The 144,179-nt window shown below is 40.4% G+C and overlaps 4 protein-coding genes across 4 annotated transcripts; 2 read left to right on the top strand and 2 right to left on the bottom strand.

Annotated features, from left to right (window-relative positions):
* The first annotated feature begins 47,901 nt into the window (after nt 1-47,901).
* On the top strand, nt 47,902-49,292 carry LOC137265059 (uncharacterized). Its single transcript, XM_067800379.1, has 3 exons — nt 47,902-48,269; nt 48,538-48,646; nt 49,008-49,292. The coding sequence occupies exons 1-3, from the start codon at nt 47,902-47,904 to the stop codon at nt 49,290-49,292; spliced, it is 762 nt and encodes a 253-aa protein (XP_067656480.1).
* A 4,350-nt stretch (nt 49,293-53,642) lies between these two features.
* On the top strand, nt 53,643-84,078 carry LOC137265384 (sodium-coupled monocarboxylate transporter 1-like). Its single transcript, XM_067800779.1, has 15 exons — nt 53,643-53,969; nt 56,590-56,658; nt 57,200-57,251; nt 58,181-58,248; nt 73,458-73,538; nt 73,689-73,762; nt 74,265-74,402; nt 75,308-75,443; nt 76,167-76,255; nt 77,698-77,810; nt 78,745-78,815; nt 80,028-80,114; nt 80,528-80,745; nt 81,082-81,188; nt 82,923-84,078. The coding sequence occupies exons 1-15, from the start codon at nt 53,643-53,645 to the stop codon at nt 83,132-83,134; spliced, it is 1,842 nt and encodes a 613-aa protein (XP_067656880.1). The 3' UTR covers nt 83,135-84,078.
* LOC137266146 (uncharacterized) lies at nt 63,746-65,164 on the bottom strand. Its single transcript, XM_067801634.1, has one exon. The coding sequence runs from the start codon at nt 65,159-65,161 to the stop codon at nt 63,851-63,853; it is 1,311 nt and encodes a 436-aa protein (XP_067657735.1). The 5' UTR covers nt 65,162-65,164; the 3' UTR covers nt 63,746-63,850.
* Nucleotides 84,079-84,806: 728 nt separating the features above from the next.
* LOC137265833 (glycerol-3-phosphate acyltransferase 1, mitochondrial-like) lies at nt 84,807-125,575 on the bottom strand. The gene is made up of 23 exons (XM_067801297.1): nt 125,128-125,575; nt 122,750-122,862; nt 117,808-117,921; nt 116,424-116,494; nt 115,084-115,191; nt 105,202-105,254; nt 104,381-104,489; nt 103,848-103,944; nt 102,991-103,127; nt 101,394-101,487; nt 100,395-100,524; nt 99,980-100,062; nt 99,407-99,520; nt 97,244-97,442; nt 96,697-96,767; nt 96,112-96,260; nt 95,074-95,189; nt 94,216-94,361; nt 93,997-94,080; nt 93,119-93,241; nt 92,425-92,551; nt 91,647-91,715; nt 84,807-90,983 (listed from the first exon to the last, which is right to left on the bottom strand). The coding sequence occupies exons 1-23, from the start codon at nt 125,135-125,137 to the stop codon at nt 90,784-90,786; spliced, it is 2,517 nt and encodes an 838-aa protein (XP_067657398.1). The 5' UTR covers nt 125,138-125,575; the 3' UTR covers nt 84,807-90,783.
* Nucleotides 125,576-144,179: the final 18,604 nt, after the last annotated feature.

Here is a 144,179-nt window from a genome sequence, read left to right as displayed (position 1 = left end):
TGAGTTGGTACAGCAGAGGAAGACATGTGTACACACCACATATGTAGGAAAGTACGATACCGACATAGACGTAACCGTACATTCTTCCATATGTGTAAACTCTGACAGGCACACCAAGCAGGGTTATAGCCGACTGCAGAGTCACAAACATGGAAATCGCCATAGAAAATATCCCCATATGTCGATTTCCAAGCAAATACCCATCTTTAGTATTGTTGCAACGGATTGATCCCCAAAGATAGGGATAGCATGGTGACTAGAACAGCATAGTCAGAGGCAGCTAGAGCTTGGAGGATCGCCATTTGGACATATACCTCCGTGGGCTGAGACCATAAACATTGAAAGTGAAGAGATTTACTGCTCCCCCCCCTCTCTCTCTCTCTCTCTCTCTCTCCCTCCCTTTCCTCTCCCTTCTCTCCTCTCTCTTTCTCTCCCTCTCCCCTCTCTCTCTGTAGATATCGCTACGGAATATGCACAGCTGTTTATGCGCATAAGTGAATACTTGACATGTGCATCTGGATATTAATTGCATGCAAATTGCATGTTATTTGATTCTCTTGCGTGCAACAAGGCTTGAGATGTGTTTGGATATGATCTGTCGAGGACGACACTTGTACATTTATGGAAATGTTCTAACTGTTACTCTGGCTGAATGACACAAGCCACCCACATTGTATCACTTACTGCAGCACGGCTCCCTTGGAAGCTGCATTCGCCGCCTTACACGCGATGCTGCACGTCGTTGGATAGCGGGACCCTGGCGCCTCACGGATAATTTTGCCGTTTGGTTTTTTTTGGCAAATTTATAGCCGAGCAGTTAATTCTCTGATTTTAGGCTTTCTGATTTTCTTCCACAGAGGTTTCGGTGGAAGACTTTTCTTCCACCCAGCCTCCGGTGGTAGTCGTTTGCTCCATTGTATTTTGGAAGCCTTTTACTTTGTCATATCTATGCATGTTATGCATGGTTGGAAACCCGAGGAAACGCCCTCTCCAAAAATGCAAACGTGAATCTATTGCTGATTGAATCTCCGACATGATGGTTTGTGTAATTTTATTGAACTTGAATTCTTCTGCATCACAGCAATCATCATGCCACCATCATCCGGTCATGATGTAATGGCAACCACTCTTCTGAGTCACCTCAGACAATGCATTTCTATACTACGTTTGGAAGTCATTTAAAGCGTGTGTCAGACAATGTATAAAACGCACATGTTGCGCATTTAGTGGTGGAGCTATATAGGTATTAATGTGCGAACTGAAACAAATACCGGAGGTGATATTGATTGGTGGAATTTAGATGAATCTGTACACCGGCTATACCGGCGTCGTTACTATTTACAACTATAAAGCATTTGCAAGATCATTCATGTGGGATTCTGGAAATATGCAACAGGCTGGTGTGCAACATTAGACATTCGAGCTACACACGAATCAATATACTTGACAAAGCTAAAGCCATAAAAGCAATACCTGTAGTCTTAATACATAAACTTTTACTGTGGTGGAAAGCCCTTGAAAGTGCGGTTCTGCCAAGGTGTAATGTGAATTCGCGTCATTATGTAGCAATTCTTATTTTAAAATATTTGATACAAAAATCAAGCCGATTTTATTGTATGGAGTCGAAATATGGGGTTTGAATTATTACAATGACATAGAAAGAGTCCAATTGAAAACATTCTTGGTGTTAAGTCCAATAAAATGAATACAGTGGTGTATGGAGAATGTGGTAGTGAGTGAGTGAGTTAATATTTAACGTCACATCGGCAATATGGCAGCCAGATCGTGACGAGAACAGACGTGACATAAAAAGGAAATATATGTGCATATTATGAAGAACCTGTCGACGAAGGACAGTAAAACCTCTAGAATATCACAGTTAGTATTAAAACTCGCGTAGAAACTTATAAAAATATAATAGTGTCACTATTTGGACAGCACAATATAAAACCAGACCATAGATCGCCAACAACAGAGGGTAGATCACCATACTAGGGGCCATGGGGACTTACAGTACCTTAGCTACCTGCATGGGCCCTAGCTGGATTTACACCATCCACTCAGCTGCTGGCGACTGTATGCAAGATTAGCCGCAAATTAAAATGACACGTATTCTACGGGTAGAAAAAGAGGAAGCTTAAATCTGACTTCAACAGTTTCGGGACTTACGTACCTTCTCAGGAGGACAATAATTTTACGGTACTTCAAGCCCCTTCGAGGATACAGCCACTAACAATCTTAGTTCCTAATTCAACTTCCTATCATAAAATATTTATCTATTTATAAGTCGCAATGATTAAATGATAACTAACATTACTAAAAAGATCCTTCATAGTTCGTGATTTAAAATAGTTGTCCCTTGTGATGGAATATTCAACACAGTCAAGCAAAATATGCTTGACTGTGATCCTTTCATCACAAGGGATACAAAAGGGAGGATCTTCGCCTTTTAATAAATATTCGTGAGTATACCTCGTATGGCCAATGCGACATCGTCGCATAATGACCTCCTCAAATCTGGACTGACAACCCAAGTAAGTATAACCGATGTAGGGTTTTATTTCATGAAATTTGTTGTGACCTATTTGAGGGCCTTTAGCAGCAAGGTCACCCAGTGTGTTCCCAGAAATCCCAACGTGACTGGGTAGCCAACAAAAGACGATGTCGCACTGGCCAGTAGCAAGATCACTATACAATTCAATAATGTTTATTAAAAGTGGATGTTTACAAGAAATATTTTTAATTGCTTGAAGGCAAGACAGAGAGTCGGAATAGATTACATGTTGTTTTTTGTTTAGGGTGTCCTTTAATATATTTAAGAACAGTTAATATGGCGTTAGCTTCTGCAGTAAAAATAGAGCTGTTATCTGGTAATCTAGATGATATTGTTCTGGATCCAGTGGCAGTGGCACAAGCAACTGCGCCACCGTCCTTGGACACATCTGTAAACAAGGATTGGTAATTGCTATATTTATTTCGTAACTGATTATATTCTTGTTTATATTGTAGTTCATTTGTTTCTGGTTTCTTAAAGGTAGTTAAAGCTAAATCGACTTGTGGCCTAACCAGTTGCCAAGGGGGAGAAGAAAGAAGACGGGAAGGAGATACAGATTCCAGATCAATGTCGGCAGCAATAATAAATGGCTTAATCCTGAGTCCAAGAGGAGGAACAAGAGAAGATTTCTTATTCTACAAATTCTCATAGAGAGGATTGAAGACATAGTCATATGCAGGGTTTGACACATTGGAACATAGTTTTGTGATATACTGTAAAGATAATTTTATACGGCGTTGGTCAAGAGATGGCTCATCAGCCGTGCACAGAATCTAAACGTTTTAGGTTGCTCTTAGACGATGGAACTATAATCAAGTTTAGACCGTACCAATGGTCTGTATACGTGAAGGAGGGTAGTCTGATCCCCTCCCTACTTTGATTTTGAAACAACCTTTAACAAATCCAGTGCTTTCAGGCATTTATTTTTAAGAGATTTAATATGCGGCAAGAAGGTTAAGTGAAAATCAAATATTAGACCCATGAATTTTGCCTCCTTTATGACTTTGATAGGAGTGCCATTTAAATATTTGTTCAGGGTCATTAGCGGTTTATATTTCCTACGAAAGTGTATACAATTAGTTTTTGACTTTGAGAATTTGAAACCATTCTCAAGACACCGTTTATTTATTTTATTTAAACACAGCTGCAGTTGTCGTTCAAAAGTATTCATATTTTTACCACGACAGGAAATATTAAAATCATCCACACAAAGTGATCCATCAATGGAATCATATAAAACCTTGGATAAACTGTTGATTTTAATTCTAAATAAAGTGACGGACAAAATACTGCCTTGAGGGACACCCTGATCCTGATTGTAATGATCAGACAGGGTTGAACCCACTCGGACTTGAAACTGTCTTTCTTTCAATGAGAGAAAAGAAAGGCAAACGGCCTGTCAGACCAAACTCATGTAAATCATGTATTGGAACTACAATGGCATTATGCCATGAAGGAGGAAATTCTCCAGACGTCCATATTTGATCAAATATATCTAAAAGTGTCAATAGACATGGTTCAGGTAAGTGTTTCAGTAGCTGGTAATGTATATTATCATCGCCAGCTGTAGTGTCATGAGCTTGCTCAAGAGCTGTATGTAGCTCATGTAAGGAAAACACTTCATTGTAATCTTCACCATTATTTGATTTGAAATTAAGGTTTTTCTTTTCCTGTAACTTCTGGTACTCTGAAATTCAGGAACATAATTTTCCGATGAGGAATTTTTGGCAAGCGTTTCGCCAAGTTTATTGACAATTTTAGATGTGTCAGTAATTAAACTGTCACCATTTTTAAGATGGTGAACAGCAGATTTCGGACCTTTGCCTTTATTCTCTGAACCATGTTCCATACCTTGGACACTGGTGTGCGTGAATTAATCCTGGAGACATAGTTCCTCCAAGACTGCCGTTTGCTTTGTTTGAATGTACGACGTGCCTTCGCATTAAGTAGTTTAAACTTATTCAAGTTATGGACAGTTGGGTGATGTCGAAAATAATTCTCTGCTCTTTTCCTCGCTTTTCTAGCCTGTTTACAATCTGTATTAAACCACGGCTTCCGTACATGTGGATTTGTAGAGGATTGTGGTATACACTCTGCAGCTATCTCATTTAAAATGTCAGATAACGCTGAATTTTATCACGTATTTGACTGAAACATGTAGGTTGGAGTTTAGATGAGCACCATGTTTTAAATAAGGACCAGTCTGCCTTAGAAAAAATCCATCTTGTATACGATAGAGCATCAGATGGGGAAATTTGTGATAAAATATTTGGACAGTGGTCACTTCCACAAAGGTCACTGTGGACTGACCAGTCAAACTCATTAAGTAGATTAGAGTCTGCAAGAGACAAATCCAGAGAAGAGTAGGTGCCAGTTGCAGGATGCAGATATGTACTTGAGCCATCATCGTTTATACACAGTTCATGATTGGATATAAAGTCTTCCAGTATTTTACCTTTACTGTTAGTATTTGTACCACCCCAGAGTAGGTTGTGGCCATGCAAATCCCCCATTATAAAGCACGGTTTCGGAAGTTGATCATAGAGAGATTGTAGATCAGATAGTTGGAGTGCTGAAGAAGGCGGAATATACAGAGAGCATAATGTAATGGCAACGTGAAGAGTAAGTCTCACTGCAACGGCTTGGAGATTAGTTTGTAAGGGTTACAGGGCTATGAATAACGTCTTGTTTAACAAGGATTGAAGATCCCCCAGTGACATTGTCACCCGGAGGTGAAAAAGAATGATATGCATCTGTCTGTTTCAAATGCGTTTCCTGCAGACAGATTGCTCGTGGCGCAAAATCTTGGACCAGTAGCTGCAATTAATTAAAATTAGTCCTCACCCTTCTACAATTCCACTGTACTATATTTTGTGAATGATTCATTACTTTGGTGCATTTATTGGTGATCTACCACGCCTTGATCTAGAAGGCGATAAACTCCCTGTCCGGTGATGGATAAGTTCAGATGTGTCCATATCTTCGAGGCATCCAAACTTGTTAAAAAGCTGAATCTCATCTTTTGAACCCTTAGCGACTCTATCGCTTTGGTTGATTCTAGTTTTTGGTTTCCTTTCACAGTTTGTGCAACTTGTGTTCCAGGTACAGTTTTTGACTGACGCGAATCTGATTTGGATTTGGAATGAACATATAGACCAGAGGACTTTCTATTATCTAGTTGAGTCTTTGGACGTGTGACAAAGGCATAGGCTGAGATGGTATCATTGCTGCAATCCGTGTAGCAGAATCCTCTCGTGGTAATAATTCTTGATTTGGGATGGGTTCAGGCGAAGTAGCTTTTTATCCATGTCAGCTCTGTCTGACATTCAACTTAGAGTGTTGTCGTGAGTGATCTGTTACTGACAGATGCATGAGTCATTTGGATAATCAGAGGGAACAAGCTTCTTAGCTTCAGCATAGCTGATATTTTGAGAATGTTTTATTTTATTGACTTCCATCTCCCTCTTCTATATCGGGCAAGCTTTTGATGATGAGGAATGCTTTCCTGAACAGTTGACACATTTTTTAAACTTTTATGTTGTTTGTACAGTCTTTTATCACATGAGATTGCTCCCCACAATGAGCACAAGTAACAGAGTTGGAGCAAGAATTTATCCCATGACCAAATTTCTGGCATTTAAAGCACCTCAGATCATCTGGAATATACACTTCAGCTGGAAGATTGCAATACCCGGCTTTGATTGACTTTGGTGCCGTTGGACAGACAAACGAATGTTTACAAATACATATGTGTTTGTTCGAACTACTGAACTTTCGAACTTCGAATTCTGACGCCTCGTAAAACGTTTAACGTGCGTGACACGGTGATGGATAAGTTCAACCATGATGTCAAGCTCCGTCATGTCCTCTAAAAGATTATCTCGATCCCTGACAATGCCTTTACTTGAATTCAGTGTACGATGGGTTGACACTAAAACGGGGCATCCGGCCAACGCATCAATTGACAGCAGATTAGTTGCTTGTTGACGTTTACTACATTCTACGAGTAACGACCCAGATCTCAGTCTCCTGATATTTTTCACGTCTCCTGCAATACCATATACTGCTTTGGAAACAGCAAACGGATTGAGTTTAATTGGGTTTTTTATCCACAGATTCTATCACTAGAAATCTCGGCCAGTAGTCTACCTGTTTCAATGATCGATAATTGTCATTTGTGCTTTGGTCATTATCAAGTTGATGTTCTTTTTCTCAGGAGGGTCTCAGGTTCCATGTTAATGTATATAAGATTCGTCTCCCCACCCTCCCCACCCACCACCGAGTATCATATAGACAATGCTATCTACAAGTGGATCTTCGACTTAAGGAAAAGATCGTCACTGCAAAACAGCGTCATAGGTCATGCCCACGGAGGCTTCCTAATTTCAGACGTAAACAAAATCCGGGGGCGTGACTTTTGACGCTGTTTTGCAGTGACGATTTTTTCCTGAAAAATATTCTATAGCTCAGACAACAGCTCACACCTAAACTCATTCAACACGGGTGGTCAAAGATGGATAATTATGAAAATGAAAACAGTAGAAACTAAAAACAAAACTCACCGACCGGTGCCCCTTCGAGTGACGCCATGTTTTGATGTGTGAGTTTCAGGACGTGACCGACAACTCACGGAACTGAGCCGAGAAATTTCCGAAGATTGTCGAGCTTGTTTCAAGTATTACCGACATTGTTTCCGATAGGGGCGTTGTGTTTCTGTTATTACCGCTAAACTACCGATATCGCTGCAATTGTTTCGCGAGTGTGCTGGGTTTGTTTACATTTGAGATGCAGTTCCTTCAAATTTGCCGTAATTCTTTCCATTACTTAGGGGGGCCTGATGGCAAATTTTATCAAATTTGAAAATTCATATATCATACAATATATACACAAAACAATTATGTCAATATTGTGCCCGGTAAAACCAAGCCCAATAGTTACTGAGCAATGAAATTTAGTGCTCAGGGTTCGGCATGACCAGCCGATTGGTTGAACCGTGCCCATTCCACCACTCGTGTAGGTGAAGTAAGGGTCGAAGTGGTGTGTTGAGCAAAGGAAACGCGGTTACAGGCTCCCAATGCCCTCAACCCCTAGACTCCCGTCCTCCACCGACACAGGGCCGCAACCCACAGCAAACAGGTTGGTAAACCAAATATGCCCCCAGATCCATGCGGGGGTGTTGGCGAGCTCTTAGCGTTACCCAGCATCCACTACGAGGAGGTAGCTCGCCACGGGTGCCTGAGAATGTGGTAAATACCCGATGTACTTGTATTCGAATATAAGAGTTATAAAATACTGGTTAAAACTACTGAAGATGCCTTCTCATAGGTTACCAAAGAAATGTTACAATATGGTCATACTATTCGATAAAAATGGACATACAAATTGGGTTTCTTCTGTTAGACATTTTCTGTTCTCGAAAGGGTTTGGGTGCGTATAGAACAATCAGTATGTTGATTCTGAGGGTAAGTTTATTTTAGAACAAATACAAAGATTAAAAGATATATATTTGCAAGAAAGGTTTGCAAAAATATTACTTTCCGGTAAATGTTTGAATTATAAGATGTTGAAATGTACTTTTGATACCTTTCATGTCTCAATAAAAAAAATATAGGATAGTGTTGAGATGTTCGTCACATGATTTATTTATCGAAAGTGGAACATTTAAAAATGTCAAAAGAGAAAACAGAACTTGCAAACTATGTGATCTTAAGCAAATAAAAGATGACTATCATTTCCTTTTAATTTTTCCTGCTTATAATTCCATTAGGAAGTTGTTTATTAAGAAATATTATTCTGTCCATCCAAACCTTGATAAATTCGCCTTTTTCAATTTTTGTTAAATCACACAAATTGTACTGTGCTTCAAATCTTGTCCATGTTTGCTTACTATGCCATGTTGTTTAGAACAGAATATATTTTAGAACACAATGCAACCTACAGCTGATTACTGTCTCTTTTTCAAGTATATTTTGTGCGTGTAAATATCGATGTAATAACGCTTTTGTACTACGGATCTGTGGCTTTTCAGTACCGGAAATAAATAATTATAATGACCAGTAAATAATCATTCTGACGCGCATGAAATAGACAAGCTGGCGCCATGCTCTGACGACTGGAACTTATCACAAAGGCCGCCTCTGTCTGGCCACTTAATTACTCTGTTGCGTTCGCAACTCCATATCATCATTATTTTCATAACTTCTTTCAGATCTGTTGATTTCAGACTGATTGCATATACATGTACTTCTCTAGCTTCCTGTAAACTTAATTATTACCTGATTAGCTGTATATCACTGTGTTCACATCTCCGTACCTTGGACGGTTCATGCACTCGAAGCAGACCTTCTGGGATAGTGTAGTGAAAAAAGGTCTGCTTCATGTGAATTTCACCAGAAGTGTTAAGCCAATTTTAATCCGGATAATCTGGATTATGCACAATGGTGATCAGCTCATTAAGCCTTAGGTCTGCCTCAATATAAGGAATTCAGATTTGATAAATGTGTTTATTTACATTAAATGTTATTACATTTGCATTAATTCATAATCTAAATTGACTTTATGAAGGTGATTGCCTCAAAGATGTTGGGATGGGCTTTCTTCACAATCTTGTTAAGACGACTATGTTAGCCTTCAAGATGATTGTTGGTTCGTGGTGTCGTGGAAAATATAATAAAATAAGTCAGATTATGGGCCTTTACTTTCTATATTTACCTTTACCTTTATCTCAGGCGAATGGTTGTGGTTATTGCTAACCGTTGTCACAATGTCATTTGATGTAGAAGCTGATGATCCACAGTTCTTGTTAAGGCAGCGCCAGGAAATTCAATCTCGTTTTCTTTTCTTCAGCCTGTACATTAATCCTCCTACACACAGGCAAACCGGTTCGAGAGGAGAGGTATTGCCAGAAAGCCCATTTAATGGCGGAGGTAGATGCAAAATTTCTTTGCTCTATATTTTCAAATAAAGTGTTTGTAAACTTTTTAAAATGTGTACTACCGTCAGGTGAATGTTTACCTATCCAACGTATCAATTGGCGCAGTTTTCAATATAAGGGGAACCCGAGCCAGCTTGGCCACTGCTCGGAAAATGCCTACGTTCCACGGGCACGACGATGAGACGGGCACGGCAATGCGGACATTGCGACGCTGCCCTCTACATCTGCCCACTGACGTTGGAAAGATGGAAGGCCCAAGGTTGTGCATAGGGGGATAATTCCGACCTCCACCATGATCAAGCACTTGGTTGACGTGGCAGTTAGAGTGGGTAACGGCGCGCGACGTTCCTCATACTATTCATCATTCGTTCTACCAAAGACGCTCGATCCACAAGCGGCCATGGTGTAGCAAAACTGAAACATATCAGGGGGCTCAATGGCGAGTTTGCTGGAAGCTGAACGAAACGTTGGTGTGGCATAGCAGGCGAGGGGACGATCATGAGAGGAGAGGCGTTGCTGGCGCAGGAAAACCGGTTCGAGTCTTGATTCGCAGTGACAAGTGCATACGCCGGTGATTTTGCCTAGTAGCAGGTGATGACACAGACACGAAGCAGGCCAAGGCACTGGTGTTGCACAGAGGATGAGGGGACGATCCCGAGAGGAGAGGTATTGATGGTAAAACGGTAGCTGGCGCAGACAAACCGGTTCGAGTCTTGATTTTCCCGTGAGCAAGTGCAGAATGGTGATCTTTGCCTACCGGTTGGTGATTGTGCCGGAAGCAGAACGAAGGGTTGGTGTTGCATGGGAGGCGAGGGGACGATCCCGAGAGGAGAGGCATTGATGGTAAAACGGTAGCTGACGCAGGCAAACGCGTTCGAGTCCTGACAGGAGGCTCAAAGGCGATTTGGTGGCATGATTTACCGTGTCAGATCTTTGCAATTCCCTAAGGTGTGGCATAAGGGAAATGAGCGGTGTATTGCTGTAGTGTCTACAGCTATTTACGTGAGGCAGCTACTTGATGGGTAGATGCGACGGCATGACTTGCCAGGCGGACATTGACGTTTTCTGACCTATTGTTATGCATGTTGATGTTAAGTGTAGTATGTGTTGTTCATCACGTGTAGCAGCTCAACTGCCAACAACCTGAAGAACCACGTGCGCCTTCACAGAAATCAGACTTTCATTATAGTTATATGCTTCCAGCTTTCATGATTTGTATTATATATTTGTGTTAACATATTTGAGTTATCTGTCCATTATGCACGGCAATTGTATGGGTATTGAATTTGTGAGTTAACATGGTGCGTGCAAAATTAAAAGAACATGCTCACACCGTTTCTCTCTAAACATCTAATCTAAAACAGTAACCTCAAATCAAAATAACATAAAATTAAAACCTGAAGTCCACGTCCTTCTCTCTACATTAAATCACTGACCCAAAACGAAATAACCTAAATGACATAACCTTAAAGTTAAAAGCATCAATACCGACAATGTTGACGAACTAAACCGCTAACCTAAAGCTAAACGACATAAATTTACAGCTTAAAACCATGAATACCGAGGTGCTTAAAACACCAAATGATAACCAAAAAAAGCTAACTATATTAATAAAAATAAAAAACCAAGAAAACAAAGCAGAAAAAATAGGTGAAATTGAGTAGGTGATGTATCCCTTGACACAATTGAAATGCTATACTTGCATCAAGGTCTACAAAGTCAATCGGTCGGCAGGGGGCATTGAAAGTATGTGTCCAGATGAAGGTGACATATTTTCAATGCCTACAAACTGGACCGGAAAAAATGTCGTTAATTCCACCTGGTGTGATGCGTACTCCGTGTTTCCATGTCTGCCGATTGATTGGTGGGGACGGGAAGGATGAAATAAAACGTTTATATTGCTGCGTTTAGTCTTGTTATGGTCTTTATTTCCATGTGGAGAGAAAGCGAAGATCCCAAACCATTAACCCTCCACCGGCCGGACTTGATGAACACAGTTATGCGCCAAACATTCACCAACTCTTCGGTAAACAAGCTGCCGTCCATCGTTTCTGAAGATCTCATACCATTAAAGTCCATATATTTTACGTTTAAATGTAGCCAACCTGAGTCTAACAGATTTGATATCAAGATATATCGGACAGTGATCACTGCAAATAGGGTTGAACACTCCCCGACCCTGCACATTTTGGGGCTATGAATCTGAGATCAGTTAAAGTACTGAATTGCGAAGTGACTGTAGTCGTAATAATTTTGGTTAGTCGGTGTAATGATTGCAAAAATTCTATGTCAAAATTTTACGCTTTCTTTCATTTAGATTATCTCCATCAAAGTCGCTAGTAACAACGGTAAATATGTTAACATTGACAGCGTTCCCATCTGACTGATCAGCACCAGTGAGCTCTGTGTGGTAGGCACATGTGATCTAATAAACACTTTCTACACATCAATGTCTTATGCCCAGTACACAAGTAACTAACAAAATGTACTAAACAAGTATATTTAAATAGCTACATCACTTAATCACATCACTGTTTGAACTGACAACAACATGGGTGGATATGCAATATAAATACACAACGTCCCTATTGAACAGCTTCCACTTCAAACATTATGTACCGACTGCACATAGAGCAGTTTACATTTAATTTAGTATTATAAAGGCTCTTCAGCCAAGACAATATATATTATCGAATGACTGCACATTACAGCAGTTTACATTAGTACTATAAAGGCTCTTCAGCCCAGACAATGTACATTATTGAATGACTGCACATACTGCAGTTTACATTAGTCTTATAACGGCTCTTCAGCCCAAAGCAAGATATATGTATGTCTGCAAATACTGCAGCTTACATTACAATCTCACTGACTCTGTAACCTAGCGACAGCAACACGCCAGTGAATACAACAGCTCTTAGTCCCACTCTCACGATCTGAAACATACAAAACAATGTACATAGTTTACATAAGAATATGACGTGTTGGCCGTGCTTGCACGAGAGCGAGAATGAACAATTCAAATTTTAAAATACCCCTTTAAATACCCCTGTCTAGCGCCACCTACTGGACTACTCTAGTAGTGAGACTACTCTACTTACAAAGCTCCACACCACTAGGAGAAATACATTTTCTTCTTATTCATCCTTCAAACGAAAGAAATTACACATGTGAGCATACACATACTATAGTTTTTAACAACAATAGACAGGCACAGATTCAACAATGGACAGATAGAGAAACAATAACACTTCCTTCTACAATAAAGGCCATAAATGTCATATACAGTAATTAATGGAAGTGACAAAGACGAACAAGGTAGCTGACAAAACAATGTACTCTGCGGTAGTGATAAAGATCAAGATGGTAGATTGAATAATAATAACTAAATATCATATAGCCTGGCTACATAGTTTTTGGTCTGTAGAAATATTTGGACATGTCTGTCCTGAAGTATACACTATAACAGTACAAACACATATCAATGACCCAGGCTATATATACTCAGCAATCAGAAACTAGCATCACGGCACTTGTGCTGATATTATTTGACACAACTCATTGTCAGAAATCGTTCTTGAAGACTCACTTCATTCAAGCCATGGCCTGCGCACTTTTTCAAGTTCTTGTTTCAAAGACAGTCCACTTTGCCATCCTGGGGTATAGCTTCCTGCGGCGAAACATATTCAAGTCTGCCCCCCTCCACATGGCATCCTCACTACCGTGCGTGGGACTGGAGGGGCGACCGTCGCTCGGGTGAAAGCAGAGGTGGATGCCCTTGATGCATTGTTTTCTTTCAAGGGAGAGATAACGACGTGTCGACCTCAGCTGATCCTCGGGACCTGGTCGAGGACTTGCTGGATCTTCTGGACTACCTTCGATGGAAACGGCCAGGCTCCAGGGCAGTGATAGGGGAGTCTGTTTCCTAGGGTAAAACCAAGGAACATGACGGTCTCTGCCTACAAGCGGAAGATGCAGGAGGCGAACCGGTGCTTGAAGAAGGCGTTGCGAAGCCGTCTGGATGCCACCCTATGGGACCTACACTGCTAGCGAAGGATGGTGTCCACTTGACATCAAAAGCTAATGGGCAGTTCTGGCTCACTTACTCACTTACTCACTTACTCACTCACTCACTCGGGTGCTTCATGCACGTGGCCACATTTTCATGTATGATATGCGTGCAGTATGTCTCTTTCTCCCAGGTGGAGACAATTACTGAACGCAGGATGCATAGATCAAACCCTTGTGATATCAAATCTGAGCTGTTTTGGCTCCCGTCACACGCACGAGGCTTAGCTTTGGGTGGCTTTAAGGGTGGGAAAACATGACGGCAGCCACACGTGTCGCTCACCACGTGAAAGCAAAGACACAGGGCTTTTGATCCAGAGTAAAATCAAAACCCTGAGGTCGATGCATGAAACAGGACAAGAACCCGCAGCGTGAAGAGCTGCCGTAAATCGAGTTACATCGGGCTTAAAAGCGTCTCGACGTCGATCCTGTTGACGACAGGTCATTTCTGATGACACCAACAGATATCCCTGGAACCCAGCTTTACGTCGATGTGCAACATGTGAATGGGCCGTGCATGGTCAGCGCCCATGCGGCCATTAAGTAACGGCACCCAACGTGTCTTGTCCCCTGATATAGGCTCCAACATTATTGTGTAACAGTTTCTGTTGTAGCAATCGCGGTGATCTGTTTTGATGTCATTTATTGAGTAGAGTGAGTGAGTGAGTTTTATTTGCGAACTTAGGGCACTTTATCATTACAACAGTTACGAATAGTTATGAATAACCACTACATTATAAGTTGTTCACTGGTCACGAGGGGGCCATGGGCTCATGTACCCTCGAGGTATGTTTATGTTCCTAGAGCCATTTTGCAGACGACACAAGGTAAACACATTTAGAGTTATCTCCCTTCCATCGATTTTCAATCGCAAAACATCGGTAATTTCCGTGCTTCATGCGTGATTCAATGCTATTCGAGACAAAGAAGTACTACCATGAAGCACCAGAAGAGTTCGGAATTCCCAGCGGTGTACATTGAAAATAATATATCGCCTGTAAGCGGGGTACATTGGAAATAATAGAATAGCGCTTAGCCAATCAGAAAGCGACATTCATGGGCGAGGTAAGATAAATATCTATGGGACATGCAAAACATGCTATTTGTTGTTTACCTTGACATTTTCGTGCTTTTCTTCTGCAAGATACTATTTGTTCAAGTAAACATGCTCTACAACCTACACAGTCTGAACATGATCTGTTTTGCTTAAATATATAGAAGATGAATGTTGCAATGCCTACTGTCTCCTGTTATATATTGCTTGTACTGTATCTTAGCAGTATAACAGGGATTGATATATGCCAGTATTGAATGGCATATGGGCGGTTTGCATTATTCTCTGTTAAAAATAGACGCATTTTATATACGTTCTTGTGCGTTTGTATAGTTTTATACTTATGTCTAGAGGTTCGCAACTTCTAAACAGTGTTCATCATCCTGCTATGCTTGTGGAATGTGACCCAAACCCGGGGTCTGTGTTTACTGTCGTATATTCGGATATGAGGGGTTTAAAGGATAAGGGTAATCTGTAAGCAACTGTTACAGAATACGGTATGATCTGCCTTTGCGCAACTTACATCCACTCCTAGAGAAATCAGGTAATATGATACACCCAGCCTTATCACCCATACTGCATTTGACCATTTTGAACACCAGAGCTTGTCACCGTCCATTAGCCCATGTGGTTAATAGTCATGCAGTTGGTCTATGAACATGTGGACACCCTTCATCAGTTGACTGAACACAGTTCGTTTTAGTATCCTGATACATCCTCTTGCTATTGTTCCATATCAACAAGAATGTTTGGAGGGTGGGAGGTGTCATACTAATCACTGTATAACAGTTTTACTACTGTTGAGACAGCCTAATAAATATGGACTTTTCTAGCATTTGGTCTAGGACTACCAACTGACATTTCAAACGACGATGATCCCAGGTTTCTATTCACCGTAAAGACAGACCTAAGTGAGTGACTTAATATTTAACGTCACATCGGCAATATTTCAGCCATACCGTGACGGGAACATAACACTGAAGTGGAATATATGTGTATTATAAAAACCCGCCGACAAAGGACAGTAAAACAACTCGAATATCACATAAAAGAATGCAAAACTAGTAATTATACCTAAAACAGTTTATCTATAGAGGACAATACAATATAAAAATGGGATATAGCTTGCCAACAACTAAAGGTAGATCTCCATACTAGGGATCATGGGGACTTACAGTACTTTTGTTACCTGTGTGGACCCTAGCTTGATTTACATCATCCCTTCAGCCGTCAGCAATTTGGGAAATCTAGCCTTACAGTAAAATGACACTTATTCTACGATTACAAACGGAAAGTTTGAATTTACTTTGAATGTTTGTGGACTTACGTACCCTCTCAGGTGGCCAATAGTTTTACAGTAAGACAGGCCAACAAGGGGTGGAGGTGAAGCAGTACATGCTAAAGACAGTCTGTAGTTTGTCTATGCTGTCGATCGTGATCTACCAAACTTACCAGCTGTATTGATAGAGGTTATTGTTATTAATAATATATTGCTGATTGGTACATTCTATAGAGCGCATCTCAGAAACTATTATTGGGACTTAGTTGATGATTATTTGAGAAAGCCGCTGATAAAAGCACTGGAATGACCATTGTAGTAAGTGCCTTTAATGCTGATAGACTTCACTGAAGCAACGATAAAATTGAATATTTGCAGTTCTGTTATAACTTAATGCAACTTGCTGTTGAATCAACACGCGTAACAGATACAGTGATCATTGTCCAGTATTTGTCTCCCACAGATTTGGAAAAACCCTAGTCTTATCAGCGAAGTATATACAATTATATCTATGCAGATTATGATGGCTTAGATGATTTCGTTGTTGCTACTGATAGGGGAATATTACTTCCCACACTGATACTGACATGTCTATTTCACAGTTTACTTCAAAATTAGCACCTTTTGTAGATCAGTACATACCCCATAATGAGGTTGTCATTACACCAGAGTACTGTGCTAGTGTGAGCTGATGAGGGAAAGAAGAAAAGTTTACAGGTAGACTGGGTGTGCTTCAGAAAAGCATGAAACAAGCATGAACTCTGAAGTTAGGAAAGCTAAACGAAAGTTGAAACTAGTCCCACATCATAGTGGTGCATAGTGAAATGTAAAGCTGCTCTCATTTTACTATATGGTGCTAAAATGTGGGGTGCTATATTGTCGCCGACAGCCTTCTCTTTCCCGAAGGCCGCTTCTCTATTGTTTACATGTAGAGAGTGGTACGCCCCACCCGTATCTGGCTACCCGACCATGCCGGACGTGTAACATGTTGTGATCGTTTTTCACGGGTAATAAACTAGTTACAATGTACATCTTAAGCGACGTTACCCTCTCATTATTTATTGTCCTTTGGGCATCTCAAGACCTGAACCCCGTGACAAAATATTACAATGTTATTGACACACTATCACACGTACTGGATTGAAATAAGACGGGTATTATAAATAAGGTTCGACAAGTTGGCCTCTAAGGCTTATTTTTTTTTAAATGAACCTGATGTTTCGTCTTAGTTGCTTTTGACCCCCTCCCCACCTCCAACCCCAAATTGTTTGTTTTGCTGGATTGGGTTTTTGGTCGTATGGTATTGTCATTCCACGTTTCAGCCCCAGTACAGATGTGTTTGTCTACACTACTCGTATTGTCCAGGATGGTGGGGCCCTCGAAGTCCATGGCGCTTACAAGATCTCTTTGGTTTCGAAAGTCAGGGCTGTTTTGGAGGTATTCCACGAGACTCTTTCTGTCTAGGGTGCTGGAGAAATCCCTCGTATAGTCGGTGGAATACAGTCCATTGCCATCTGGCAAAGGAATGGTTCGAATTTGGAAATACTGGCTTGTATGTGCTCCATAGGTATTTCTGAGACATCCACTTTGGCTATGAATATTCCGAATATCGGGTCATCTACATGTAGAATTTCCCATTGCACGAAGCTCTCCTTTTGCTCGAAAGATTTGCCTACTGCAATCGCTATGATGGAAACGACACCTTGCAGCAAATTGGTATAAGCCTCGACGCAAATTGTGATACAAACGTTACTTATAATAAAAATTGAAGTAAATTGTATTTCGCAAATTGTAATACAAATTGACGTAAATTGTAATAATGTTAGTTGCAGTAAAATGTAATAAATATTTTCGTAAACTGTAATAACAGTTTTAATCATGCGTAAATACGTGCATGTGGTTCTTCGTTTTTTGTTGCATTTCATATAAGCCTGTTCGGGCGATAACTTGAACAAAGAAATGATGGCTTTTGTTCAAAATTGTTGTCGTGCCGAGATTCACCAACACCGGTTGAATTTAGTGACATTCAGATAATTTGTAAGGTCACAGTAAAAATCACAGGGTTTTGCCAATATGAATATGCTATTGGTTTCTATACTTTCACTTTAATTATACCCGCTGTGAGGTCATTGTGACTCGTCTTAGACCTTCCAGAGATTATTTGCGTTTGTTTTGACTACAAAACTTAATTGTTTTTCATTATAGACGACTGTTGACGAAAGGAAATATTTTACGAGCAATAACTTTCAATATTTTAATGTTAATTCATGGTATATCCAAACGTAACAGGATATTGTTTGTTTACGCTTTGAAAAGTACGTTTATTCTTCTTCATTTGAAATTAGTTTCAAGTCGACGCAAGGACATATTTGAAGTTAATTTGATGTTTTGATCATATGTGATTTTGTTATGATTTATATTTCAATCATACTCTCAAATATTGCGTTGTCACTCTTTAATTTAATCTGTTTCATATTATTTTCACATTACTGCATTTTTATGAGAGATCTCATGAATCGCTGGCGCCTGGCTATTCCTTGCCACATAACAGTCAATCTTTCTACTAGTTTGATGAACTTAAAATAACATGTAGAACATGAAGAAATGCTGTTCGACCACATGCTCATTACCACGTAATGGATCAATATCAATATCAATATCAATATCAATATCAATATCAATATCAAACGTTCTGTAAAGTATACAATGTTTGTTGACCCTTAATTGTTATGGGTATGCTAACGAAAACATAAGTTTAATAGCCCCTAATACAATAAATAATAAACGGGTGACATCAACCTCAAAGAATGATAATAACAATGCTTATACACTCCCAGTGGATATTTGTTTTCATACAACATGCACAAGGTATAACAGGTAAAATATCACTTTGCCACGGTGAAATGACATCATGAGGAATGTTATGGCACGCTTTTTAAATACAATAATTGTGGAGAACCTCCCTTTGTTGGAAAGTAGATTATCGCTTAATTTCCTCAATTAAAGATTTAATAAATAGAAAATCATCTTAACGACCAAATGTCGGCATATCCTTTGCTCTCTTTCAGAAAGTACCAAGGTATAGGCGGTTGTGTCCTAAACATAGTAAGACATGGGCATTCATATCTATCTTCTGTAAAGTTGGATATATTCCGGCCATAGGAAATGTCGCCAAATAGTGTCTTAATAAAAGGTGCCAACGTCCTAACAGTGTCCAACAGATTTTACAGTCTATGATAAAAATGCACAACCTCACTATTTGTTTGACAGATGAGAAAGGTTCATTCAACCAGAGAAAGGTTCATTCAAGTTTTTCAAGACTTGAGGTACGAAGCTCAATTTTTTAAATCCATCGCCAGCGTTTATTGAGGCTGATAAAAGGTACGAAACTGGGGGCCATAAATACATGATAAGTGTTAATTGCTGTTTGTTAGATATACACGTTAGACCTAGTCCCTCTACAAGTACTTGAGATGTACCCGCTAGAACCACCACCACCACCACGACCACGCCCTCTGTTTTTTACGTTAAAAATTTTGTTAACAATTTTGTTAACAATTTTGTAACAGTATAAAAGTTTCTTATGTGTGTAACCTATAAAGGTCACCAACTAGTTGTACTGTATTTGAAGTTTATCACCAATGTCTGCGGGACAATAATTTACTAGTTTTGTCTCAGACGTCAGAGACATATTCTAAGGTAGGTCTAGCGAACATTTCATACATACATACATACATACATACATACATACATACATACATACATACATACATACATACATACATACATACATACATACATACATACACACACACACACACAGAATGTTTCTTGCTAGGATGCCATTTTGTATTGTCTGATAGGATAACACCAAGATGTATTATGTTGATGTTCTCACTCCCAATGTTCATTATTGAACACCAAGTGAAAGACGGGGGATTACATCTTTTCCGGACACCGTTTCATGAGTCATAGGCAAACATTCTTGCGATATTTTACAAATTTCCAATTCAATCACTGATAAATACAAGGGTTACAAGTGGACCAGGGATATGACCTTGAAGAATACCCGCAGTACCATAAATTTTAATTTTCTAATTTGTGCAAGAAACCTTTATGCCAAACCCTGTCAATAGCTTTTGAAATATTACAATATGCCATACAGCAAAGGTGGCTATTATCTAGAACTGGCCATATATTATGACAAATTTCTATTTAGTAAACTAGCTGTAAAACCTGATTGAAATTTACTTAAAATGCTCGTAGAAATGGTTGTACACATGTATCTCCTCCTTTCCTAACATGATTAACATTACACGTTTTCAACTTTGTAGTCCCACAGTGATATATTATGCAACTAAGAGGTTCAGCTATAGATATACATATTCGTTTTAACACTCTAATGTTAATGCTATCAGGTCCATAAGATTTGTTTGCTGGTAAGGTCTTTATCATATCTGATTCCTCCTTTTCGGTTACAGTGACATTTGTTACTCTGTCAACACATCGGTGGCTAACAGGTGGCAAAGTCTTGCTGCCATCATTAGCATTTGAAGCAGACACAGAATATTTATTTAATGTTTGGACCTTGTCCAAATCTGTAAAAGCTGTAGGTATCCCAGAATCATCAGTTACAAGAGGAGGAAAGGGTCCCGATGAAGTAGTACCCTTCAACCAAAAAATAGAGATCATCCAATAACCACCTGATTCAGTAGCCTGAGGTGATAAATAGTTATTAAAATTGGAATAAAACTTTCTTGGCTATTGTTTCATGTTATTTACTTTATTCCTTTGCTTTTTGTGTCTAAATAGGTCAGAAGAATTCAGCGATCGAAATGCCTTCTTCCTTAGGCGTTCTCTGAGTATGTTACGAGGGGCGTTAAAATAGCCAGCCTAATTCTCGATTTTCAGTGTTTGAAAAGCTCCCATACATTATTTAAAAATTTGTTGTCATGGAAGACAACTGCAGCTTTGTTTAATAAAGATTAATAAATGCTGTTTGGAAAATGTATTTAAGTTTCCAAGGACAAAAACAAATTGTATCCATTTTTGTCGCCAATACAAAAATTAACCCAATTAACCGGTGTTAACCGTAAGCTTAACTTCTATGTAGATAACACACTTATTAAATTAGTAAAAGGAGCGACATTATTAGGTTCAATGCCTGGTGAGCACTTGGACTTGCGACTTCATATTAAATATCGAAGAAGTAATTGCCCTTGATCTGCTGAATCGTATCTCTAATACAAATGGTGAGGTGATGAGAAAGTCCTCTTCAAACTCTACCGAGCACTTATACGCTCGAAAGTAGATTATGGCGTCCCTATCTATGGTCGAGCCTGCAGAAGGGGCCTTAAAGTTTTAGATTCTATCCACCATCAACCTCTGAGACTTTGTCTTGGATCTTTTCAAACTTCTCCAGCCGACAGTCTATGTGTCAAGACTGATGAGCCTTAAAGCATTGCTGTTTCAAATTATCTGTGCAGTGTGTCAAACTTTTTATCCCGAATAAGTCCAACCCTGCTTATACCTGCGTATGTAACGTCTACCTATATAATACACCTCCTTCCCACCTGTTTTGTTCTCCTCCTTGGTAACTGGTGAGACCACAATTAGACTTTACACTGACCACATTAAAGGAATCTGAAACACATGACTTTCAATGAAAACAAGAATACAATCAGTTAAAAATAAATATAAAACTTACAAATCCTCATTTAAATATGTACAGATGGATCCAAGGATGGTGGCGCGGCTACTTGTGCCACTGTCATGGGATGCAGGACAATATCTTCTCGATTACCCGGTAACAGCTCTATCTTTGCAGCTGAAGCAAATGCCGTATTTACATCCGTAAAATATATTAACAAACACCGTGAACATAAACAATACACAATCTTCCCAACTCTCTTTCGTGCCTTTAGGCTGTTTAAATGTTTCTCCTCAACATCCGCTTTTATTGAATAATAGTATGATCTTGCTACTGGCTAATACGACGTCGTCTTTGCTTATTTACCCAGTCATGCTGGAACTTCTGTGACACCACTTCTAATTCCATACTCTGAGTGTAAAGCTATCATCAAAGCTCCATGATCTGAGGCAGAAGTGGAACGCCCAAGTAACTATCAATAAATTACATCAACTAAAACCTATCGGTTCAACCTACTTGGGTTGTCAGTCAAGGGTCCATGCAGGAAGCAAATGTACTGTAAGTCCCCATGGTCCCCAACACGGTGATCTACCTTCAGTTGTTGGCAATCTGCAGCCTGTTTAAAACAGCGTTGTCAGTTATAGCTGAAATACTTTAGATTTGATTACTAGTTTTAAATTTGTATCGGAGATAATCTAGGTGCTTTACACCCCTTTATAGACAGGCAAATATATATTTTCATTCATTTATATATGTACAACTATCTTAGTCACGATGTGACATTAAATGTTAACTCACTCCTACTTAATCACCGACGTGAACAGAAACGAACACTTCCTTTAAACATTTTTCTAGCTTCTCAAAGTGTATGCACGTTTATGTAATCATAAACATCAGACATTAGATACAAAAAAATGGGGTACTTTTTGTGTTGCTTTTCTTTTGGCTCCTGAGGCTTAACCACAATGAATCGCCACAATAGTTCCGGTTTGAAATGGAGTCTACTAGGTTTGGATAACATGACGCGTATCGTAAACATAGCTACACAATCCCGTAGAGGGTAATGTCCGAGTAACTCTCCATTCCTTAAACATACTGAGCCGAGGGACCGAGACACGTTGTTTTAAGGAAGGGAGATATTGCTCTACTTTAAATACATTCTAAGTACTGGGGATATTTCTGTTATCAAAAGTAATGGTCAAAATGACAAAATGACAAAATCTTAATTATTTAACTTTACATCAGACGGCATGGCCTATTTTTCAACATTTTGTTATTTATCATGTGAGCCTGCTTATGCAACTCGAAAACATCAGACATACAATTTGTGTAAATGTTTTTGTCGTTTTACTTCTTGTTCATGAGGCTGAACCGTAATGGATAGGTTACCATGACACGCATCGTAAACATACCTACACAATCCTTATCTTGTTTTAAACGGCCTTGGCCTACTTCTCAACGTTTTATTATTTATCATGTGAGTCTGGTTATGTACCTCGAAAACATCAGGCATACATTTTGTGTCGCTTCATCCGTAACGGTTCTCTACAATAGTTCTCCTCAGAAATGCAGCCTTTTTACCTCTGCGATTATTTCTGCAGTTCAGCAATTAGTCCCTGACAGGCATTATCGCGCAAGCATTATCTCAGCAGCTGTAAAAGTGTCAGCTACAAAACGATTATGACACCTTCCATCCTCCAGAAAATCTTGTTGTCTTGGGACACTGAATGTCCAGAATACGGACAACAAACAAGGTAAGGGTGTAGGTGACAAGAATGCAGTTTGTAAATTAACACTCCTCAAACAAAGGAACGGAGTTCAAAGCACAAGCTTGAATATGAATCTTGGAAAGTTATAAACTTTTGATATACGTAGTGTAACTGGAAATATATTACTATATTACGGTCAAAGAGAGTGAGTGAGTGAGTGAGTTAATATTTAACGTCACATCGGCAATATCTCAGCCATATCGTGACGAGAACGTTAAATACTGAAATGAAATATATGGATGCTATAAAAACCTGTCAACGAGGGACAGTAAAACAAGTAGAATATCACAATTGGGATTAAAACTAGTGTGGAAAGTTAAAACTAATATCACTATTCGGACAATACAACATAAAATCAGGCTATAGATTACCAACAACTGAAGGTAGATCACCGTACTAGGGGCCATGGGGACTTACAGTACTTTTGCTACCTGCATGGACCCTAGTTGGATTTACATCAACCCCTCAGCTGTTAGCAATTTAGTCACATCTAGCCAAAAATTAAAAATACACATATACTACGATTAAAAACAGTGGAAGCCAAAGCGTACATGAAATGTTTTGGGACTTGCGTACCCTCTCAGGAGGACAATAATTTTATGGTACTTCAACCCCCTTTGAGGGTACAGCCACTAACTTTTCAAGTTACTAATGTAAACTACCATGAATTAAAATGCAGCTATCTACAGAATATAATAATCAAAATTCAATGATGAAATCAATTTCTTTTAAAAATCCAAGAATTAAATGAGAACTTAAAGTGTTAAAAAGGTCCTTAATTGTTTTGACATTGAAATATTTATCCCTTGTGATGGAGAATTCAACACAGTCAAGCAGGATATGCCTGACCGTGGTTCTCTCATCACAAGGGATGCAAAACGGAGGATCCTCACCTTTCAAACGGTATGCATGAGTATATCTAGTATGGCCAATACGACATCGCCGTAGTATGAGCTCTCCAAATCTGGACTGAAAACCCAATTAGGAATAACCAATATAAGGTTTTATTGCATGTAATTTATTGATGCCTACCTGGGTGTCCCACTTCTTCTGCATCAGATCACGGATATAAGATCTAATGTTAGCTTTATAATCAGAGTATGGGATAAGAAGTGTGTCACGGATTCCTTGAGTGCTGCCTTGGCAGCAAGATCGGCCATTTTGTTACCTGAAATGCCTACATGGCTGAGTACCCAACAGAAGACGATGTCGTATTGGCCAGTTGCAAGATCATTATACAATTCAATAATTTCAGTTAAAAGTGGATGTTTGCCAGAAATATTTTTAATAGCCTGAAGGCAAGAAAGAGAATCGGAATAGATTATATATTGTTTACGTTTAGGGTGTCTTTGAATATATTTGAGAGCTGTTAATATAGCGTTAGCTCTGCTGTAAAAATAGAACTATTATCTGGTAATCTAGACGATATTGTTCTGGATCCAATGATCTTGGCACAAGATACTGCGCCACCATCCTTGGATCCGTCTGTGAATAAGGATTTGTAATCGTTATATTTGTTTATTTTAATTGATGATATTCTTGTTTATACTTTAACATTAGTTTCTTACTTTTTAAATAAAGTTAATGCTAGGTCGACTTGTGGCCTAACCAACTGCCAAGGAGGAGAAGAAAGAAGACGGGAAGGAGCTATGATTTCCAGCTCAATACCGGCAGAAGAAATAAATGGTTTAATTCTGTGCCCAAGAGGCGGAACAAGAGAACACTTTTTGTTATAGAAATCCTCACAAAGCGGATTGAACACACAGTTATAGGCAGGGTTAGATTCATTAGAATATAATTTAGTTATGTATTGTAAAGACAATTTTATACGACGTTGAGTAAGAGATGGTTCATCGGCCTCAACGTAGAGACTATCAATAGGTGAAGTTCTGAAAGACCCAAGACAAAGTCTTAAGCCTTGATGGTGGACAGAATCAAGAAGTTTAAGGTTGCTTTTGCGCCCTCCACCATATACAATTGAGCCATAATCAAGTTTAGAACGTACGAGTGATCGATATAGATGGAGAAGGGTAGTTTGATCCCCTCCCCATTTAGAATTTGACACCACTTTCAATAAGTCAAGTGCCTTCAGGCATTTAGTTTTAAGTGACTTAATATGCGGTAAAAACGTTAAGTGTGAGTCAAAGATTAGACCCAAGAACTTGGCTTCCTTCACAACTTTAATTAGCGTGCCATCTAGAGACAGTTCAGGGTCTTTATGTGGTTTATATTTACGAGAAAAATGTATGCAGTTTTCAAGACACCATTTATTTATCTTGTTTAAACACAACTGCAATTGCCGTTCAATGGTGCGCATATTTTTACCACGACAAGAAATATTAAAATCATCCACAAATAGCGATCCATCAATTGAATCGTTTAAAACTTGTTATAAACTGTTGATCTTGATGCTAAAAAGAGTGACAGACAAAATATTGCCTTGTGGAACACCCTGATCCTGATTGTAATGATCAGACAGGGTAGAACCCACACGGACCTGGAATTGTCTGTTATTTAAAAACTTGGCAATAAATTCAGGCAAACGACCTCTTAAAAGTCTCTTAAAATGCCATATTTCCAGGTAGTGTGATATGCCTTCTCAAGATAAAAAAAGATAGACACAACATGTTGTTTATTAATCAGCGCGTTTTTCACAAATGATTCTAAACGCACTAAGTGATCGACATTACTTCTGTTTTCACTGAAACCACATTGTATATCTGTGATAAGGTTATTGGTTTCCAAGTACCAAACTAGTCGATTATTTATCATGCGTTCCATGGTCTTGCAAACACAGCTAGTTAATGAAATCGGACGATAATTGGATGGATCCGTGTGATCACGTCCAGGTTTAGGTATTGGTACTACTATAGCATCTTTAGAAATTTCCCGGAAGTCCAAATATCATCAAAAATTGATAAGAGCGTCTGTAAACAGGAATCTGGTAAGTGCTTCAGGAGTTGATAATGTATGTTATCAGCTCCTGTAGCAGTGTCATGAGCTTGATCAAGAGCAGTATGGAGTTCATGAATAGAAAAAGGTTCATTATAATATTCTCCATTATCAGAATTGAAATTAATAGTTTTCTTTTCTTGTTGTTTTTGATATTGCTGAAATTTAGGTACATAATTAGAAGAGGAAGAATGTTAAGGGAGAGCTTCGCCCAGTTTATTAGCAATATCTGATTTATCAGTAAGTAATTGATCTCCATGTTTAAGATGATGGACATTAGATTTCGTACCTTTACCTTTAATTTTCTGGACCATGCTCCATACCGTGGACATGGGTGTCGGAGAATTTATTTTGGATACATAATTTTGCAAAGATTGGCGTTTATTTTGTTTAAATGTACGCCGTGCGTTAGTATTTAAAATTTTAAATTTATTTAAATTATGCACCATGAGATGGCAACGGAAATAATGTTCTGCTTTTTTCTTTGCCTTCCTAGCTTGTTTGCATTCATCGCTGAACCATGGTTTTCGAATATGTGGAACTGCAGAGGAATTTGGTATACACTTATGAGCTATGGAATTCAGTTCTTCAGAAAAACATTTAATAGCATCAGGAACGTCAATAAAACGTTCGGGTTTAAGTTTGTCAGCACACACTGTTTCATATAAAGCCCAGTTAGCCTTTTTAAAATTCCGCCTTGATGATGGAGGAACATCAGATGGAGTTACAGATTTTAATACAGTAGGAAAATGATCACTTCCACAGAGGTCATCGTGGACTGATCATTCAAATTCATTTAGTAGTTCTGAATTTGTGAGTGACAAGTCGAGAGCAGAATAGGTCCCTGTACCAGGATGTAAATATGTGTTGGAACCATCATTATAAATACATAAATCATTGTCAGAACAAAAGTCCTCCAACAATTTACCTTTAGTGTTTGTATTTACACTACCCCAGAGTGGGTTGTGCCCATTTAAATCTCCCATTATAATACAGGGCTTCGGGAGGTGGTCATGTAGAGCTTGAAGATCAGTTTTGGCAAACGTTGAAGACGGCGAAATATAAAGAAAGCATTGTGTAAACGCTACATGTAAAGTAATTCTTACTGCAACAGCTTGCATATTAGTATTAAATGAAACGGGGCTTTGAAAAACGTTTTGTTTGACTAGAATGGATGATCCTCCAGTGGCCCTATCGCCCGGAGGTGAAAAACAATGATATGCCTTACATTGACGAAGGTCAAATGTATTTGTATGTTTTAAATATGTCTCTTGGAGACATATTGCTGAAGGTGTAAAATCTTGGACTAATAGCTGTAATTCATGTAAATTAGTCCTCAATCCTCTGCAGTTCCACTGTACAATATTATTGGAATAAACTGTCTTTTGGGGGGATTTATTGGGGATCTACCCCGCACTCTTTTGGAGGGCGACAAGCTGTGTGCCCTAGAATGGACGTTTTCAGAAACGTCCATGTCTTCAAGAGACCCGAATTTTGTTCTGTGACCCTTTAGGAGCTCTGCCACTTTGTTGTTTTGAAGCATCAGGCTTTGGCTTCGGTTTACTTTTCACCGTTTGTTGACTATCAGCTGTAGATTGAGACTTTGAGTGTGACTGAGATGCTGATTTGTGATCAGAAGAAGACTTTGAGGTTTTAGGAAGTGATTCCTTAGTCTGTGATGATTTAGCAGTGCACAAATGCTGTGGAGAGTCGCAATTTACCCAAGTCAAGGTAGTTTGGCAGCCTGTGGTTGATGTTGTTTTAGAACTAGACCCCGATGATATTTTTGCTACTGTAGCATAACTGTCTGAAAGTTCATATCTCTTTACCAGTTTTTTGGCCTCAGAAAAGGAGATATTTTGTGTAAATTTTATTTTAATGATCTCCATTTGCTTTTTCCAAATAGGACACTGTTTAGAAAATGAAGAATGGTCGCCTGAGCAATTGGTGCATTTTTTATAATCACTGTCACAATTTTCTGTTTTGTGTGTCTTCTCACCACAGTGAGCAACCACAACAGACAGTGTGCAAGTATTTACACCGTGTCCATATTTCTGACATTTAAAACACCTCAGCGAGTTGGGGATGTAGGTATCAACTGGAATGTTACAGTAGCTTGCCTTCACTGATTTGGGAGCATTAGGACATGAAAAGGTAAACAGATACGTGTTCGTTTTGATGGTTTCATTGTTTCTCCGAGTTGAAAAGCGCTAGACGTAGAGTACACCTTGATCCTTCATTTCAGATCCTATATCAAGTTCCGACATATCAAACAATCGGTCTCGATCTCTAACGATACCTTTGCTTGATGGGGATGTAGGTATCAACTGGAATGTTACAGTAGCTTGCCTTCACTGATTTGGGAGCATTAGGACATGAAAAGGTAAACAGATACGTGTTCGTTTTGATGGTTTCATTGTTTCTCCGAGTTGAAAAGCGCTAGACGTAGAGTACACCTTGATCCTTCATTTCAGATCCAATATCAAGTTCCGACATATCAAACAATCGGTCTCGATCTCTAACGATACCTTTGCTTGAGTTCAAAGTTTTTTGTGCAGCGACTGTGACCAGAATGCCCACGAAAGATTTGATGTTCAGCAAATTAGTTGCTTGTTGCTTTTTTCCACACTCTACTAGCAGGGCACCTGAACGTAAGCGTCTTATGTTCTTGACATCCCCTGCAATACCTTCAGTACCCTTGGATACAGTAAGGGGTTCAACTTCAAGGGTGTCTTGTCAGGAGTCTCAATTAAAATGAAACGTGACCAATACTCAATCGATGCAGACGGTCTATGGTCAGTATCAACAGGGTCAGTATCAAGTGGACGTTTTGGGTTTTTTTTGTTGGGTTTTCATAGGCCATGGTTAGTTTAATTTGGTTCATCATCCGAGCTCCCCACCCACCACAGAGTATCACAAGGACAATGCTAAAGTAAGCGGGCCTCCAGCTTACAGCACCAAGGATACCCGGATGACATACTCCAGCAGAAGAATTAAAACATTAATAATTCTACCAGACTGGCCCATGAGCCACCGCCTTCTGGGCATACGACTCTAGGCAAAAACATGAATTAGTAAAATTTGAAATTCACAGAAGATCCAAAAATCGGCCAAGACCTAATAATATACATACTACGATTCTCAAAATTTTGTGCAACATTTACTTACAGTAATGCTCAAGGTTTGGCGTGACCAGCCGATTGGTTGAACCGGGCCCATTCAACCTCCCGTCTATGTGAAGTCAGGGCCGAAGTGGTGTGTTGAGCAATAGGAACACTGGCCCTGCTCCCATTGCCCTCAACCACCAGGATCCCCTCCTCCACCGACACAGGGCCGCAACCAGCGGCAAACGGGTTGGTGGACCAAACATCCCCCCTGGTCCACTACGGGGGTGTCGGCGAGCTCTTAGCATTACCCAGCTCCCACCACGAGGAGGTGGCTCGGTCAAAGAGAACAGAAATATATTTCGTTTAGATAAACCTTTTTTTAAAGGTCACATGCCACATTCATGTTATACTAGACATCCAATAATGTTACCCCTATAGGTTCAGCCATTTGGTACATAATCCCACACACTAGTTCAACCACTTGGTATATAATTCGTCGGCTATATCTAAGAATGTTGGTTCGCGTCGTTTCAAAAAGGGAGAGGCCCCATATTGATTTCACTGATGGGACATGCGTGGTTTTGCATTAGTGAGTCGTTACTGGCTTTGGAAATTCACTCAACCGTGAAGAGGTTAAACAGCCCGTGCAGGGTAAGAACTATACACAATGTCTATGGACATTTATGGATCCGCGAAGTGAATAAAAGCAGGTTCGAGTGTGAGTGTGCTTATTAAAGGTCATATGCAACGTAAAACACAACAGATTCTGATACCTTTCGCTATTCACATACCGAAACTAATCATTCAAAATGCCAATTCAACCTATAAAAATAAAATAAATCGGATGAAAAAATCGGAGTTCAAGCAATTCACTAATTTCCCCCCAAGCGTCTTGTGAATCAAACAATAATCATCTGCTAACATCACTGTCATCAACATTTTGTTAATCTGAATAAGTCTCAAGGTCAGAATGAACAGTCTGTTTGAAATCTTCAATCAAAACTAACTGTCTCAAACCATCAAAATGATAAATGATACCATTTATGATTTGTCACGTACATTCATGGATCAGGTAGAGACAGATGACTTATCTTCAAAGTGGAGTAACTCCTCAGGACTTCTTGATAAGTCAGATAGGTGGTGATCACATTCTTTCCAGAGAGCAGCTTCTTAGTGCACAGGGTGAGGATGTTGAAGTGCAGAAGTTGGCTAGTAAGGCTGTTTCTTTTGAGGAGGTTAGCAAGGTTCCAGTTTGTTATTACTACTGGTAAACACATATAAGATCATCCACGACCTGACAAATGACCCCAATTTGTATACTTGGGAACGCCCCACAGAACGATCCACTTGAAACAAGAGGGAGACAGGTTGTCTGATAAATATCGAGAAGTTCATTTTCCCCGTGCGTTTCATGCATGAATTGTTATAGCACACTCGATTTGGGAACAGGTACAATCCCAACGAATTGAATCAACACAATATACTGAGCCAATATGTTTAGGACCATCGATCCATTTCACGAAGCAAATGACATTTTCCTGGGTTTTTTTAACAAAATTGTTGAATATCTAAAATGCTTGTCAACGCCCCAATCATCTATTTGTCTTCGTCTTAACTAAAGGTTAGCTTGGAATATCAGTATCATGCCTGAAATTGCAGTCTTATCATTCAAAGGAATATACGGTGTTGATTTCATGTCACTGTTAGCATCTATTGCACGTGCATAATCGTCAAGCTACCTGTAGCAGCCAAGTGTACTCGCCCAATTCGTTGTACCGCCTCTCTTGTCACCACCTCTCATGTCACAAATGCGTTTAGTGCGCAGGATCATTTAATATGTGTCTAGCAGTACAAGGATGGTGTTCTGATGAGGAAATATAGGTCATTGGATGTTCCTGCGGAGGATGAATGGAAATTGTACCATCAAATTGTGGTACCGAAATTATTTTGAAAACATGGACTCATTGGCACATGAAAGTCCCATGGCAGGTCATTTGGGTGTAAACAAAACTTGTGAAAAAATTTGGGCACATTTCTTTCGGCAGAGTTTGAGTGAGTGAGTGAGTGAGTGAGTTAAAATTTACCGTCACATCGGCAGTATTTCAGCCATATCGTGACGAGGACGATTTATTATAAAAATACATAATAATTAATGGCACACATTTAAAACTGTCACCGAAGGACAGTAAAACTAACTAGGATATCACAGAGAGGTATTTAAAACTAGTAAGTAGAACTAAAACGGTATAACTATTTTTGGGGGGACAATACAATATAAAAATGGGCTATAGATTGCCAACAGCTGAAGGTAGATCACCACACTGGGGACCATGGGGACTTACAGTAGGCAGAGTTTGAGACAAGATGTGGCTGAATTTTTAAAGACCTGTCATGCATGCCAAATTGTTGGAAAACCAAATCAGAAAAGTCCTTCCACTCCCTTGAAACCTATACCGGCTTTTTAGGAACCTTTCAGTAGAGTTATTATTGATTGTGTTGGTCCACTACCTAAGACTAAGTCTGATAATCAGTATTTACTCACAATAATGTGTGCTTCTAGCAGATTTCCTGAAGCAATTCCGCTTCGTAGGATTGTTGCTCCTGTGATTGTGAAGGCTTTGATCAAGTTTTTCTCATTAGTTGGTTTGCTAGTTGTTGTTCAGTCTAATCAGGGCTCACATTTTATGTCTAAGGTATTTCAACAAGCTATATACCAGTTAGGTATTAAGCAAGTTAAGCCTAGTGCTTATCATCCAGAGTCACAGGGTTCATCAAACTTTGAAGAATATTTTGAAGACTTATTGTTCTGAGATAGGGAAAGATTGGAATGAGGGTGTACATTTGTTGTTATTTGCTGTCAGAGAGCCAGTTCAGGAAAGTTTAAGGTTTAGCCCCTTTGAACTTGTATTTGGTCACAGTGTGCGTGGGCCACTAAAACACTTAAAAGAACAATGGCTCAATGACAGATGTGAGATCAAATTCTTAAACTATGTGTCTACATTTAGGGACAGACTATCAAAAGCAAGTGAGTTGCCCAGGAAAAACTTGAAAGTTTCACAAGAAAAAATGAAGCTAAACTATGACAAAAAGTCAAAAAGAGAGAAATTTTACTTGTGGTGAGAAAGTTGTTAGTTTTGCTTCCCATTCCTGATCAGCCACTGAGAGCAAGATATCAAGGTCCATATGTTGTTGACAAAAAGGTTAGTGACACAGACTATGTCGTCCTGACGCCTGGTCGTCTTAAACAAAAGAGATTGTGCCATGTCAACATGATTAAGAAATATCATGACAGGTTAGAAACCAAACATGTCAATTGTATTGCCACACTCACCTCAGTTACTGATTGTTCTAAAGACAATTGTGAAAATGTTGACAACATTGATGATTGTGTTAGCAATGTGAAATTTGATGATCTTAGTGATAATGTTTTACCAAAGTTGAGAAATTCTTATCTGTTAGCTCACCTTGATGAGAAACTGCCAAATTTAACCCCTGAGCAGAAAATTCAGATGTCAGGTTTGATGTGAAGTTCTCTCACTTATTTCCTGATGTGCCTGGTCAAACTGATGTTTCACGAACTGTGAAACAACACCGATATCGGATGAATCTAGTGAAGCGTGAAATGCTGCGGAAAGAGGTTAAGTACATGCTGGACAATGACATTATTCAACCCAGTGACAGTCCGTGGAGTTCACCATGTGTTCTTGTGCCAAAAAGTGGAGGGGGTTGGCACTGCTGTGCTGACATGAAAGCTGTCAATGCTCTCTCACGAACTCGTGTCCTATTCCGAGAGTGGACGATTGCAGTGGTCAAGCTAAGTATATAAGTAAGTTTGACTTACTGAAGGGCTTCTGGCAGATTCCACTAACAGACCGTGCAAAGAAAATATCAGCATTCGCTACGCCAGATGGACTGTATCAATACAATGTGATGCCGTTTGGTCTGAAGAACGTGCCAGTGATGTTCCAGAGACTCGTCAACAATGTCACCTCAGGCCTTGACCGTGTCGAGGCTTACATGGATGATGTCATCGATTACGACATGGAATGGGATGACCCTCTGAAAAGGACTCGTGTTTTTTTTCGAAAGACTGTCTGAGGAAAAGTTAACTTTGAATCTCACCAATTTGAATTCGGGAAGGCACAAGTTGAATTTTTAGGGCATATTGTAGGGCACGACCAGGTACAACCAGTACATTTTCCAGTACCTCAATCTAAGAGAGAACTCATGAGATTCTTGAGTATGGCTGGCTATTACAGAAAGTTTTGACAAAACTTCTCAGATGTTGTATCTCCACTTACCAGCCTTTTGGGAAAAAGGGTAAAATTTCGGTGGGATAGCAGTTGTCAGACTGCATTTGAAAAAGTCAAAGCCATACTCATGAATTCTCCAGTATTGCAGGCACCAAATTTTGACAAAGCATTTAAGTTGCAAACTGATGTTAGTGATGTTGGTGCAGGTGCTGTCCTTGTACAAGAGCATGGATCAGCAATTGCACATCCAGTTTGTTATTTTTCAAAGACATTTCAAAGCACCAAAGAAATTATTCTACCATTGAGAAAGAGACATTAGGTCTTTTTTTAGCTGTTAGAATTTGGAAGTGTACCTTGGTACCACCGCTTTGCCAACTGAAGTTTTTACTGATCATAATCCTTTGACTTTCCTTCATAAAATGAAGAACAAGAACCAGAACCTTAAAGCCATGTTTGGAAATTCAGAGTTATCTTTCCTTGATAATGGTACCAGACTGTTTTCAAGAACTGATACGAAATGTGACCATAAAAACTATCACTCAAAACACTAAACGTTGTGACCCAAAAATACTTAATCAAAAATAGAATTTACAAAAACTGCACCCTCCTAACAATATGAAGATGTACTTATCTTATAATATCCATAGGAATGTCCCATGAATCAGCACAGAAAAACACATACAATAGGAAAGTACCAATCCAGGGTATTCATGGTATTTTACTGTGTGCAAAACCCATTCATGTGAAAAATACATGTTAGATATCAGTGTGCTCCTCAATAAAAAAGACATTTGCCCACCTATGGCTCTTTTAATAATAGAACAAGCATTGTTTCACATGATGAAACGTAATGACAGTGAATTAAGGAAGTTTGTTTGATCTGTGATGAACCACAAATCTTCATTTACTGGTGTAAACTTCATGTGCTGTATTGTTTGTCATCATCGCATTGAGAATATGTATTCTGTGGATTCAGTGAAATAGGGTTGAAACTAGTATTATAAAACTAAGAATTGTACAGCTGTCTAATGTCAATCCCCCAATACATTAAAAGGGTGAGCTTAGTTTTACATCGCACTGAGCAATATCTCAGCTATAGGGCAAAGGTCTGTAAATAATTGAGTCTGAACCAGACAATCCAATGGTCAATAGTACTGCGCATCAACCCGCATAGGAATCGATGACGTGTCAACAAAGCCAGCAAGCTTGACCACCCAATCCTGTTATTCACCTCTTACAACAAGCATGGGTTACTGAAGGTTCACTCTAACCCACACCTCCACGGGTACAATACATTAAGAAACAAGAGAGATATAACAGTTTCACTGTTTATTAGCTCCGTTTCAAATAAGCAGACATTAGGATGTCTACCTTACATCTGTTGTCTCACTGGCTCTCATCCTTTTGTCCTTCGGCCTTTGTATAAGACAGGGTGTCTTGATAGTCATCTTCAGTTATGCCTTCCACAAGATTTATATTTATACAATTTTGAAAACACTTCATGATACAGATTATTGGTGTCTTGTATTTGCGACACTATTCCTTGTGTCTTTGGACACCACTAAATATGATACAGATAAGTAATAATTCGTGCATACATCACTTTAAATGTGCTCCAGATTAATGGCTTCAGTTTTGCATCATCATCATAATCCACTTCAGGACATTATTTATTGTGTACATGTCTTTGTAAGTTGTGTTTATTTCACAATCTGACTGAGGACGTGGTCTCCTCACAACAGAAAAGCTGTTTTCCTCCCACTTCCTCTTAAGTCCCACTTGGGGGGTTCCAAGAGGACCCACTGAAGACTTTTCGGGACACACGTTTCTTCTTTATTTTTGCAAATCCTGCATGTCTTGAAACACGAGTCCACAGTCATCAGAAGATGTCAATGTTCGGAGGTTGTCTTCACACGTCTGCTCACGCTGAAAGTCTAACTTGGACTGAAGATTGTCCTAGCTTGGAGGTCTCCTTTAAAACTTAATGCACTGGGACAAAATCGAAAATGTGGAGGTGTTTGGGGTTTAGATGAACCAACAAGTAGCCATAAGGCTTATGGGAAGCCCTTTGAAATGGCTGCATGAAATGGTCTGTGTTACCTGGATATGTTTGCGTCGCCAAAGTCATGATAGGTTCTCTATCGATGGGGTTTTTCAACAGATGCTGGTGATGGCAGTTTCTTGTGGTGGCCACACCTGACAAAACCATCCTTAAGGCAAACAGTAGGAAACACACTCCAAAAATATCAGCCTAAACATATGGTCTACAACATCAGTACCAAGTGTGGCAGCAACTACATTTGTGAAACATCCAGACCACTCAACATATGCATCAAAGACAAGATGCAAGAACACAAGGCCAAAACTCGCACAAGTTGTTACGAGGGTGTGTTCTTTCTAATTTGTATAATCATTGATTAAGTGATAGTTACATTTTGCATCATATACTATATGTTAAGTGGCAACAGTATTTTGTGGCAAGTCATTTTAGATACGGCTTCAGCGTTGCCTTCCTTCAGGCAATTTTGTGTGTAAGTATCTGTTGTGACTGGTGGTAAACAGGAGGCCAATCGAGAAGATTCTGAGAGAATACTAATACAGCCACGCATTGCTTGAATGTTCAAGAATCAGTGCCAGTATATATAAAGCTGGTTGTTGTGTTGACAGGCACACACTGGACACATCTGTGTGCCTAGTCCTCTGTCAACATCATCTGACTTGCATTCAAGGCTGACACTTTCTGTCCCTGACCGATTTCATTTTAAAGAAGTACCATTTAGTATTTCAGCTCTTACTGTGAATGTCAAGAATCTGTTGAGTTAATATTTGCTATTTGTGACCGATTACCTTAGATGTGTGACTCAGCTGCATTGTACTAGAAATCTGTTGTGATTCAATATCACTTCCTCATTGTTTGCTCAATATAGTATTGAATTTTGTTGACTGGTATATGTTAGATTTTTGCTGGTTCAAAGGGGACTCATACCTTTTATCACGGCAAAAATTATACGGAGGTGGAGACCACTTTTCATGTTCAACCAAGGGATCATCACCTACTTCCCAGTTCTTGAGAAAGACACCATTTTGAAATCACTTGCAAGCATCCCCTTTGACTAAGTGCAAAAATCCTGCTTTGGCCATTTGACTAGGACCCTGTCTCATCTGCACTGACCAAGACTGAAAGGAATTCAACCATTCTTGGAACCTTTTTTGAGGAGGGCATTGTTCATACACAGGTCTTCGTGTCTGCATTCATGAGCTCCCAAGTCCAAATGACAATGAGGATACTCTGTCTTGTCTGTTTTGAAGGTGAATGAAAAAAGATGGACAAAGGTACTCTGACACGGTCAAAGGAGGATCATGAAGATGTGAAGGACTCCCAACTGTACCAGCTTGTCAACAACATCGTCTACGCGTTGTTAGCTTTCACTAGTCAGGAGTGATTCTTCCTAATGATATCATGATGAACTGTTTCCATTTTGAGGTAAACAGCCAACAGAACCAGTTGAGTCAATATGATATGAACCATATGTTCTCTCTTGCGATTTGAGATGAGAATGACATGGGACTGTTTATTGGGCCTTATATTGCCTACCTGCTAAATGACGTCATACCTTCCAGAACTTTCTACGTCAATGTGTTGAGGTGGACTAAATCTCTGTAACACTTTGAAATCCAGAAATAGACCATCTGCATAGCAATTATCCGTTCGGTGGTCACCCAGGTGCCTCATTAAGAAACAAAACACAATTGTAGCACATTGATGACAGTTATGAGGTTGGGTGCTCTACCGCTGTGTTGGACTGAGATGTGATTTACATCCCTTTGTGTCACTCTCACAAAGTAAGGCAATAAAAGGTTCGGGACATGTGTTAGCAGACGGCATTTTGTTCCGTAGTTTCTGTTCCGCCAAGCTTAAGAACACAACCAAAAATGGCCGTCTTTTTCGGCCTATTTACTTCTGTGTACAACAACTGTTTCTGTTAGACTGAGCACCTTGTTGATGAGCATCGGCAGTGTCATGGATATGAAACCGTGTATCACTTGTGACAAGGCAAGTATAAATATCGCAAACAATATCAACAGTCAAGATTACCTTCATCTGGCAATTCACTCACCCCATGAAAGAGAACATTGTTTTCCTGCTGAACTGTTCCATCCTTTCCAGGCTCTCCGTGTCCTCTCTGAGTTTATCAGCCCGTTCCGTACTAGACAATCTTTCAGAGACCACGTCCAAATCTAAACGCAGAATATGTTGCTGAGATTTTAAGTCTTCAATGTCCAGTCATGTTAAGGTTCCTCGTATCGGCCTTTACATCTCTTGTGTCGCGGGACAGGTCACTTTTCAGCAAGCGAAGCTCACCTAGAATATCATCTTTAAGGTTCTCTAGTTCGCTACTGTCACTATGTTTGAGAGAGGGTCGGGGTTGGTTTCAATGTCTCCGGACTGAATAAGAGAGTTAATGATATCACGTGTTAACACTGATATACTGCCTAGTACCAACAATGTTGCCATGAGCCGACAGCCTACATCCACATCATGAGATCATTTCAAGAATGGGGTTTATGGCGCAACATGACCGACTTGTGGCTGACGAAAACGTACAATTCTCATCCCCCATTGTCCTACAGACACCCCCACGACGCTCAAAACGTCTGCGTTCCGACTTAGCTACCTTTATGTTCGACTGGTATAATTGTCGCCTTTAGGTGTTAGGCAGAAATGTCTATTTATGTGCTTTCAGTCGGGAGCTCCAGCACACACGTGTTGCCTACCGCAAGGACGGTAACTCCAAATGTTAAAAATTTTGATGCAATGAGAAATGTTGCCATCTGCTTGAAATGCCTGATCTGAAATGCCTCAATTATAAAAGTCATACTTTCGTGTGACCTGTTAAAAAATGTTAATTACAGTTCTACCTTAGACCACATGATCAAAATAATGTATAAAGTCTGTTGTGTTCTGTTTGGAAATATTGCCAGTGCAACGGTCGGTATTAAGTCCGTCTGTCCGGCTCAGATCATGGAAGTTAAAAGTAAATATATGCTTTCTCCTGGTGCAATCATAATTTACCTTAGCCAGATATCCTATGAATATGAAAAGGCTTTTGTCACATGTAATTACTGGTTGTGTGTAAAGAAGCCAAACAGATTATTTACAGTCACTTTCAATGCTAGTTAAATGTCCATATGTGTGATAGTATAGTGTTTTTGCTGTCCTTCGATGATAGGTTCTTACGTTTTCAATTTATTGATCTTAATATTCATATAAATTGAATTGTTCTCGTCAAGATATGGCTGCAATATTGCCGATGTGACGACAGATTCTAACTCATTCACTCATTTTTACGTCAATGATTTTCATATTTTCATAGTTACAATACTCCAGGTCGTATTTGAGCTGCAGCACGTGACCATCACTATAAGGCGGTGAATCACCAACACATGATAAAATCGAATTCGTTCAAAATACAAAGTATTTTTTTATGTTTCTTTTTCATTTTTTAAATTGTTATTGTTGTTTACAGATTATAATTTAAAAGACACGTGTGGGGAATATTTTCAGACTTTGAAATATGGAATGTTGGCTATTAAAAAGTTTTGTTATAGCAACAAAGAAACAAGGTGTTTGAGACCATCTGTTCACCAAAAGGCTATCCTGGACCACTGTTGGCACCCGAAATCAGTAATACATGGTCAAGTATTCCACATCTTCCTATGTACTCTCTGTTCTAATACGACCCTTTCATGGTGCGAGTATTCAACACTCGTGATTGGAGGCAATTAGATTTAGTAGTGCAATCAGCGGCCTTCTTTCAGAAGTGATCGTTCGAAAGATCTCGGTAATTTCCGGACTCATCGTGAAAACTTAGAACCTCTTCCCGAGCGCGATACTCAAATGTTTCTTCTAGACAGAACTCAGTCATGTCACTTTTGTTTCTCCACATTGTTTGCATTTGTCAAGTTGAATCTACGTCGATGTAACACGTATTCTGATTGGACAGAAGAAAGGGAGATAAATATGCTGCCATTTTGTGCCGCTAGGGGATTTTATGAGAACCTCGAAATATGGCCGTATTAGAACAGAGGTTGGTAGGGAAGATATGACAAGTACCCTCTGTGGGAAGAGAATAGGTCAAGTCAAATTCAGAACCAAATTCACAACTCAGTAGCGGTATGCTTGTAAATAAGATTTGACATTTAGTGGAAAGAAAAGTGGGTACACATTCGTTTTGCGATTCATATCTATGTTACCCCAGTATTCATACTGTGTATTGTCAACAAGTTTAATTCATGTTACGAGAATGTATTTTCTGTAAATTGTATTATTAATTAAGCAATAATTATTACTGGGTCACAACGTTCAGTGTTTTAAGTGATAATTAATATTTGGTCACAACGTTTAGTGTTTTGAACATAATTATTATGAGTCACATTTCGAATCATAGAAGTTCAATACTTTTTGTATTTTGGGAGCAGGTCTCTAAGGAAGTGCTTTAGAGTTACTTCCCCCTGACTTTGAGTTTTGAATTTGAATAACTTTTGAATAACGGGATGCTGGCCGAGAAGATTCTACGTTGATGGCGATAGTCGTATGTGTTCGAACTTTCAGGAAATGTTGACGGTATATATCAATGCTAGTTGCCGTGTTGACGACACGGATACACACAGATTAACTGGAGTGCATATCTGCCAATCTCAGTCAACGCTTGACCTACATAACCGCTGCCTGACCACTCGCCGTGTTACATCCTGCATAACTGTTTCACATCACTCTCACATCAAGATTTCGGTGACTTGACACTAACGCCTGAGAATTTCTAGGACTACAGTCCTGCCCCACAACGAAGCACATGACGCATGTGGTCTCACCTTAGGCAAGTGAGTTTATTCAAAATTGCTTCTGTTCACCCGCCAGAAAATGGGTACCTGGTGGAATAAGTCATGTGACTATAACCTTCTAGCGCCTAACAGGTTTGGGTTATGGGTAATAATATGCCTGCTTTGACTGTTTGCTATGAGCATTCACCTCGTGAGTGGAGTTTGGCGCAATATAAATGCACATGTTACAAAATAATTTGTGACCCATTAATTTAGATTTGGCTGTATTTGTTGTATTGTACATGAAACATCTCTTGTGAATCTGTATATTTTTGCCTTTGTATGCTCAATATAAAGTATCATTGAAAATATCAAACTTGTCAGTGTTGTATTTTGCTGGTTCTGAGGGGATTTCTAACGCCTTTTGCCACGGTAAACGTTTAACCGTAACATTCTTCAAAATGTTGGATTTTTTTTCATTCTTTATTGTGTAAATTGTCTTCGTCACAATATGGCTGAGATATTGCCGATGCGATGTGAAATATTATCTCATTCACTCACTCGTAAACACACCCCCAAGGAAAACGTTGCTATTGCTCAACAATGTCACGCTGAAGGGATCTAGCATGACGTATATCTGCCATTTAGCTATTCCAGTGCTTGCTATGCTGGGATCCTCAGATTTCCCTGAAGTCGGACCATATCGAAAACATGATATGCTATCACCCTGAGAGGGTACTTAAGTCCCAAAACTTCAATTTAGCCCTGCACACATTTCTAATCATAGAATATTTGTTGTTTTATTCAGGCAAAATATCAGTACATTAAATTCGCCAACGGCTAAATGGTGGTACGAAACCATCTAGACCCGTGCAGGTAGGATTTGCATAAAATGTGCATAACATCCTTATTATTGTAAAGTTCCAGTATGTGTTTCTCAGGTTGGTATATGATTGCTCAAAGTCTTTAAGAAAGGTGATGATATTATCCATATGCAACCTTATGCTACCTCATGAAGCAACGTGTGGAGAAAAAACAAATGTGAATTTATAAACGTCTCATTGTCTTCTGATTGACCCAGCAGTGGACCATCCTGAGTTATTGACTGTATATAATAATCATAGATAGATAGATAGATAGATAGATAGATAGATAGATAGATAGATAGATAGATAGATAGATAGATAGATAGATAGATAGATAGATAGATAGATAGATAGATAGATTTTAATCAAGTCTTTTTATATGTCATGTTATGTTTTGTTCAAACATGCTTGTACTGGTGATGGTGTAAGACTATGTTCTTGTAAAGAAAAAGCTGTCACTTTAGTTCTTCTCCCTTTTGTTATAAGATGGACATTGTAGCTTAGGGAAGCATTACCATACCTTTTAATTTTTAATTTCTTCTTCCTCTCTATTCCAAATTTCCTTCACTTTCTTTTTTCTGTCTCTATCCTAACCATTCTCCGCTACATCTCTCTTTGTCAAATACTGGTGTTGGTCACACATGTAGATATAATTTTACCGCATCATTATGTAAATCGAAGTATATAAACAGTGAATAATTTGAAACTTATCTACGAATGACAGGGGCATAAAAACGGATTCAGCCAAAGGCAGATATATATTAAACTTTGTCCGTAGTAAAAGAAGCGTCAGTTATATTTCTTCAAAAATCTCTCAGCACAGTAGAAGATGAACTCACGTGGGCGGCTGAATAGGGTTATAGATGTAATTCACACGGTACAAGTAAACGTTCTGGAGTTCTAATAAGTAACAACTTCAAATGTCATGCATGACATAATTGTAGATGAAAGTGGCCGTTTCATAATTCTTGACATTACTGTAGACGACATTCATTTTTTCACTTGCAGGTATCTATGAACCAAATATGTATTCCCCAGATTTTTTAAGGATCGTGGTAATGAATTGGGTATACTTTTAGGATCAACATGCAGTTTAGGGTGGAGACTGGTACGCAAGATGTTACAGTGACAGTTATAATTATAAACACAAATATAACCAAAAAGGCACCTGACAAAATTCTTGGTATAAAAGATCAATTAGAACTGGTCGATCCTTGGAGAATACTTAATCCTGACTCCAGGCAGTACACGTGGCATCAACTCACTCCTTTTAACAGAACAGACTTGACTACTTCTTTATATCTGAGGATTGGCGTCCCCGTGCTTTAACTGTGATCGTTCAGGTCGAAAGTGTGCTTTATTACACTATACATGATGGTAGAGCGAACTGTATTCTGAAATCAAATTATGATAGCCTTTCACATGATGCATGAAATTAATTGGATACAAAAAGCCAAACACTGGAAACTGTTCGAACAGAAAAAATAAAAGGAAATATATTTAGAAATATGGCTAAATGGTATGAACATCTGTGCGTGTCCTATTACAATAACTGTATGTGCTTCAGTTTTAAACTCTATGAAAAATCGAAAGAGTCCAGGATCCGACGGTTTTACAGCATAATTCTATACGTTCTCCTGGAAAGATATCACACCTGTTCTCCTTAGACCTATCACACATGCTTTGGAACTTTGTCAAATTTCCAAAACCAGGGTATACTAACCTGCATTTCTAAAGAAAACAGAGATAAGCGTCTCTTTAAATACTGGCACCCAGTAACCTTATTAAATGTAGACTATAAAATAGCTTCTGGAGTCATAGCAAATAGAATTAATACCCAATATCATTAGCGAAACGGGCTTCCTTAATGACAGATTCATTAGGGAATATACAAGAATTCTATATGATATTGTAACAAAACTTCAAGTCTGACCTTGGCTTCAAGTACCGAAATAATCAATTTCTCAGCCATCACAGTGATTCCAGCCAAGATACCAGCCTTATGCTGCATTTAATTAAGATGACCTACCTTTTGTGCAGTCAGCTTCCAAGCTACAGTACCAGGTATAACAGTAAACTACGGCACAGGTAACGTCAGTCATGTTTACAGTCGCCATCTTGAATTTCCTGACGTCACGTTTGCGTGTCATGTGACCTTATGTCACCTATAAATAGAGCTGTCAAGGTTAAAGTCGGGGCGGCATTCCCACATGCTATGTTGACCTTATCAAGTTATATTCTCTGCTAATGGTTTCTTACACATGGGGAATTATTGGAATCATGGAAGTCTCAACATACGTTTTTCAGTGCACGTTTTAATTGGGATTTAGCACCATTCTTACTTGTATCACATTTTGACAGCTGTCGGAGGTGTGGCCTTCTTGTCATTCATTCCGGATCACGTGACTTCCGGAATACGTTGTTTACATTATCTGGATCCAGTTCCGGTTGCTGCAAGTTCATACACTTTCCAGTTTCAAAGTTGTACAGTTCAAATCATTTCACAACCAGGAGTCTCAATCAAGACTGCCATACAGCATTAATTTTCAAGACAGCCACGAAGACACGGTTTCACAAGCAAGATATCCAGTCCTGATGACAGTCCAGGTGACAGTTTCGAGATCGTGTATTTTCAGTTTAGTACTCATTTAATAAAATCGTTATTTGAACTTTATCTTCTTGTTTTGTGATCCTTCTGCATATCGCTAGTTTCTTCATTCTTTGTCTGTTGGGGGCGGTGGGGTAGCCTAGTGGTTAAAGCGTTCGCTCGTCACGCCGAAGACCCGGGTTCGATTCCCTACATGGGTACAATGTGTGAAGCCCATTTTCTGGTGTCCCCCGCCGTGATATTGCTGGAATATTGCTAAAAGCGGCGTAAAACTAAACTCACTCACTCTTTGTCTGTTAGGTCCTTGTGATATATTTTCACTGAACTTCGTCTCCGAACTCTGGTATTTATTTTGTCACATTTTGTGACTGGTGGCAGCATCCATTATATTTGTATAGTTTGTCCACTAGTATTTTGACTAGTCCTTGGCTGTTCCGTTACATTTTGTGGCAGCGGTGGGATTATTTGGATGTTTGGATGTTTTGTGTGTTTGAGACTGGCTATTATTATTGGTAGGAAGGTGCATTTGTAAATTTTATAGAAATATTTAAGGTAGCAATGTCAATTTTCAGTTTGCTGTGACAGTGCCTTGGAGCCCTAGCCTTCGTCAGTTCTTCCAAATTCCGAATCCTGAAGAACGACCGTTGCAGCTCAGGATTCATTACCTTCACAGATACTTGTGGTGACGACCCAAGGATCTATAATAAAAGCCCTTGATTTTATCTGCACAGGTCAAGAGTAGCTGATCTCATTAACTGCAAGCCGTCTTGACAGAACTCTTTGATGAGGACCTAGGAGAAGTCTTAGAGTTGTATTCCAGAGACAAAGATTATTCAAGCATAAAAGATCCAGAAAACAGGCGAGCTGGTGATGTTTACATTTTGGGATCATTTTTTACACAGAAAATAGTGGGATGATTACCTTTCACTCAAGACACAGTTCCCCCCACAGTCAACAAGAATTGGTACCTCCAGAATACAATTCTGCCTTGTCTACTTCTCACCGGGATCAACAAGGTGTTCATAGTATGGAATCTCCTTTTCCACATGTAAGGAATTCTCTTGAAGTGAGGCCACCTAACATGGTTGCAGACAAGATCACTTCAGATGATGAGCAGGAACAGCACAGACCTTCCAGCAAAGAAAACACAGAAAAGGCAGGTGGGGAATTCCCCAATGTCACTAGAGTCCAAGTGCCTATTATTCGCTACAATGATATGCCGACAGTTGAGCCAAGAACTCAAGATTATGCCACACATGAGAGACAACCTAGGATTCCAGTATGGAGTAATGCTTCTATGCAGGATTGCATTGTCGACTCACCGAGATGTAGATTTCCCGCTGAGGTTCAACAACACTCACTTATTGGACCGCAGCACCCCCTTTCCTCTGAACAAGGTTATCCATACAGAAGAGCAATTTTGCTGACACCGGAGACTTTTGATGGGAGCATGCCTTGGCAGAATCATTTGGCTCATTTTGGATCATGTGCCATTGTGAATGGTTGGAATGAGGGTCAAAAGGCAAACTATCTTGCAGCTAGTTTACGGGGAAGAGCTCTTCAGATTTATGGAGAACAGCATGGCCCCATACAGTCGAGCTCTACATGATTGAAATTCGGAACCGACAACAGAAAGAAGGCGAGTCGACACAGGATCTTGGGCAAGACATACAACGTCTAACTAACCTTGCATATCCTGACGCAACCCAGGATGGTAAAGATCGGTTGGCACGCAGTCATTTCAGTGAGGCAATTCGTGATTAAGCGTTGTCCAGTCTCCATCCCGTACCTTGGAAGAGGCCATTCAAGCAGCGTTTGAAATGGAGACTTACCTGGAATGCGCAACTCCTTATTTTAGCAGCGAAACCAGAACGACAAAATGATCAAGGTGAACAATTGTCAAGGCTCATGGAGACAATACAAGAGCAGTGTCAGAGGACAGAGTTGCACAGTCAGGATCAAGGAAGGTATGCTACAATTGTGGTGATCCATCACATTGTTACAGAGATTGTCGGTATCCACCCAAATATCCTCAACCCCATCCGAACAAGCGAAATCACCAGGAAAACTAGATTTTGTCTGTTCAAAGGGTCGTGAGCAGACATCTTATAAACAAAAGACCCACACAGAGAGAAGAGATCAAGGGACCTGCCGCCATCCCTTGAATCAACACTCAAATCCAGCCAGTTCCCTTGACCAAGGGGAGGTAATTCCTCTCAAGAAGTCAGTAAATGGTTTCTATATAGCTGTTAAAATTGAAGGGAAACCTGTCGAACTGTTGTTGGATACTGGTTCTACAGAGAATATGATGTCTCATGAACAGTATCTTGCACTTACAGAGAGTCAAAGGTGTCCCAAGTTATTGTCAGTGAAACAGGCAAATGGAAGTAGTCTCAAGTTGTATGGCAGTGACGATTCAGGTCAAGACTGTCAGAAAACAAGTTAATTTCCTAGTAGCAGACATCAGAGGGTCAGCTATATTGGGACTAGACTTCCTTGGACGTTGCCAAGCAAAGCTAGACTTGGGAACGTCAAGAACTACGTCTGCGGATGGAGAGGGGCCCCTCTTCCAAGAGTAGTGAGAAGTTGTGTTGAAGACTATCAACACAACAAGAGGTTACTATTCCCAGTTGCGGAGAAGCGTTCATACCGTGTGCAGTGAAACCACGGGCTGGACGCACAACTGCAGGAGAAGGGTTAATTAAACCTGACTTGCAGTTAGAATTACTGAACAAAGGGGTAATGATCGCAAGGGCGATTGTTGACATAAAGAAACAGTTTGTACCAATCAGAGTTTTCAATCATCATCCGGGTCCTGTTTTACAACAGGCATAATTAGGATTTTAGATAACTCACAAGCACAGACACTCAATTCTGAGCACAGTTTGGGGAGTGATCCAAGGGTTCCTGAATCTTTGAGAGACTTATGGAGGAGAAGTTGTACTGAACTGACAGAATCACAGAGCAAGGATGTGGCAGTTCTTCTCAAGCAGTACAGAGATGTGTTTGCAACTGACTCCCAGGAACTTGGAAAGACAAATATAGTAAGACACAGTACCAACACAGGGGATGCCTCACCAGTAAGACAGCATTATCGCCGCTTGCCAATAGTACAGCAAGAAGCTGCAGATTCTATGATTCAAGACATGCTGGAGCGACAAGTTATCGAGCCATCATCTAGTCCCTGGGCTCCACCAGTTGTTTCGGCAAGGAAGGTCTCAGACGATTGGAGGTTCTGCTGTGATTATCGCTGTTTGAATGATCGGACCATTATAGACGCCCGTCCGATTCCGAGAATAGATGATACACTGGATGCGCTGCATGGTTCTCAGTTTTATGCAACTGTGGACATTGCTAGCGGATTTTGGCAAGTAGAACTAGACGAGGCGGCGATGCAAAAATCTGCATTTTCTACGAGGAGTAGTCTGTTTCAGTGGTGGGTAATGCCATGTGGACTTTGCAACGCCCCATCTACCTTCTCCCGCTTAATGGAACAAGATTTGCACTGGGAGATTTTGTTGGTATATTTGGATGATGTTATTGTTTTTGGCAAGGACTTCGAACAGGTGCTGTCAAAACTAAGAACAGTGTTTGACAGATTTCAAGAAGCCGGCCTGAAGTTGAAACCCTCCAAGTGTCATTTCTTTAAGAGACAAGTGTCTTATCTTGGGCACACTGTGTCAGTAGAAGGAGTGAGTACAGATCCTCAAAAGGTAGAGAGTGTGAGAGATTGGCCCATACCCAAGAATGTGAGTGACGTTCGAAGCTTTTTGGGACTTGCGTCATACTACAGACGCTTCATTAAAGATTTTGCCAATATTGCCAGACCCCTCCATAGCCTGACAGAGAAGAATTCTAACTTCATGTGCAGTACAGAGAGTGATGAGGCTTTCAGCCTGCTGAAGGAAGAATTTCAGCCGCTATTCTTGCCTATCCAAGTCACACAGAGCTGTTTATTTTAGACACAGATGCAAGCAACTTTGCCATGGGTGCAGTATTATCACCGGTCCAAGATGGCAGTGAAAAAGTTAAGGCATACGCTAGCAAGACCCTTTCTAAACAAGAAAGAAACCACTGCGTCACAAGACGAGAGTTACTTGCTGTTGTCACTTTCATCAAGTATTTTCGCCATTATTTCTATGTGCGGGAATTTTTGATCCGCACAGATCATGTCTCCTTACGCTGGCTCCTAAATTTCAAGGATCCAGAAGGACAGTTGCCAAGATGGCTGAAAGTTTTGTGTGAGTATGATTTTAAGATTGAGCATCGACCTGGCAAGAAGCATGGCAATGCTGACGGTATGTCAAGGAAGCCCTGCAAACAGTGTGGAATGGAAGACACAGCAACAGGAATGTTAGCACAACTCTTTATAGAGGCACAGTGGTCTTTATCTGAAATCCGTACAGAACAGATGTCTGACCCAGATTTGAAGCCCATTTTCATCCTCGTAGAGTCCCATGTCCCAAACCTAAACTAAGTGGGAAGATTTGTCCAGTGAGTCAGCTACAACCAAAGTCTACTGGGGTTTATGGGATTCTTTGGAGGTTGTTGAAGGGGTACTTTGTCGCAAGTGGGCAGATTCGTTTGGTCCCTATTGACAGTAGTTCCACGCTCCTTACAGAAACAGATCTTATATGAGGCTCATTCGGGAAAAGCCAGGTGGACACTTTGCCTATATGAAAACTCTGTCCAAGGTTAGAGATTTTTACTGGCATGGCATGTCTGATCAGGTAAGGTCTCCTTGCTCTACCTGTAAGACTTGCGCTGCTCGACGCAAGCCTACTAGAAAATCTAAAGCCCCTTTACAGCAGTACAGTGTCGGAGCACCCGTGGAGTGATTGGATATAGACATCTTAGGACCATTTCCTGTAACGGAAAGTGGAAACAGAGTCATATGTGTGGTTGGTGACTACTACACAAAATGGGTGGAAGCTTATGCACTTCCTAACCAAGAGGCAAAGACAGTTGCTTGTGCGTTAGTTGAACAGTTTATTGCAGATTTGGAGCACCACAGTAAATCCATATAGATCAAGGGCGAAATTTTGAATCAGAGCTCTTTTCTGAGATTTGCCGGATGTTGACATCCACAAGACAAGAACCACCCCATTCAACCCTGATGGCAAGTCTGATGGCATGCTCGAAAGATTTAACAAGACAGTGGTGGATATCTTAGCCAAGTATCTGGATCCCCTATGTCAACAGAGGGACTGGGACCAGAAACTACCATTTGCACTAATGGCTTACCGCAGCGCCACCCAGGAATCTACAGAACAGACCCCAAACAAGATGATCTTCGGGAGAGAGTTGTCTATGCCTGTTGATGTGATGATACAGAATCCGTCTGGGGACAAATTCAAGTTGAAGACTATCCCATGAGGGTGAAAGAATACCTTTAAGACGTATGGGATCAGGCTAGGATCAACTTGAAACATGCTGGTCACAGACAAACGAAGAATTATGAAATGTACACAACAAATCCTTCACAGTTGGTCACAAAGTGTAGTGCCTCTGTAACAGACGCTCCAAAGGACTTTCTCCCAAGTTACAGATGAAGTGGTCAGGGCCATTTTCCATTGTTGGAAAAATCTCTGATGTTATTTACAGAACACAGTTAGGGTCCAGGGGCAAACCTCGCGTTGTCCATTTTGACTTGCTCAAACCATATCTTGACTCTGCAGAGTAGTTACTGTAGGGATGACCACCATTTCCACACCTGAAAGTATAAAGATATACGAGAGCAGACCAAGAATGTCCAAAGCTTAACAGAGTATACAGTGTTTGGTATAATTAGCTAGGGGTAGTTATGTCATTATTATACTTGCAGATGTTATACTTGCATTATTATACTCCCTATACGTGTCACCAGTGTCGACAGACTTTCAGCTCTTCCAGCAACCTGTCTAGACAAGCTAGATAGAAGCACAGGAAGAGAAAGCGCTACAGTTGCCCGGACTGTAACAGGGATTACAGTAGAAAGGAAGACATGTTGAATCATCAAAGGCTGTCATCGTCACAAGTCGAGTTCCCCAGTAAAGGCTCCTATGGTTGTACCGCCAGGGTACGTGCACCAGCTGGTACCCACCAGTCAGGCCCAAGCTCCAGCCGAGACGCAAGCACATGTTCCAGCCAAGTACCAACCCAAGTTCCAGTCGCTGTACATACTGCTATACAATCTCCATCTTTAGCTCCTTCCCCAGACACAGCAGTCGGAGCGACAGCCTTGCCAGAGCCACAGCATGACAGTGACTGGGAAGATGTAGAAGACATCCTCCGAGAAGGAATAGCGGATGCTGAGAAGATGGAGAAGGGGACATACATAGGGAGAGGGCAGTGTAACAAAACTTCAAGTCTGATCTTGGCTTCAAGTACCGAGATAATCAATTTCTCAGCCATCACAGTGATTCCAGCCAAGATACCAGCCTTATGCTGCATTTAATTAAGATGACCTACCTTTTGTGCAGTCATCTTCCAAGCTACAGTACCAGGTATAACAGTAAACTACGGCACAGGTAACGTCAGTCATGTTTACAGTCGCCATCTTGAATTTCCTGACGTCACGTTTGCGTGTCATGTGACCTTATGTCACCTATAAATAGAGCTGTCAAGGTTAAAGTCGGGGCGGCAAATTTGACTTCTCAAGCAAGGTAGGGTTCCAGGGTTACGTTACAGCTTAATTCTCATTTTCGCATTATGGGATACCTTTATTGTATAAATTTTAATTAACTAGGATATTGTTAACACTTGGTCTGCTCTCTAAGGATCTAGCTGTAGTTACGTGATTATTATGGTTGTATTTTCAACCTTGTTGAGGTCCGGATTCATTCCGGCAGATTCATTCCGACGGATTATCCTTGGCTTATGTGAATCAAGTGTACAGATTACAGATACAGATACACTCACAGTCACAGCTGTTCATCGCAAGTCAAGTATACACTTTCCAGTTTCAAAGTTTATTGTACAGTTCAATTCATTTAACAACCAGGAGTCTCAATCAAGACTGCCATACAGCATCTACAACCACGAAGACACGGTTTCACAAGCAAGATATCCAGTCCTGATGACAGTCCAGGTGACAGTTTCGAGATCGTGTATTTTCAGTTTAGTGCTCATTATATAGAATCGTTATTTGAACTTTATCTTCTTGTTTTGTGATCCTTCTGCATGTCGCTAGTTTCTTCATTCTTTGTCTGTTAGGTCCTTGTGATATATTTTCACTGAACTTCGTCTCCGAACTCTGGTATTTATTTTGTCACATTTTGTGACTGGTGGCAGCAAACATTATATTTGTATAGTTTGTCCACTAGTATTTTGACTAGTCCTTGGCCGTTCCGTTACAATATCATGAATTACTGCCAAATACACAAAAGGCAGGACTTCTTATAACGGTAGATTTTGCAGTCAACAGTAAACTTTGTCTCAATACTCAGCTTGGTCTCTAGGTGGGGAGTGGGGAATTGCCCCCACCCCCTCTGTAGAGCGAAATGTCAATCATCATGAACGAGAATCTGTACTAGAACCCTTACTGGTTATCTGTGACAGTTTATGGTTATGTTGAATGCGGAAATGTTATATCACCAGACTGTTTTCTCTGCAAATTTCCTCGACCATTCTCCCGGGGGCTGAATGTAGATTGGATTCTCACGGTTTCCATTATTCCATTCTTGGTAGTGTTTCCCTGAACCAGCCGTTTGCCGCGCTTGGCCTTATGCCGTGACCCATGATTGCACATAACAGATGGGAATTTGTGGTGAGCACAGTGTCTGGTGTATACCAATTATTGGCTGTCTGTCACACTGAATCCTTAGAAGCTGGTCCATTTCAGTGCTTATCAGCGGACAACAATGGGCCGGTAACCTGGGGAGAGCAGTGAGTTGCAACTCCAAATCCCCTTAACTGTCCACAAAGTCAGCTTTATACAAATTGATAGCGTGTCCAGTTTTACATGGTCCAAAACATAAATGTTCTAGATATTCACGTACTAATTTTTGTGAATGAAACTGGTCTACCAGCCGTTCAAAACAGGATGTTAAACTCAGACAGCCCATGAATTGCCCTGCTGCCTGTATGGCGCTGACATACATACAGTATATCTACCCACACACTCCTTCTCTACCCACACTTTCCCTTTGCACTCACTCCCTCTCTCTCTACCCACACACTCCCTTTGCACCCGCATTCTCTACCCACACGATCTCTTTCCACCCACATTCTCCCTCTCTACCCACACTCTCCCTCGCTGCCCACACGTTCCCTTTGCACCCACACGCTCCTCTCTGCCCACACACTCCCTGTCTGCCCACACATTGCCTTTGCACCCATACACTCCTTCTCTACACACACACTCCCTTTGCACCCACAAACTCACTCTCTAACCTCGCGGTCCCTTTGCACCTACATGTTCTACCCACACGCTCCCTTTGCACCCACATGCTCTACCCACACGCTCTCTTTGCACCCACATGCTCCCTCTCTATCCACACGCTCCCTTTGCACCCACACATTCCCTCTCTACCCACGCGCTCCATCGCTACCCATACTCTCCCTTTGCAATCACACCCTCCCTCTTCACCCACACGCTCCATCGCTGCCCACACGGTCCCTCTTTACCCACATGCTCCCTCTTTACCCACATGCTCCCTCTTTACCCACACGCTCCCTCTTTACCCACACACTCACTCAGTGCCCACACCCTCCCTTTTTACTCACGCTCTTCATTTGCACCCCTACAATCTCTGTCTGAACTTCAGCTTATGCGCTTCCTTCGCACCCACAAGCACTGTTTGCACCCACTCGTCCCACGCTTCCTCTGTACTTAGACACACTTTTTGCACCCACATGCTTCTTCTATAGACCCACACGCTCCCTCCGCACCCACCCGCGCTCTCTGTATCCACACTGTAGCCACATGCTCCGTCCGCACCCACATGCTCTTTCTGTACCATCATAATCCCTCTGTACCCACATGCTCCGTCCGCACCCACATGCTCTTTCTGTACCAACATGCTCTTTCTGTACCAACATAATCCGTCTGTACCCATATGTACCCTCCGCAGAAACACGCTATCGCTGTACCCAAATACTACCTTTGTACCCACATACTACCTCTGTACCCACATGTTCCCTCCGCACCTACTGCGTCCATGCACAACCGAGGCACACACTTCCCACCCCACCCCCCACTCCACCCTCGGCATTCACACACTCTCTGCACCCCATGCATTCATATGCAACCTGTGCAAGCACATTCAGTTATAAATGTGATGTTGTAACAGTTTCCTGTACGAAGACTGACTTACCTTTAATTCACGTCATGAATATTCAGTTTTGCATGTATTTATACCTATCCGGCTGTCAAAGTCTCGGGCTGTGCCTACAGTTAAATCAGCAGCCTGGTCACGGGCACATTATACCGGGCCAAACAGCTGACGTCAGGTCTTCAGGTACAGACTTTAGTTCCACATCCATACACACGCCAGCAGATGCTACCATGCTGCAGTGCTTTCTGTTCCAATGAGAGAGATCCAAAGAAGTACATAATACATGTACCCAACTTTATGTGTATATTCTTTATTCATCGGTCATATACCTAGGATGCACCAGCGGCACGATGGACGACTTAAAATATTCTATTTACTATTCATTAATAATTTGAATCTGTTGTTGTTGTTGTTGTTGTTGTTGTTGTTGTTGTTGTTGTTGTTGTTGTTGTTGTTGTTGTAGGTGGAAATGCAGACTCTAAACACTCCCGATTACATTGTCATGGGTGTGATGCTGGCCTTATCATTCGGCATCGGGGTGTTCTTCGCTGTAAGGAGCAAGAACACAAGAGAAAACTACCTTCTGGGGAACCGACAAATGGGAGTGGTCTCCGTGGCTGTATCCATGTTTGTAACGTTGCAGTCGGCAGTATCCTTGATGGGCTACCCGGCGGAGATATACACATATGGAACAATGATCATCTACCTGTTTATCAGCCGTAGTTTTACCTACGTGGCCGGAGTCTATACCTGTCTACCACTTCTGTACCCTTTACGTATTGTCAGTATATATGAGGTAGGTACGTCGCTAGCTTTCCGTGTGTGTCCTCAGAATACGTGTTGGGTTTCGGGGCGGTGGGGTGGCATAGTGGCGAAAGCATTCGCTGGTCACGCCCAAGACCTGGTTTCGATTCCCCACATGGGTACAATATGAGAATCCCATTTCTGGTGTCTTCCGATATTTATGTTGCTTGAATATTGTTAAAGCGGCGTAAAACCATACTCACACACACGCACACAAGTTGGGTTTCGCTATGTAACTAGCGTCTAGTTATGCAGAAGCATAAATAACCCAAATACCAAGCCCCACAGTTTGTGTCGTGCACAGTGCGAGTCGGGTTAACATATTAACATGAAATGATGACTTGTACATTCAGTTATGATGAATGTTGATACAGTATAATGACAGATGTCTTCGATATCAACTTAGTTGGAACTTCTAAACAAATGCGAGAAATCCCTTCATAAGGAATTTCTGCCGAAAGTAGAGTCGACTGTACAAGCTTGACTGTATCATGCCCGTATAGTGTATCATGCCCAGATAGTGTATCGTGCCCGGATAGTGTATCATGCCCGGATAGTGTATCATGCCCGGATAGTGTATCATGCCCAGATAGTGCATCATGCCCAGATAGTGCATCATGCCCAGATAGTGCATCATGCCCAGATAGTGTATCATGCCCGGATAGTGTATCATGCCCGGATAGTGTATCATGCCCAGATAGTGTATCATGCCACATAGTGCATCATGCCCGGATAGTGTATCATGCCAGGATAGTGTATCATGCCCAGATAGTGTATCATGCCCGGATAGTGTATCATGCCACATAGTGCATCATGCCCGGATAGTGCATCATGCCCGGATAGTGCATCATGTCCGGATAGTGTATCATGCCCGGATAGTGTATCATGCCTGGATAGTGTATCATGCCTAGATACTTGTGTCAACACTATTACAGCTGCTATATGTTTTTTTGTAAGCACCTCGAGTACGACGACAGGGGGTGCATAGAGATGACACCGGGTGTTCGTAAAAAAGTGAGCGTATCCTGCCCAACCGGTGACACCCGTCATGAACATATGCTAAGTGTAGTCAGTTGTTCAGCTGAAATAATTCGGGGACGTATGGTGTAAATTTATTAGGGAATTGTATCGGACACATTTTTGTCAGATTTTGATATTTCCTCCACACGTCTACGATAAATCTTCTTGAAAGCTTCACTGAAGCCTCGAATGTTGTAACATTGATCGGGCGGTGGGGTAGCCTAGTGGTTAAAGCGTTAGCTCGTCACGCCGAAGACCCGCGTTCGATTCCCCACATGGGTACAATGTGTGAAGCCCATTTTCTGGTGTCCCCCGCCGTGATATTGCTGGAATATTGCCAAAAGCGGCGTAAAACTTAACTCACTCACTGTAACATTGATCAAACTTCTGAGCAAGAGCTGTATAGTGCTCTTTGAAATCCTGATGAAGGGACCATGCTCGGTTGTACCTCGTCGTTTCTGAAATGACTTCACCAAAGTCTGAAGCAGTTGGAATACTGCTCAACATGAAAGGGAAGTTGACTATTGGAAGTCATCCCTTTTGTCGTTCATCTTTGTGGGGGTTTTGTCACTTTGAATCTTCATGCATAGATTTAAAAAGGAAACAGCTCAGGTGGCCCAGCTTGTCTATTTTATTTCAAGTTCAGGGCGTGGATTTTCGAAGTTCTCTTAGCCCTAATATAGTTGTAGGTTAATGTTAATGTATGGCACTTACGACTATCTTAACGCTAAGAGAGTTTCGAAAATCTAGGCTCTAGTGGATAGGGCAGTTAGCTGTTTGATGGTTATTGAACGATATTAAATCATCGATGTACCGGAGGTTTACGTCAAACGGCTTGGTCAAATTACCTTTTCCAACCCAAGCAAACATTTTGTCCCCAATTTTCACAAAGATGCTGTACATGAGACAGTCTCGTACTGGTTTCTCGGTGAACTCTAACTGACGCTTGCTCTCACTTTTAGCACATTGTCCTGAAGATAGATATAAAGGTATATCTTTGTTCACCACATTTCTTTACAAAACCCCACGAATCAAGGAATACAGTTATCCTAGGTTTTGTCATTTGGGATAGTTGTATACAATTTTGATATATGAAATGTTTTGATAGAACAGAACCCGGTCTGTTCCTGGTATGTAAGCAGATCCCTTGAGGTTTTTAAAAGACTGCACGTGCTATTAATTCCGCTTGTCTCAAGCCATTTTTGTGGATATCAGGAAAGTCCTACCTTGACAGTATTTAGGATTATTGTTTACCTCTGGGACAGATTTGGTGGTGCATGTTATCAGTATTACATTTACATATGTTATCTCTATTGCACCGTCCCACTATCTCATGTAAGTTGACTGGAATAGTAACCTTCTGAAGCCGTGCCGCTTACTCATATTCGAAACAATCACTGTGTTCCCTGTACTTCTGTTAAGGACCAGTGACTTTACTTTTTGTTAGTCAGAAGATGTTTTATGATTTGAGAGAACAAACACCCTTTGATAAATACCAAAGCTGTTACGAATCGTCTTGATCATTGACGTTTCATATTTTTGCAAAAGATCATTATATATATTCTCATAAGTACATGTTCTCTTTTAACAAGTATCTTGGAAGAAGATTCGATTCAACTGCAGTGCGTATGATGGGAACGTCATTTGGAATGTTACAAACGGTAAGGCAGCTGTCATATTTGATGTGGACTTCTCCACGTGGAAACTGTACAAGTGGACACTAGTTTCAGCACGAACTGGGGAGGTGGGGTAGCCTAGTGGTTAAAGCGTTCGCTCGTCACGCCGAAGACCCGCGTTCGATTACCCACATGGGTAAAATGTGTGAAGCCCATTTTCTGGTGTCCCCGCTGTGATATTGCTGAAAAATTGCTAAAATCGGCGTAAAACCTAACTCACTCACTCACTCCAGCACGAGCTTTCAAAGTGCACTTCTATCCCAACCTTTCTGATACCTTATGCAAATTCTAAGGTTCATTTATACAAGTTTATCCATTATCCGTCTAATTATTTCCTTTTACGGACGGGTTTCCGTGATTACGTTTTCGCCACAGCGAAGAGTTATAGACACAGATTTGAACAGTGTCTTCTAATTGTTCAGGCACTGGACCAACTCTACTGCCCTATTTTGTACTCATAACTGTAAGTGGTATGTGGAGTTCTACCTTTTATGATATGTTGTAATCGGAAATATCTATTTTCTAGGTTATATATATGGCCGTGGCCTTATTCTCGCCTGCTCTCGCCCTCCAAACATGTAAGTACCTATAGTAGCTGCTCACGAGGCAGTCCGATTGTACAGAAAATGTAGTTCTTGATGTTCCCCATGAGGATATCAGTGCACTGCAGTGCTTGGTGATATCAGTGCACTATATTGTTTGATGATGTCAGTGCATTGCAGTGCTTGTGGATATCAGTGTACTACACTGCTTGAGGATATCAGTGTACTACAGTGCTTGATGATATCAGTGTACTACAGTGCTCGGGGATATCAGTGCAATGCAGTGTTTGGTATATCACTGCAATACATTACTTGGGGCACTACACTGCTTGCGAATATCAGAGTTTGACTACAGCTGACCGTGTTAACGGAATGGGGATTTAATACTCACATGTATGAAATCCTAGATGCTCCACATGTTGTTCACATAGGGAAGGCGACTAGACACACACACGCGCGCACACACACACACACACACACACACACACACACACACACACACACACACATGTAACGTCGGTGCAAATACAATGACTACAGTTAAACCTGGATATACCGATACTATCAGACAAATTTTGGCGATACATCCAGGGTGGACATGTATAGACATAATGACATAATGACTGGCATAACCGCTCGGGAGAAGACTAGGCATCTGACTGATGTCCATACACTAATATAGTCAGATAGCAAGCCAACTTGGCTGTGAATACGCCGATTAACTTCACTTCTGCTTAAACAAAGCTGTTTTGGTAGTAACGGGCTTGATCTATCTAAAATATTAACTCTTGAATCGCAGTAAAATGAAAAAGATTTGGTGATCAGATGTTGATCAAATAGCTGTGAACCGTAAAGCATATAAGGACAACAATTTTCAACTGTGTGTTTACTTTTACATTCCACACTGTTCCTGCTTGTCGTCGCAACTTCACCATGTTGGTTATGCTTTATTCATTCCTCTCAAGGTGCAGGTATCCCTCTGTGGATGTCCATCGTCATTGTAGGGCTCGTCGGCACTGTCTACACATCCATTGTGAGTACAGTACTTCCTTGTTTATCTAGGTTGCTGGTTAATCTTTGGAAAGAATATGGTGTTATATTTCACTGACCCAGCAATATATTATTGGACATTCAGGGCGTGAATACCCGTGAAATTCCGGTGTAGAATAGACCTTCAGCAACCCTTGCTTGTCATAAAAGACGGGTATGCTTGTCGTTAGAAGCGACTAACGGGATCAGGTGGTCAGACTCGCTGATATGATTGACACATGTCATCGGTTCCCATTTGCGCAGACCGATGCTGATATTGTTGATCACTGGATTGTCTGGTCCAGACTCGATTATTTATACAGACAGCCGCCATATAGCTGGAATACTGGTGATGCGGCGTAAAACTAAACTCAGTCACTCGGGTGGTGAATTGTTTTGCATGGTTAAAAATCAGCTCAGTAAATAAGTAAATGAGTAAATAACGTCACAGCTTTAATATATACATGTGTCATTCCTTATTTTGTTTCCGGGTAATGATGCGACAATCTGACATGTTCTAAATGCACATTCGCAAACGAATGGTGCTTCCGTTATATTTCGTGCTTTTCAAATGAGGTTTCAAGAGAATAATTTAAGTGGCGTTATATATCGTGAAACTTCTTACCTAATTCGTCGCTTTTCTCGAATTTAAATTCATGCAAATTATCTTTCACATTTTCTGGCAACGAGCTCACATAACGGAGCCTGCAATTTGTGTATTTTCTCCTTGAAACTGTGCAAATACATCATTGCATTTCAAACTGGTGACCATTAATTTTAAAGGAGTCAAACATACATAGGGATGCGGGTATTGTTGGAGAGTTGGATAACTCCCCTATAGCGTAGACGTACATCTCTCTCTCACTCTCTCACTCACTCACTTTGATCGCTGTCATGGAATCTGTAAAGATAATGGCGTCATGGTCATGTTCATCTACCCATCTCAATGCTTGCAAAATGGCCAAAAGTTCAGCTGCAAAAACAGAAAGATAATCAAGGAACCTGAACACCTTACCGATCGATACATTGGGAATCCAAAAAGCCCCAGCAGTACGACCATTTGATGGCTCTTTCGATACATCGGTGTATATGTGTGTTAAATTAGAATAATTTTCAGAAAGAAAATCTTGGGTTATCACTTTTATTATGTATTGGTCCATTCTCTTAATATTCACTATTGAACTGACTTCATAATTCAGTCCAGGTTTCAGCAGAAGCCACGGTAATGTAACAGGCGGAGCAGAAGGATCAACTAGCTTACAGTTGAAAATACCATGTTGATCAGCCAATCTCTGTATATTCAAGCCAAAGGGTAATTTGCCATGAGTCCAGTCACACTTGACATATTCCACATAATCACAATCATTAACAATCTCAGTGACTGCGTGGTGTTTATTTTTGGTTTTCATTTTTTAAAAATATTTCAAAGATACCTGTTGTCTTCGAAGGTGAAGGGGCATTTCTGAACACTCAGCTTGAAGCGCTGAGACTGGAGTTGTAGCATACGCACCAGCACATAGTCTCAAAGGTTTAGACTGAATTCGGCCAAGCTTATTAAGGTGACACTTAGCTGCCGACATATAGAGCTGGCAACCATAATCAAGTCTTGACAAGATAAGGGCCTTGTACAGCAATAACATAGTTGACTTATCAGCACCCCACTTCGTTTGGGAAATGCATGTACATCTTAATAAATTGATGATCTTGGTACATTTGTTATACAAATGTGTGACGTAGTAAGACCATGTTAGTCTTTGATCAAAATACACATCAAGAAACTTGAACACTGACACCACTTCCAGTTATGCTGTCCAAGAATTAGGTTGATGTCATGAGGAATTTTACGTCTAGTGATCATCATCGCCACTGATTTTGATTTGGAAATCAAGAACTATCACTGACCCCCACTTTGAACACCATTTACTGACTATGTTTAAGCAGTTTTGTATAGATTCCTAGACAAATTGAAAATTAGCAAACGATCATCAGCAAACTGTGCTGCAGTTATGTTTACAGGTAAGTCCTCGAAATTGTCATTGATCATGATATTGAATAAAACTGGACTTATTACACTTCCTTGTGGGGTACCGTTTTCAATCATGTGCACGCCTGATAGTTCTTGACTTGTGCGAACTTGAATAGTTCTTTCAGACAGAAAAGACCATATCCACTTGAACATGTTACCTTCAATTCCAAGTTTCCACAATTTAAAAAGCAAACCATTTTTCCAAATCATGTCATAAGCCTTTTCGATATCCAGGAACACACACAACATGAATTCCTGTTTGCATAAAGCTTTCTGTGCTTCAGTTTCCAGAAGAGCAAGACGCTTCTTTTTATTAAGTTTCAAAATGCATACAAGTATGATTATATAGTAATTAGGATTATGAGACCAAGTATAAAGACGTATATTGACAAGTGTCTACATACTGGTGAGTGAACGTTGCAAATCAAGTAAATTTAGCAAGTGAAGAAATATATCGCGTAGTATTTTCACTTCGACCCCGACCTCGCTTAGGTTATGTTACACGCTGTGTCATGCAAACTTCTTTTGGTAATGATTCAAATACATATTTATGTAGTTTTGATTTTCTAATGTGATGAGAACAAACCATACATAATCTCATTAATTCAAATGGATTTGACTTCACGATTTTCAAAAATGGCGGCGCCCTGTCTTGGGATAAATGCTATTTAAGTTTGTTTTCACCGACTTACAAAAGGACAAAAATCTTTCTACTGGTAGTAAAATATGTATTTTATTGATGGACAATAGGATTTTGCATGACATTGCTTATAACATAACAATTTCACTCTTGGAAGTGAGGTGGAGGTCAATATAACATTGCTTGCAACATAAATGTCACTTCGACCCCAACCTTGCTTCCTTGGAAGAAGTCCTTATGTTAAAAGTTGTGTCAAGCAAATCCTTTTGGCCATGATTCAAATGCATATTTAACTACCAGTAAAAAGTAGGTTTGATTTTCTAATTTGATGAGAACAAATCATAATCTCAATAATTCAACGGACTTTAGCCCGTGACTTCAGGATTTTCAAAAATGGTGGCGCCCTGTCTGAGGATGAATGCTATTTAAGTTTGTTTTCACCGACTTACAAAATCAAAATTACTTTCTACTGGTAGTAAAATATGTATTTTATTGATAGACATTAGGATTTTACATGACATTGCTTATAACATAACAATTTCACTCATGGAATCGGTCACTATAAGGGGTCAATATAATATTACTTACGATAATATTGTCACTTCGACAACAATCTCGTTTCCGTGGAAGAAAGCGATATATCCATGCAAACTCCTTTTGGTCAGCAATGTGTTGTAAGCAGTCTTAATTTTATAAACTCGATGAAACGTAAATTCCATTTTCTATCCTGGAAGCGTGGTAGGGGGCGAACCATCCGATTTAGTATACACCAGAGGCTTCCACAAAACTCACTTCGCACACACTAACAACCAATTTAAGCACAAACTACGGAGTCTGGTGGAAATCTGTGCATAGTGACACCATCACCCGACCCCAAGGAACGATTGACGGCAACACAACAATTCGGCATGTCTTTGAAATCAGCAAAATGACGAGCTTCCTACACATTTTCTATACATTTAACTGGAAATCGTTCCTTCTATGACGTCACTGTAGGGCTCTGGCGACAGAGTTACGTAACCTGTCTGCTGTTTCGTTTGCGGGCGAGAGAGAAGCAGACGGCTTTTTAGCAACTTTTAAGCGCTTGGTATTAATTAACCACAAGTTTTTTTTTTTAAAAATGGCGTTTCGTTTATGACTAATCATAAGTCTTTCATATGCAGTGATAAAAAGAGTACCAAAAAATTGAGTTGAGTGGTCCTTTAAGTTCAACAGTTCCCGAGTAACAGCTAGAGCACACTCTGGCATATGTTTAAACATTTCATAGCACAACTCATCTGCCCCTGCCGCCGAATTATGTGTTCTTGATATCGCTGCCTTAAGTTCATCATGAGTGATAGTTGTATTAATTTCCAAGCTACTTTCCAACATGGCAGAAGGCATTTCACACAGAATTCTCTGAATTCATGACAGTAATTGTCAGAACTGCTAACAGATTTAGATTGTTCAGCAAGAGCAATTACCTCCTGAGTTCTCCAGCTTCTCCCATTACCGGTAAGGGTAAATTGTTATTATTACCACTGATTGTTTTCACCTTGGACCAGAACTAGTTAATGATGTAAATCTATTAATACTAGATACATATCCCTCCATTTTAATCGTATAGTACTCCGTACATTACGCTGGAACGTAACTCGTTTCTTACGAAAATCAGCTAGGTCACATGGCAAAGATGAATGGCGAACTTTATTATATGCCTTTTTCCTTGCGATATTTGCTTTTTCACAGCTGTCATTCCACCAGAACTTTGGCGGGAATGCCGCTTTCTTACCAGACGATTTTCCAATGGACTCTTCTGCAATTCTGATTAATTGTGTTGTGATATTTTCATTAGACGTATTAACATCACCATTTATTAGATCGGATGTAATATGTTCAGCACACATGCTAGAAAACAGTGCCCAATTAGCCTTCTTAAATATGTCTAAGGGAGAAAAGGCCCATTTGCCAAGATCCATGCGGGTCATTTTACCATCGTTTAAGAGGACAAGATCTGAATCATCTAAACACTGTTCATCAATCTGGCCATTATAATCCGTCTTGTTGCTTCCCCAAAGCAAATTATGGCTGTTAAAGTCACCACATATAAAATAAGGGCCTCATTGGGATCAATTACCTTCAGATATTCATCTACGTTTGGCTTAATTGCATTATAGATATTAACAATTTTAATAACTTTGTCTTCCTCATAATAAATCTTTACTGCGTTAGCGTCATAAACGGTTTTCGGTACTTTATGAACCTGATATGACAAATCAGTCTTAATGAATGTAACCGGGTTTGTGCGTGGATTATAATGACTCCAGGACACTGGTTACGGGTGTGAGAATATTTATTCCGTTCTAATAACGTCACCCCGGTGTATGGCACTAGGGTACACAGTGCAGCCCTGTCAAGCCGCCAAGTCAGTCAATCGCACGTATAATCTTTGGTGGTGTTCTAAGATGGTATTATCCAGCACGCTATAAATGTCTTGTCAGTGCAGGCAAAGAGAGTGGAGTGAACACTTGGGTTAGTGAAAGAGGACAAGAGTTTGAATGATCCAATCAGATTGGATCAATTAAGGGCACATAATAATGTAATGACCCTACCTAACCACCCTTAATGAAACTAGGATAGCACTGACCTCATGGCTATTAATAGATATGTTTCTGACTGACAATACTGAGTATAGTCTGTTTCAAAATGTTATACCTGTTGATAGTAAAGCATTCATTACTATAAATACAGAACGTTATACCTGGAATGCAAAGTGATTGTTATACAATTGTGAATAACTATACAAATGTGAAGTAATATCTCTGCAATTGCAATAAACTGTTAATATACAAACATTCATAAAATTGCTAAATGAGTTAAAACTAATATGTACATAATTGTAAAAATACAATATCAAATATCGGCCACACACTTCCCCCCCACAAAGAAATGACGTCCTCGTCATTTGTCTTTACCGGTGATGAGATCCAAAATAGCATCTGATGCTCTGTGCTGTTGGCTGCCAAATACACCCTGGGCTAGGAGTGAACTAAGATAATTAGCTCGCACAAGCCATTCGGGTTGAGCTACTGCCGAGAGAGCAAATTCTCCTCCTGACATCCACTTTGGCTGTGTCCTAGCCCGTGTAGATCGCCGCGGTAGGGGAGCAGGAGTCTGCCTCTGGGGTGCTGCAGCTTGCTGTCCCTCCTCTGTATCTGCAGCAGTCATAGGATGATCTTGAAATTGTGTCTGTCCATGGGCATCATGATCAGCATCAGCAGCTTCTTCTTGAGATGGATTCTGTCTACGTGAGACATGATCAATATCATCAACTTCTTCTGTGACAACGATATTGTCTCCCGATTCTAGTTCCCGTTCTACTTCATCTTCAGTTGGCCTGTCTGCTGTATTGCCAGCAAACACTGACGTATCCACAGTATGTTCACAGATCCTGACTAACTCCTCATCTCCATCTCTATCTTCTCCATCATCAGATGCAACGGGAGCTGGCTGAGGTTTAAGTGAAGGTTTACTCTGTTTCCGTGGCTTTGGGACTGGTTTGGACTTCGCCATTAGTGGATCTGTTTTAGATGCAGGCGAAGCTTTACTGCACTTCCTCAGCTTTTGAACTGGTACTTCCTGTCCTGGAAGCGACCCAACTGGCAACAACAGATTCCGATGTAGAGTCTTCTTCTTCCCATCTCCGTTTTCCTTACCAACAACAAACACTGGGATGGAAGGAGTAGGTTGATCCAAAACGACATAAACATCTGATTCCCATCTATCCGCCAACTTATGTCTCCCGTCATAAGCAACAATCTTCACCAGTACACGGTCTCCTATCTCTAATATGGCAGCTCTGGCTGTATGATCATAATAGGTCTTCTGTTTTGACTGGGCCTTCTTAGCCGATGCGGAAGCTACATCATAGGCATGTTTGAGACGCTCTCGAAGAGATCTGGTATAATCCAACCTTGACATAGACTTTGATGGCTCGATATCAAGTCCGAAAGCGAGATCGACTGGCAAGCGAGGATGTCTCCCAAACATCAAAAAGAATGGAGATAGTGATGTTGTCTCATGGCGAGTACAGTTGTAAGCATGGACTAACGGTCCAACATGTGCCTTCCAATTCTTCTTGCTGTCTGGATCCAAGGTACCGAGCATGTTACAAAGAGTGCGGTTAAATCGTTCACACATCCCATTCCCCATAGGATGATAAGGGGTGGTACGTGACTTGTCAATTCTCAACAAATGGCATAGTTCGGTCATCAGTTTCCCAACGAAATTGGCACCTTGGTCTGAGTGAATCCTCTTTGGTAGCCCATAGTGGACTACAAAGTTATTGAAGAATATCTCAGCTGTGGTCTTTGCTGTCATATTCTTGGTTGGGTATGCTTGAGCATAGCGTGTGAAATGGTCCGTAATTACAAGAACATGTTCTTGTCCACCTCTGGAAGGCTCCAAACTGAGATAATCCATACACACTAGCTCTAAAGGCTGTGAGGTTTGAATGTTTACGAGTGGAGCACGACTTGTAGTAACTGTCTTTCGACGCAGGCACCTTGGACAGTTCTGCAGATGGAGTTCAACGTCCCTTGTCATCCCTGGCCAGTAAAACCTGTCTCTCAGGAGGGAAATTGTCCTGTCTCTGCCTGGGTGACCAATGTTGTCATGTAGACTAAGCAGAGCTGCTTGTCGACATTTAGATGGGAGGACCAGTTGCTCCTGATAAGCTCCATCAATACAGATTACTCTGTATAACACGCCTCTCTTCAGCCTGAAGTGATGGTAATTCTTCAGCAATGTAGTCATCTCCTTGTCCCCAATGTAGCGAGATCGATCTGGTTTCGTCCTTTTTGTGAGATATTGAATGATCTCAACTAAGGCAGGGTCCTTCGCCTGCAATCTTCTCCAGTCCCTTGCATTCAGGTCACATCTGTCTTCTGTCACTTCATCATCTCCAACTATGAAAGCTGATAGAGACAAACTCTCCACCAGGTTGGTTGTGTGAATAGTTCCACAGATGGCGCTAACCGAGTCCGTAGGAATGGTTTCCGTTGATTCTGATCTGTTCCAGTGTGGTAAACGAGACAGTGTGTCTGCATCAGTATTAGCTATTCCTGGTCTGTATCTTATGCTGAAGTTGTAACTTGCAAGGGCTGCAAGCCATCGATGTCCTGTGGCATCCAGACGAGCTGTGGTCAAGACATATGTAAGTGGGTTGTTGTCAGTTACAACTTCAAAGTGATGGCCATATAAGTAATCATGGAATTTTGCAGTGATAGACCATTTGAGACACAGAAATTCCAGTTTATGAGCTGAATAATTCCTTTCAGATGGACTCAAACTCCGGCTGGCATACGCAATGACACGAAGCTTGTCATCTTGTCGTTGATACAAAACAGCACCTAAACCATGTGTTGACGCATCAGTATGCAATTCAAAAGGCTGTGAATAGTCAGCGTACCCAAGTACAGGGGGTGAAGTAAGTCTGGTCTTCAGTGTCTGGAAAGCCTCACTTTGAACTAGACCCCAATTCCAATCAACACCCTTGGCTTGTTTACCTGACTTCTTGGATCCAGTCTTGGGCATAAGCTCTGACAAAGGTCGGGCAATCTTTGAGAAGTCCTTTACAAATTTTCTGTAGTACCCAGCAAACCCTAGGAACCGTCGAACATCCTCTGGTGTTGTTGGTGTTGGCCAGTCTTTGATTTTGTCCACCTTTTCTGGGTCAGCTTCAATTCCCCCCTCTGAGACAATATACCCCACATATCGGACTTTGCGTTTGAAGAATTTGCACTTCTTAGGTGCAAGCTTCAATCCACACTGCTCAAGTCTCCGGAAGACCAATTCCAACCGTTCAACATGCTCTTCATAAGTCTTTGAAAATATAATGAGGTCATCCAGGTAGATCAGACATATCTTGAGATGTAGACCTTCTAGACATTGCTCCATCAACCTTTGGTATGTGGCTGGTGCATTTGACAATCCAAAAGGCATCCTATTGAACTCAAAAAATCCGAGGGGGCCAACCGTGAATGCTGTCCTCTGTTTATGTGCCTCCTCTAATTCAACTTGGTGATATCCACTTTTCATATCCAAAACCGAGAAATATTTCATTCCACCCAAACAGTCCAATAATTCCTCAATGCGTGGCAGAGCATAAGAGTCCTTAATTGTCCGATTATTTAGCTGGCGAAAATCTATACACATCCTTAAACGTCCGTCCTTCCTCCTTGCTAAGACAACGTTAGAAGCCCAAGGGCTATGTGATGGCCGTATGACTCCTGATGATAGAAGCTCTTGTAGATGTGTCCGAACTTCATCATACATGGCTGGAGGGATACGCCTATGTCTCTGCTTGAAAGGAATGGGATTATCAAGGTCTATCCGATGACGAACTATATCAGAGTGTCCAAGATCTTCAGCGTGCTTAGAGAAAATGTCCTTAAACTTCATTATGACATCCAGTCCTGCCTGTAATTCATCTGATGTAAGTCCCTCTTTATCAATCTCCACTTGGTCGAGAAGTGTGGTAGAGTCTACTGGCAAACCAGGTGGTGGACCTTGAAGCGTGACTGGCTGTATCTCACAAAGTAGAGATCTGGGTGGTACTACAACTGTCCTGGTTGTAATATTGGAGACATGAACCTCTATTGTATCTGTTTGTAATCCATCATATGAAATTAGAGTAGGGGCTATGTCTACGTCATCTGGTAAATATGAGTGTAGAGTTGGCTGTAAAAGGGCACAAACGGTCGGTGACCTGATTCCTCTTGCAATGTATCCTCTAATGACGACATTACTGTTTGCGGGAATGACGACATTCCTTGCCTCTGCACTCTTAACTAGTCCCAGCTTGCCGCCATTACGTGAGAGATTCCTGTCATGCAAAACCATACTCCGATAGGCTAAATACCATGGGCTGTGTAAATCCGCTTTCTGTAAAAACCTTTGTCCGTGAGACTTCCTACAGTCATCAAGTAGATATCTCAAAATGTTTGTTCCAAGCAAAGCCGGTACACGAGCATTGTATCTTGTATCCGGTACAATCAGGAATAAGCAGTGTACTTCCTCCTTTGTGGCGACTCCTCTACCTTCAGCTGTAACACCAACTTCTATAAATCCTCTATACGGGAGAGATTCTCCTCCTGCACATTCGATATCTAAGACATCATCCAGTGGCTCTATGGGAATATGTTGCAAATGTTGAAGATAGAATGATTCTGAAAGTACTGATACTGTGGCTCCTGTGTCCAATAAAGCGCTAACTGGTACACTGTCAATCGCAATTTCCACTTCATTGGCTGTCCCCACCAATCTGCCGGGTATCTGCTTATCCTTAGGGCTCCCAAGTAAACCTATAGGTGGCCCTTCCCCATAGGCTTGGGAAAGTTTAAAGGGTGCCTAAGATGATCCAGTCTGACTCGACATCCCCGCGCAATATGGCCAAGATATCCACATCTGTAACATCTAGGTGGTCCATGTCTTTGTGGGTAACTGTTTGAAGATAGGCCGGATAACGACCCAGGTACGTCAGTGACATCTTGTCTCGGCTGTTGTTGATCCCCTGTAAATGATCTAGAAGATCCAAATGCAGATGGAGGGGTGAAGTATTTGTCCTTTGCTGACAGAGGGTGTCTGGGATAAGCATCTTCAACGTTAGACTTTGACGCATTTCCCAGGTATTTGTGGTATTTATTGGAAACTCTTTGGGCACTGGGTGGATTGTGTATTTGCTGTTGATTTACTTGTGCCTGAACCTGACTCTGTTCCTTCAATTCAGATACCTCCCTCCGGATCTCCTCCATCATGGCTTTAAGATCTGTAACTTCCTCCTTTGTTGCAGCAACACCAGATGGATTCAAGGTATTGACCATCTTAGCTGAGGCTGACTGCTTCTTCACAGGTACTGCGGACTTGTCTCTCCTCAAGTCAAATTCTGTTTCCCTCAAACAAAGTCGTAGATCATCAAAGTTGGTGATGGCATCAAACTTGTGAGCAGCTACACTCTTCAGTCCTGGCTTGAGTCCATCCCACATGCGAGTCCTCAGCATCTCGTCCTGTTCATCCTCTGGGATAGACCGGTGCTCTGTTATCTGGTATAACATATTCTCAAGCCTACAACCCCACGCAGTGACGTCTTCATCATCCCTTTGAGAACAACTGTAGAACTCAGACAGAAGAGTAGCTCTCCTTCTTAAGGTCCCAAAGGCACTCTTCATCTTGGTTAACAGGGTTTCAACCGTAGCATTTCGTCCGAGTTTCATGGCTATGAGAGCAGCTTCTCCTTTCAAAGATTTCCTAATAGCCTGCAGAATGACATCATGTGGATAGGTCTTTGACTGGAGTAGGCAATCAACTTCAAAGCGCCATAAGTCATAGGGAGTGTCTTTACCTACTTCTCCACTGAAGAAGGGTATCTTCGGGAAATAGTGAAAAGAAGCAGTTGGAGTCTGTTCTGCCTTGGCCGATGCTGATGGAGGGGGTGGTTTGACATCCGGCCCCTGCAATGGACCTTCTTGTTTGGACATGTCACCGAGCCAAGTCTTGAAGTCTTCCGTACTATCAGTCTTTGGTGACATTCCCATCTTCTCAAATATGGTGAGCATATTCTTGAGTTCTTCTTGAGTGAACTCCATAGTTATGATAGGCAGAGTAGCGATATTATTGGTGAATAATGCCTTCAGAAAGGGGGAAAGAGGTAACTACCCAAAGTAACCCACAGTTACTAAACCAAAAGCCAAATGTTAATCCAAATGAGTGCCTTCAGAGAAATATAACATCCACAGAGTAGAATTGCCTGTGGTAATAATGTACTGGATGTAAGCAACGCACCAATGTTACTGATGGAATTCAATAACAACTACTACTGGTAACCAACTAACTAAACACTAACACTAAAGCGACTCTAAAGCGAACACTAAAGCGTTCTAAAGAAGGGAGTCATGTGTAAACGCCCATCAGCAAGTCAAGAAGCTGAAAGAAAAAACAAGTTAGTAATGTTCTGCATCATGCCTGGAATGAAATAAGTTGTCTTCAAACATCAACTTGAGAACAGCAGACTGGAAGCGGCGATTTCCAAACCCAAAAGTTGACTCCTGCAAACTAAGTCACTACTGGACAAAATAACTATATGTGACTTCAATTAGAAACTAAGTTAGACTGACCTAAATATCACTGAATATACTGATCCGAGTACAAACCCAACATATCAACCACTAACACATACTGTCCAGTTAGATATGAGAGATATACGAAGACAGTAAGTATTAATGTGCAAAGGACAGGGCAAGTGCAGTGGTGCAGCAGTCAATTGGTCAACTATTGTTTTTGGCTATATGATTATATGAATGGTTTACCAGTTATGTACTATAACTTAACTTTAATACTGGTTGGCAATACAGTTGTATGTATGTAGATTATTTTATTTTAATATTTATTTAGGCAATTGTAACCAGTATAAAGAATACCTTTATGGTGCAAACAAGAGTCAAACTACATCACTTACCCACACACAACCACACCAAGAAATCAATGACTATGGTAGAGGCAAACAAGTATAAATGAAACACAAACACCGTATGGTGTCAAGTGAACAACTAAGAACAGAATTAATCACATCTTTATTGCTTGGCTTTGGTAGGATGCAAGAAATATACTATAAAGTATCTAATAACTATGTGTTGGTATCAACGGAAGTGTTACATGATGAGCCGGCAATGTGACTGTAAACAAAAAAACAAAACCAAAACAACCTAGCTGCAGCAATGGGGGACCAAGACAATGGTATACAACTGTACAATATGCAAGTATCGATGATATGAGCGTCTCTAGAAAGTCCACATAATTCAGGTGCACCACACAGTCCAGGTATGCTAAAACAGTCTTCACAACGATCTGTATAGAGCTATGATCACCTGGATCGGAATCTGCTGACTGGCTAACTCTGTTGACTGTCCTCTCTGGCTGTACTATCTCAAGGAATGATAGTCCTCACTGGGGGCTCCAATTTGTAACCGGGTTTGTGCGTGGATTATAATGACTCCAGGACACTGGTTACGGGTGTGAGAATATTTATTCCGTTCTAATAACGTCACCCCGGTGTATGGCACTAGGGTACACAGTGCAGCCCTGTCAAGCCGCCAAGTCAGTCAATCGCACGTATAATCTTTGGTGGTGTTCTAAGATGGTATTATCCAGCACGCTATAAATGTCTTGTCAGTGCAGGCAAAGAGAGTGGAGTGAACACTTGGGTTAGTGAAAGAGGACAAGAGTTTGAATGATCCAATCAGATTGGATCAATTAAGGGCACATAATAATGTAATGACCCTACCTAACCACCCTTAATGAAACTAGGATAGCACTGACCTCATGGCTATTAATAGATATGTTTCTGACTGACAATACTGAGTATAGTCTGTTTCAAAATGTTATACCTGTTGATAGTAAAGCATTCATTACTATAAATACAGAACGTTATACCTGGAATGCAAAGTGATTGTTATACAATTGTGAATAACTATACAAATGTGAAGTAATATCTCTGCAATTGCAATAAACTGTTAATATACAAACATTCATAAAATTGCTAAATGAGTTAAAACTAATATGTACATAATTGTAAAAATACAATATCAAATATCGGCCACATGAATATAGCACAGCCACCTCTCCGAGGATTTTTAGTATTCGGTTTGCTGGTTAGTCTATCCTGACGAAAACCAAGATAGCCATTAATCCTAAAATGACTCTCTGGCCATAGAAATGTTTTCCTGTACACAAATAATATCCGGCAGTGGTGCCCTGTTTGATAGAAAATGCTTCAAATCATACCCATGTGCAATAAGACTTTGAGCATTCCATTGCATTATAGTTAGGAATACTAAAGCCTCATCCATCATTCATCTCAACATGTACCTCCTTCAACAAATCACTAGGAACATCGATGTGACATAAGACGACCCATCGGTTCCTCCTTGGTTGTTGCATTAAAGCATCCTGAAATCACCTCAAACAAGAAAGCTAAATAGGTTTTAGGAGAAGTACTAAGGATTGGATTGGCTACTTGTACAGAGCTAACTTGAGCTGTATCAGTTGGATTTGATACACTCTGGTTTAAATCAGACTCTCGTAACCGAGCTTTACGATTACCACTAGACTTACACCCTGATCTATCTGTAGAGGGAACAGGGCAGATTTCAACTGGTGATTTCGAGGCTTGTAGTGACACAGATCGAGATTTCTGAGCGGTGGTTAGAGGCTGCGTAAGTTTGAGTCGGAGTGGACTTGACCATACGAGTTGCTTCAGCAGAGGACAGTTTTCTGTCTACTCGTACCCTTTGCACAGATACAGCCTAATTGTATTTCTCACACCCCTTGTAGGCAGCGCTGTGTCTACCACCAAAATTGCAACACTTGGATACATTTTCTGAACAATTGTCTATATTATGCTCACCACTGCACCTTGGACATACAGGCTTTTTACTTTTACATCGGCATGAAACATGGCCAAACTTCTGGAAATTGTAGGATCTAATTGCTGGTGGGATATACAGACGCACACGAAAGGATCGATAATACATCCTAACACGTTCAGGGAAATGTGGGGTTGAGAAAGTAAGTAGAATGGAGGTAGTAAGTGTTCTTTTCTTTCCCGCGCAAAAGTCTTTGGGCACATTTGACCTTTTGACTCTTCAATTGTTCAACTATATCATCCTCACTTACATCTGTGTCAACATTGTAAATAACTCCCTCACTCACTCACTGGATTCACTCAGCGACTTTGGGATATAACTCTTGACACGAACGTCGCAGATCTATACATGCTACATTCATTGCAAGGTTAAGTTGCTCAGCAGACCTACAATGTATCACTAAATCTCCCTTTTCCAGTTTTTACATATGCTCCACATCGCCATTGTTTTTATGAATATCCCGAGCCAAAGCAGTTGGACTCAAGTTTGTTAAACGTAATCATTGGTCAACAGAAGTAAAAATGACAACAAATTTAATAGGCAATAAGGAAGTCGCCTCGTTTACAGCTCGGTCATCTCCATGTTTTCGTTTCAAACGTTTGGAAATCATCGACACATACTTCTGTGCAAATTCAGCATCTGTCGAAGTTTCCTCAAACGAGGTAGAATGAATATCATCATCCCCATCATTTTCGCTCTCTATACCCAAATATATCAGTGACTAATACCAAATGAAGATTTCACGCAGACACAATGCGCGAAAACTGATGCCACGTGGTATGGGAAGTCAACGCGACACAACAAACACACAAATATGGCAAAATAAGCCAATATTTGACCTTAGGCAACCTACAAACACTTACCTGTATAATATAACTGAAGCAAAACCCAAACGTAGTAATGAATAGCAAAATATAAACCCACCGAAGGCCCTAACAGCGGAGCGGCTGACAAGCACGTGCGACCGATAACTAATGTAACCATGGAGCAGATTTACCCCCCTTCACGTTATGTATACTAGTACATAGAGCTGAATTACCCCCTCAATAACTAATGTGCATGTTTCAGGTTCCTCTCGTTCATTTCAGGGTGGCATAAAGAGCGTGGTGTGGACGGATGTAGTGCAGTCTGTGTTCATGTTTGGGGGCATGGTGCTAGTCATAGTGTTGGTGAGATCAGTAGTGTCCACGTCTACCCGCTTTCAAATAATGTTAATGACGATTCTTCTCAAATTGTTGATGAATACTGGGATCGAGATTCCACCGTCAGATCTGCTTTGGGATTACACATCATTACTATGCTGTCTTCTTTCTGAACAGAGCATGAACAGGATCGGGACTCTTCAGGAAGTATGGGAAATCAACCTCCACGAAAAACGAGTTCAGCTTAATGAGTGAGTAATTTGTCTTCAAAACATTTTTTTCCGTTGATTGTTATCTCACCTTTTCGCGAACACCTGCGACCATCACTATTTCATAGTGATTCATAAACACATGCACTGTCATCATATTGTATGGTGAGAATCAATCACCAGGTCAGTTCTGGAGTTCCTGGAACATTTCTGTAAAGAGATGCAAACCATACACATTGTCTTACTCCCTCACTCAAAGCGGCAGTGGCATTTACATCAAATGTGATTATGGATTTGCTTGTGTTTTGGATTTGCAAATCACAACATTTCAAGACAATTTATTTATTTATTTATTTATTTATTTATTTATTTATTTATTTATTTATTTAATGTGACACTGTGTATAGACGAAGTCAGGAAATATCACAAAGATAAGTTAAATTCGCTTATGAACTGGCTCGCAGCTCACTTTCAGTACACTTTACATCCAAGGAATGTTTGTGTCAGTGAGGTATTCTGTGCATTCTTACAATGTTTTCTGCAGGTTAAGTCCCGACCCCCGTGTTCGTCACAGTGTTTGGGGGATATGTCTGGGAGGTTTCTTCAACTGGTACGTCAACATGTTCATTCAGTCGACCATGCAGAGAATGTGCGCCATTCGGTCAATGAAAGGAGCATCAATGTAAGTAAAAGTAACGATGTCACAAGGTTCAACAAGTCCAACACAAGGTAAGTAAAAGTAACGATGTCACAAGGCTCAACAAGTCCAACACAAGGTAAGTAAAAGTAACGATGTCACAAGGCTCAACAAGTCCAACACAAGGTAAGCAAAAGTAACGATGTCACAAGGCTCAACAAGTCCAACACAAGGTAAGCAAAAGTAACGATGTCACAAGGCTCAACAAGTGTAACACAAGGTAAGTAAAAGTAAAGATGTTACATGGCGTAACAAGTGTAACACAAGGTACGTAAATGTAACGATGTCACAAGGTTCAACAATTCTAACACAATGTAGCAAAAATAAAGGTGTTACAAGGCGTAACAAGTCTAACACACGGTAAGTAAGTATGTGCAAGTTCTAACCGAATTCGGCACGTAGATTATATCGAACCGGAAGCAAAAGTAAAAGTGTTACAGGGCGTAACAAGTCTAGTACACGGTAAGTAAGTATGTGTAAGTTCTAACCGAATACGGCACGTAGATTCTATCGAACCGGAAGTGTCATTGCTTTTGATACACGTCGGTCTTTACTAATGTCTTAGCTGATGCTATGTTAATGCTAATGCTAAAGAACTTCTTCACAGAGCACCATGTCCTCTTTCATGTGTACATGTGTCTATCCCATGGGATAAATACTTGGCGAGTGTTCACACATAACGAATCTGTTAGGTATAGTTACGTATTCGTATTCAATCATTATTTACTTCAAACTAAACTGACTGAAATGATTTAGTGTATAATGAAAATGATATTGTATGTAGCTGTACCGTCTGTGAGGTTATTGTGAGATTATTCTTTAGAGCATTTTTTCCAACTTTTTCTTGTAACGATATGGCTGAAATCAACCCTGGCTGCCCGACATTGCAGAGCTTTCCTGCTGAACATCCCCATGCTCCTTCTGTACGGCCTTCTGCTGGTGATCACTGGATTGTTCCTTGTCGCCTACTACTTCACCACCAAGTGTGATCCATATCAGGCTGGTTATATTACCAACAGGAACCAGGTACACCGTGTCCAGTGTCAGTGTGCAAATGCATGACACCTTTAGAAATATTTGATGACGTTATTGTGGCAAATGACAAAGAATGTGCTTGATGAAGCCATGTGGGAAATTGAACTCGGGCCATCGACTTTCCCAAGCAAAGCACTACCCACTTGGCTATCCAACACTCATCAAATATCAGATTATATTTTACAAGAAAATCGCTATCGGGTTGTGTATTTTGTTCTGAATTTGACTTTATCATGTATTACTGGTGATCATGTACTAAACATCAGAGAATCCGTCGCCATCCTGAGCAATATTCAAACTATACCACCAACTATAACTATATAACTATAACCAGCTACTGTGAAGGTGTGGGTTAGAATTGATCTTCAGTAACCCATGTTTGTCGTAAGAGGCGACTAACAGGCTTGCTGACTTGACTGACACATGCCATCAGTTCTCAGTTGCGCAGATCAGTTTTCATGCTGTTGATCACTGGGTTTCCTGGTCCAGACTAGATTATTTACAGACCGCCGTCATATAGCTGAAATACTGCTGAGTGCGGGATGTAAGAAAACTCACTCACTCGCTCGCTCACACTTACGTCGGTCATATGGTTGTACATCTATATTCTTACACTCTTTCTTGAAACAAAAAAGATGAAATTGTCTTTAGCTTATTAGTTTAAGAAAGTCATTCAGTAAGAGTGCATAGTAAGTCGATGACGTCGTTGTACAGATAATGCCGTTCTTCGTGTTGGACGTCCTCGGCTCCTACCCTGGCCTGGCAGGTCTCTACATGTCCGCCCTCTTCAGCGGAGCGCTCAGGTAAAGTCATCGTACGGGCATCTGTCAGGAGTCTATCAGGAGTCAAGAGAATAGATGAAAAGAATTAACACGGTTGTTAGAAACTGTACTTTTACTCCGGATCACACTAATGTCACTTTCTCCGACTAGATTCGTTTGAGGGACGAGAGGCATTATCTACAGTGGAAGCTGTCTAAACCGGCACTCGTTGGGACTGAAGAAATAAACCGGTTTAGACAATGTGCCGGATTGGAGGGCTCATGATAAGTGTACAGACCACAAACGGGACTGAGATTTTACTCGTGTTGACACCACGCCGGATTGGACAGATGCCGGTTTTGAGAGCTTTCACTGTATTTTCTTAAAAATTCGTTACGGGTAATAATTTGCGTGACAAAGGGGTGTGAGAAAGCGAAATATAACACAGACAAGTCTACATATCCAATAGTAAGCATTGTCTAAATATTCAAAATTATGCATTAAGCAGACAAATAGCAAGAAAAAACGATTGACAATAGAGGTTTCTAGTACAATGCAACTGAGTCAAGTCAAAAGTAATGGGTCACAAATATCAACTCACCAAAGTCTTGGTTTTCAGTGAGAAACAGTTCTACTAAATGTTTCACAGCGAGCGGTCTCGAATGTAGGTCTAGTGTTGACGAAGAGGCAGATGTAGGTAGGCCGCATGTTGACACAACTCCAGTATAACTCCATGTGTAAGTCCGCGTGCGTGTGTCCCGTCACCACAAAACAACCAGCCTTACATATACAGTCACAGATTCTTGAACGTTCGAGCACTGTGCCACCACATCGCCAAAAACTTAGACTTTTCTCGTTCGGCTCGTGTTTATCAACACTCAAAACACATGCAGAAGAACGCCTAAAGGGAGGCAACTCTAAAGTGCTACCTTAAATGGCGTGCCGCTAAAATATATATTACCGTGATACGAATGTGACCCGTAACAACTATCACTCAAAACTCTAAACATTTTGAGACAATAGTAACTATCACCTAAACAATAATAATAATACAAATTACAGAAAACGCTCTCGTAACAACTTTATTTGCTATGTGTCGTCATTCGCGAATTTTCCTTTTCACACTCTCACGTCAAGATCATGATCAACCAAGATACGACTTTTCCTGCAATATTCCATTCTAAAAGTTTCAGAGGTATACTTTGTTTGCACTTCATATGATATTTTAAGTGGTTTTAAAAGACTTCTAAACATAAAACATGTTATGATCTTGGGCGGAGGGGGCGTTAAACTGGCAGGATTTCCAAACTTACATTAGCATAACCATAAGAAACACGTGTTGTTTGATTTTTACATTTATGTGTGTAAATGTAAACGTTTCTAGTTCATGAGCATGTTGTTGAGAATGGCAAACATGTTACATGTAATTATGAATGTTTTTATTTTCACGTGCACCTACTTGTATGACATAAATCCCCGTACAGTTCTCTGTCCTCTGGAATCAATGCTTTGGCTGCCAACACAGTGGAGGACGTTCTGGCAACCCCCCTACGCCGAGCGTCAGAGAGGACATCCACCATTGTTGCCAAATTGGCAGGTAGTATAATCTAAATAACATATCAAATAATACCTTTCCACTACCTTTCGTGCCGATCACAAGTCCATATTCCGGCCTATAGTGATAATGCTTACCCCCTTTAATGTATATATATTTGAGTATCCGCTCTTTAACAATGTTAAGGGGATATGGCTAATGCAATTCCCTATTTTGCTTGTCCTGTACTTTACGTATGCACTGCCAATATGAAAGAAGCAAGTCGACCTTAGGGGCCGTTAATAATTTATGGATATGGGATGTGATGATGATTTTTTATGGAGTAGCATATACAATGTGAATGACCCCATTCATGTCATGTACACTTTTAACCTGTAATAACCTGTGAAGGTCCGGGTTAAAATACTCTCTCTCTCTCTCTGAGAAACAAACAATACTGAGTCAATGCAAATACTTGTGTGAAGTGTTGCGAATCAGAACAGAAGTAAGGAAACCGACGAGGACGCACCCTGGAGACTTTTGTAAAGAGATACGGCAGAGTCATCGCCAAGGCAGCGTCGTTATAACAAAAGTCAACATATACACTGGTCGTTATACATAGGAAATTCCTGAAACATTTGTCTGAGAAGCCAAGACTGACAGTGCGAGAGACAGAACAATGATGAGATGTCTTCATGTTCGAATACAATGGCGCCAATAGAGCAACGCCATGGACACCTCAACAAGCTTGTGAGATAATTCACAGACTATTCAGCACAAGTGGCGTTATGGTGTCATTTAGGGGACAGCTTGTCACATAATTCCAGTCGCCACATACAATAAAATAACGATAATGAAGCAACGCAATACGGCGTCTTCACAGCTATAGATTATGTGAATGGAAATCTTTCCTCGTTATGTTTGAGTCGTAACACGTTTTGAAATTTGTTTGGGAAATTCTATGCCAGACTCTAAAAAGGCAATGTGAATGTTTCAGTTTGCTTCTACGGTCTGCTGGCTATAGGAATGGCGTATCTGATTCGAACACTCCAGGGGCCCGTCACACAGGTTGGTACAAATGAGCATGAAGACATATGGTAGAGCTAAGGTTGTCCTGCCTGCCGTGCTAAATTTCAATTATTTGAATCGGGATTTCAAAGGACATACTTTCTTGCGTTTCCAAGGGAATATCCCCAGATTCCAGTCCGGAAGAGTTTTGATACCACCACTAAATGTTGGCATCCTCCGCTGCGCGTGCTTTCTGTCCTTGAGTTCCTGCAATAGTTTACTGCTACTTTATCCTGGTAAAAACTTCACACGGAAAATAAAAACGAAATGATAATAGTTTGTTAAATAACATTGTAATCTGGGAGACAAACGCTATGACACTTTTTTACCAGAGTTGGTCTGATGTTTTCATTACGTTCTTTACTAAAATGAATGTTTGATCATGAAGACACACGCGCGTGTGTGTGTGGCGTTAGATTTTGATTCATCAGTATCATTTTAATCCAAACAGACTATACCAGCAGTGAGCAAGGAGCATAGCCACACTTTGGTCACTGCTCTTGAACTTACTTTAACATTTTATTTTATACTGCCATGATGATACTTTAGAACTGATTTGTATTGACGTGTGGACCTGGTCGAATTGATAACTATATCACATTCCTCGGTTGTTTGTACATCTTTTTTTTCTTTTACGGGCTGTTTCCGGGTTAACATTTTAGTTTCATCTTGGGAATGAACACATTAAACGCACACCATTAAACCAATGGTATGTGTCAACAGTGAACAAATAGTGCTACTCCCAACCTTTCATGAAGGATTGACAGCATTCATTCGTTGACATTTTTGAAAATCATTAACATTTCAAAGCGAAAATTGACGAACAAAATGTAATGGTATCCTTCAGAGAAGCTTCAGAGCATTCCTATTGTTCAAGTGGCACATATTAATCAATGTGTGACGTTATGAACAATGGATGACGCCATAATGTATTTTTCTCAAGAAGGACAGCAACGCCACATGGTGTCAACTGGCAGTCGGCGTTGAATATCACGGAAGTACATACGTCCACAAAAATTTCAGCAACCATTAGTTTCCTTTTTTTTGAGTGATATATACGAGTACTAGACACTCTCATTTAGTCCAGATCACTAATGTGAACATGAATATCAACTCACACTTCTAGTTCAGACTTGTTCGATTTTGACATTATATTAGCTGCACTTCCTTTAATTTACACAAAGCAGCGTCAGATCGAGTTTTTTCTTACAGATGATACAGGCTGTTGATGGAGCTGCAGGTGGTCCTTTGTTGGGGATGTTCTTCCTGGGAGCTGTCTTCCCAAAGGCAAACAAAGTGGTCGGATGATTTGTAAATGATTCTATAGAAAGTATGACGATGTTTCTGAATAAATATGCGAGTTATTTAGGGGACAGCTTTAGCAGATTCCGCATAATGCTGACAAAAACATGTGTATTAAATTATAACATCAACGCAAGAGAATACCCAATCAACATTATGCGTCAGATAGATGCCACTGAGGACAAAAGAGGAAGTATAACTTTACAATCGATTGAAATAGAATGTTAATGTATCTCTTATCTCTCCAGCATTAATAACATTGTCCAAGGACCATGGAATTAATATGTTTGGCAAGTAATACAAGTTATTGTTTTCCCCCACCCTCCGCTCCCACCCCAGCCCCCGGTTCCCGCCCCGGTCCCCGCCCTATTGAATAGTCATCTAAAAATCGGTTTCATTTTCCTTTGTAGGGAGCTCTGTGTGGAGGTTTGTCGGCCCTGGTGGTTACTGTCTCAATCAGCGTACTGCAAAAACTACATGGTGTTGCCACCACGCCTTTACATCCGGCACCTCTTGACGCATGCGCAGTGGAATCTTATCAAGAGAACAGCACCATGTCATTCACAGCCCTTGAACTTCTGAATACAACAGTTCCGCGAGATGACATACAGCTATCTCATCACAAAACGTATGTTTTGACCATGCATATTATATGGCTCCAGGTTAGAATTGTATTGTATTTACATGTCAACGCTGTCTCGTCTGTATTCAGTTGGTCAAACACGGATCCAAAAAGGCGACAAAAACCTTTCTATTATCATACGATTCCTATGTTATATGAATTCTGGTATACAATAGGCGTCTGTGATGATTCAGTTGTTTTGACACCTTACGCTCGCGAAACTAGACGCGTATTCTGTCCATTGTTTTACTGTTTGCTTAAGTCCATGGCAAAGACAATCTCTTCTATTGATGCCAAAACTGCTGGTTCGAACGAATCTCCACTTTCTGATTGGTCCCACAGACTGTCTGACGTGCCCTTCTACCTATATGATGTCTCCTACATGTGGTACGGGTTCATTGGCTTCTTGGTGGCGATGGTTGTTGGAGTCATCACAAGTGTGATCACAGGTGAGTCCAGACGGAAAAAATGAGTGTTTGACGTCACTTTGCAGGTGTTCTGTCACGTCACAGCATACCAGATTACTGCCAAAAGGATGCCGTAATGCAAACCCCGGATGTGTGGCGACACCAATGAAACAAGGTGCTGACCCACCCAGAGAACAATGTACTGGTCGAATCTGGAATTTTCTCAGTAACTCCCAAGTCAGAGGGGGCGCGGTGGACGAGCTAAGGCGCCATCTAAGGCGCCAGACTAGTGATCCAGCTAGCATAGGGTGCCAGGATCGAGCCAACCTCTGACCGGGTGTAAATACCTTGGAGGCATATGATCAAATTTGTGGCCATATGAATATGTGCACACACATACTTGCGAGTACAGCAACTTGAACTAAGTTCTGTAACTATGTGTCCCAGTCCACCCAGCTGTGAATGGGTACCTCGGAAGGGTGGGATATCCACATTAACTAGGTGCGCTTAGAAGGCAGCAAGCGTTCTACAGTCCCCAGGGAGTTGAGATTGAAAACATAATGTGCTGACGAGATGGACATCCAATGATCGAGGGAAAAACAAAGCGCATTTAGGCAGCTGAACTGGATCATTGAATTTTGTGTCCCATTTGACAGCAAAGTGATTGGCAAGATTCGGGAAAAGCATGAAAAATATGACTGTGCCAGCATCACCCGAACCCTCTCTGTTGCACTTCTCTCTTAATCTGGATTAAATGGATTCTGAAGTCTCTTCAGTGCATTGACCTATCTGAGCAAGTGATTAATTTACTCAAGTCTTTAATGAGTTGCTGGTCGACTCAACTTGAGATGTACTCGCAAAGACAGGTGCAGACTTTGGAATCGATTCCAGTCAGAAGGGGAATATTTCAGGGGGACTCCTTCAGTCCTTCGCATTTTTGTTTGTCTTTAAATCCTTTGAGCTTTCTGCTCAATAGAAGGAGGGTTACCATCTGGTCCTCCTCAACACAGATCCCCAACACCGCTTACTCATCTCCTCTACATGGATGATATCATTGATACCAGTTTGGGGATACCAGTTTGAAACAACAGGTTATCCTTGTCAAGTTCTTTTCTGATAATATTGGCATGACATTTGAGCAACTGTGATACTCTTCATTGGAAAAGTGGCAAGGTAACTTATGATGGATCGGTCATGTTATAAAGGGGGTGGGGGGTGGGGAGCCAAGTTGGAGACAGACTCCACAATGCCCAGATTAAAAAAAACCTTCGCATCGAGTTTAATTGGACAAAACAAGATATCCAGTCTTGACCGCCTGACCAGAAGGATCATGCCTGATAAAAGAAAGCCTATCACCCTCGTTCCTCTCTTCATAGTTTATATATGCCCCCAACTCGCAATCGCCTAAATGTGATTCTTAAAGAAAATATTCCCATGAACTGTCAATAATGCAATGAATTTACAGAGATTGCCCAACACGTTGTCCGTGGGTCTCTGTACTTGGCGCAAACAACATAACTTAACAAGACGTGATGGCACGCCTCGCTGTTTCTCCTACAGTCTCCGCCATGCATGTGCCTTTCACCCGGTTCCATCCACGGTACGACCCTGAACATGTCCAGGGCGTCATGGAAAATGACGCTTTCAAACCTTTAAAAGGGGGTGTCTACCATCTCAAATCCCCATCAGTACAGTCTACACTGTACTACAATAGGTTCGACACATCAGAGGTCTCGACACATCAGTGTTTGACTGTAGTATATATTTATCCCACAGCAAGCAGATACCCTCAATCGCCGGACCCGCAACTGCTCTTCCCGTTTGCCCGCCGATTGTGGAAGAAGGTATCCGGTACCAACGGGATGCAGCTGACACCTTTACCGGGTAATGAGACTTACATACCTCCCCAGAAAGACAGCCAGGAGGACACTCCACCTACCTTCAACTCGGAGGTCGCATCAACTGTAAAGATGCCCAGTCAAATTTAAGACGAAGACGAACGACCAATATTCATCTAACGGAAACAGTCAAGTGAAAGTCTAGTTCTTGCACCTACTGAGCTGCATCATAACTACCACCGTTCATACCTTCCCCTTGTTCGTTATAGAAAGGGACAAACAATCTTTGCTGACACCTTACACTACCCATGAAATGGGCCATGGTTTTAACTATCTAAACATTCCAGAATAAACTTCACCCTCAAAGTATCAAACCACCGTCATTTCCACACTACTGATTATATTATAATACTGGATTGCTGCACATCTTGTAAGAAGTTGGGATAAGCATACTGCGCGCCGCTTGGTTACAGGAAGCACTTTCTAAAACTAAGGTTTACGTACCTAATATATATGTTTTTATTTCACAAAACACTAAAATGATCATATCAATGTTCATCCTTTTCAAATTTTATGGTGCTGTTTTCGCCATAACATTTGTAGCCGTTTTCGCCAAGTGGAAGTTCCGTTGTGTCCAAATGGTGCCGTTTTCGCCAGGTGCCGTTTTGTTGTGGTGACGTTTTAGCCTGCACCCCTTTCCCGTAAACTGATTAATATTTGAACACAACATGCACTTCCACTGAATATTCAGAACGTCAACGTGATATAATGTATAAAATTGTTTAACAGTAAAATACAATGTAAATTACGTCATACGAATGACACCTTTATCTCACAACTGTTCAATCATTTCTGACATTGGAGAATTCATGCCAACATTTCACTTCTTCCTTGCGGCTTTCACTGGAAATGACACTGAACCAAAAGTTCAAAACATTTCACTCTCTCTTTGTTTGTAGTTGCCTCTCAAATTCAGATGAAGAAAATATTCCCTGTTTCTGTTTTTAGCTGGAGTACAGATTTTTGTCAAAGATCGAAATCAGCTGCTTCACATTATGATTAAGGAAACGTAATAAAATATTTTGAAAAGCAAATATCAAGTGCATTTTTTGTGATACCTTAATATATATATTAGGTGTTTACATACCATTACTGATAACGCCATTTATACTATGCTGTTTCCATACTGGGATATGCTCAAGCCACTGCTCCATAGGTGGATCCAGAGGGAAGGTGCCAGAGTGCGCACCCCATTCTCATTACCTTTGTCAATGGGTCATGAGTTTCATTCTCAGCTACTTGGTGAGTACTACAGCTGCTTTTGGTTAACCTACAGGTTTCGTAGTCACATTACCATCTCTTTCTACTGGGTACCCATTTTCTGCTTGGTGAGCTGGCACACTTCAAAGATAGTTACTTGGCCTAGAAGAGTGATTGAGTGAGTTGAGTTGGGACACCATAAATTGGCTTCACGCAATGTGCCAAGTGGGCCTTTGGTGTGACAATCCAACCCTATAAGCACAAGTCTATCTCACCACCCCTGCCCAACAAGACGTTTCTTAAGCTACAGTGAGAAAAAGCACCAACGCCCTAGATGCATACTGACCTTCTGCATCCAACACTTGTAGTCACAGTTGACTAGGCTTGCTGATTTGGTTGACACAGTTCATCATATCTCAGTTGCATGGACCAATGATGATGATGTTGATCACTGGATTGTCTGGTCCAGACAAGGGCCATACAGCTGGAATATTGGTAAGTGCAGCTAACATAAAATCAACCAATCTAGGCAGAGAATAAGGCCAGAACATAAAACACGACATTCTGTCTACTTCCATCAACTTTTAATGACAACAATAACTATACAGTGAGCGACTCTGGTCCTATGTACTATACAAACACCCTGTTAACACTGACAGAGTCAATAAATAGCAAGGTACACAGAACCATAATAACAGGACTGATACCAGAACACACGGGACATACAGCCTCCCTACTCTGGTAATTAATATGTAAATTGCTGTTAGTCATGATTGAGGGTATCCATCATTGTCAGTACCAGTTATATCATCACTTGAAACACATGGTATACAATGATGATTTTGTTAAAGATGAAACGAAAGTTATTTGTGCAGCAAAAAAAGGAATATATTAAATCACAATCCATATGGGCTGTTGCGATTCACTGTCTATCACACAACAAAATATTAATGATATGAGCGACACAAACACTGCCACCTCATAAGACAATATTGAATGTGTTTTTTCACTCGATAAAGACATTTATAGAATGAACAAGCAAACTCTAGCACATATCTAAAAACATTTTTCCCCAATTAATGTAATACCAAACAAAATGTGAACACACATAACATGTTCTTCATATCAACCAAATATTTCACAAATAACCCTCTGTTCTTTCATAAAATCAAAGAGCTCAAAACAGCTTCAAACCAAACTGAACGTCTCCAAGGGACCATTCATGATAAATAACCAGGGGTGATGATGACATTAAGGGCTTTGAGGGGGGTGGGGGGTCACCCACTTCTAGGGAGGAAGTGGGATGATCAGTTTTGTGCACATCTACTTGAGGAGTGTCATTGATTTTGTACATGGCATGCACTTACTTTGTACATGAATTTGAAAGGGCGTGACATTCACTTTAAACATGATTCCACATAAAAATCATCAGCACCCCTTTCGCCATAAATCATGACTGGTCTCTAGTACATACAGGTATAGGCAGTGCTGTAACACAGCATATCTTGAAGCACTTAATCTACAGTGAATCACCACAGCCCTTGACACTAAAGCTACATCGATGTGAACATCTCTACCAGCTCTCACAGCAGTGTCATCCACACTCAAACACACAGTTAGCACTTAGTATAACCTGTCTGAGATCAGTCTGTAAATATTCACCTGGATTATAGTGCACTAGGATAGACAAATCCTCTAAGGTGATCAAAAAGTTATCATGGTATGCACTGAATATATTAGTATATGTGGTATCACATCATGCATATGTACCGGGGCAGAACCTCTTACCTATTTAGAGTTAAACACTAATGAAACAGGAATCTTGTGTAGAAATGCCTCTTTGTGTACGTTGTTGGTCAAGGTACATGTTTATCAGTGTAAGTTTCAAAATGTTCTAAGTAGCTTTTAAACCCTGTAATACCTCCAACTAAAGTACAACACACTCATAAACTTTTGATGTTCAATACTGCTTGACCTACATGCTGCCTCGTTAAAGTAGCAGTGCCCCAGGCATCCACAAGGGTCACTTGCACACCTCGCCAACCGCTAGCCCTTGAAACACTGCCAGTCTCTCGCATCATATTGCACATGGATATGTGAGCATTAAGTCTGATGTCTCCAACAACGTCTTTGTTAGATGTGAACAATATAGATGCATAAGTGCATGTTTTAATGTACAACACATGATATGCCTTTTACCTTTTGACACTTTAATATTCACTCAAATTCCAAACGTCACGTTTCAAAATGCTATCCTGCATGAATCATCTAAAATTTACCAGAAGTGTCCTCAAACTGCACAGTAATTATTTCATCTCGACTGTCCTCACTTTTCAAAGAAATCTTTTATTTCATCAAGTAATTGATCTCCACTGGTATTTTTCTAAATTTAAATACATCTTTGTATTCATATAACTGAAATAAATACTAATACCAAATGCAGATAATATGGATATACCGTAATTACACAAATACATTATCATACAAAATGCAATTATTTATCTTAACCTGACATAAATGGTGAAACATTCATGGAACAAAAACATTTGGGAGCATAAATATCTGTGGAATACTGCTTTGTCTTAATCGATACAAAATAGCCCCTAAAATACTGATGGTCACTAACTTTTTTAATCAGTATAAAAATTGAAATAAACCTAATATATACTTGTATCCACCAGTTATAATTATATGTGCAAAATAAAAATAACGATCTGGGCTGAGTTTCAAACAGCTCTCGTAAGCCTAAGATCTCACAACTTTTCTCATACCATTCGTACTCCCTTTATTATGCAGGTACAAATGCTACAATTTACGAGATCTTATTTTCATGAGAGCTTTGTGAAATGGGGGCCCTTAACGAGGTATGATCAGACACATCATTAATGACAGGAGTAATGCCTGGTCTGTCATCAAGACTGATGCTAGCAACATCACTACAGCTTGGGAACTACATCTCAACAACTACATCCATCAAAGCATCCTCATGATAGTCATGTTCAGCATGTCCTAAAGGACAGATAAATGCAAACTGGAAGCTCTGGTCCCTAGAGATTGTACATAAGATTGTTCACTATACTACATCATGGAAACCATGCTTGACTCCCGAGACAAACACTGTCGTACCACTACTTTGGACAGTGTGCCACAGGGGTTGGGGTATGGGCAGTCACATATACTCGTTCTAACCAAAGTGAGATTGCCAAATGGTAAAATCATCCTCAAGAACAGAGATTACTTTGAATTTTTGTTAGTTGCCCTAAATTGAATACACTACGAAACCTTTAGGTCATATTACATTCCCAACATCGCTGCATGAGGTGTTGATTATTTCCTCTGTACAAACTCAACCCTTAGACCGAACACTGTCCTTGACCTAAAACACAACCGTTGTATCCTCTATACCTATTTAGTCATAGCCTATGACAAGTGCTCTGAATCAGGTCTGAAGAACTCTGAATCAATTCCGCTTTGAATCAGTCCTCATACTGACAAACCAGAACATCAGAAATCAGACAAACTTGAACTGTCTATCCACCTCATATCTGAACAGCTGGACCTGCTAAGAATATCAGAGCTGTCTGGCCAGTTTGGATATCAGAACAGTCAAACCTGCTTAAAACATCAGATCTGTCCAGCCAGCTTGGATATCAAAGCAGCCAAACCAGTTTGACTAGGTTGGATATCAGAGCAGTCAGACAGGCTTAGAACATCAGAACTGTCTGGCCACAATGGATATCAAAGCAGTCAGAATTTCAGAAGGACCTAAAACACCAAGAACAGCCGGACAAGACCTGAGGAAACAAAACAGTCCAGCCTTACAGAACTGTCTGACCACTTTATAACATCAGAACTATGTCAAGCTCAAACACACTAGAACCACCTACGACAAAAGAAAGGTTGGAGAGTTAACAGAACATTTTGTCAATCCAGAACACAAGTACAGTCTCACATGACTTACTTAGAACTGAGTATCCTGTAGGCTATATGTGAGTATAATTCAATAAGGAAGGCAAGATGTACAAATTTTGGAAGCAGTTTTGAAAGAAATACAAATCTTTGACAACCGGAAACCATGCTTACACTCACTGCTTGGCCAAGACACCACCCACAATGTCAGAGCGACATCTCCTTCCAGCGTCCGGATCAGGAAGATCCGTATACGATGCATTTACAATCTGTACAAGTGTTCAAGGCTTACAAGAAATAACATGCATCAAGTCATAACAAGGGCAATTCTTCTCAGTGGGTCAATAATGAAATTTTCTGTAATGACTTACATTAACAAAGATCATACATAAGGTGGTCACTTCTAGGACATTGCTGAGCAGACAACTACCTACTAGCAACAAGAGATGGCTGATTCCATGTTAAGGGCACTAAGTTTTGCTAGTTTCAAATCTTGGTGAGGAACTTTGCACATTACTTCAGATGTACAGATAATCCATAGGTAAATGAGCTAACTATTTTAGCTAACTAACAGTCTCTGGGTATCCTATCCAGTGCGGAGACATAAGGTCTGTTGTTGAAATATCACACTTCAGTAAATTGTGGCATAGCACCTAATAAAGCCATGTTGCTATGGGCCTTTTAACTGACTACTGAACAGTTGCTATGCTGCTCAATAAGATTGGCTCTAACAAACACCACACACATCAGTGCCATAATAGGTAATATTGTAAAATCTGAGGTAGCAAACAAACTGATGTTTTGGGGGACACGAGTACAACCTGCTTGAACTGGCAATTTCTCTGAGACAACTACCACAATAAAGTCACACACTACTTTCCATAATGAAGAAGTGTAGTAATTCCTATTTTCTGAGGTTATCATGGTTACAGAGACATCATTTCATGACATCCGACAAAATTCTTGTATATTAATTAAAGTCACTATATTACCTGTGTTTGTGACTACAGTGATAGAATTATTCCCATACAGGTAGGTTAACTAATAACGTATGTACAAACATTCAGCAAAAGCAGTAATGACGAAAAAGGGGATATCTATGTAAAATACACACTCATCTTGTCCCAACTGTTCAGTTTGTGCAAAACATTAACTCACACACACAGAAATGAAGAACCACAGGAGCTATAGCTCACCGTACACAAAACTCTTTTACACTTGATTGTCGCTTGAAGTGCCAAAATAGGTAAAAATGGTAAAGAGACACAAAATATAGCTGGTCCAGTTTGAAGAATTTCAAGAAATGTTTAATACACATGAACATTTAACATGTCAAGACAAAGTGTTGTGGGTAGATATACTAGACAAAACTAGCCAGGAATACATGTAAATTTTGAAATCATTAATAGTGATATAATTTTATTTATTGACACACTGATAAGATATCAATAATAAAAATACCAATATCCTTAACTTATTTTGTCCAGTATACATCCAATAAATGCCCACTGTTGGTTTGCACACTCTCAATTACAGAGTGACATAGTTAATATTTCCTAAAAGACAATAAAGGCTTGACAAATATATATTACTTATAGATATTACATTTGTTTTTTTACATGTGACCCAGTTGTGGTTCTCTCTGAGAAGACCCAAATTTCTACAGGATTATTCAGACCTGTGGTTAGTCAAGTCATATACTATTAACGAGGAAACAAAAAAAATCCATGGTCCCACTAGAAGTTGAAATATTTCTGTCTGTCTATACACACTTCCTTCTGACTTTCATCATGAAGCAACTGCTGACTTCAGTGTTTGTATCATCAAATCATATTATAAATGTATCTAAATACCTTTTGCCACTGGTACCCAACAACTGAAACCCATGGTGGGTAGTGTAGGGCCAGGGAAAAGGGGGGGTCGTTACCTGAATAGGGTCAGGTAATAGTGGATTTGGTACTTGGGTAAAATATGGTCGGGAAATAGGGGGTGTTTACCTGTCAGGTAATAGGGGTTGGGTACCTGGGTAAGACCAGCAATAGGAGGTCAGCTAACTGAATAGGCCTGGTCAACAAGGTATTTGTTACCTGTGTAATGTCCAGCAATAGGGGGGTACTTGGGTATGGCTGGGCAACAGGGGATGGGTTACCTGGGTATGGTCAGGTAACAGGAGGGTCAGGTGTTAGGTACCTGGACACTGTCCTAGCCCCCATCTTTTATGGACATGACAGGACAGTGTACAACATCCTTCAACAAATTACTGCACATAGCAGCAGACAAACAAATACAATATGTCGAACCATGAACTAACAAGCCACAAAATATAGTTCATTTTAACACTACAGCAGGTGTTATTATGCACATGTGTTGCACAGAGGCAGGTAGCGTGACACCAAGTCACACAGCAAGGCGACAAAAAATGTGTACATTTCCGAGACATAATACTCAACAACTTGACACACATTTGTGCAAAGGAAGCAGCGGAAATCTACAAGTCTATCACAGATTCTCGGTAATATCAGGTACCTGAAACCTGCAATCTAACCACAGAAGCATCCACATTCCAAGGCATCACTTCCAGTGACAAATGAACAGGAATCTATCTCTTCACCGGGTTCAACAAAGGGAGATTACTCTGTTCGACTGTCCTTGGTCCAGGGGAGATTGAGTGTCTCCAGAAGTTCAATATAATGTCCAAGCCTCTCTCTGACCTGGTAATGGTCACAGAGTCCAATAATCCTCAAGTTGCTGGCATTGTAACATTCCACAACTCGGATGTTCTGGTATGCCTTCACTGCATTCTTCAGTGTGTCCATCGAGGCACTCTCAGCTGGGGAGACAATTTGTGTGATTAGTGAAGTGTCACAGAATGTTCACTGAGGAGTGTACTAGGAGGTGAAAATGATCTCACATGCTAAGATTATCTTATTAAATACAGTTACCATCTTCACAGCATCTTATACAAAGAGTTGAGTACGAATAATTCTTGAAATTCATAAACATTTTCCTTTCTTCTCTTCAGAAAAAAAAATATCCTTAAGTAGCCAAAAATGATCACAGCATTCAAATCATGGATGAATGTGGCCCATGGTTTGTTGCATTACCGACTGGAGTTGTGTCCCTGCGCCGAACATGGGCCAAGTTTGTGGTGATTATAATCAATGTTCTAACATTGCCAAGTGTTTGCTCAGGGATCACTCAGTGAGTGAGTTTGGTTTTACGCCGCACTCAGCAATATTCCAGCTATACTGTGGTGGTCTGTGAATAATCGAGTCTTGACCAGACAATCCAGTAATCTGCAGCATGAACATCAACCTGCACAACTGGGCACCGATGACATGTCAACCAAGTCCTGTTGGTCACCTCTTATGACAAGCATGTGTTACTGAAGATGTTCTAATGCGGACCTTTACCGGTGGGATCACTCACAGGTAATACAGTCTACAACATGAAATGAACATGCCTGCTTATATCTCCTCCCTTACACACTTACCATACAACGAGGAGTTCTTTGTGACACGTTCTTGAGCATGTGCCAGCAGCTGCCGCATGAAGTCATCCTCTGAGTATTGCAAGCGGGAAAGAGAATAAGTACAAATGAATACGCTCAGTTCATATGTCAGCTACTGTTTGTTCAGCTTACAGACTGAATACAAACTTCAGAACATGGCTTATTTATTTGTGGCCAAAGTTGCAGATACTAAACAAATCTGGTACCAATGCTCCACCTACTAAACAAAAGACTGGCTGATGACAGGACTCCCATGCCCTCAACATAAAATAACTGGTTACTAAGCATCAAGTCTTATCACATCTTGGGTCAAGAATATTGAGTGCTGCAGACCTTCTGGAGTTTGAGCAAGTAGGTAAGATACATGTCATATCTGTGCATCTTTACTTTTGTCAGGAGCACACAAACTAGTCCAGACATAGTCCTCTAAACATTAACCTACAGATTGGCTATGCTGAAGTACTTCATCCACGGAACCTACTTAGTCTTCCCTTGCTAAAATCTACCCAAACAAAGCTTAGATCTTGGTCACCTCCTGCAATGTAATACCAAAGCAGGAACACCAGAAATGAGCTCCCATGTATCCAAATGGGAAGTCAAACATGGGTCTTTGACAAGACAAGCAAATGCTCTAACCACTAGGCAAATACATCACCCTCATCCCCTTCAATATGACATTCCAACCACTGGCAGGGGTGGTATAAACATGAATATCAAGAGTAGTTCAAGAGCCATCAGAGACTGAAGTGTGTCATCTCACCTGGCATCTCTGTCTCGAGACATCCCGAGATCCTATAGGCAGTAACCAGGTAGGCCTCCAGGATGGGCGCCAGGATCCGGTGATAGAAGTGCAGCTTCTCACATACACTCTGCTGTTCAATGTTCAGCTGAAACAGTGGAGGGTCAAATAAAGCTGACACATGAATCAACAATCACCATTTCTTATACATAAACCAGCAGTATTTATGAACTAAAGGAATGAGAGGTACAGATTTCCCTAAATCAAATCCCGGTATATATGAAACCATATTGCCAAAACAAACGTCCATTCAGAAGAAGGAACAAGTTCATATGAATTGACAAGTTTCGATTCCAACAGATACGATATTCCAGCTTAGATGTTTCTCCAAGCTACAATCAGTGATTTGACATATGTCAGCAATTTACTGTGTCTGAACCAGACAACCAAGTAAATAACATTATGCAAGAATCTAGGCGATTCAGCAATGACAACACTGATGCAACAGCACTGAAATGCCTATAAATAGACAACATTGTGTCATCAACACCAGTGGACAGGGAGATCACTACATTTTATCAAATGATGAAAATCGTGAAGCAAAACTATTAGAAACATAAGGACGAAATCAAGGTGGATATATTTCTTGATCTTGTCAAGCTTCTGGTATCGTGACAAACAAGTTAATATTTACGACTGTATACTGTGAACTGACTTTGAGTGGCTTTTCCTCCACAAATGTATCATCAGAGTCGTCATCTTCCTCGTCGGCCCAGGACAGCTGTGCTGAAAGGCGGTTGGCCCACTGACGATCAAACGTAGTGTACAGATTGTCATACTGAAACAGACATGAAATAGTCAGGATGGGGACACTGAATGATCAGGATGGTGGACACTCATCACATGTCAGTCAAAGGAAATCGTATTCTGTATGGTCCATCCTAATAACAATCAGTATTTGAGTGAGTTCTACATTGAGAAAGAAACAAGGGGCAGCAGGATAGAATCCAAACTTTTACAAACTGATCCTGTTATGAATTCATTTACTCCCATGAATTATGTGTTAACTGCACATCTTATCAAACTTAAAAGTCATATGAAAGCAGGAAGCACTATTGAAATTATTTTGATATCACGTAACAATGTAAATTTTGACATAACCATCAATTCCTAGTGAAAATTAACAATTGTTTAGGTCAACTATACGTATCACGATCCGAAAAAAGTATTGATATATATATCTGATAAAGTATCACGAATGTAACGTTTACCAATCTGTGATTTTCTTACTCAAATGCATAGCAACTATGGTCCAGTCAGTTACAACAGATAACATGTACAGTTGTGACGATACAGAAAATTCACGATACGATACGTATTGCGATATCTTTGAACGATACGATACCATTCGATTTACATAATATGCTGTCTTTAGTTATTTTCTTTAAAGATATATATTTTGATACAAGTAACAGTGTATCACAATACAAAAAAGTATCGATACATATATCATCTGATAAAGTATCACAATTATCAATACTACGATATATCGTCACAGCTCTAATAACAATACTGTCAGTGATATGTTCATACCTCTGTTTGCTCCTCTGCTAGAATCTCCAGAGAGATGAACTGTTCTACCATATCAGATAAGGCCTCATTCAGTCTCCCACATGGCTGAAAGAGTACACATGCACTTCATTCAGGAGAGAGAAACCATCATAAAAGGAGTCAAAGGCAAAATGCTATCAATATGCTAATGAAGGGTAGTCACTATAATGTGCAGCTTCAAATGAACATTGTAACACTCACTGGGACAAAAATAAACTCTTCCTGAAGCAGTTTGCACAGTTCCTCAGCAACACCGATCACTCTTTCTCGGCTTACTCGGACTGGTCCATTCTCCACTGGAGGGGAGTTAGTCAGTGAAAATTTACCAACATACATCAAGGCATTAGCTGCAACAGAAACAATGTTCCAGTGTACACACTTTGTGGTATCAACAGTCTGTGATGTCTGTCAAATGAAGCTAAATTTCACTTGTCTCATTTGAAAGTCAGCATTATCTGCTGGTAACACTGGGACTCAACATTTGAGAAAACTTTAAACTTGGCTTTAAATTTCTTTTAGCAATATTACAAAGCAGGGGACACCAGCAATGTACTTTGCACATTGTACCCATGCTGGGAATCAAACCCTGGTCTGTGCAGTAACAAGCAATGCGACCACTTTGCTACCACAGACAAACTAGTATCTGTAAGCATGAACAATATGCAACTACGAGTATGGAGTTGACATACCTAGAATAGAAACGGGGACAAAAACGGCTTGATCCAAGGATCACAGGTTTCTGCCACACCTTAGAGGCAACACGTTGCATATCTACTCCCTGTGCTCCAATAAGATTGTACCAACCTGCCTGACTTGCTACTATAGAACTGATCTTCAGTAACGCATGCTTGTCATAAGATGCAACTGACAGGATCGGGTGGTCAGGCTTGCTGACTTGGTTGACACATGTCATTGTATCCAAATTGCACACATCATTGCTTGGATTGCTGATCACAGGATTGCCTGGTCCAGACAGATAATTTACAGACTACTGCCATATAGCTACAACACTGCTGAGTGCGGCGTAAAACTACCCTCAGTCACTCCTGCTATAGCTACCTATTACACTCTCCAGAAGGAATGGTGATATCACATTGTTGCCGTAGTAGGTCAGTTCAAACACATTAGGCAAAGTCAGGCACGGAATCAGCAATTCTTCACCATTCTCATCACGTCTACAACAGAAAATGGATACAATCCACTGACATCACTTTGAAGCATTAAAAAGAAGACAAAGTCATCAATATACCCCCAAAAGGCAAAATATTCATCATGAATACATCTACTATTTATGATGATGTCAAATGTTTTGGCTAGTGGTAGGAGAGTATTGAAAATATTTTATTCAGAATTCCAAAACTACCAAAAGGCACCACCAGACCAATCTATGTGCCAAGCTTAGTGAAGAAATATTGAAAGGTTTTACAGTTTTGCTCCAGAAAAGAACACTACTACCAAATTCAGTATTTTATTCAGAATTCCGAAACTACCAAAAGGCACCAGTACACCACCAGATCTATCCATATGGCAAAGTTTAGTGAAGAAACAGTGAATGGTTTTGAAGTTCTGCTCCGGAAAAGACAAATGTGCATGGAAACACAGATGGCATGCATTTTAATTCCATCTGCAGCACACATTGCATGGGATAAAAATCATAGAATTAAACCGTGGGGGGCATGGTGGGCAAGCTGGCTAAAGTGGCAGGCCAGTGATCGAGTGAGGCTGAGATGTCGGGATCAAGCCCACCTCTGGTGCGCATAGTGGCAGCATGAGTTGTATACTCCCCAGGGAGTTGAAATTGATAAGTGTGCTATATAAATCTCCAAAATAATAATAATCTAAATCTGAGATGTGTCTTCCAAAGATTCTGATGGAATGTCATTTCACAAATTTGCTTTTGTAAAAATACAAAGAACACTACATAGAAAAACAAACTTCAAACTCGGAATAACTGATTATCTGTGCCTCATGATTGAATGGTGTTACAAAGGCTGTGTTTTACACCATTTCTTCACATAAGGTCAGATAATCTCAATTTCTCAAGCCTGTGTGCTCTACAGACCCTATGACTGTTTTGCAGACAGTCCGTGACCTTACTTCCTAGTGATGAGGTCGGTACCAAGCAGTGCCTCTGCGTACTCCACAACTGCATCAGACTCTCCACAGAAAGCCACATCGCGGTTTCTCATCTTCAGCTCTTGCTTCAGCCAGTTGAAGTTGTACACCAGGCGGGGCATCGTGACTCCCTGGAATAAGAAACATGCTCCGGTGAAGTTAGTTGTATACTGTGACCCCCTGAAATTTCAATAAACTCTATAAAGCTAGGTCCGCTGTACATCGTGACATTTTGAAATCATTAACACACTCAGGTTAGAGTGTCAATCTGAAACAATAAACACATTCATTGCAGTTGTAAAGAAGGCAAATGCACAGATACCACAGCATCATTACACCCTGAAATGAGAACTTATAGGACAGTAGCAAGTCACAACAACACTCTACACATTGACAGCATAACCAATTCAAGGATAGCATCCCGGATAAAGTACCTGTGAAAAGTAAGGCTCTGTTTAAACTTACATGTAATCTTACATAGATTTGCATGTAAGCTAACTCTAATTGCTAAAATGACATACAGAATTATGCAAATCACAAGTGTCAGTATCACAATACACTACTCACCTGTCGAAACTTGAAGAGAAAGAGGAATGCCACCATATTGGTACAGGTGATAGCTGTCGAGTGAACAGCAGCTGAAAGTAGAAAAAATACCATGGTACAACAAGCAATATCATCACACATCACACATGTATGTGTGAATATACTTCATACTGGCTGGTGCAACATGTGTCAAGTTTATAACACAGCTGTCTGGTTTGTAACATATGTTTGAGATAGACTTTTTCTGTAAAGTAAAGATTCTAGTACTTTTCTTGGGTTGATTCCTATCTCATATTTCAATAGATTTGCTCAGAGTCAAGCAGCTAATCATCAGCCCACAAAGTCAGTCATCTAACTCTCTCACCTGCGGCCAAGCAGATAACACACAGTCTGACAGGTAAGGCTCTTTAACCACCCAATCCTATCAAATGAACATCAATAACCCCACAACCTTAGCACTTCGACAAGAGTATTTCAGTCACTCAATCACATAGATGTGTTATGTGGAGAACTAAGGACACCTGCCCTCTCCTGGAATCCCCTGTGGTGATCCATGAGGTCAACTCACTGTGTACTATATGGAGCCCCATGCCCTTGACCAGGCACCTGCTGTTGTCCAGGCCATCCAACTGCAGACTGGCTCGGGAAGAGCTGGAGGTCATACCATTGAGGCTGGGGCAGGAGGATTCAGGGGAGTTTTCACCGGACGACGACGCCATGGGGGACAAGGGGCGGTTCAGCTGGGCAGGGTTGCACTGGATGTATTCCTGGGAACAAACACAAAGAACAGTGCAGGACAACTGAAAACAGTGCAGGACAACAAGACAGCTGAGAACAGTAGACAAACAAAATACATATTACATATTTCTGTAACAATCTTTTGTAAACCTACACCAATCCAGTAGTAATTCAATCGTAGGGTGATACAATTTACACATTTTAATATTGTTATTCAATTTCTGCTGAAATAAACTTTGACAAACCTGTAGAATTTTTCTAATTCTTTGAAGAGAATCATCCTTGGGGTACATATATGCATTTTCTGCTGCAGGAAAATGTCCCGTGACGTGTTTTAATAAAATATTGTACAATAAACAAATAGTCTTTTTGTTCAGTATACGGCCCCTCACCACGTGTAGTCACGCCTCTGCCTTGCATGTGCAGGCAACCAGATAAGCATTCAAGCCCATATCATCATTCCTTCTGCTGAATAATTCAGTGAACAGAATAGCAGGGAAGTGGGTGGCCCTACCCCAAAGACGATTTTCTTCAAAGAATTGGAAACCTCTAATTGTCTAATTCTTTTTCATAGAGACTGTCCTTGGGGTGCATATATGCCTCAACTCAGACTCCCAAAGTCTGGAGGGTAGGGAGTAGGGAATTTTGGCAGAGTCCCAATAAATAGCGATCATAATTGTAGCAAATCAACTTATGCCATAACACTCATCTCTGACCTGTCACAAAGTTTCTGCAAGAGTCATTATGGGAGGGAACCAACCTGGAGGAAAGGCACTGAGAACTGACCTCATAAGTTAAGCAACTGATCTCGAAAACGTGAAAACCCCGCTCATAAAGTGAAATCAATAGAGAGCAAAGAAAGGAGAAAACCCAACTCAAAACCGACATGTAAACTCGTATGTGCACTTCAGATATCGCACGGAAAAGAACTTTTGGCGAAACGTCACCAGTGCTCCCATCTGCCTCCTGAGTCAACCTTTGTAGTGAGGAAAGGTATACAACGTAGTACCCTCCCACCTCATGCAAATGGGAAAAAGAAAATCTGCTGCCCGTCTCTTCTGGGCTTGGGGAGAGAAAACCAAGACATAATGCGTAAATATCAGGATTGTGGCCAGCTTTTCCTAGGCAACACAAGCATTTATAATGCTTATCCTGTGGTGGTCAATTCTGCCCACAAGCAAATACGCATGCATGTAGATAATGGCTAGCATACAACAGCTAACATACGCATACAAAACACTGAAAATTATGTGAATAACCTGCACGCACCATGAAATAATTGGTACTTTAACACAATATTTCAACACACGGAACGCTAAACTTCCTGCCATGGAATAGCGACACATTAAAGTAAGCGTAAACATTAATACAAAGTCACATAAATGAGACGTAACTCACTGCAAAAGCAATATAAATTTTCCTAAGAACAAATAAAATCAAATATACAGTAGTTGACTACTCAGACATTTTTCAAGGGAGAATTTGATCAGCAAGAGCACTATCGAACATGTGTGAATGGTGAGAGCAGAGGGAGAAAAGGAAAGCAAAAGGAATGGGCTTGTGACAGCAGAAGAAATGATGATACGGACTTGGATGCTTACCTGCGTGGCAGAGGGGTGGCTCCTCGTGTTGAGGGCCCATATAATGAACAAAAAAGACTTTTTGTTTATTGCCCCATATTTTTTTAAACCAATGATACAACTATCACAAGACCTTTTCGGCTGTGGAAAATGCATATATGTACCCAAAGGACCATCTCTATGAAAAAGAATAAAGGGGTTACACCTTTCACAGCCCCAGTGAAACAAAATCACCTTGGAACAATACAATATACCACAGACTTAATTATCATTTCGCATGTGTGACAATTATTACTGTTATGGCTTTTGACAGTCTAACTGATGCATAAATTCAAATCAAGTATTACAAGTATAGGACTGCAACTTCCCCTTACAGATAGACTCAGCTTCATCTTGTACCTACTAGTACTAACCTTTACTGAAAAAGGCTGAGCAAAATCAATCCGGACACTTCCAAAGTTCTGACACAGAACACGCCAAATACCCTTCCAGGCTCCAAGGAAGGACTCGCTCACCTTAGGAAGACCCTATGGGAAACATTAAGCAATGTTGAAGGTATCTACTGCAGTCTGACAGTCTGTGCCACAAACATGTGAGTTTACTTCACCAGGGCCCACTTGCATAAAGCTATCTTAGCGCTACAACTATCTAAAGGCTAACCCTCTATGTTGGACAATGGGAATTACAATCACTGTAGCATTAACACTGCTTTGTGCAAGTAGGCCCATTTCCAATGTTTGAGTGATTTCAGTGTTATTATGATTGTAAACAGCTAATAAGAGAACTTTATCCAACTCAGTTTTTTTTGACAAATGGCTAAAATTCCAACCTTCTTTATCATGTTCACATTTGTACGTCGATTTCTTTTCAGTACAGATAACTTTGTACACAACTGGGATTTTTTTCCCTGTATTTTTAAACCATAAACGTCTGTTTAAGTATGGCATGTAATCATGCAGCCTGATAGATCCATGCTGACAACTCACCATCTGTTCTCTGTGGAAGTTACCATCCAACAACCTCTCATAGCTGATGCTGATTGGCACTACATATGCGTCAGGAATTAGACCTGAAATGTGTCCATTAATCCTCTTTAGTAACATCATCTTTTCATTGAAGTCATTTTTTAACCAAAACATAGTTCCCTGTCCTTTCAAATGCATCTCAAATTTCTAAACAAATCTAAAATATGTCCCAAATTTCACTAATGAAAAATACTTAAGAACCAACATTGAAACAAAAGTCTTCTAAAAATTAATTTTAATTCACTTTCTATAAAAAGTTTTCAACTTTAATTTAATTGCATTTTGACCACTGACTCTAGAATCTTCTGATGGCGAAGATAACAATATCTGAATAACGGATCTGAATGACTCACTACGGCATACACAAAGGTCATACCTTCAATACATGAGTCAACTACAATGGACAGCAAGCCTCCTTTGGGTGTCAAGGCTTTCCCTGAGCGCGTTCTTCCGCCTTCGATGAAGAACTCAAAGGCTTCACCTTTCATCAGAAGCTCTTGCATATACTGTAGAAGACCAAGTCCTTACATTTACTTGACAATCCATCAAACCACTTTTCTGCATGTAATAGTGACAGTACTGCTGCAGTGGCACATGGCAGGTAACTGGATCCTTAGGATCCACCTATACTCTGTATGAAGCACTGATCTGCATTTACTCAGTATGAAGCGCAGATGCACAGATACTCAGTATGAAGCACTGATCTGCATATATTCTCTATTCACTATGAAGCACAGATCTGCATATACTTGGTATGAAGCACAAATCTGCATATTCTATGTATGAAGCACAGATCTGCATATTCTCAGTATGAAGGACACATTTGCATATTCTGTGTATGACAAATGAATCTAAATGTATTGACAGAGTGAACCACTGATGATCTAGATTTCTGAGAATGAAACACTAGAAGTTATGACATCGTGTTGAGGGAACTACAGGGTTTTATCAGTCCCGAGTAAGGTTGTATTCCCCTTATAATACAACCTTACGAGGGACTGATAAAACCCATATTTCCCTCGACACGATGTGATAACGCATTTATCTAGCTGAATGTTTTCACTAAATCAAAACAAAACATGCATCAAATCGACTTGCTGCCATGTTGATACTAGCTGATCGTTTGACCTCAATGCACTGAACGTTACTAAAGGCTTGTCGATGCACGCTTTTCTCACTTCGCGTTGTCACTGAGGTGATATGACTTTCGCAGTGGGAGTATACGACTTTTATACTCCCGCTGGCTGATTGTGATGGATGTACATGGTATTTTATCAGACTCACGTGGACCAATCAAAGCTCGACATTCTTACATGAGGGTAGATAATGATCTTTATATACACACAGAATGAAGAGCTGAAATTTATATACTCACAGTATGAAGCACAGCTCTGTATATATGGTCCTTCTTTCCACCCTTGTCCAGCTTCCGACGAATGTAAAACCCACCCAAACCACGCATCAACATGCTGCAAAGAAAAGAGCAAAATACATAAAGGTTGGTAACCAGTACCACCTTCAAGAAGAATGAGATATCGTGGTTGGTAACCAATGCCACCTACATGAAGAATGAGAAAGGAATATCAAGGTTGTTAACCAGTGCCACCTACTTGAAGAATGGGATATCAAGGTTGTTAACCAGTGCCACCTACATAAAGTATGAGATATCAAGGTTGTTAACCAGTGCCACCTACATGAAGGATGGGATATCATGGTTGGTAACCAGTGCCACCTACTTGAAGAATGGGATATCAAGGTTGTTAACCAGTGCCACCTACATAAAGTATGAGATATCAAGGTTGGTAACCAGTGCCACCTACTTGAAGAATGGGATATCAAGGTTGTTAACCAGTGCCACCTACATAAAGTATGAGATATCAAGGTTGTTAACCAGTGCCACCTACATGAAGGATGGGATATCATGGTTGGTAACCAGAGCCATCTACTTTAAGAATGAGGTTTCATGGTTGGTAACAAGTGACACCTACTTCAAGAACAGAATATCGAGGTTGTTAACTCATGGCACCTACTTGAAGAATGGGATATCAATGTTAACCCATGCCACCTACTTGAGGAATGGGATATTGAGGTAGTTAACCCATTCTGCCCACTTGAAGAATGGGATATCGAGGTTAACCCGTGCCACCTATTTGAAGAATGGGATATCGAGGTTGGTAACCAGTGCCACCTACTTCAAGAAAGAAATATCAAGGTTGGTAACCATTGGCACCTACATGAAGGATGGGATATCATGGTTGGTAACCAGAGCCATCTACTTTAAGAATGAGGTTTCATGGTTGGTAACCAGTGCCACCTACTTCAAGAACAGAATATCGAGGTTGTTAACTCATGGCACCTACTTGAAGAATGGGATATCAATGTTAACCCATGCCACCTACTTGAGGAATGGGATATTGAGGTAGTTAACCCATTCTGCCCACTTGAAGAATGGGATATCGAGGTTAACCCGTGCCACCTATTTGAAGAATGGGATATCGAGGTTGGTAACCAGTGCCACCTACTTCAAGAAAGAAATATCAAGGTTGGTAACCATTGGCACCTACATGAAGGATGGGATATCATGGTTGGTAACCAGAGCCATCTACTTTAAGAATGAGGTTTCATGGTTGGTAACCAGTGCCACCTACTTCAAGAACAGAATATCGAGGTTGTTAACTCATGGCACCTACTTGAAGAATGGGATATCAATGTTAACCCATGCCACCTACTTGAGGAATGGGATATCTAGGTAGTTAACCCATGCTACCCACTTGAAGAATGTAATGTCAAAGTTGTTAACCAATGCCACCCACTTGAACAATGGGATATCGAGGTTAACCCATGTCACCTACTTCAGGAATGGGATGTCAAGTTTAACCCATGCCACCCACTTGAAGACTGGTATATTGAGGTTAACCCATGAAACCTATTTGAAGAATGGGATATCAAGGTTGTTAACCAGTGCCACCTACTTGAAGAATGGGATATCGAGGTTGTTCCCTGCAGCCACGTAGGGTGCTCTGATGTTGTAGTTCCACAGGATGAAGGTGACTAGGATGTAGTCAAGGTGACTGCGGTGGAGAGGCACATAGATCACAGGTACTCCACGCTGTGGCAAAACAGACAAAGAATCAGACCCAGCATAAAAAATTCAGCGTTCTTGTTATGTTTCACAATTCAGACACATTGATCTGGGAGTTTTTAACAATTATATCTAGATATTAGATAATAAGAACTCAACTGTTATGAGGTAGTAAACAATGATATAGAAATATCACACATATTTGTTAATTCTGCAGACTTATGACTCAAACATAATCAACAGTACTGGAGCATTCAAGAATACTAAGCAGGCACAAGTGTCTGTCCGGTATGCACAAATGATGAGAGTGGACAGAGTACAGAACCCTAATACTCCCTTAAGTTGAAATCAGTTATTGCAACATCCCCTGGACTCCCATTACTGTAAGCGAAGGCAAAGAATTTCTAAAACTGATTTTAAAATCCATGGCGTTAGTGAGTGAGTGAGTGAGTGAGTGAGTGAGTGAGTGAGTGAGTGAGTGAGTGAGTGAGTGAGTGAGTGAGTGAGTGAGTGAGTGAGTTGGGTTCAACGCCATGTTAAAAAATATTAAAGCAGTAACACAGGGACACCTGAAATAGGCTTCACACATTGTGCTATGTGGATCTCAGCATGACGACGCAACGCTTCAACCACATGACTACCCCACCATCCCCTTCCATCTGAAGGCTCCCTTGTATAGACACAGCAATAATTAACATGACTGTGACTGCAGTACACAGGAGGTAATCACACGAAGGTGAGACGTACCTGGGCCACCTTGTGCACCATTTCCAGTTGCCCCTTGTGGACCTGGACAGTTCTCAGGAACTGGCTAAGGAACTTCAACAGGAACCATCCAGTAAACCTGAAGGCACACAAGCAAGAAAATAAGATCGGCTATCATGCGAGGCTGAACCTACCAGCTGCTTGGAGGCTACTTACTAACATTTCATTTCTTCAGCACAAACCCTCCTCATGTTCCGATTACTCACTTCAGTCTCCTATTCTGTTTACACTCAAGTTTGATTAATTTCAGCTGACTGTTACCTGACCAAATGAGCTGACTGTTACCTGACCAAATGAGCTGACTACCTGACCAAATGAGCTGACTGTTACCTGACCAAATGAGCTGACTGTTACCTGACCAAATGAGCTGACTACCTGACCAAATGAGCTGACTGTTACCTGACCAAATGAGCTGACTGTTACCTGACCAAATGAGCTGACTGTTACCTGACCAAATGAGCTCATTTACCTGATAAAATGAACATACTGGTACCTGATCAAGTGAGCTGCCTTACCTGATCAAATGAGCTGATATGGAAGCTTTCATCTTGCTGATGATCTTCTTGGCTGACTGCCGGTATTGGGACATTGTAGGGGGAGGCTTCTTCTTGCTCTTGGGGGAATCTGGTGAGAAGATAGAGGCAGCTGTCATGTCTACACAGTTAAGCTCACAATGTGTCACATCACTGACAGTGAGTGAGTCTAGTTTGACATCAATTTTAGCAATAATCAAGTATTATCACAGCAATGAGACACCAGAAATGGGTTTCATACATTGTACCCATGTGGCCAATCAAACCCAGGTCTTCAGCATCACAAGTAAACACTTTAACCACTGGTCTATCCCCACCACCCAATGTGACATCACAGTAAATATTTGTCATATGTTAATACTGAGTATCAATTAGTTTTAATCCCCATATAGAGTATTCATTCACTAGTGATAAATTTAACAATTCTTTGAATGAAATTCAACAATTCAGAGGAAAAGAACATGAGAAATCTGCTTTAATGGTCACCAGGAGATTCACATAACTTTCCCCTTACCTGTGGTCTTTTTATTTCACATTTAACAGTGATTCCATAGTATCCTAGCATTGGAAAATAGTGATCATCGAGCAGTCCATAAGGCCAAAGACTGGTCCAACACCTCTACCAGCACCTTAGTTAGGGCCCGGTTATAGTTACATACCTAATCCAGGTGAGAGTAACATACCTAATCCAGGTGAGAGTAACATACCTAATCCAGGTGAGAGTAACATATCTGACCCAGGTGAGAGTAACATACCTGACACAGGTGAGAGTAACATACCTGACCCAGGTGAGAGTAACATACCTGCATGTTCCGCCTGTGCCTCTTGAAGGGTCAGCTGTACAGCTTCCATCACCCTGGAAACAAACAAACAACAGAACACACCTGGTGAACAGGGTTTTACATGACGTGTGATTCCTGCGTATTTGAAGCAACGATTTTGTAAAAGACTCTCAAATTATTATCACACAAGTCAGGCTTGACGCTAGTTTTATGATTGACCCTCAGAATTCAGTTCAATAAAATTGATATTTGATACAGAAACACTGCCAGTTTTCACGAGATCTTCATTGGTTTAGATATTTCTTTCAATTCATGTAAATAAAAGTACATCATATATCACATTTCAACACAGAACAATAGTGCAGCTGGGATAATTTATGATGGATGGGTACCATCGACCCAGGCCCTGACCCACCAAGCAACTGTCATCATGGTCACAAATACACAATGCCCTTTAGAGAGCAATTCAAAGGAACATATGTAGTAGCTGAGATTTTACAATTTCTCAGTAAAGTACAGATTCTAATATTTTGGGATTCTCTCTGTTATTTCAGCCATTGATTGGAGCTGGAATGCCACTGATTGGCTGTTCGTTGCCCTGAGTTCCCCACCTGAAGTTCCCCATTTTCGAACACAGTAAGGATTTTTCTTTAAAACTTAATAATGCGGTCATAGTAGTGATAAACATACTGAGTTTGGTTTGAAATCTAATTTAGAGCTATTATAATTTTGTTACATGTCTCTGATTTTCAAACACTGTATGTTTATCTCCTAATGAACCTCTGCTAAACAAAAAACACATTTTCCATTAAATGAATCATGGTGAATATTATCTGTTGAACTTCAGGCATGCTTCCAAAGCACTGAAAATATTTCAAATGTAAAAAACTGTGTGACATCAACAAAAATAGCTTAAACATCAATGTAACTAAAATTCAGTTTGCAATAGTTCTCAAGCAATTCCACACAGCTGTTGCCTCTGAACAAAGGTGTAATATACACAAGAAATATCAACTGCCTTTTGACATTAGCAGGGGTGGGTTACTTACAAAGATTCGTTACCAATTACTCTATACTTTGGTTGGAGTTTACTTAAGCGAGAAGAGCAATTTATACAGTAAATACGGTAGTCGTAGCAAATCTTAATGGTTAATACATGAAATACACAGCTGTCTTCCAGTACCATCTCCAGTACACGACCCACATTAGGATTCATAACATTAGGATTCCTTTTCCACATAACACAGCAGCATTAGTATGGCTGTTGACAAGATGTAATACTGTTATTATCATGATGCAGTCAGCCGTCACTGACCCACTTCTACACATTGTCACGAGACGCTGACAGGGAAGGCTAGCCATACAAACACCATTGATTTCAATGCTCTTCGTGCACACTTTCTCTGGTTTATGGGTTTCTGTCACAATTAAAAGCAATTCAGATGAATGTTGTCAGCAATGTGCGGTTTGGACTGGAATTGACTTTCACACAAAGCAGTTGCTCCACAGCTGTGTTACTCAACTTAACATGAAAACTGCCATTATGATTAACATGACTGACGAAACAGTATTCAGTACTGTAGCTGTATATGCCATACTAACATGTACTACAGTTGTAGGTGTAGTTACAACCAGTACTGTAGCTGTATACGTCATACTAACATGTACTACTGTATACGCCATACTAACATGTACTACAGTTGTAGGTGTAGTTACAACCAGTACTGTAGCTGTATCCGTCATACTAACATGTACTACAGTTGTAGGTGTAGTTACAACCAGTACTGTAGCTGTATCTGTCATACTAACATGTACTACAGTTGTAGGTGTAGTTACAACCAGTACTGTAGCTGTATCCGTCATACTAACATGTACTACAGTTGCAGGTGTAGTTATAACCAGTACTGGAGCTGTATATGCCATACTAACATGTACTATAGTTGTAGGTGTAGTTACAACCAGTACTGTAGCTGTATCCGTCATACAAACATGTACTACATTTGTAGGTGTAGTTATAACCAGTACTGGAGCTGTATGTGCCATACTAACATGTACTATAGTTGTAGGTGTAGTTATAACCAGTACTGTAGCTGTATCCGTCATACAAACATGTACTACAGTTGCAGGTGTAGTTATAACCAGTACTGGAGCTGTATATGCCATACTAACATGTACTATAGTTGTAGGTGTAGTTATAACCAGTACTGGAGCTGTATACGTCATACTAACATGTACTACAGTTGTAGGTGTAGTTATAACCAGTACTGTACCTGTATATGTCATACTAACATGTACTACAGTTGCAGGTGTAGTTACAACCAGTACTGTACCTGTATATGTCATACTAACATGTACTACAGTTGCAGGTGTAGTTACAACCAGTACTGTAGCTGTATACGTCATACTAACATGTACTACAGTTGTAGGTGTAGTTACAACCAGTACTGTAGTTACAACCAGTACAGTAGCTGTATACGTCATACCAACATGTACTACAGTTGTAGGTGTAGTTATAACCAGTACTGTAGCTGTATACATCATACTAACATGTACTACAGTTGTAGGTGTAGTTACAACCAGTACTGTAGCTGTATACGTCATACTAACATGTACTACAGTTGTAGGTGTAGTTACAACCAGTACTGTAGTTACAACCAGTACAGTAGCTGTATACGTCATACCAACATGTACTACAGTTGTAGGTGTAGTTACAACCAGTACTGTAGCTGTATACGTCATACTAACATGTACTACAGTTGTAGGTGTAGTTACAACCAGTACTGTAGCTGTATACGTCATACTAACATGTACTACAGTTGTAGGTGTAGTTACAACCAGTACTGTAGCTGTATACGTCATACTAACATGTACTACAGTTGTAGGTGTAGTTACAACCAGTACTGGAGCTGAATGGGAATTGTAACCAGTACTATAACTCATTATGTAGTTATAATCAGTACAATAACTCAATGTGTAGTTATAACCAGCAGTACAGATCTATGCATGTGTACTTATAACCAGTACTATAACTCCATGTGCTATATTAAGCTTTACTATAGCTGGTACAGGTATATTACTTATAACCAATACTTATATCACTTATATTACAATAGCTTTATGGGCAGCTGTATTATTTATAACCAGTATGTATAGCTGTATGGGCAGTTATACCAAGTACTATATCTATATGGGCAGTTTCAACCAGTACTGCAGATATATGTGCAGTTATAACCTGTACTATAACTATATATGGAAGCGATAACCAATACCATTGCTGTATGTCATAACCAGTACTAGTGAGTGAGTGAGTCAGTGAGTGAGTGAGTGAGTGAGTGAGTGAGTCAGTGAGTGAGTGAGTGAGTGAGTTTAGTTTTACGCTGCACTCAGCAATATTCCAGCTATATGGCTGCGGTCCGGACCAGACTATCCAGTGATCAACAGCATGAGCATCAATCTGCACGGTTGGGAACCGTTGACATGTGGCAACCAAGTCAACGAGCCTGATGACCTGATCCCATTAGTCACCTCTTACAACAAGCATACTCGCCTTTTACAGCGAGCATGGATTGCTGAATGCATATTCTATATAACCACAACTATGTACAGTCAAACCTCGTTTATCCGAACACTTTGGATTTTTTTTTGATTGTTCAGATATACAAATCATTCGGATGTCTGAATCAGGCCCTAGGCAGTCAGCTACACGTGAAAACAAAACAACATTGAAGCATAACTACATGTACATTCTTCATTCAACATAACATCTTGTATAGCATAACATAACATAACATAAATTACATTGGCTTGAAAAAGTCTTTGATTGATGACTGTTGGTGGGCGAGTTATTATTTGCTGTTTGAAATTCTAATAACAGTTCCAGATTTGTGATGTCGCCGGCATTTTCAAAGTGATAAATCTGATCTTCGATGTGAGATCTCATCTGGCGTAAAGTCTATGTTTGCCTGTCTGGCGTATACTCGGCACAGTCTTCCTCTTCTTTTTCATCATTTGGATTTTCTTCTGGCACAATGTGGATAATGTCTTCAGCTGAGAGGGTCTGTCCGGTTTCCTCATTGCGATCCACATGAACAAATTCACACACGGTGATGGGCATGGTCTCAGTCGTCAGCATAAGTACGAAGGCTTTCCGCCAATTCTGACAGAACCATATCATCTTCCGGGTCAAATATCACCCGCATTCCACGTGATCTCATCTGTCAGTAAAAAGACAGCAGATAATCACGAAAGAGATCTGCTGTCATCCATGCCTTAGAGTTGTTTCTGTATCTGGCATAGTGTCAAGTACGAGACAACTTTGTACACATTTTGATGTTTCGTTAGCAAAATTGAAACGTTCGGATACGGAAACCGAACATTCGGATATACGAAGTAAATTATCGCTAGAAATATTCGTTTTTATGTGAAGAATGGTCGGAAACTGAGGTACTCAGACATCTGAAGTTCATATATATGAGGTCTGACTGTATGTATGTGCAGTTATAATTAGTACTATATCATTATGGGCAGTTAAATTATTACCAGTATTATATGTGCATGTGCAGTTATAAGTGTACTATAACTATATGGGCAGTTATATTATAGCCAGTACTGTATCTATATGGACAATTATAACCAGCACTATAGTTGTATGGTCAGTTATAACCAGTACTACATCCATAAGGTCAGTTATAACCAGTACTACATCCATAAGGTCAGTTATAGACAGTACTACATCCATATGGTCAGTTATAACCAGTACTACATCCATAAGGTCAGTTATAGATAGTACTACATCCATAAGGTCAGTTATAGATAGTACTACATCCATAAGGTCAGTTATAGATAGTACTACATCCATAAGGTCAGTTATAACCAGTACTACATCCATAAGGTCAGTTATAGATAGTACTACATCCATAAGGTCAGTTATAACCAGTACTACATCCATATGGTCAGTTATAGATAGTACTACATCCATAAGGTCAGTTATAGATAGTACTACATCCAAAAGGTCAGTTATAACCAGTACTACATCCATATGGTCAGTTATAGATAGTACTACATCCATAAGGTCAGTTATAACCAGTGTTACATCCATATGGTCAGTTATAGATAGTACTACATCCATAAGGTCAGTTATAACCAGTGTTACATCCATATGGTCAGTTATAGATAGTACTACATCCATAAGGTCAGTTATAACCAGTACTACATCCATATGGTCAGTTATAGATAGTACTACATCCATAAGGTCAGTTATAGATAGTACTACATCCATAAGGTCAGTTATAGATAGTACTACATCCATAAGGTCAGTTATAACCAGTACTACATCCATAAGGTCAGTTATAACCAGTACTACATCCATAAGGTCAGTTATAGATAGTACTACATCCATAAGGTCAGTTATAACCAGTACTACATCCATAAGGTCAGTTATAGATAGTACTACATCCATAAGGTCAGTTATAACCAGTGTTACATCCATATGGTCAGTTATAGATAGTACTACATCCATAAGGTCAGTTATAGATAGTACTACATCCATATGGTCAGTTATAACCAGTACTACATCCATATGGTCAGTTATAGATAGTACTACATCCATAAGGTCAGTTATAACCAGTGTTACATCCATATGGTCAGTTATAGATAGTACTACATCCATAAGGTCAGTTATAACCAGTACTACATCTATATGGTCAGTTATAGATAGTACTACATCCATAAGGTCAGTTATAACCAGTACTACATCCATATGGTCAGTTATAGATAGTACTACATCCATAAGGTCAGTTATAACCAGTGTTACATGCTCAATGGCCAGTCATAACCAGTACTATATCTATATTGGCAGTAATAACCAGCACTATATCTATCTAGACAGTTATAACCAGTACTATATATTTATGGACAGTTATAACCAGTGTCATATCTATATAGGCAGTTATAACCAGTGCTGTATCTATACTGGCAGTTATAACCAGTACAACATTTATATTGACAGTTATAACCAGTACTATATCTATATATATAGGCAGTTATAACCAGAACTATATCTACATTGGCAGTTACAACCAGCACTATATCTATCTAGACAGTTATAACCAGTACTATATCTATATTGGCAGTTATAACCAGTACTGTATCTATCTAGACAGTTATAACCAGTACTGTATCTATCTAGACAGTTATAACCAGTACTATATCTATATATCTATATATCTATCTATATATATATATAGGCAGTTATAACCAGTACTATATCTATATTGGCAGTTATAACCAGCACTATATCTATCTAGACAGTTATAACCAGTACTATATATTTATGGACAGTTATAACCAGTGTCATATCTATATAGGCAGTTATAACCAGTGCTGTATCTATACTGGCAGTTATAACCAGTACAACATTTATATTGACAGTTATAACCAGTACTATATCTATATATATAGGCACTTATAACCAGAACTATATCTATTTTGGCAGTTATAACCAGCACTATATCTATCTAGACAGTTATAACCAGTACTATATATTTATGGACAGTTATAACCAGTGTCATATCTATATAGGCAGTTATAACCAGTGCTGTATCTATACTGGCAGTTATAACCAGTACTATATCTATATATATAGGCAGTTATAACCAGTACTATATCTATATTGGCAGTTATAACCAGCACTATATCTATCTAGACAGTTATAACCAGTACTATATCTATATTGGCAGTTATAACCAGTACTGTATCTATCTAGACAGTTATAACCAGTACAACATCTATATTGGCAGTTATAACCAGTACAACATCTATATTGGCAGTTATAACCAGTACTATATCTATATTGGCAGTTATAACCAGTACTCTATCTTCAAAGGCAGTTATAACCGGGTACTACATCTGTATGGGTAGACAGAACCAGCACTACATCTGTATGGGTAGATATAACAGTACTGTATCATCTGTCATACACAAGCAGTTTGCCTACTGAGCCAAGGCTTCATGACAGTTCAAATATTAGGACAACTGAAAGTCATTTATCATGAAGATTCTTTCAAAATACATATTCAAGAATTTGACGGAGCAAAATCTGATAAATTCACCAAAATGCCACATCAATGTATATATATGTTTAGCTTTCACTGACAAAATGCATTACGTCCTTTCAATGTGACATTCGAACCCATGCAAAATGAATATTTCACAGCTGTTGTACCCTTGTTAATGGAGAGATATTTTGACGTCATTGTCATAACAAGGTCACCTCAACCAGTTGGGTGTTGTTCCCCCAGCTGGCGTGGTCATCAACCATCACAACACTTCAGCATAATGAAATAACTGTGGGACATTCCTTCAAAACATGGTCATGCTAACGGCTGAAAATTAAATCTTGAAATGACTAGGGCTGTTATGATAGACTCGCATATTTGGTGGATTGGACCGTAGCCCTTCATGAATACATTTCGATATTCATTGTCACCAGAACCGAATATGAATGAATAGCTACATTTTTTATCTGAGCATGTTTTACTCGAGTCCTTATTAAAGTGAGATATGCAAGAATGAAATATGTACTAGCACTGCAGTAGTGCAACTCATGTTAGGTTGCAATGGCTGCACATGGTACTGTGGACTACAAGTAATACATACCACATTTGAGTGTCATGTCAGATCACTCGTTTTTACTATTACAAATTAACAGTCGACATGAGGGTTCCATAATGTGCATCAGTCACTCAACTACAATTTCATATTCGTGAATAATTATACGTATTCGTTACCCAGTGTTCATGATACATATGATATTCACCATACAGTGTATTCGTTGCAACCCTAGGAATGGCACAGCTGTTTGTGCAACACCAGGAAGATTTAATTCAGTTAGAGTATTTCACGTAACTTAAATTTTATTATAATCACCTAATTATTCTTCACGCTGTCATTCATGTGCTGAGAATTGTGAGCGTCATCAATCCAATAATCAACAGTAACATATTTTCACAGTTTATTTTGATAGATAACCAGTATCCATTCACTAGCAATGCTTCCACTAAAGCCTAAATCAAACCAAACAGCACTTTGTCCTTCAATCAATTATTCCGGCACTCCTTGAAAACATCTGTGCCAATATGGAGCAGTGTTGATAAATACATATGAAAGTCAAGGAGTCCTCGTCAGGCCACTAATACAAAGAATGGAATATCTAGAGAGTGGTAAGATCAAACACCACAACAGCAACCTTCAAGGTCACCAGGCTAACCAAGTTTCAAATAATACAAAGAAAGAAGTGGAGATGTTGTCTTCACATCCAAATCAAAGCTATGAAAGCAAATGGCATGTATCCTAATAGAATGAATATAAAAGGCATTGAGAATGAGGGTCATATTCAGAAACACATTTCAGATGAGCACAAAGATTCAAATAAAGATAAAATGTTCTGCCTCCCGTATATACATCAGAAATGGTCTATCTTCATCTTGGACAGACAAATTCCATAATAGCAGACAGGTTCTCTCGTCGACTTTTTGAGGTGTTAAGGTATTAAGAAAATAATGTTAAATTATAAACGATTGGACAGTTCATGTTATGATAACCAGTGCGCACTTAGAGTTTATCTGAGCTCGGTGCACTGCCTGTTAGTGCTATGAAACCTACATAGTAAAGTATTCAGAAACCTGATTTCTTTTGATTTTCTACTGTTCAAAACCAGACATACAGGTTTGCATGCGGACAGGTAATTTTTATGGTTACTAGTCTGGCATGGAATTTTGTGAGTTTTAAAACCTGATATATCAGTCTGTTTCTGTGTTGTTATGATAAGTCTGTTATTATTTCTGTTTCTGCAAAATAACCAATCTGAACGAGATGAACCAGCAACTGATTTTTCTCATCTGTTCCATTCCTGACCAGCCAATCAATTAAGTTGTGTAGCACAAACCCAAAGGATGCTGAGGGCCCATCTTATATGGAATTTTGAGGAACACTATGTGCCTAACATTTGTTGTGCTTTAGTTTAACCCCTAGAAATAATACTCAAAAGTAATTCAAAACAGAAACATCACTGTGTAGATTTCAGAGTAGTTTTAAATTGATACAGTCTTTGACACAGTTACGACACAGTTGGTCATATCCAACTAGTCTGATGATCAGCTGGACTAGAAGTTTAAGCAAGATAAGTAGATTTGATATACACTAACCAGTAACTCTAAAGTTTAACACGCTGACTGCCTGTCACAAGTATACTTGCAGAGTCAATTCCAGTTACCTCGTAGCAACATCTCTTCTATTTTAAAATGAGTTTCACATGTTGGCAAAAGAGGTACAAGAAACAAACATCTCATGGCATTCTTTGTTACCGCCATGAGACGACTGCTTCTTGTGACTGTTTCACCGGCATGTGAAACTTGTTTTAAAATGCCACTGATATAAATACCAGATAACTCATGGCAACTTCAACCAGACATTGAAACTATGAGTATTCTTGTGGTGACAGTCAATGTGTCAAACTTTACATATCTATTCAAAAGGAAGTAATCCACAGCCATGTTTTATCTCCCTTCCAAAGTCACAGATAGGACACAACCATCATGAGCATCGATCTACACAATTGGAATACGTGACATATGTCATCCAAGTCAGCAAGAATGACCATCCAATCTTGTTAATCACCTTGATCGACAAGCATGGGTTGCTGAAGACCAACTGTATAACAGCAAATAAAGATACAAATCATTAAAGGTCACATGCAACATTAAAAACAACTTTGCAGATTCTGATACCTTTCTGTATGCACTAGCCAAAACAAATCATAATAAATGCCAATTCAACCTATAAAGTTGAAAAAAAAACGTGCTGAAAAAAACCCCCATGACAGATACATATTACTAATTTACTCACCTCTTGTTGTTAAGTACAGCCAAGGACACATCAGGAAACGTTCCCTGACTCTTACGTCTCAATGCATAGGCTAGGTATGGCATAGTTCTGGCAAAGTATCCACACGACCTGCAGAACATATCATATCACATTTTAACTTACCTCACACATAAATGTCGATTTCTGATAGGCTACATACTCTTCTATTATTTTCAATACCCTGCTCACAAACAAGTAACATTTCCATGTACCCTGCTGACAAACAAGTAACATTTCAATGTACCATGCTGAGAATTGTAGTTCATAGTAGTAATTCTTAATCTTGAATAACATCAAGTCATGAATGATGTATTGAAACTACAAAGGTTACACAAATGCAAATCAATGAAAGGGAGATAACTCTAAATGTTTTTATTTTGCTGCCTGCAAAATTTAGCAATGGCTACAAGACATTTTGTAGCAATGTTTTAAACAATTCAAGATTAACACTGAGGTGTTCAGTAAGGTAAATACATTGTTTACTGGTCCCTCGTGGTCCTTGGGTTGATGTACCCTCAATGCTTGTTTATGTTCTCCTTGTGACCAGTGAACAACATTTAATATAGCCAGAATATCTCTGACTGTTATACAAACAAATAGCGTCTTCTCCAACACACAACAGACATCCATCTTTACAGAAGCAGTACAAATTTAGTAAAGCACTAAAGACCAGTTCTTGTTCTCTGAAATTTGACATGAAAATGGATTTCTTAAAGACTCATTCATGTTCAGACAAAACAAAAGTCTACTTTGAACTTGGAATTCCACTTGGGTCTGATCGCAAGTCTCTGGTCAAACAGATCACCTTCAATAGCTGCAGTACTGTACGAAACAAGTCCGGGAAAGTATCAACTTTCAAGGGAAGGGAGTGTGTGAGTGGAGCAGACAGATCCTTGAAACATGGGGATCTCTATTACAGTGAGAGTACAGAGCAAAACACTGCCAGCTTATGGCTCTATGGCTCTCTAGCTACTAGTCCACATTTTGAGTCTGGTAAAATTGTGTTCTCTCTGTAAGATCAGCTGATACAAGTCCACTAAATACCAATAAACTCTATTGAAAACATTGAAGTTCAGGGGCTCCTTTCATGAAGCAACCTTTACTAGTGTTAACCTTAACTCCCATCCTTTAACCATGTCAACACTGCGCTAAGGTTACCTTAGTGACTTATGATCGCCTTAGTGCTTTGTGAAAGGAGGCCCTGGACAGTAGTCACATGTATCTTATGGCACAGACTATGCCTGAATCACAGGCTGAATGTATTAAACTGATTCAGGTTCTTCCACTACGCTACAAGGCAGCAGCGATATTGAGACACTTACCCCAACTCGGTCCTCACATCAAATATGTCCCTGATTCCCTCTTCACATATTCTCTCACTAATCAGATCTTTCTGAAAGATGAACAGAGCTCTACATTCAAGTGCGCCTGAAAAACTGGGGTCATCCATTGTGCATTTTGTAGTTCAAAAGTTACTGTCATTATTTCCCATCTACTATAAATCATGAAAAAACAAGAAAAAATTGTGTCCAGGGACATGGATACCCCTACTCCTGTGTCAAGTGTTGCCTACATTGAGTGTGATCTGGTGATTAATTTCTACTGAACAAGTTCAATAAACATCTATGCAAATTTGAGATGCACACCTTTCCCCTACTTCATTTTAATCAAGAAAGAAATTCCACAAAATTAATCTCAGTTCAAATGTCTCAAAAAAATACAAAATACATACAAAATATGAGATGCACACCATTCAAATCCCAAGAAAGCCCAAGTATAAGTGCACTCATTTCCAAAGAATAGTTTCAGAGGAGAAATGGATAATGTACACCCAACCCCCTCCCCGCTGTCTCTTTCATCCCCTATTACACAATCATCACAGAGAAATTCAACAAAATGTACCTATGTTCAAATATCTCCAAACTTACAAAAAGAGATAATAAAATACCAGGACAAAATATGAGATGCACACCATAAGTGTTCCAAGAAAGTCTTTGTATGAGATGATTGAATGCCACAGAGCGTTTTGGGTGGAGAAGTGGACAGGCTACATTCCCTGTTTCGTACAGACGGTACGACAGACGTACAGATGGACATGTAAGGTAACCCTACAATGGCTATAAAAGCACCACAACAGTCATAACTTATCAGCTTTTTGAAAACAAAAATCATGGTAACTGAAATGACCACACTTGTCTCCAAACATGACGGAGCACTGCACTGGGTTTTACCTCGACTTAGATAAGTTGGGATACAGAGTTCAACCATCAATACAGGTCCTTCCTGGTAATATGAGGGCAGTGTGAAGTATTGTAATGTAGTGTATGTTGAGATAATTACTTCAAAGCTTGGAATGAATCAGTGGTCGTGTGGACAGTGATTGGAGCAATACCTGACACTGGCAACTTCTCCTCATGCACACAACAGTATTTTAGTGAGTCCCACCAGGAGCAGTATTCTGGCATTTCTACTCCCATTCTCCACATCTGTACAAACTGGACATAAACTGGTGCATTACGTAAAACAATGCCTCTCGAAACCTCACTCTCCATTATACTGTGGAGAATGGTTTATTGCAATCTTTGTTATGTTTGTTATGTGTATTATAAACAACCTTCAATGAGCTGGTATGTCTTGAAGACAGTTTGCCACAATCCTGTAAATAGAGTCAAATGATGCATTTAAAGATGGCAAAGTAATTCTGACCTTGCTGGAAGGGAGACAACTGCAGCACTGCCCCATCATCGGTCGATGGACCTTGAACTGGTCAGAGCGAAATGATGGCACAGACTTGAAGGCAGCAATGATGCTTGTGTTGTACTGGAATACATAAGACATTGTTACTATTGTTACATGCAACAGTAACAGTTACACAAGGGCAAATATTCCATATATAGTCACAGAGTTGGGACACACAAGACATAATTAAAACGCCAGATAATGTTTTCAGCCAACAAGTATTCTACTAGAGTTGTGACAATACGTCCATGCCACTATACGATACGTATCATGATACGGGTAGTCCGATACAAACGATACGATACGTATCACAATATTTTGTCCTTGGATACAGAAAAATAAAAGTGCTGGAAATAATGTGCTGTTATGTTATCATTTCAGGGAAGGTATTCTTCTCCCAAGAAAAATAAAACACGTCATCATGAAAGACATTTTATTAAAAATGTTTAGCATGTGTCAGTAAAGTAGTGTTTTCCCACAAAAATGGAACAGCACGGATCAACATTGGCACAACTGGCTTTTTGGCATAGATAACAAAATAAATTTGTGAAAATGGCAATATTTTCCACGAAAATCTAAATAGAAGGGGAGACATTGTTTTTGTAGACTGCTAAGTATGTAAGTATCGTGTTGAATCGATACAAGACAATCGTGAATCACCGTAACTTGCGTATCGATTAATCGTCACAACTCTATATTCTACCAGTTACTAATATTATTCACTTTAGTACAGATAATTTTCTTTGGGTACTCTAAATATTTCCGAAATAGTTTCACAGTTTATACAAAAATAAATTATAAATAATAAAAGAACAAAAAGCTAAACATGTTAATGATCATTTCCCTTATGAAACTTTTTAATATTAATTGATTCATGGCATGTGATAGATGACAGTGTGTCACATATGACACACGCTCACAAACGTTATACACATCTGTGTTATGGAATAAGTGACATGTAGCACTATGTTACAGTATTCACTGCAGTGAAGGTCATGTGTATGTGACACCTGTTGTATTCCTTTTGTCAATATATATCCAAACATCAGAAATAATTGGATAATTACACACAGTGTTATTTTACAAGAATTTCAGGGGCATTTCTCTGAATTAATTGTTTTATGGTGACAATATGTTTTCACTGCAAACATGCAGTCGATCACGATTTTTCATAATCAATAATTCTTATGTCCATACATTTTAATTTACAAAAGTGTCACTTTAATACATACCAATAAATGTATAATCACATGATATTAAATGAGCTTCCCCTCTCAGTTTATGTCCCGAGTGACAAAGCAAATTTATTTCACAAGGGACATAAACTTGATATGAAACGGGAACGAGTTTTGTATCCTATTTATTACCCATATTCGAAAAAATAAAAATATTGTTGAAATAAAGCAGTATCTTGCTTTCCTATATGTAATAGCACAACGCGGATTAATACATCATATTGGTGATTGGAATGTCAGCCGCTTTTACGTCAGTTCCTTTAACTAGTTTAGAAAATAAATAAACCATGACAGAATCAAGTCGCAGTCAAAATTTAGTTCTTTTCATTAGAAAATTTGGTTTCAAAAACCATAATGTTATTCATCAAAACACTTGTAAACTGTAAACTTTTTAAACTTACTACGTCACCTAAATTACTGTTGGGCTAGTGGTAGTGTTGGAAACTTTCACAAACAAGCAGATAAAAGGAAGCATTGGGAGCGGCATACACAACAGCAGATGCCAAATGTGAATGATATGGAACTGCATGTCTCAAATAATTTTGGTCAGTGTTGGCATTGCTCACACGCTATTCTTTATCGGAGGACACATCACTGTAAAATAATACTGCAACGCTTGGAGGAGGATGACATCGGTTCGTCTCGGCTCGGAATTCCCACTTGTCAAGATTCTATATTTATATTGAACACACCACCGTAAATTGGGCCTGAAAACACACTGCCTACAACTTCCAGTGAAGAGGATTTCAAGCCAATTGTGTTCTGACTCTGGGTTGTGTTTTCAACCCCTACGTGAGTAACCACGGAACGGCATGGCAGTGGCAGTAAAACACAGGTTTGTGCGCGATGACAAGTGGACACGTGCAAAGTTATGTTCACTGAGAGTGTGCAACATGTTTTTTCTCGCACTGTGATTAGTCAAGCTTTTGTCACTTGACAAGTTTGCGTGTTGTGCCATGGACTTCATGATGTTTCCAAGTTTATTTTTGGCCCACTGGTTGTCGCTTAAACCAAGACTCGCCATCACGAGGGACACCCTTTGTGTATGAAGCTAAATAGAATGGATGGTCATTTGAAGAGAAATTCTGAGGACAGAGGCTATGATACTTCTTGTACAGTGCTTCTGGACATCTGCCAGGGTCACTCGGTACAGCCCATACTCTCAGGGGAATCCGTCTTGTGTTGTTCGGATTAGCACCGGTGCGAATCTTGGTTTGTCTCTCGCAGTACTCAAGATACTCCTGACCCTCCCAGTCAACGCAAAGAGAGACATCTCCCCAGAGCATATTTCTATGTGGACGGACAGATATTAAGCCAAAATACATGGTATTATTCCACCACAATGTGCTGAGAACAGCATCCAGAGACCCTTCTCGGAGTTGACCCACTTCCCAAAGTTTATTTATTTCGGATTGTGACACGGCCACAGCGGCCTTAGGTAAATTCCCCTTCCCTTCCGCCTTCACATGCTTTAACTTACATGTAAACACCTCCCTAGGCCGAGCAAATTCTGGGTCAAGTAGTATTGAATTTTGATAGTTCAATCTCCTCAAATGACGATCCAAACTTGATCGAAATCCGTGAAGTGACAATGGCTCGTACTCATAGCTGTTTGCTTTGTTGGCATCCATGAAAAATGTGCACAGCAATTGATTCAGTTCGTGTGGGAGGATTTTTTCAAGAGATCTGTGTTCTTTCAGAACATTTTGGAAATACATTGAGACCATTTTCAAGTAATATTTTGTTTTCTTCGCTATGTTTTCATTTTCATTTTTGGTCAAAAAGTCATCAATTTCTTTATTCCATACATCATCATTTGTATTATTGAAATTAGCATCTAGGCCAAGATCATTCTCATATTCTCTAAACAGTTCATTAATTACTTCTTGTGACAGATCCAAATTATTTCCGATCGGCAAATTTGGGGGAAGGGCCAACGAAACAGTCTCGGACAACACTTTCAGCCTGCACCTTGGTACTTGCTTTTCTCCTTGTGATGTCCTAACAACATACATGTTGAAGGTATTCAATGGCCTGATAATATTCACAACCCCTCTAACCAGCTGTTCGTCAATTTTGACCAAGTCATTCCAACCAGCTGTCCGTCAATTTTGACCAAGTCATTAACTTTTACGGGCAACGCCACATTTGTTTACACTCCCGTTAGACTCAGCAGACGTATTTGTTTACTTATTTAGATTGTTTTATTTTTGTTTTTATGTACAGAAATTCTTGTTAGTACAGAACTGAACACCTGTGCTCATAACCAAGTGAAAAAATAAAATTTATTTAACTTCATAGAAGTGTTCTCGTTTTGCACGCTGCCAAAATGTGTAGAAACTTATGAATGAATATCATGAATGGAATGTGTGATGAAAGTAGTGCCGGTAATGTCAAAGTTCACATAAGAGCCAATCAAATCACTCGAAGGTGTTATGGCACACGTGTCATAACACTTTGTTATGAAACACCTTTATGAAGTACCACGTGGGTAATAACAAGCATTACAATAAACTTCGTATGTTTCAATATCTATGAAAATATAGTGACCTTGTAGGAACTATTTTGAGCACTTCACATGCCAAACCTACTTTATCAAATAGTTACTGTAGTATCACTCAGTATCCGATAAGCAATGCCTACTTGATCAAACAGCTATCGTTTATCAGTATCCGATAAGCAACGCCTACTTGATCAAACAGCTATCTGTTATCAGTATCCACAGGCCATGCCTTCTTGATCAAACAGCTATTGGTTATCAGTATCCACATGCCACGCCTACTTGATCAAACAGCAATCGGTTATCAGTATCCGATAAGCAATGCCTACTTGATCAAACAGCTATCGGGTATGAGCATCCACACGCCATGCCTACTTGATCAAACAGCTATCAGTTATGAGTATCCAATAAGCAATGCCTACCTGATCAAATAGTTATCACTTATCAGTATCCGACAAGCAATGCCTACTTGATCAACCAGCTATCTGGTATCAGTATCCAAATGTCATGCCTACTTGATCAAACAGCTATTGGTTATCAGTATCCACATGCCACGCCTACTTGATCAAACAGCAATCGGTTATCAGTATCCGATAAGCAATGCCTACTTGATCAAACAGCTATCGGCTATCAGTACTCCATATGCCATGTCTACTTGATCAAACAGTTATAGCTACTGGTTATCGGTATCCACATGCCACGCCTACTTGATCCAACAGTGACTGTCTATCCAATATGCCATGTCTATTAGATCAAACAGCCGTTGTTTAAGTGTCAGTATGAGATATGCAATGCCTGCTTGATGTAACAACTATCAGCTATCAGCTATCAGCCTAGTGGCAGCAAGAGTTGTATACTCCTCTGGGAGTTGAGATTGAATTACGATGTGCTGTTGAGATTGACATCCAGTAATCGAGGGAAATATACCAGCGCCTTGAGCATGCACTAGTGCATGGATATATGCGCTATATAAATATCCTATATCTATCTATCTATCTATTTCAGTTCGGCTTTATGCCTTTTTAAGCAATATTAAGCCTTACAGTGTACATGTTGTACCCATGTAGGGAATCAAACCCAGGTTGTCAGTGTAATGAGCAGGCCCTTGTCTCTGAGGAAATGTTAAAAATCATTTTGCAAAACCAAATTTTGCTGACATTTTCAATATACTCACTTGTTCAAAGTAAGATCCTTTCAAACGGTGCCGCCTCTTCGCCATCCTCCTACCTTGAACAGGGGCAGTCATCGGGCCTGAATTGTGTCGACTTCCCATTGTCGTCTCAACCTCTATAGCATATTCAACATATATCAGAATACCTCCAGCATAGAATTACCAAACATCTAATTTCAAGACTGATCAAAAACTATGAACAATATCATGTTAATCACGTGTTAATTGGGAAGTAATAAAACCACAAACAAATGATGGAACAATTTGTTTTCTCATGACAACTAAAAAAAAAATAAACACCCAGACAAGCAATCAGTGTCATTGTAAATGCTCAGATGATAGATAGTGTTGAGATAACATTGTCTTTGGTAAGTTAATGGTATGTTTTACACTTGTTCTTGCCATAATAGAGCATAGAAGGGATGATTTTAAACCTTCGAAAAACACATAATACGTGGGTACACATAACACATAAAACTTCCATGAGGTACTTAGAGACCGTTCATACTTTATGGCTAGGGGCAATGATGGTTTTAAGTGTCAACAATTTTGTTATGAGGAGATTGGGGGTCAGCAATTTTTCACAAATGTACTAAGGGGGGATCATAACAATATTTAAAATTATACACAAAAATATGGACGGGGTAGGGGCAATGTTGGCTCAAGAGGGGGTTTTGGAGTGTTTTGACTCATCAAACTCAGTGAAGACCTCCTCTATTTTACATCTGCCCATCTATTTAACATTGCAGGGGGTCCAGAAACATTATTTTCATCAATTTGGACCCACTCAAAATTTCACCCAAATCTAACACTGGGTAGCGGGGTCATTGATTTTGTATGGAACGTGAAGGTGGGGCGGCAGCAGGAATGGGGGCGGGGGTAGGGGCTAATAAGAATCAACTAATGGGATCGGGTAGTCCGGCTGCCTAACATGGTTGACTCATGTCATCGGCTCCCAAATGTGCAGATCAATGTTCATGCTAATGATCACTAGATTGTCTGGTCCAAACTTGATTATTTACACACAACCGCTATATTGCTGGAATACTGCAGAGAGCGATGCAGTGTATGTTGACTCATTCACTCACTACTTTGTACATAAATTCAAGGGGGTGTCACTCACATTGTACATGCTTCTACATCACCCACCAGCCATAAATTATGTATGGTTCCTTATGTTTCAGGGATATAGGTGGCTTTGTAAAGAAACGCTTACTTCATGATCACTCACCATTTTAACTAATGCCTACAAGAGTGGGAGATAACTTATGTTCACCAAGCAATTATAACTCTTCAAACTTATTAATAACTCTGCAACCATTTCAATAACTGAAGCTGAAGACAGCTGTTTACATGAATACCATGGTTCCTCTAATAAGGGCTACCAATCAAACAAGCACCAGGACTCTAATAAGCACCGAGGGGAAAAGCAGCACACAACAATTACGGTAAATGGACCCAGTAAGCACAAAAGTACTGGGCCTCTAATAAGCTCCTACATGGTCTGGAACTCTGTTAAAAAAATACGCACTTGAGCAGATATTACAGGGCTCCAGATAATTTTTCAACATGAGGAGTATGTACACCATATTTTCAATATAACAGTACTGGGAAAAGTTAGAGTACAGAATGGAATTTAATGACGTGTAAGTAATCTCATGTTTTGTTTCATATACGCACAACATTGATACTCTTGTGTAAACAGGTCAATGAACAATAAAGCAATACTTTTTCAGATAAATTCGTCTGTAAATGATTCCAAGACCGTACTCCATTGCTGTGGAGCATATCTGCTACGTTTTCTGATTTTTTCCTACCGTATCGTGCATGTTTTTATCCATACATATGCTGATACGGCCCTTATCTGGAGCCCTGTATTAGAGGAAATATGGTATGTGTGGTACTGTTTAAGCAAGGATGTGATTACATGACATCGGTTGTAACAATGGTGCATACATAGATTTTTGCAATAGTAGAATTTACCCTACTTTCACAAATTTGACATGGATATTTTATGTACAAATAAAATGTACAGTTAGGCTCATAGATTCTAAATAATTAAAGAAAGTGATCAACTATTATATTTTGATGCATGACTTGACTTGGTAGGAAACAGACTGCACTGATAAAGTGTATGCAGCCAAAATCAGTAGTAAATGAGGTCCAGCCAGTGAGTGCGCTCAATTTAGCCTTTGTTCAGTATTTATACACCACAAATATATATGCTGAAAATGTTGTCCAATCATGACTAATTGTAAGTTATTGATCGGCAAACAAATTCCGATATTCTAATGTCATAGTTGGTAATGCTAATGTTGCTATGTCCCTCAGCGACTTTATAGACATCATCATCATCATTAATACACTGAATACTTACATACCTCTCATCATAAAAACACAGAAATGTTTGGTCGCTCATTAACCCAACAGAATGTTCGGCATATCAATAGGCATCGGTCTCCCTGTGGGATTTCGTAAGAACAAGACCGGTTTTCTCCTGCGATTTCCACAGCTTTCTCCATGCAACATCGGTCCAGTAAGTCTGTTTCCCAGGCACCTGCACTAAACAATAAACAGATACGGATGTTCCGGTTGTTACACCCTTCATGGGTTTACTGACATTGAACGAATGATTCTCGAATGTCGTGTTTTTGCATCACCCACTCACAGCACACAGAAGCAGAGGCAACTCCACTGACACAGATGTCCTCCTGGTCGATCATAAACACGAAAGAAAATTTGTTGATTCAAACTGTCTGATATTTAAGGAGTCCGATCGTATGAACTTTGTTTGCACCCTTCAGATAGCACGTGTATCCATAATGTTGTCTGCTGATTATAATGTGTTTATCAAGGATCATGTAATGTTACACACGATTGGTCAAGTGGGAAACGCCAACCAATCGAAAACTCCGTTTCAAGTATTAGTTGGCTGTCCGTCATAGGACAAGCAAGCGTGAAAAGGCGTCGTTTTAGACTTAGCACAGTCTTTGTTCAAAATTTAAAGTGAAAAACGACAGTTAAATGCTCATTATGCAATCGACAAAGTGTTTATTATAAAATAAGGTAGCTTAATTGTTTAAAGAACTGAGTTGTGAAACCTTAGATAGAAAATGTACGTTATATAATCAATTAATTATTATTGTAAACAAAGCCTTTATCTTGTGTGTTAAATGTTGACAATGCAGCTGTATATGACATCACAAGCCAGGGAATATGTGTTATGGCTTATCTGAGAATTCATGAAAGAGGTTATTTGCCTTATAGGTACCATTAAAATAATCGATTAAGGAATCAACAATACCCTAAACTCACCTGTGTGCCTGTGAATGTACCGTAGAATATCTATTAACGGTTCCAATGACACATTATAAGTAATCAAATGTTTCAATGAAAATGTACAGATTCGAATCAAGGTGTGAAGTAAAAAGAACAAAAGTATCAACCCATTACCCCTAGCTCCGTGTTTTGTTTCAATTTAAGTCTCAAAAACAATAGAAGTAGAGCACCTCATGGCTTCATACACCCTTGCGTGCCTTAATATACGCCCAGACATGTCTCAGTCAGGCTTATAAAATGTTCATGTATATTAATAGACACAGATGACGATTTGAATATGAAATCGAACTAACAGGGTCACATACCCGCCGTGGTGTATTGCTACACTATTCGTAAATCCTCACTCACTCACTCACTCACTCAGTGAACTCCCTCATTCACTCACCTCACTCAGTGGACTCCCTCATCTTCTCACTCATTGGACTTACTCACCTTCTCAATCAGTGGACTCACTAACTCACCTTCTCACTCACTGGACTCACTCGTCTTCTCACTCAGTGGGCTACCTCACTCACCTTCTCACTCAGTGGACTCCCTCACTCACTTTCTCGCTCAGTGGACTCACTCACCTCACTCAGTGAACTCCCTCACTCACCTTCTCACTCAGTGGACTCCCTCACTCACCTTCTCACTCGGTGGACTCCCTTACTCACCTTCTCACTCAGTGGACTCCCTCACTCACCTTCTCACTCGGTGGACTCCCTTACCTTCTCACTCAGTGGACTCCCTCACTCACCTTCTCACTCGGTGGACTCCCTTACTCACCTTCTCACTCAGTGGACTCCCTCACTCACTTTCTCGCTCAGTGGACTCACTCACCTCACTCAGTGAACTCACCCACTCACCTTCTCACTCGGTGGACTCCTTCACTCATCTTCTCACTCAGTGGACTCCCTCACTCTCAAAAACCGCGAGATCCTGAGGGCTGACGTAAATGTGCTCGAAACAGAATGACGTAATTAATTGATCTATTCTGTTGACGAAAAACAATGTGGGTAGTGATATGTTTCACCAGCACTTACCGCACCGGCTGATATTGCGTTTATCGATCTGCAGGTGACAGCTGACTGGTGTAGCTTGCATACTGTCATTACATGTTAATGGTCCAAGTTATTCGTACATCAATATATAAATGTGTACGTTTATTTTTGAAACCATATGTGTTCATCATTACACATCTAGTTGTTTAACGCTGCGTGGTACACTCATCAGTATTCCAGCTATATAGCGGCGATCTATAATTAATCGAGTCTGGACCAGACCACCCAGTGATCAACAGAATTAGCATCGATCTACGTATTTGGGATACGATGAGAAGTGTCGGCCAAGTCAGCGAGCCTGATCACCTGATCCCTATAGTAGCCTCTTCCGATAAGCATGGGCTGCTGAAGGTCAGTTTTAACCCGGATCTTCTCGGGCGTTTAGTTAAAGAATAAATATTTCAGCTGTAGCAAGTGGATGAAACAGAAAGACACAAACTCCCTTATATCAGGATAAATGACAAATATTTGAAACTGAGAAAATAATTAACGAACTGCGATTATGGAGTGACCCTGACGTTAAAAAGTGTGTCTAGATGGGCGACGGAGAGGTTCGATTTATGAATGGATATAGTGTGTGAAGCATATGTCCAATATCCCATGCAGAGATCTTGCTTGCCCACTGCTAAATGCGTCATAAAACTATACTCACTCATGAGTGAATAGCTGTTTTCTACTGCTTATTTATTCAGTCATTCATTTAGTAAGGGCAGAGCTTGGGGTGTAATATTTCGCAATACCAAAATTATCACTGACTTCCTATTGTTGCCCTTGATTATGTTTTATACTGATAAAACAAGTAAACAGGTTATCATTGTGGCACTGAACCATATCACGGAATTCCTTTTGCTGTTTACGATCGCCTTAAAGGTCACATGCAACCAAAAATTCAAACATAATTAAACCACAGTTATCACTTGTTCGTGATATATTACATGCACTGGTGATTGTGACAAAAAACAAATAAACAGAATCATAGGCGTATATTCGCAAATCAAAAGTGCAATATTTTGTACGTAGGTTCACCACGCTCGAAACGAAGGAGCCGCGATTCCGAACCTAGTCAGAACCGGTGGGTGTGCACTCATGTGTAATGGTGCCTTGTCATTGGCCACCATTTCATTTGCCGATACGCTTAGCCGGCTCTTTGTTTATGGCTTATAAGCCCGATATGTGCTAATTTCAAATTGCATGTGGTCAGTGATGGAAGTTGTGCATTCCATATTGTCATTAGCAGACAGGCAGACTGACATATAGCTGTCAAAAACATACATTGAGTTTTCTCTGTGACAGAGGCTCATTATTTACTTGTTTGTGCACACAACCAAGACTACTGTTCATGACCTCATACTCCGGGCAGGCTCCGCGAACCTTCTTACTGCGCATGCGTTATGAGCGCAGCGCCGCTTAGCTGTTGCAACCACCTTTTCCCCCCAGCGCTGGGGGAAAATTAGTGAATTGTTTGACCTCCGATTTCGAGGGCTTTTAATAATTTTTTCAACTTTATAGGCTGAAATGGCATATTCGATGATTTGTTTTGGTAAGTGCATATACCGAAAGGTATCAGAATCTGCAAAGTTATGTTTTACGTTGCATGTGACCTTTAACGAATTATTAAGCAGTCTGCGAGATTATTTTTGTTAATGTTTTGTACAATGCCACAGATTTCACATTTAAATCCTCCCTTTTGTGAATAATTAATCAAACTGACTTGTGAATTTATTACAGTTGTTGACGTGAATATTTTATAGCATATTTAGATACGCTTCAGACATGCAGATGTTGCGCCATCAGAGTTTCTCTGGTCCAAGCTAAAAAACTATGAGCCGGCCTCCATCTAGGTAGAACACTCACTCACTCACCCACTCTCTCTCTCTCTCTCTCTCTCTCTCTCTCTCTCTCTCTCTCTCTCTCTCTCTCTCTCTCTCTCTCTCTCTCTCTCTCTCTCTCTCTCTCTCTCTCTCTCTCTCTCTCTCTCTCTCTCTCTCTCTTACGCGGAAGACGTAGAATGCTAGCTATTTGCTGGAACAGCAGAGGCAATAACAACTACTGTCTAGAACATGGGTATGTTATTCTGTCGAGATCTGCTTGATATGGTGGCTGATTCGGGCCATCGCTTTATCGCCCGGCAAAATCAAGGCGACATTGCGACAAAGCGATAGCACGACACGACATTGCGATACGCCGACACGATATAGCGATATTGCGATACGGCCAGAAAACGAAATAGCGAAAACCCGACACGATATAGCGATAACACGACACGAAATAGCGATATCACGACACGAAATGGCGATAACAAGACGCGAAATGGCGATAACTAGACACGAAATGGCGATATCCCGACACGAAATGGCGATAAAACTGGGCGACATTGCGATATGGCGATAACGCGAAAAGGCGACATTGCGATATAGAGACACGATATGGCGATACAGCGATATTGCGACATAGCGATACAGCGACATTGCGATATTGCTTCCTTTCCATTTATGAAATATGGAAAAGCGGGTAAGCTGATTCTGTTTTAGAATCTGATAGGTGGAGTATGTGAGATAAACGCATTTGTAAACCCATCCAGTTTACAGAAATAGCTATAGCTCATCCAAAAGCACGATGAGTGATGACATATTTCAAACTGTGATAGTTGTGCAGGCCATGGTCATGCTAACTTTGTAGGCTATAGGATTTCACCAGAACGGATTTGCCATCATACTGTGCCTTTTTTTTCTTCTTTACGAAATGATAATATGATCATAAAGAAAAGTTGTAGAAGACTTTTTATTCTTGTATCTATATATAAGAAAATATTACATTGTACACTGAATTAATTTCAGTAAGTATAGTAAGTCACTCTCAGAATTTAAAGAATTTAAAGCAAAATATATTTGACGCCGAATACAGTATTGTGGACCCACTGATGACCTTCAGCGTTTGAGGAGACAGCCCAATTAAACAGTCCGAGATACAATATTACACATGATTAGATTAAACAATTTGATACAAAATTGGGTGGAATTGACTTTATTTTAGGTTTGTTGAGGCTAGAGCAATAGAATTTTACAGGAAAGGTACATGTGCGGGGATGTAAATGTTTTTGGGGTGAAACATCTAGTTAATAAAATACAATGTACATGATTAATGCACATGGGTTTCAATCTATCTCTACAGATATTTATAGATTAAGAAAGTGTAGGTCTTGTAGTTGTTATAGCATGATCCCTCTGGTAAACGATTTGAAAACAGATAAAAACATGTATGTTTGTTTGTTTGTTTGTTTGCTTTCTGACCATGTCAATGTTGTATTTGAATGGTGGGGTGGTTAATACTATTACAACGTCGACACATTGTTCCGTACAAAAGGACAAAAAATATTGCAGTAAATGTAGAAATGTTTGAGATATTTACCGATTTTTTTCTAAATAGTCATTAGCAGGGTTGGGTGTTACCAAAATGTTCGTATTGCGATGTTTTGTGATATACGTTGGCGTACTGCAATATGTATTGCAGTACATTGTGAAAGTGGAACACATGGTTTAAGGCCATGAAATTACTGTTTAATTTCTTTTGAAACAATGCCACTAGCCAGTTAGGAATCAGGTGTGATTGTAGGAGAGATCAAATGAACATGTTTCTGAATGATTTGCTCTAATGTTAGGAACTCGAGAAAAAGCGTCTGCAGCGGGGTCAACCATTTCGGTTTGTTTATCCCCACAACAAGTGCCCTACCAATCTATTTTCTTTAATTCACATGGTTTAAAATTCATGCTAGTACAATCACATGACCAATAAACATTTTCGAAACTAAAAATATGCGGTTTAAACAGTATTTGTTCAAAAAAAAAAAGAAAAGACATCAGAAAGACAACAGAGAACCCACAAAAAGGAATGGCAAACAGATCGAACAAGGCCTGTATTGATGCCTCTCCCAAGAGAAAACAGCTTAAACGAATTAAACACGATTAAGAGATTGTAAAAGGATGTATAATTCAATGAGGCAATTTTCAAAACCAAGAAAAGGAGTTTATGTGTTATTTAGCCATACGTTTGGAGTTGAATTATGAAATGATAAATGGATGTAAGAAGTAATTCTGCATGAATATTGGATACGTTATCTTTGCCACAGATTATTTCTTCAACAGAGAATCTATTGCGGTAGAAGTACTGGTTATATTATGTCTGATATGACGAAATACAGGGCAAAAAGTGAAGTACGGGGTATCTTCTGTTAAAAAGCCACATTGGTATGAACTGTTTTCTTTTTATGTCTTTCGAAATGGTATAAGTTTAAAACACTACACCCAGTCTCAGTTTGGACATGATAATTTGGAAAAAGCGCGTGGCAATAATTAAAGTATTTATAGCTCTGAAAATGAGAGTGTAATAAGTAAGATATAATTTAAATTTAGACAATAACTCTGCCGATTTACATATTCGTCCAGATTATTGTAGCCTTGTATGACTAATGGAAGAAGAGAGTGTAATACTGTTAAACTCGTCTAGTTGTTTTTGTTCTGGCTGTCTTGAGTATCTTTGGCATTATGAAGGCAATAGTGAGTATTTTTGCCCACTTCTTGTGGAGCTTATCTTGTTAAGTACTCTGGCGTTAAACATGTACCATCTTATAAAAAATAAACCATTTATGATTCTTTCTCCTTTGAAAGAGAGATGGCATACATGTTTCTTTCGTCATTTGTTTAATGACTGATGACCCATGATGGCCTCGCTTAAGGTACGATGAGCATCAAGGTGTAATCTTTCTAGTACTGATCCTTGTTCTTGGGATCAGTTGTCCCAAATGAAGTCACAGTATTCAAATACAGGAAGGAGGAATGATATATACAGTCTTTCTGTTTAGTTTATTAGTTCACATTTAAAATTCCAAAAGCAATATATTATAGGACTAGTTTCTTTACTTGATATTCGATTTGCATATTCTATATACCATTGCTTTGAAATCGTAGCCCTAAATGTTTATGATAGTCATCCATCATTAAATCTGTTTTCGCTCGAGGTATTGCCTTTCAGTGAATAACGTTGTCACTGGTTTGGGGGGACTAAACGACACCTGCAATTCATTTCTTCATTCAGACAGATTAGCAAGATCACTGTTCAACATTCTTGGTGCATCGGTGGGGTTACGTATGATTATGTAAAGGGAGGTATCATCAGCAAATAAAAGTATGTTGCTTGATACCAATAAGTGATTCATTTATCTAAACAAGGAACATAAGAGGACCCAATACGGAGTGTATTAATATATAATGATATAAAGGAAATACGAATATTATTAGTAGTTTGGCTACATCACCAAAAAATCGGGTGAACCGGTTTGCGAAATATAGTACTGTGAAGCTCGTATGGCAATATAACGGTTAAGCGGTATTATCGGCCACGTCCACAAATTTATCATTGTCGTACTTTAAAACGAACTTCTAAGGTACAACCAAATCGAGAAAGTGTTAACTTTAACAAGTAAAAGATAAATAAATAAATAAATAAATAAATAAATAAATAAATAAATAAATAAATAAATAAATAAATAAATAAATAAATAAATAAATAAATAAATAAATAAACATGAGATGCTACTAGAATGCGCACGTAAAGCACGTTCTTCATCCAGTATATACCAGTCGGCGGCAGGATGATGTGCTCTGAACGAGCCTAGCACATTGAGGTATACTAGTATATTTCAAAATTGCACTTTGTGCATTATGAACTGATAAAAATCATGACATTAGTACTAAACATTAACTTGACACGGCAAGACGTAGACTTTCGGAAAACGGGAAATCAGCTTCATTAATCCTTTTGTGCACATTACCATGGCCACACATGAGTTTAACTGTTTGTTTCCAAATCGTCTTCCAGAGGCATCATGCAATAACAACTACAAGACCCAGACTTTCTTAATCTAAAAATATCTGTAGAGATAGACTGAAACCCATGAACATTAATCATGTAAATTATTTTTTATTAGCCAGATGTTTAATCCCATACTTCACATATTAGATTCTAAAAGTGAATAAACTTATCCACTTTTGCACATTTCACAAATGGAAAGGGAGCAATATCGTCATATCGCAATGTCGCTGTATCGCTATATCGCTGTGTCGCTATATCGCACTGTCGCTGTATCGCTTTATCGCAATATCGCTGTATCGCCATATCGTGTCTCTATATCGCAATGTCGCCTTTTCGCGTTATCGCAATGTCGCTGTATCGCCATATCGTGTCTCTATATCGCAATGTCGCCTTTTCGCTTTATCGCCATATCGCAATGTCGCCCAGTTTTATCGCCATTTCGTGTCGTGATATCGCCATTTCGTGTCGGGATATCGCCATTTCGTGTCTAGTTATCGCCATTTCGTGTCTAGTTATCGCCATTTCGTGTCGCCGTATCGCCATTTCGTGTCGTGTTATCGCTATTTCGTGTCGTGTTTTCGCTATTTCGTTTTCTGGCCTTATCGCAATATCGCTATATCGTGTCGCCGTATCGCAATGTCGTGTCGTGCTATCGCTTTGTCGCGATGTCGCCTTGATTTTGCCGGGCGATAAAGCGATGGCCCGAATCAGCCACCATAGCTTGACAACCTATGAAACTTATGGTTCATTGACGGTAGGGTAGCCTAGTGGTTAAAGCTTTCGCTCATCACATCATAGCAATTCCGCATATGGGTACAATGTGTGAAGCCCGTGTCCCCCGCCGTGACACTGTTGACATATCGCTAAACGCGAGGTAGACCAAGCTCCCTCCCTCGCTCCCTCAGCTTCCTGTACCTATGTCCATATTGTCCACACAGGTGTCCCAAGTGAGAGTCACTCTCCTGTTCTTGTTCTTGATAGCGTGGCGTTGCCATGCTTTAGTCCGCCGAGATTAGCATCGAACTCCGCAATAGAATCAACGCCAAATCAGGATATGTCTTTAGCTTTTTGATGTGGCGCACCACGTGAACAAATTGGTAGGACATGGTAGTGGCGGTAGTCGTAATAATGCTGCTACCAAGGTGGTCGTAGTTGCAGTGTAGTTCGATGTTTAACGTCTCAAATAGTGAGTGAGTGAGTGAGTGAGTGAGTTTGGTTTTACGCCACTTTTAGCAATATTTCAGCAATATCACGGCGGGGGACACCGGAAAATGGGCCTCACACATTGTACCCGTGTGGGGAATCGAACCCGGGTCTTCGGTGTGACGAGCTAACGCTTTAACCACTAGGCTACCCCACCGCCCCTAACGTCTCAGATCAATTATCCAAGCCATATCACGGCGGTCTGACTAGACAATCCAGTGACTGACATGAAGAGCGTCATCTGTGCATTTGGGAAACGATGACAGGCATATGTGAAGTAATCCAATCTGACCACCCGGTCCCCTTCATCGATTGACAAGCATTAGGCTGCTATAGGCTACTTCCAACCCAGGTCTTTACGGGTTACACAAAGTGAAGTACCTTTGGTAGTAGAAGTATAGATGTTATAGAAAATAGTTATGAGAGTAGATTTAATGTCACTTGTGCAGTTATGATAAATATAATGATGACTGATACGATAAACAGATGCTACTAAAATAGAATTACAATCATAGCGACTGCAGTATTTACGGTTGTGTTAATCACACATGTTGATAATAAAGAGTCAATGGTGTTGCTGATGTCGAACACGACATATGGCTTTCGTGCTCTTTTTGTTCAAGAGACAATATATATACTGGTCAACACGGTCAAAGGTCATGTCATCCGCTATCAGCAATCCAAGCTGTTCTTTGTCCACATCTACCAATTTGCAGCCTACTGTGATCCCAGCATCGAAGGTCGTGCAGCGGCACGCGACCTTTACACACCACTGAGGGAATCAGCCGCACTATCTGGAGACAATCGGACGTGTTAACCAGGTGATAACACCTTTCAAACCTCTCATACCGTATACCCCTACATACGAACGCTTACGCACAAGGGGTCGTTGTCGGCACGGTTGCCACAAACATATAGCTCAGGTACGCGGTTCTGAATACATGTATAGGTATGTACCGTATACTAAGTCAGAATGATAAACGTACCCGGTGCCCTAAACGTCGGACGAGTGCATATTCCACAGCCCAAAACCGAAACCATATGTAATTGTTCACCGAACTGCGAGTGGTAGAGTGCGTCGCGAAAAATACATTATTGAGTATCTTCGTTGCTTGAATACCGTAAAGAAATTTATCTAATACAACTGTGTGAGAGTTCCGATTAAGAAAACGGCACACAGCAGAACTGACTCATCTTAGGGGAGGTTTCTGCATTGCGATTTTGCCTAGGGTACGTTTCCGAACACAGAAACATACTCGGGGTACACACCAGTGGTACCCGCTCCGACAACGACCCCTTCAGCAACGCCTTCATACACTTTGTCACTTTGTTTCCTGTTTATATTTTAATGTTTAAGCCGTGTGACAATGATGATCCAATGACTGACATTGTGAGCATCAACCGGAAGTGACCTCTTATCGTTTACAAATGTATAGCGACTTGAAAGTTGGGGTCAGAGTGACCTAAACCTTCCCAACTCAGAGACGCTGTGGACGTAGTCGTCAGTGAGAGATTGCAGGTACATCGTCTTCAGTCAAAGGGTGTGTTACTCAGAGTAATTTGTCAGCAACTTTTAAATGCCACACGGTATTTATACGAAGGCGTCCAGATATATCTTTATCAACCTACTGATGCACAATATAAATGAAAATATCTATGACAGCGAGTTGTTCTTTTTCACAGTTATAGTAATTCTTCGGCATGTTTATACTGACTGATTTTTATTGACTCCCATTTATCACTAATGGAACCACCTCATAAACATATTTTCTAATAAACTATTAATATCTTAGTGTGTAATATTCCTGGGAACGATTGCAATAATGCTCATCCTTTCACGTTGAAAGAAAACTAGTTTACTTTAATGTAAGTCTCCTTACTAAGTTTTAGCTGTACCCCTAAAGAGTTCAACTGACAACGTGGGACAGAGAAATCATACTTAGTTAAAACAGAATGAGAGAGAAGAGAAGACGGAAAGCTTTGAGAGTAAGGTAAACAGATCAACTTGCAAAAATAGCTTGATAATGGTGTAGCGTTGCACACACATCTGTTAGTGACTGTCATCTAGCCACTTTCTGATCTAATGAGTGTTGTTATCACCCACCTGTCACAAAGGTGAATGTATATAAACTTGAAAGAGTCTAATCTATCACAGAACGATAAAGATAACCAGTTACATGTATATAGTATACATGTAAATATTCTCCCATGAGATTGTGTTCTCTATACACATGCACGTATACTACTACTAAGCAGTGTTCTTTCGTAGGGAGGATGTTCGACTAGCATTTATAGTCAGAAATATATCTATCGCAGTAACTGTCGTAAATATTCTTAAAAAATATACATAAGGACCCAGAAGAATCACAATCTAGACTTCAATGGCTTCAATCTCAATATGTTTTCGTGAATATGGGAGAGTGAGTGACGTTTTATGCCGCTTGCAGCAATACATGGGGAACATCAGAGATGGGTGGCATAATTGTACCTTTGTTGGGAATCGAACCCGGGACGAGAGAACGCTTCAATCACAAGGTGAGGAGGTATGGAAGAAAAGTTGTTGGAATTATGCCTTCGTATTTAGGAACTACACAAACTGACGTGAAAAAGAAACTATGGACACTTCATTCGGTTCATTGTCTATCATACCGGCATCACAGCATCACTGTCGAATAACCATGTTTTGTTTGTTTCATTTTAAGACAGCATAGGTGCACACTTTCTTTTGTCCAACGATTTATGAAACCTTTATTTAAGGCTTTATGATATCATAGGCAAACAACGGGATGCGAATGCCCGAACGATCATCTCGGAGGAACGGCATTCCCACCTCAACAAGACTGTGCAGAGAGCTCATCTTAACATTTTCGCTTTGGTGAAAGTGCTGCAGAAGCTGGAGAAAACTGAGAGGAACAAGTTAGTGCAGATGTCGTACTTGCTTATGGTGACGTAAATGACACAGACATCTTAAATGACTTGTGTATATGTATAGAGAAATGTATATTTGTATGTTTAAATGGTGCGTAAAACTATGTCGGTGTTATTCCCTGTAGGCATTAGTAGACTCTACAGAACTAACTTGAATACAAGAGGAACAAGCGGTTCAGTTCTTAACGTTGTCTCCCTGTATGTGATATACATGCCAGTAGTATAGGGAATGGGGGTTCTGGCTCACTTTCAAGAAATGTCTCTACAAAGCCTTATTTACTAAATAAGGCTTTGGTTGGGTCATTAGCTCTTGCTACTATTACCCCTACTACAAAAAAGTTGGCGGTAATTACTGTGCCTTGGTAGGAGGTAATACTGTGCCGTACGGTACGATCAATAATTCTTCTCTTACAAATCCCCTACCCGGCCCATCCCTCAAGTAGTACAAGTTAGGTTCGTCGGCTTTCATATCCACTTTATCTATGTTGTAAGTTTTGACTGACCATATAGGATCGGTGGCTCGCTTACGGCTATCGCCCTCGTGTTCCCCCGGCTGGTATAGATACCTCACTAGGGCCCTATCTGGTATCTGTTTCTCCTTCCCACGCAATGGAGCGGCCGACTCTGCAACTATTGATTTTAGTTTGATAGCGTCTGCCGGTTTCTTACCGGTGAGACGGGTGACTTCATGGTTGATTGCCGACACCACCTTGGGTAACCTCGTGACCCATTCAGTCGATCGTTTTCCAGGGGTGGCCATCTCCCTAGCATACTGATAGCCGAACAAGCGCTCAGCCAAAGTCCTATTAAATCTCTCAACTATGGCTTGGCTGCGATGGGCTCCGGCCGTGCCACGCCTGACCTTTGTATCGTGTTTGGCTAGCAGTTGTGACACGGCACCCATGAACTCCCGTCCGGGGTCAACTTGCAGCTCTGTTGGCCACGTCAGCGGACTGCGTTTGTATATGCGTTCGAATCCTCTGGCTACCTGGGCCGAATCTTTCGTGGTCAAGGGTTCGGCTTCCTTGTAACGACTGGCTACGTCCACTACGGTTAAGGCATACTTGTACCTCTTATCGTGGGGTAGGAACAGTAGGTCTGCCTGGTGAATGCTATTAGGTATGTTAATACCGAACCTCCTTCTAGGCACGTAGCGTGGTGCCGGTAAATAGATCTGCCACAGGGCTTGTTTTTCAAGCCACGCTTTGGCTTCCTCCGGGGGTACTCGCGCTATTTTAGCTAGCTTATCTACTGCGCTAGCTCCTTTCCAGTACCCACGCGGGCTGTAGTAAATAGCCTCAAATTTTTTCATGTCCATATGCATATGTGTTTATCCCATCAATAGCTATCCAACGTTTCGTGTCCATAGGCGACAGGGACGTCTTGTTTATAGTCAGTCCGTATATCTTATGTCCATCACTTCTAAGTGTGTTCATTTTATGCCTAAAGGTACGGGTCTTGAACAGGGCTTCCTTGAATCTGGCGTGTTTGATGTGTTGTTTCACCACATACTTCTTAACCCCCTTAGCCTTCCGGATCTCACTATTGTCGGCTTTCAGTATGGAGTACATCTTAGGTCTCAAACCTATGTACTCGGCTATGGGCGTGCCAGCACACTCGTCCTTCATCTTACCTAGGACCTTTTTATTTACCGTGCTGTGTATGGCATGGGTCTTAGGATAATCGCTGGTGTCATATAAATCAAGGTGTTTTTTCATGTCCTCGTACACGTCCTCGGTTCGAATCTCCATCAGCAGGGAATCCGTGTCAGTGTACAGCACTTCACACCTGTCGCCGTACTGTTTCTTGAGCTCGTTGTAGTAAAAGTCGTACATCAGGTGTTTGGATAAATCGAGGATGCTCATCCCCACGTAAACAGGCCGGTTGAATTTTATGTGGCTTTTCTTCATGTGTAGGGCAACCAGGTTGTCTGTGAATATCTTACTACGGTTGAATGCCGGACTGGCTATCAATTTCCTGAGCTTGTCTTCCTCACTAGATCTAACCAGCTTCACGGTTACGCGTTTCCTCAGGTTTTCCATAGTCTTACCAAACACCGAGTTATTCATGAGCTTGTAGAGATTTTTCTCAAAATCACTGGTGGCTTTTTTTCGTAGGTCTGTGTTCATTCTGATGTAGGGCTCCATCCATGGGCTCTGGTCGAACATGAGCACCCTGTGTATTTTGGTCAGCCTCATACCCAACGACAGGTACAGCTGTAGGTTGCGATAGTGAACGATGTACTTGGTCTTATTCATTAAGTTAGGCACGAGTTTTTCAACGTCTGTCACATGCCCACCTGACAAGTTATGTTGGTACTCAGACATCCAGTCTGGGTTAACCCTCATACGTTCGGGTGCAAGGGGGTAGCTGTTGTGCGATGTGTGTAATTCCTTGGGATACTCTAGGTCAACCTCGAGGATATACCCTTTGTTCGAATCTGGTGCAACCTCTATAACATCAACGTGGGGTACCCATTCGAATCCCCCTGTAGGTAGATACTGGCTCATGGCCCAGCCGTACAGGTTGTTTGCGTCGAGGTAGAGAATGTGATTGGTTGGTTTGTTAGGATCGTAACCTTTCACGTATTGATTATTTGCTTTCGCGTATCGTTTGGATGCCATGGAAATCCCACCTCGCAAGCCTTTCTCAATGAATAGGTGCATGTCGTAATCTGTGAGCAATTCCAAATTAACTCCGGTCTTTTTAAGCAAGGCGTCCCACGACAGACCTGGGCTGGTGTAATACCATGCGGGGTCGAGTTTATACTGCTTTAAACAGGTCCGCCTGAACGTTTCAAACACGTCGGCTAACAGCAGTACATCTGTCCTCAAGTATAGGTCGTGATAATCACCCAGGTTCTTACAACCCAGTTTATTCCATACGTTAGTCGCGTGCGAGTAATCATCTCGTGAGACGGACGCCTCATTCAGCTTGCTATAAAAGCAGTCAATAGGGGGTAGTCTGGTCTCGGTGAACTTGGCCCAACTATCCATGTACTCATAGGGGTACACACCCTTCCTCATAAGCAGGGGTCGAGTCTCGGCGTCTGTGTATCGATCGGTGATAGGGAAGGTATTGTTGGCCTTGACCAGACTGTCGAGTGACGACAGGAGGAACTGAAACGAGTCAATGAACCTAAGTCCGTTTAAGCTGAAGGAGATGTATCTCTCCATGTTGTTGGGGATGCACGTTATATTACCATCGATTTTCGCGATGGCCTGCATGATCAAGTGTGAGTCGTACCCTCTCAAGTTGTGAAAGACAACGGGGATGTTTATTGTCTTAGGGTTGATTTTAAGCTTGAGGTTGCACGCGTTGTGAGCGGCGCCTCTATACTTACCAGTTATGTGGCAGTGATCTCTCACCGAATCACCGTTAAGTGGTGAGTCGCACACGTGACAGTTAGTGCTACTAGCGTGAGCTAGCCTGTCGGCTCGGGTCATACGGATGGGAGCGATTCTATACAATGCATTCCTAATAATTTTTTCTTCCTCCTGCAAACACTTTAGAAACCTTTCAGCCGCGTCAGGGCCCCTATACACTACCGGAGCTTTCGTTTCCCCGTCACAACGGACGACAATGTATCCAAACGAACAGGCTTTATGCTCTTGTGTCTTGTGGGTGAAGCTACCCCCACTAGGGGAATCCCCACCCACAACTAAGGCTTCGAAGTCGGCGTATATAATATAAGGTACAGACATTTGGTTCTTGTGGTTACTGAATTTTAGGATATTTTCACCTTCCTTAGGCATGTCGACTCGTATGGCCGTCTGCCCCACACCTTGACAATCATCCCGGTGGGATTCTAATAAATCAGCTCGACTGAAACCGTGTAGGCATCGTTCACAGAAGTGGGTCTTTTCTCTGTGTGCCGATTGGTCGTGCAACAACCGGCTGAGATGTTTTATCCATGTGTAGTGATACTTTTCACCTCGCTGGATCATGAATATATTGATAACTTGGCGATCCTTCACCGGGCTGACCCTGTGTACTATTGTTGTGTTACCTTCGTGCCCAAAGACATTTATAGCCAGATTATTCTGTTTTTCTACTTTAGTGATCTGGGATATGGGGGTGGGTTCATCTATACCATCCCAATTAAGCCCATCATCTTGGGGATAGCTAGAAAGCCTATCTGAATTCTTGCCAGCTGGAAATAAGGCTGACCTGATAGCTAACCTAAGGCAATCGTTTCCTCTATTCTTAACGTTTACTATGGCATGTTTGTTCCTATAGTAGGGAGGCAAGGCTAGGTATGACCCGCCTCTGAACGGCACGTAGTTAGCTATGTCTAGATAGACATTATCGATTTTATCTACAGCCCACCCGGACCCCAAGTGTGTATAGCGTTCTAGGTATTCTCGTATCTGCTGAAAACTATTATCGATTGATGCGTCAATGGTCTCTGCATGTGTGACGACCTCTTGTTGGCCTCGGAAGTAAGGCTGAACATACTCAGTGGTACTCCCAACCTGCTTATCGAGCGACATTTTCACTGTGATCTGAAACTTGATACTTCCTAGATTATTTAGTTCCTGGTTGACCTTATCAGCTATCAGAGGCTTGATATCTATAATGTCTATGTTTCTATCAACGTGCATGCGCCAACCTCTCAAATAGTTACCTACAGCGCGCTCAGTGCTCACGAACTGTAGGTCAATAGCTCTATTCTGCCGTAATAATTCTAAAAGCTGTGGTTTTCTCATACGGGAATACCCGCCTAAACCCAAATCGTGTGCCTCGGCTTTCAGTTGTTTTACAGTGGGACGTGCTACGGGGGCATGTGATAACAATGCGGTTAACCCGGCTCTCCCCAGGTTTGAATAACCCGTGTATCCAAGCTGTTTTGCTTGAGCTTTTAATTGTTTTACCGTAGGAGGGGCTTCTAAACCTAGTAATCTCAACAATGCTGACTTCCGCATTCTAGAATACCCGATAACACCTCTCTGTTTTGCGACCCGCTTGAGCTCGCGCACAGTAGACATCGTGTTTACACCTAAGAAAACTAATGTCTAATTGGTTCACAGTAAGGGGAGGTAACTCTTAAGTGGCTATCTTGAGCAGTCGCCTACGTTCTTTTATGTAGCCTTTTTTATTCTCGTAGATGAGTTGATGTCTGACTACGTTCGCTCCGTGAGCTTTACATAAACAGTAGTGCCCTTTAACCCCGATACCACACACAGAACACGTGTAGTTAGGACTTCCCATATGGAAACAACAGAACCCCTGATTCCTGCATTTCCTACCACAGGCCTCGGTCTTCCCCATAAGTATATATTCGCATCGGTATGGAGCGGGTCTCATGTTTACTTATATAGGTATTTTAGTTTAATTGCTTAGCAACCAACGCAGTAGCTGCTATACCTAAAACTATGAAGCCCAGTTCACGATTCATTTGTCCCTTGGATGGTGTGTAGTACTGAGCGAGTGTGGGTTTATTGAGCGGTTCCAATTGTTTACCAGTTAGTAAATAGTATTCTTTCATTGCTTCATCGACATCGTAGAATGTTTTAATGGCATGGTTTTCACGCTTGAGCTGTTCATTAATAAAATCGATCCTCTGGAGGCGTTTTTTAGCGTACTCGTCCTGTGCTCTTTGTAATTTCTCAGTAGCGAGATCGTGTCGCTTCCTTTCTTCCTGTATTTCAGCCGTGTGATCATCTCGTAGTTTCGAGAAGAGGTAATTACTCCCGGAAAATGCCAGGGCATTCACTAACGCCCCACCGACCATCATAGCTATCGTGGCCATCCCTATATTTATTTCATTATATTATCAGGTATTATTCCTTGTTTTACTAGGATGTCTTTTGTGGCCATCGCCATACCAAGGTTCATTATGAGCATACCCATATCCTGCAGGTTGAAATCTAGCTTGATAGTTGGTTGTTTAAGCACCATTTTAGTCAACCGAGCGTACCCTACTGCTAGACTGGCTACCACTGTGGCGTGGTATGCGTCGTTGACGAACGTTTTCCCCTCAGACATTATGTATATGATATAAAATATTTTAAATTATAACATGATATGCGGGTCAATAGTGGGGCCTGCCGGCGGCGTGGGGGGTACCACCTCACGGTGAGGGTTTCCCTCACGTGTATATAACCATGTTATAACCACGGCAGCAGTTACGCCTACAGCCAACAACAGTCTGGTTGGGTTGGTCACTTTATGTTGGTTACACCACCGTTTTTTACCGGCAGCTACTCTCTTAGGATTCTTCTGCCTGGTTACTGTTGGGGGTACCCCCACTGAAGGGGTCTCCACCGTCACTGGTTCCTGTGAAGGGGGTACCACCACTGGGGTCTCCTCCACTGGGGTTTCCTGTGCAGCATCCATCTATACTATTATTATTATTCTTTCTCTCAAATTGGCAATGTTTTGCCGTGATAATCGCCGCCGTCACTGGAGCCAACAACATACCATATTTGTGGTACAGCCCGCAGCTGATAGAGCTCACGGCGTGTTCGATAAAAGGGTCTTTCTCGAGGTCCTCCCACAGGTAAAGTCGGCGCTCTGGTGGAATGGGAAGGAAGTGTGATACAATACCGGTGTATATCTGGGTCATAGCCGATCCTATTGTCTTTGTCATTTCTGCTCCGAGCCGGGACTCGTATCTAGCGTACAGCTTATCGATTTCTTCGGCTGACATTTTGTTAATTTTATCTGGAGTGTAGTCTCCAAAGTAATGTTTGGCTTTGCCGCCAACAGCCAACGCCACCAGTTTCTCTCGCTTGGGGGAATCCCCAGTGGGTGTACCTCCCAACTGTTCGAGCAATTCCTCACACTCCATCTTATAATATAACAAGTAAGATTTAGTTTTAACTATATAATACCCGATACAAACAAAACACAGAGAAATGAAGGTTAAGTTGCACACGACAAATACTTCAAATATCATAGCTTTGCTTAGCTTTGCTTAGCTTTTGCTTAGCTTTGCTTAGCTTTGCTTAGCTTTAGCATACTATATATGCTACTGGTTGGTCGGTCTTTAGCACGAGCTTAGCGTGTTTAGTTTCAGCGAGCTGTTTCTTCACCCGTTCCCGTTCTAATTT

The sequence above is a fragment of the Haliotis asinina genome, chromosome 15, assembly GCF_037392515.1.
Source record: "Haliotis asinina isolate JCU_RB_2024 chromosome 15, JCU_Hal_asi_v2, whole genome shotgun sequence".
Classification (NCBI taxonomy): Eukaryota; Metazoa; Mollusca; class Gastropoda; order Lepetellida; family Haliotidae; genus Haliotis; species Haliotis asinina.
This window is presented reverse-complemented; position numbering and strand designations above follow the sequence as displayed.

What these genes read in the sequence shown, in the direction of transcription:
- LOC137265384 (XM_067800779.1), top strand. Translation starts at nt 53,643, where the DNA reads ATGCAGACTCTAAACACTCCCGATTACATTGTCATGGGTGTGATGCTG. An exon ending in CATTTGGAATGTTACAAACG is followed by an intron (nt 56,659 to 57,199) that starts GTAAGGCAGCTG and finishes TCTATTTTCTAG; the next exon opens with GTTATATATATGGCCGTGGC. An exon ending in ATATTACCAACAGGAACCAG is followed by an intron (nt 75,444 to 76,166) that starts GTACACCGTGTC and finishes GTCGTTGTACAG; the next exon opens with ATAATGCCGTTCTTCGTGTT.
- LOC137265833 (XM_067801297.1), bottom strand. An exon ending in AAGGATCTTACTTTGAACAA is followed by an intron (nt 117,922 to 122,749) that starts GTGAGTATATTG and finishes TATGTATTCCAG; the next exon opens with TACAACACAAGCATCATTGC. An exon ending in CTCGATATCCCATTCTTCAA is followed by an intron (nt 101,488 to 102,990) that starts GTAGGTGGCACT and finishes TTTTCTTTGCAG; the next exon opens with CATGTTGATGCGTGGTTTGG.
- LOC137265059 (XM_067800379.1), top strand. Translation starts at nt 47,902, where the DNA reads ATGGGTGCAGTATTATCACCGGTCCAAGATGGCAGTGAAAAAGTTAAG. An exon ending in GAAGACACAGCAACAGGAAT is followed by an intron (nt 48,270 to 48,537) that starts GTTAGCACAACT and finishes CGCTCCTTACAG; the next exon opens with AAACAGATCTTATATGAGGC. An exon ending in GGCATGGCATGTCTGATCAG is followed by an intron (nt 48,647 to 49,007) that starts GTAAGGTCTCCT and finishes GACATCCACAAG; the next exon opens with ACAAGAACCACCCCATTCAA.
- LOC137266146 (XM_067801634.1), bottom strand. Translation starts at nt 65,161, where the DNA reads ATGACCGAACTATGCCATTTGTTGAGAATTGACAAGTCACGTACCACC.